Source organism: Tiliqua scincoides, chromosome 3 (assembly GCF_035046505.1).
Source record: "Tiliqua scincoides isolate rTilSci1 chromosome 3, rTilSci1.hap2, whole genome shotgun sequence".
NCBI classification, from domain to species: Eukaryota; Metazoa; Chordata; class Lepidosauria; order Squamata; family Scincidae; genus Tiliqua; species Tiliqua scincoides.
The window spans coordinates 154,462,246-154,579,287 of NC_089823.1; the positions used below are offsets into that span (position 1 = coordinate 154,462,246).

Sequence of the window (117,042 nt, forward strand, 5' to 3'; positions counted from 1 at the left end):
CCTTAGTCAACTGAAGCTTTAAGAGCAGCTGGGTGACTAGTGTTAAAGTGTGAGCAGGCAGACTTTCAAGCCCATTGTTATATAGTGCACAACCTTCTCTAGAATAACACGATTGCCCTCTCTCTGTGTGAGAGAGATATACTAAAGCTAGAGAAAGAGTAGAGTCAATTTTTGCTACTCCACTATATTGCTGAAGACTCAGCCTTCCTGTAAAATTGCAGAAGGAGCCAGAGGGGGACTGACTGCATCATGGAAGGGGAAGAAGGTAAGGACTTCTGTTTCTTCTTTCTCTGTAGAAAAAAAAATGTGGGTTGCTTTAAAATTTGGATTCAAAGTCCATTAAAAATCAAGTGGTATATTGAATTCCACAGACTTTAGGTGAGTTGCCTGATTCAAATTTGGAAACATTTTTGCCGCAAGTTTTCCATGTGCAAAACCAGCTTTGTTTTGAACAGGTGGAGAGGAGTATGAATGATGTATCTGTATTGATTCTACATACAGACTCCTGAAAAGCAAAGTACCCCCATTCCTTGTCATGTTGTCATTACATCAAATCAATGACACAGTGTCCATTACAGAGAGCTAAACTCTGTTGTATTTGCTATTTATCACTTCTAATTTCCAATGAGTTGTGTGTCTCAAGAACAGAATTTTGTCTTCAGGGATTGTCCAACAGGCTGTTTTCTTTTCAGGAGCAGTGAATGAGGAAACCTGTTGTCTAGCTGAACCCTCAGTGTGAGAAATAGACATGTTTGGTGTGTCACCAAAGCATTAGAGTTCTCCCTAAAAAGTGTTATTGACTAGAGTTTCAGTACAAATATTATAGGGATTCCAAAAGGAAAACCTTGGCAATCTGTTTTTGTCACTGCTTCAAGTTTGGAAAATCCATGGTATAGCCCTCTCAGTATAGGAGGCTGCCACGTCAGCACACAAGCAAGGAATCTCAGGTTTAATCGACAGGTAGGTGTAAGATCCAAACCAGCCTCTACTCCTCAGATGCCTGTCAAAGGGATTGGTAACTCTGCTTTTATTGCAGCAGAGATTGCACAGGGGAGACGAAGAGGGCAAACACCCCGCCAGACAAGTACTCCTTCACACATTTCTGGACCTGCTATTGAATAAAAAATTGGAAATTAAAATCAGGCTGTCAATCCTCAGCATATATTAACTTTCTTGAAAGTTAACTCAGTCAAAACACATCAGAAATATGTTTCCGGTGGGTTGGTTAAGGTGAAACATATATGAACTTTCTATCAGAAAAATAACATGTAGGTCAAAGGTTGCCATTCATCTCTATGGTGAGAAAGAGACATCATGGGATGAGTGCAGTATCTGCTTCGGGATCCTGAATGGCTTCTCAACAGGACTGAGTGAGTGAGAGAGAGAGATCAGCCTATATTCTCTCACACATACACACAGATATGGATGTGTGTCTTTGTGTTATGTATGCATGCGCTCATCTTCACTCTGTAGAGAAAAATGCCATCTTCACTTTAATTAACACTTTCCTCAATACCTTGTTGCATTCATCCACTGATGCCAAAATGGCTCCCCATTTCCAGAAAATACTGTACCCCTGCAATGTATTGTAAACAGCCAATCCAACATACAAGGAAATGAGACAAGGAGCAAATAGTGTTTCTTTCTGATTTAGACATTTCCTCCCCACCCCATCCCCAGGTGACTTCACTCTACTTATTTTGCTTTTCTCAAGCCTGATTATTTTTCTTAGCCCTGCTTTGTGCTAACAGAGCTGGATTCAGTTTTGTCTCAAGCATCAGCACAACATGTTAACTAAATTCTGCTGGTGGTGTTTTCAAGCTGGTGAAACAAAAGCCTGAGGAGATCAGGCTTCCTTTTCAGGAATTTGTAAAGCTAACAGTTGAGGAGAAAATGGTTTTCAATTTCTAATGCTAGAGATACGGTGAAGGCAGGAGCTGACAAGAACTAACAAACATAGAAATCCCTCCGTCATGGTATTTTGAAAATCTTTCCTAGAAGCAAACAGCTTAAGACTGGGTGGTGGTGGTCTTTTCCCCCCCCTTTTTTTCAAAACTACAGGCTTCTTCTTGACTTCTCAGTTCCCAGAGGGTCTTGCCGGACAATTAAAATATGCCATTAATGCAAAAACTTAGATTTTTACATCTAATGGTTTGCTATCATGTCACCACTGGCATCGCTAAGGGGGTGCGGGGGATGCGGGCCGCACGGGGGGTGTGTGATGCGCCCTGGAGGGGAAGATGTGCTAACATCACGGGGTTAGGAGCTACTGTGTCATGCCTAAACCGTTTGATACGGAATGTCCAGCGGAACGCAATGCAAAAAACAGAATGGAAATAGCTCCTTTCGTTCAAAAGTTGTGGCCAAAAAACCAGAAGGAAAAAAAATGCATGGATCCCTAGAAAAAGTGAAAGTGAGCTGTATTGTGCATTTACAAGTCCGCGTACTTGCCATAGTCCATCAGAAAGGGCAGGCTGAGAGGAATCCAACAACACCTGAATGGTCCTGATCCAATGAGTGCAGTCCCCAAAAACACAAAAGGGAGAAGGAGGGCCCTGCCTCCTTCCCAGCTGCATCTATTGAGCCAGAAAGCCACATGGCCATGTTTACTTGCGAGTAGTCGAACTTGCTTTAGTCCGTCGGAAAGGGCAGGCTGAGAGGACTCAAAGGAGGTCAGAATGGTCCTGATCCAAAGAATGCAGCCCCCAAAACACCAGAGAAGGAAGTCCTTCCCTCCCTCCTGCAGTCTCTTGAGCTCTATGGAAAGCAAACTCAGCCATGTGGTTGTGTTTACTTGTGAGTAGGCAGATGTGCCTTGGCTGATGGTCAGGCCAGGCAAAGGGGAATGTGAGGCCACCAGAAGGGTCCCAATCCAATGGAACTGGAGCACAACAAATGCTCCAGAAGGCAGCCTCTTCCCCCCACTAAAAAGGACAAAAAAGGGGCTTGAACTGGTGAGGGGAAAGTTTTCTATTTTGCACTTGCAAAACCAGGAGGGTCTTTAACTTTATGTGCCTGAAACAGAAGAACTTAAACTGGGCACTGGGGAGGGCTGGAAATTTCATTGATTCTTTTTGCGGGGTTGTTATTGCAGGCAGACTACAAAGTAAGCCCCATTGACCACAATAAGACTTACTTCAGAGTAGATTCACTTGGTGGAACAGGACTGGCTCCCCCTTATTTAATTATTTTTTATTTTAATTTATTTATAATTATTTATTTTAATTTGCTTGATGATGTCTCTTTTGGCCATGACATCATATCCAATGGGTCCTGGACAGATTGTCATTCTAAAAAGTGGGTCCCAGTTCTAAAAGTTTGAGAACTGCTGCAATAAGGTGTTAGTAAGTTGATGGGTGTGTGTGTGTGTGTGTGTGTGTGTGTGTGTGTGTGTGTGTGTGTGTGTGTGACTCTCCAAGTTTTCAAAATCACTAAAATCAGAGTTTGGAGGAATAATCCCATCATGTTCTATATCAATCAATGCATAATTTCATGCAGAACGCAATGAAACAAACCACATTGAAATATCTGTGTTCTGTTGAAAGGTACAGCCAAAAACCAGTGGGGGCGGGGCAATGGTGCATCACCACGCCCACCACCTGGGGCATTGCCCCACCCACTGCATGGGGTGACAGGAATCCTAGTGACGCCACTGCATGTCACTGGCAAATGAGTTGTGTGCTTTTTTTTTTTGGGAGCAATTTGAACCTGGATTTTCCAGGTCTAAATCCAACTTCAGAATCATTACACCACCCTGGCTTTACCACTTCATTCTCCTGCTTTTATAAACTGGCCTTTACTGGGACCCAATGAACCCATTTACACTTCAAACATCCATTATATGTTTAAGGAGGCTCCTGTGGTACTCCAGTTTGAGTACTCCCTTGGTGCTTTGGCCCACCTCCTTCTGGAAAGGTATGAGGCTGTTGGGCAGGGTTTGTGTAATTATTGACTCCCATGAACAGAAGCAAGCAACAATCTTTTAAATAAATAAGTTTACAGTGCAATCCAGGCATGTCTACTGAGAAGTTCCACTGAGTTTAATGGGACTTACTCCCACATAAGTATGCATTCGACTGCAGCCTTAGTTGAGTTACAGCCGAATCCACTATAGGGCTGTGCTGCCCTTTACAACAGTGGAACACAGTTTTGCTGTCATGAATTGTTATATGGCGTGGCAGAGTAGCCAGCAGCCATTTTGGGTCTCCCATTGCAAATGGTGTTGATGCTGGAGGCCTGCTGCTGCTGCTGCTGGCTACCTTCAGAAGTGAAGGTAATCCAGTGGCAGGGCATGAGGTGGGAAGAAGGGAGGAGGAGAGGATCTGAGGAGTGCAAAGAGGGGCAGGCGAGAGGCAGAAGGGGGATGGATCCTGGTGGCATCAGCATATGTTGCGTCCTAACTGCCTTCTCTCTCTCCTATTTTCCTTGGACTTGCACTGGCAAAATAGCTGGTGCAGATCCAAGGAGATCCACTGACACAGCTGCATCAGCGGTGGAGAGATTTAGTTAGGATTGGGCTGTTAGATTAGGGAGCACTTGCTGAAGAGTGTTACTGCTCAGTAAAAATTGTGGCTCTTTGACCCAAACATGTCTTTATTGGGCCTGGTGGCAATTACAAGCTTTATTTACTTCTCATTTTTTCCACCTCAGGTGGCACCTTCAGCCCTTCCAACAGCAGCCCTGCATTCCTTAGGAATCAAAGTGCCAACCGTCGCCACAAGGAGAACTATACCTTCTCATCCTACTATCAGCATTCGTCTCTAGTGGCTGCCATGTTCATCATTGCCTATCTCTTTATCTTCTTCATGTGTATGGTCGGGAACATGCTGGTGTGCTTCATTGTGCTGAAGAATCGGCAGATGCGAACTGTCACCAACATTTTCATTCTCAACCTGGCTATCAGCGATGTGTTGGTGGGGATCTTCTGTATGCCGACCACCCTGGTGGACAACCTGATTACAGGTGAGTGATGAACACAGTAACTTGTACCAGGCCATACAAATCTGAAGAAAGAAAAATGAAACGATAAGGAGTACTGGACCCAGTGTGGCTAAGATTGTGGCTGCAATCCTATACACACATTCCTGGGAGTAAGCCCCATTGAGCATAATGGAACTGACTTCTGAGTAGACATGCATAGGATTGCACTGTGTGAGACCTTTTTGGTTTTGAAGCTGTTTTGGTGGCTCAAATGCAGATTTCGTGAGAATGTGGAATACTGATGCAAATGTTTTTCAAAACCTGATTATTTTCTTCAGACCGTCTTTCTCCCTTCTGAAGAGTATACTTTTTTTTATGAATGGGCAGCCCAATCCTGAGCTGCCTGGTTCCCAGGATTGCAGCGGCACCAAAATGCTGCCAATGCCTCCTATGAACATCAGGAAGGGGACATTTGTTCCCTTCCCCTGAGTAAAGGAAGCAGTCCCGCAATGGGGCTGCTCTACTCTGAGTTGGCTATTTAGCCAGTGCAGAGTAAAGCAGCCCCATGTCGGGCCGGAAGACCCAACACAGGGCTATGGATCTGGCAGAGCTGAGCTCCGTAGGTCCTGCCCCCTCCCACATCCTCACTCACCTCTCCACCACCTGGCTGGAGCTCAGAGCAGCGGTCGCCCATCCTCTGCCCAGTACTGGCTGAGCACGGGCTCATGCTCAGCCAGCACGCGCACTGGCCTGGCAGTAAGTGTCGCAAGTGTGCCTTACGAAACATTTGCAATACTGCATGCCAACACTGAGCCAGTGCAAACTGGTATGGATTGGGCCCTAAGCTAGTTGGTGCTTCTGTGAGAAAAACTGATTTCAGACTGGCAAATATTTAATATATAGATGAACTTAGTTGGGAGACAAAACTAGAATTTCTTGTTCTTTCATCTCATACATGGAACTGCTTGCTTTTGTTTTTGAAAAATAAACTTTGAGATAATTTCCTACCAAGGTTCTCTCCAAGGGTGGGGTGGAAGTATCCTCTTCAATCTTTAGAAGCGTAGTCTTGCTGCAACATATTTGTGCAACCAGATCAAAGATAGTGACCCTTGTGCCCTGCAAAATGGTTCTGAAACATCTAATTTTGACTCCAATCTGGGATTCTGCTGCATGTTTTAGTATCCCCTTATATGTCTGGCCTCCCTCCAGGGATGGCAAAGAAAGACTAATAGAAATGTAGGACAAACAGCTGGGAAATAACTGTACTTCCATAGTAAAGGGGAGGGGCTCACATACAGTTTGACTGAAAACAAAATATAATTATTAGGTTTTGTAAAATACAAGGAAGACGTGAGATGCTGAGATGACTTATCCAACTTATACAACTCGACACAACACAATCCTTTTTTGGTTGTGGTTTACCCAATGTGTCTGCAATATCATTCTCAGTTTCACTAATCATATCTGACCGACTGTTTCCCTATTAATTTGCTGGAGGACTACCAAGTCCTCAAATTCTGCACACTTTCTCCACCTTATTACATCTGTAATTTCCTAAAGGTCATCAAATGGGAATGACAAAAAGCAATCTAGGCCAACATGCTACTAGACAAGAGACCACCATCTATAAATCCCTTTACAATAAGTAGGTCACAGTGTAATTTGTTCATACTTTCAATAAAGACCAAGGATGGGGGATACCTGGCTTGGCAACAACATGTGTTAAAAAGAACTAGGTGTCTCGCAGCCCAATCCTAACTAAGAATTTCATCATTTGTGGAACTCCTTGCCACAGGATGTGGTGATAGCATCTGGCCTAGATGCCTTTAAAAGGGGATTGGACAAGTTTCTGGAGGAAAAATCCATTATGGGTGCAACCCTTGATGTGTATGTGCAACCTCCTGATTTTAGAAGTGGGCTATGTCAGATGCAAGGGAGGGCACCAGGATGCAGGTCTCTTGTTATCTGGTGTGCTCCCTGGAGCATTTGGTGGGCCGCTGTGAGATACAGGAAGCTGGACTAGATGGGCCTATGGCCTGATCCAGTGGGGCTGTTATGTTCTTAATTATGACAGTAGAACAGTCATTCCGTTCCACCACTTGGACCAAGACAAAGCCATATACTTTCTTTCTCCCTTGTAATGGAGGAGTTTCATACAATGAACAATGGCTCCTTGTGAAGTATGGCACAGAAACTTCTGAGGAATGCAAAGTGTTCAAAATATATAGGAAAATAGGCAGAAATGGGGGGGGACCAAGAAACTCACCACAGTAATGTCTTAGCCTTTTTTGCAGACAGATCACACTGCTGTGATGTTCTGATGTTCACACCTGCTCATTCATGTTCAGCTTGCGGTCCACTAGAAGTCCTAACTAAATTCCCATAACCAAATGGTGGGAGGCAACCATGAAGGTCTCTTCATGGTAAGGGAAATTTCATTCCCTTATTCTGGGGCAAGCCACCACTGCCTGAATGGGTCTCCTCAGATCTGAGCCAACAATTTTACTGGTGCAGAACTAAGGAAAGATGAAGAACGGGAGGAGGAGGAGAAGGAATGGGGATGGGATCCTGGTGCACACCATCATCCTTCCCTTCCCCATTTCATCTCCCACCAGTCCTCTCCCCCTGCTCATCCCCTCCCTGTCCTGTTCTTCCCACTGTGCCCTGAACCAGCTCATCTGCACTCCTGTGGAGAGGCAGCAGCAGACCGCCAAAACTGCTGCCATTTGCAGCTATGGTTCCAAAATGGCCATCAAGTGGCTTGTTACAACAGCATTTTTCATTATCCTGCTGTGCTTTTGTTACCTGCTTTTTTCCATTTTGTTTAATCCTTTTTGTTAAGACTTTTAATAAACTAGTTATATTTTACACTTTGTCTGCTTCAGAATTTCTCACCTAGAAGTGCTCCGAGGAGCCCTGAGCCTCCCTGAGACTGCTTCAGGGGCTCCACCATAAATGGCTGCCATCTGCTCCGCTCTGTGCGACTTCGTGCATGCACCAAGTCTGACTCTCTGGGGCTCACTGAGACTCCATTTAGGAGCTCCAGAGACAAAAAGTTTGAGAACCGCTGGTCTTCGTGTTCCATGTTCATGGGTAATTCAGTGGATTGTCACACCTCTTTGCTCTGCAGATGCTATTGTGGGATTGATTTTTAATAGAAAACCTTGGGGTTCAGTGTTCTACTGGTGGGGGGAGACTCCAGATGGCCCTCCTCTGCCTATAACCTGGGGATGGTGGCAGTGGATACCAAAATTTTTACCCATTCAGCTACTAGCCCAATAAAGGGAAAGAAGGAATCAGGATTGGGTGTGGGTGCACTAACTACTAAATACTACTCTCCTTGGCCAACCTTTTTTGGGTGCCATCATGTTTTAAGAAGGACACTGATAAGCTGAAGTGGGTTCAGAGGAGGGTAGCTAAGATGGTGAGGGGCCTGACAACCAACTCCTATGAGGAACAGTTAAAAGACTGTGGTATGTTGAGCCTGGAGAAGGCTTAGGGGAGATATGAGAGACATCTTCAAGTATCTGAAGAGCTGTCACACAGAAGAAGGGAAGTCGTACTTTCTGTGGTACCTGAGGGCAGAACTAAAAGCAATAGGTTAAAATTACAAGGAAGTAAATTTAGACTAGACCAGGGGTGTCAAACATAAGGCCCATGGGCCAAATGTCTCTTCCCCCCCCCCCCCCCCGGAAAACAATTTATCCAGCTCCCATTATCATTGGGCTCTCTCATATCTTGAAAAATATGAACGAGATTTGTGCATTTTCTGTCATTTGCAGCCATTGAGTTTCTATATGAGAAAAAAGTGCTTATTTCTGGCCATCATCTGCTTAATGTTGTCACTTCTGGCCCTCAGCAGGCAGCATGAATGCTAACTTTGGCCCTCTGTATGAAACGGGTTTGACACCCCTGGGCTAGACATTAGGAAGAATCTCCTAACTGTAATTGCTGCCTGTGTCTGGCATTGGAACTATCTGCCTCGCATAGTTGTGGAGCTTTCTTCCTTGGAGGTTTTCAAGCAGAGGTGAATAGCTTCCTCTCAGGGATGGTGTGATTGCCTGCACTGACTAGGCAGGCTGGTGGGTGGACTAGGTGACCTCCAAGATCCCTTCCAGCCTTAACATTCTCTGATTCCATTGAATCTGTTTGTTCTGACCTTCACACAACAGTTGTGTGTAGAATCTCTGCACTTGGCAGTATCTGAGCTGTAAATCTTGCTTTTGTTATGTTAGAACCCAAGATAAAAGGGAATGTTCAGCATTTGATGGACAGCCAAAAAAGGAAGCTGGAAATTAACATCCAGCAAACATTAACATCCTTGAAAAAGGCTCAGAAAAAACAAAAGCTGAGATAGCATGAATAATGGCAGCTTCTTTTATCTCTAGCAATGATCCTCTAGTTCTAGGATTCAGACATACTACTGGCACACCAGGGAATTTCTGTTGTATGTGTTGAACTTCTGCAGATAGAATATCAGACATTTTGCAGTTGTTTCAGAAGCAAGTGGATTTGTTTTAATGGAGAATGTTAGGCTGTAAACCATGAGTGCATGAAGACAGTTGAGCTTCCAGGTAGCACTGAAAGTACAAGCTCCAAACTGTGTGATGGAAGAGAAAACATTTACCTGTGTAAAAGCCTAACAATTGTTTTCTGAAAGCTGAATTGTCTCCCTTCCTTTTATGTTTGTAATTCATAGTTAGCTTTGGAGACTGAGCTCTTTTCACTCCTCTGCAGTAGGTGAATGGACAGATAGATAGAAAATTGTGGCAGAACCCATAATTTCCTCCAAAAAAAGCATTTATATAGTACTTTGGGATATTCAAAGTGTTACTTACCTCAGCTTGGTAGTCTGCAGAGCGATCTTTCAAGGATCGCATTATTATCCCCAGTTACTGTTCTGCCAGATTCCCAGGCCAAGCTCTGCCTGGAGAATTATGCCCACTTTTAGCTAATTAGCACCCCTTTTTTACCCAAGAATGGCCCTAGTTCTGCCTTGCAGTCCTGCTGGACCCCACCTCCAGGGTAGCTCACCTGTGCAACCTGCAGAGGTCCACTCTCCTACCAGCAGCCTCCCACCACTACAGCAGCCCCTTGGTCCTCAGCAGGTCTTGGGCACAACAGCCACACACCAAACTCCAGTGTCTCCAAAGTCTATTCACCCATCAATTCTTCAGTCCATTAATCCAGGCTCCCTCAAGCTTTCCTCCTTCTGCTGCCCACAAACCCTTCCTGCCTCAGGTGTTCCTTATAAGCCTGAGGGCCCGATTGCCTTCAAGTGGCTGCAGCTGTGCAGCACACTCTGCTAGATGCCCAGGCTTTACCCTTAAAGGGGCCACTGCTGACAGCACACCCTACGTCCTTGCCAGATCTACTGAGATTCCAATACAGTTACAGATATGGGGCTGAGACTGAGAGGTAGTAATTTGCCGATGGAGTTTATGCCCAGCTACTGTGTTCACAGCCAGTGTAAGATTTGAATTAAGGACTTCCTGATAGACCAGTGTTTCTATGGTGGTACTTGAGGTGATGTCTTGTGGTAGACCCCCAGACACCCATCACCTGGCAATGAGACCAACAATGTGATGAGACAAACACTGGTAGAAGGCTCAGCTTGGTGGGCAGAGCTCCATTGCACCCTTCTTGCTTGCTTGAAAAAGGTTTCTTGTCTGCTCCTAGCCTCTTACTGGTGTTTGGAGTGTCACATCTGGCTTCCCAACCTGGAAGTAACTGGTGATGACATAATCGCCAGTTACTTGCAATGGTACTTCAAACAGGTGAACCATCTGAAGTGGTATAGTGGGGGGCAAATGCTGAGAAACACTGTGATAGACGGTTCAGCCTCCTAGAGCCCAGTCTTATGCAGAAGCTGGTAAGCCTAATTAAATTAATTGGCTTGAGAGCCCCGGGGCCCAATCCTATCCAACGTTGTAGTGCCAATGCAGCAGCAGTGCAGCCCTGTGGTAAGGGAACAAATGTTCCCTTACCTTGAAGAGATCTCCATGAGTGACCCCCCCCAGGATGCAGCACATGCCCCATTGGCATGGCTGCTTTGATGCTGGAAAGTTGGATAGGATTTGGCCCTCAGGCTGCAATCCTAGGCATGTGTAATCAGAAGTAAGTTCCATTGTGTTCAGTGGGGCTTACTTCTAGGAAAGTGTGTGTGGGATTGCTGTTTAACACCATACTGGGCTGTTAATTCGCTACTGTATAGAAGCTCTCCCTACAACATATCCCTAAAAAATAGCAGGGAAAAAAACCCAAGAAGAAACAAAATCAAGTTCAGTACAGAAAATTATGCACCTAAAATTTAAAAGATACATTGCATCACTCTGGCAACAATCTACACTGTAAAAGCTGCCCTGATTTTTGCAACAGCAGTTGCAAACAACATGATCTCTGAACAACTAATGAATTCTTATTATTTAAAAGCAAATCAATTTATTTAATTTGATTTTCTTGGTACTGAAGCCAAGTGCGAATTTGGGAAGAAATTGGTGCCGATTTTTTGTGTGGAGCATTTAAGTAAAGCAAGCAGGGGGGAATAAGTAAGCAATAGGAATAGTGGAATAGGAGGGAGTAGGTAAAGTAAAGCAAACAGGGGGGTCAGTGGCAGTACAGAAAGCCAATTCTATGCTTGGGATCATTAGAAAAGGAATTGAGAAGAAAACAGCTAATATTATAATGCCGTTGTACACATCTATGGTAAGGCCACGCCTGGAGTATTGTGTCCAGTTCTGGTCCCTGCATCTCAAAAAGGATATAGTGGAAATGGAAAAGGTGCAAAAGAAAGCGACTAAAACGATTACTGGGCTGGGGCACTTTCCTTATGAGGAAAGGCTACGGCATTTGGGCCTCTTCAGCCTAGAAAAGAGACGCCTGAGGGGGGGACATGATTGAGACATACAAAATTATGCATGGGAAGGATAAAGTGGATAGAGAGATGCTCTTTACACTCTCACATAACACCAGAACCAGGGGACATCCACTAAAATTGAGTGTTGGGAGGGTTAGGACAGACAAAAGAAAATATTTCTTTACTCAGTGTGTGGTTGGTCTGTGGAACTCCTTGCCACAGCATGTGGTGATGGCATCGGGCCTGGACGCCTTTAAAAGGTGATTGGACAAGTTTCTGGAGGAAAAATCCATCATTGGTTACAAGCCATGATGTGTATGTGCAACCTCCTGATTTTAGAAATGGGCCATGTCAGAATGCCAGATGCGAGGGAGGGCAATAGGATGAGGTCTCTTGTTATATGGTGTGCTCCCTGGGGCATTTGGTGGGCCACTGTGAGATATAGGAAGCTGGACTAGATGGGCCTATGGCCTGATCCAGTGGGGCTCTTATGTTCTTATGAAGTAATGAGGAAGATTGTCCATAGCTCCAGATCCACAGATGTAAACTCTTGAGTAAAAAGGATGTCTTAGCACAATGGGCTTTAAACATCAGAGAGGACAATACCTGGAACCACGGGGAGGGGGGGGGGAAATATTTTCTGGAAGGATGTTCTGTAAGTTTGCTGGTTTCTTCCAGGCAATGGGAGTTTGTATGCTGCTGTACTACTTTACTAGGGAAAATTGTCCCTTTGTACTCAATGGGATTAACATCTGAGTAAATAGGATTGTAAGTGCTGCAAATCATGAACCGAAAACTGGGCCAATTTTCATAGGTATATATTTCTCCACAGGGACACAGATACGCCCAATATCCTTTTGAGTAACTTCTCTATTCTAGTCAGCAGAGAAGATGTGGCTAGCAGTGAAGAGTGACTGAACTTTGAATGTGGAGGAATATCCCCAGTGCTCATTCATCTTGTCTTAAAAGAGCAGTTTTGATCAAGCATTGTGAATTTTGGAAAGACAGCAGCTTTTTCATTCACTGTAACTCCATTTTTCCCCCTTTTGATCTCCCTTTCATGTATCAGTGAATAAAAAATAAGAAAACAGAGAGACAATGACAATAAGGAGTGAGGGGGTTGTGTAGTAGTTTGGGAGATGGACTACACCTGGTAGATCCAGGTTGAAATCCCTGCTCAACCATGAACCTCCCTGGGTGACCTCGGGCCAGTCACTCTCTCAGCCTCAGCTACCTCACAGGGTTGTTGTGTGGGAAGGAACTATGTACCAACACCCTGAGCTTATTGGAGGAAGGTTGGTATAAAAATGTGACCAATAAATAAAAAGATATTAAGCAGCACTCTATGCACAGATCTCTTAAAAAGGGCGTCCAAGTATCCAAAAATGTGTCCACACATAGTTGTCTTCTGTAAGTCATGCATTCAGAAGTTAATAAAGTTAAAAGGTCTTCAAGTTCATTGAAGAGTAGTGGAGGGGGGGCGCATCTTTCCAATGCTTCAATATGTGTTGTTTGGCTACAGTAAGGGCACAAAGACACCATTTAGCTTCCCATGAAACAGGTAGATAATTCAAAGAACATAGGCATCTACAAACATTGTTTGCTGGAGTACAGAATTAATACAGCAGATAATGTCTTCCCAAAAGGATTATATCACTATAAAAAAACTGCAGCATGTGTCTAAATGATGCTTCCGGTACACTGTAACTCTTTCAAACATATTCATTGCCACTGCAGGCATATCTGTGCTACAAAGACATATCCATTTATATTACTTCATCTGTCAGGCCTTCTCTCAGAAGATCTTAGGTGCTGCAGTTTGGTTCAAGGGCAAAAAGAATAATAATACTTGGCCTGAATAGAGAACTTGAGTCTATTTCGAATGCTTCATATAAATGTTCTTATTGTAAATCTGAAAACAAAACTAAATTTCCCATATTAAGGCATCCGGATGGGCTGAGGCTGAGTGAGAGTGCCCAATTTGCTGTTTGCTGGACAGGGAATGGCAGAGTGGCTTCACCTCCCAAGCTGAGATCTGTGTGGGCCAGATAACTTTGGGTAATAGGCTGAATGTGACCTGCTAGCCATAGGTTGCTGAATCCTGCTATATGCACTTAATTGGAGGGGGCAGCCCAATCCTAACTTGTGCTGGAACAGGCAGGCTGGTGGGTCTGCACTGTATCCAGTGCAGGTTTTGGGCTGCTCATGGATCAGCCAGAGGCGAAGGGAGGCTTTTCCCCTTACCCTGGGGAGAGCCACAGCAGCCCCAATGGGGGTACTCGAATCTGTGCTACCTAAAGAAGTGGCAAAAATCCAAGCAGCCTGGGACTGCTGTAGGTTGTCCAGGAACAGGGCTAGGATGCAGCATAAGTGCAGGATCCTGGCCCCGCCTCCTGCTCCCCACCCACAGAAATAACCGCTGCCCACCCTTCCTTGCCCTCCTCTCTGCCCTCCCCACACACACCCCAGATCCCTGCACTGGCTAAGCTTGCTGGACACAAACTCACTGCACCCGGGGCCTGCTTCAGCCTATCTCCCTTTATGTCAGCATGAAAGTGCTTTACGGCGCTGTTGCAAAGATGTTGGGCTGGCGCAAGGAACTTGCATCGGTCCAGTGGTGTTGCTAGGGGGGTGCTAGGGGTGCGGGCTGCACCAGGGGATGTGCACTGGGGGGGTGACATGCTAAAATCGCGGTGATTAGGAGTAACCCCATCATGTTATATACTGTTGTATGTAGAATTTCCAGCAGAATGCAAAGCAAAACACCAGAGTGAAATATCTCCTTTCTATCAAAAGTTATGGCCAAAAAACTGGAGAACAAAAAATGCATGGAGCCCTATGGAAAGGGTATTTACTTGCAAGTAAGCAAACTTGTCTTAGTCTGTCAGAAAGGGCAGGCTGAGAGGAATCCAACAACACCATAATGGTCCTGATCCAATGAATGTAGCCCCCAAAAACACCTGAGAAGGAAGTCCCTCCCTCCAAGCAGACAAATGTATTGAACCCGATGGAAAGCTAAACTAAACCTCAAGGTTGTGCGTTTACTCGTGAGTAAGCAAATGTGCCTTGCTGGTGGTCAGACCAGGTAAAGGGGAATGTGAAGCCACCAGAATGGTCCTGATCTGATGGGACAGGAGCTCAACAAATGCTCCAGAAGGCAGCCTCCCCCCACCTAAAAAGGATTAAAACAGAGGCTTCAGCTGATAAGATGAACTTCTTTTGAGACTTGCAAAGCCAGGTGGATCCTGACAGTGATCTAGTTTAAACAGAAGTTCTTAAATTGAACTGGGCACTGGGTAGGGCTGAAAACCTTACTGATTTTGGAGGGGGGTGTGTGTTATTGCAGGCAGACTACAAAGGAAATTCACGTTGGACCAGGGCTGGCTTCTGCTTATTTATTTGTTTTACTTTAATTATTTATACGTATTTATTGTAATTTGCTTTATGATGTCACTTCCACCATGACATCACTTCTGGTGAGTCTCGGACAGATTGTCATTCGAAAAAGTGGGTCCCAGTGCTAAAAGTTTGAAAACTGCTACAATAAGGTGTTAGTAAGTTGACACCCGGGGGTGTGTGTGAGTGACAACACTAATGACTAAAATCACAGTTTGGAGGAATAATACCATCATGTTATAATATCAATCAATGCGCAATTTCATGCAGAATGTGTTCTATCTTTGTTCAATCAAAAGGTACAGCCAAAAAACCAGTGGGGGCGGAGTGATGGTACATCACCATGCGCACCACCTGGGGTGTTGCCCCACCCACTGCATGGGGGTGTGTGATGCGCTGGCATTCCGCACTGGGTGACGTGAACCCTAGTGATGCCACTGCATCGGTCCAAGGCCACCTCTTGATTGTGCCCTCATTGGAGGTAATCCCCCCTCCCTCCCCCTTGAGAGGAGAGCTCAAGCAGCATACAAGGCCTGTCCCAGTGAGCGCAACCTGCAGGTCCTCCGAGCTGCTCACAGCAAAGTCCAACAGACTGCCAGGAGATGTGCTAACGACTACTGGCTCCAGCTCTGTTTCGAGATACAGATAGCAGCTGACACGGGCAACATCAAGGGGATGCATGATGGTATCAAGCAGGTCCTAGGTCCAACCCAGAAGAAAATTGCCCCTCTGAAGTCTGCAACAGGCGAGGTCATCCAGGATTGGGCGCAGCAGATGGAACGCTGGGTGCAGCACTACTCTGAGCTATATTCCAGAGAAAATGTAGTCACCGAAGAAGCACTGAACAACATTGAGTGCCTGCCTGTGCTGGAGGAGCTTGACAGTGAACCAACCCTAGAAGAACTTCACGTGGCCCTGGATTCCCTTGCCTTTGGCAAGGCACCTGGAAAAGACAGCATCCCTGCTGAAGTCCTAAAGTGCTGCAAAGAGATCATCGCCACTGAGCTGCATGAAATCCTCTGTCTTTGCTGGAGAGAAGGTGGAGTACCTCAAGACATGAGGGATGCAAACATCATCACGCTGTACAAGAACAAAGGTGACAGGGGTGACTGCAACAACTACCGCAGCATCTCTCTCCTTAGTGTTGTAGGAAAGCTGTTTGCCCGAGTTGCACTAAAGAGGCTCCAGGTACTTGCAGAGAGCATCTATCCAGAATCGCAGTGTGGATTCCGAGCCAACAGGTCCACCACTGATATGGTATTCTCCCTTAGACAACTGCAGGAGAAATGCAGGGAACAACGACAGCCACTCTTTATAGCCTTCATAGATCTCACAAAGGCTTTCGACCTGGTCAGCAGAGACGGCCTCTTCAAGATTCTCCCCAAGATCGGATGTCCACCCAGGCTCCTCAGCATCATCAGATCTTTCCACAAGGACATGAAGGGCACTGTTGTCTTCGATGGCTCCACATCAGACCCCTTTGACATCTGAAGCGGAGTGAAGCAGGGCTGTGTTCTTGCGCCAACCTTGTTTGGGATTTTCTTCGCTGTCCTGCTGAAGCAGGCCTTTGGAACTGCAACAGAAGGCATCTATCTCCGGACCAGATCAGACGGAAAGCTCTTCAACCTCTCCAGACTGAGAGCACAGTCCAAAGTCCAGCTGAAATGTCTGCGTGACTTCCTCTTTGCCGACGATGCAGCTGTCACTACCCACTCTGCCAAAGATCTCCAGCAGCTCATGGATCGTTTTAGCAAGGCCTGCCAAGATTTTGGACTGACGATCAGCCTAAAGAAAACACAGGTCATGGTTCAGGATGTGGACTCACCTCCCTGCATTACAATCTCTGCACACGAACTGGAGGTTGTCCATTACTTTGTGTACCTTGGCTCAACGATCTCTGACACTCTTTCTCTCAATACCGAGCTAAACAAGTGCATCGGTAAAGCAGCTACCACCTTTTCCAGACTCACAAAGAGAGTCTGGTCCAATAAGAAGCTGACGGAACATACCAAGATCCAGGTCTACAGAGCTTGCGTCCTGAGTACACTACTGTACTGCAGCGAGTCATGGACTCTCCGCTCACAACAGGAGAGGAAACTGAACGCTTTCCACATGCGCTGCCTCCGACGCATTCTCGGCAACAACACAGTCCTGGAACGAGCTGGAATCCCTAGCATGTATGCACTGCTGAAACAGAGACGCCTGCGTTGGCTCGGTCATGTTGTGAGAATGGATGATGGCCGGATCCCAAAGGATCTCCTCTATGGAGAACTTGTGCAAGGAAAGCGCCCTACAGGTAGACCACAGCTGCGATACAAGGACATCTGCAAGAGGGATCTGAAGGCCTTAGGAGTGGACTTCAACAGATGGGAAACCCTGGCCTCTGAGCGGCCTGCTTGAATGCAGGCTGTGCAGCATGGCCTGTCCCAGTTTGAAGAGACACTTGGCCAACAGTCTGAGGCAAAGAGGCAAAGAAGGAAGGCCCATAGCCAGGGAGACAGACCAGGGACAGACTGCACTTGCTCCCGGTGTGGAAGGGATTGTCACTCCCGAATCGGCCTTTTCAGCCACACTAGACGCTGTTCCAGAACCACCATTCAGAGTGCGATACCATAGTCTTTCGAGACTGAAGGTTGCCAACACATTGAAGGTAATTGATCTTACTTATGAGCACATATGTAGCAATTTGCGCTGTAAGAAAATTCATAGCTGAAACAAAATTCAAACCAGAGATGTCCTGATTTGTAGTTCAGTTTCTGAGTTACTGTGCTACACAAGTTGTCCTCTAGGGAGCCCTGGCCCACACACCACTACAGTTCCCAGAATTCCGGGGGGGGGGGGAGAAATTACTGTGAAAGTCTATTTAAAGTATCTGGTACAGATAATGCCTTGCATGCTTTCTTCACTCTGAAGGCAAACCTTTCTTGCTCCATAAGAATTGCTGAGCCAGTACACAACCTACATAATTACACACTAATCATATGTAATTCAGAAGGAACAAAACCACCCAAAAAGTCCCATAAAGGCTTGGTCACAGGCATGCCGCATAATTATGTACATGTGGCTGGCTAGGCAATGTGCACAATGTTAGAAATGGTCTGTGTTTATAGGACTGTGGCAGTTCTGTGTATGCACACTTGATTTGTGATATGACGTGAGGATCAGTCTTTCAAAGGGATAAAATACCAACCTTTCCTTCAGACTAACTCATGCCCCTTAAGAGAGCCTGAATGGCAACTTGAATCCCAGCCAATGTTTCACAGATTTTTATAAGGTATAATATTCCTCCTACTCTGGTTTGGTGAAATGACAGTGAGAGATAGCTGCTGACAAGTGATTTGTTTTTATCCCTCTAACTCAGCAAGGAAATGGAGATGTGATAAGGAAAGGATAAAATGCAAACAACTACTCATGGAGAACTGTGGATAAGATATCCATGTCTCCAGGTCATTTATGCAGAGGTTGAAAAGCACCAGTCCCAGGACAGATCCTTGGGGCACACTGCTTTTCACCTCTCTCCATTGTGAAAATTGCCCATTGACACCCACTCTCTGTTTCCTGGTCTTCAACCAGGTCTCAATCCAGGAGAGGACCTGCCCTCTAATTCCCTGACTGTGGAGTTTTTTCAGTAGCCTTTGGTAAGGGACCGTGTCGAACACCTTCTGAAAGTCCAGATATATAATGTCCACGGGTTCCCCCGCATCCACATGCCTGTTGACCTTTTCATTGAATTCTATAAGGTTCGTGAGGCAAGACTTACCCTTACAGAAGCCATGCTGATTCTCCCTCAGCAAGGCTTGTTCGTCTATGTGAATGAATGAATGAATGAACCTTTATTAGGCATAGATTCGTCTATGTGTTTTGAGATTCTATCTTTGATGAGGCATTCCACCATCTTATAGATGGTATAGATGTTAGGCTGACCGGCCTATAGTTTCCCGGGTCCCCCCTCTTTCCCTTTTTAAAGATCGGCATGACATTTGCTATCCTCCAATCCTCTGGCACTGTGGCCATTTTGAGGGACAAGTTGCATATTTTAGTCTAGAGATCAGCAACTTCATTCTTCAATTCCTTAATAACTCTAGGGTGAATGCCATCAGGGCCCGGTGACTTATTGATCTTTAATTTATCAATGAGGTCTGAAACATCTTCTCTTTCAACCTCTATCTGACTTAATTCCTTGGTCAGGAGGGGCTGTTCGGGCAGTGGTATCTGCCCGAGGTCTTCTGCTGTGAAGACAGATGCAAAGAACATATTCAGTTTCTCTGCCATCTCTAAGTCTCCTTTTATTTCCCCTTTCCCACCCTCACCATCCAGAGGGCCAACCGCTTCTCTGGTGGGTTTCCTGCTTCTAACATTTGAAGAAGCTTTTATTATTCCCCTTAATGCTGCTGGCCATGTGTTCCTCATAGTCTCTCTTGGCCTCCTGTATCACCTTCTTACATTTCTTTTGCCACAGTTTATGTTCCTTTTTATTCTCCTCATTAGGGCAAGACTTCCATTTACGGAAGGAAGCTTCCTTGCCCTTTATGGCCTCTCTAACTTGGCTGGTTAGCCATGCGGGCACCCTCCTGGACTTAGTCAAGCCCTTCTTCCTTTGCGGTATACACTTCTGCTGGGCCTCTATTACTGTTGATTTGAGCAACCTCCATGCTCTCTGTAGAGACTGGACTCTTTTTACCTTCCCTTTCAACCTCCTTCTAACCAGCCTCTTCATTTGAGGGAAGTCCACTCGTCAGAAGCAAAAGGTTTTTGTGAGAGATTTGCCCGGTGTTCTTCCCCTGACGTGCATGTCGAAACGTGCATGTCGGATCGCAGCATGATCACTGTTCCCCAATGGCTTAGTAACATTGACATCTCTAACCAGGTCCTGAGTACTGCACAATATTAAATCCAGAGTCACCTGCCCTCTGGTGGGCTCCATGACTAGCTGCTCTAAGGCACAGTCATTTAGCATGAAGGAATCCAGTCTCCTTTTCTTGACCAGAACACAAATTGACCCAGTCAATATGAGAATAATTGAAGTCCCCCATGATTACAACCCTGTCTCTCCGTGTCACCTCCCTGATCTGTTTCCTCATTTCAAGGTCCCCTTCCGGTTTCTGGTCTGGAGGATGATAGTACGCCCCCAGTATTACATCACTCCTCAGGCCTGGTAATTTAACCCATAGAGATTCTATGGAGTCAGACCCACCTTCAATCTCTACTTTGCTGGATTCTATCCCTTCCTTAACATAAATGGCCACCCCATATCCAACATGCCCCTCCCTGTCCCTCCTGTAGAGTTTATAGCCGGGATTGCGGTATCCCACTGATTCTCCGCATTCCACCAGGTTTCCGTTATGCCCACTATGTCAATGTTTTCCCTTGTCACCAGACATTCCAGTTCTCCCATCTTTGCTCAGAGGCTTCGGGCATTTGCATAAAAGCATTTGTACATGGAATGCCCCAGGATGGGCTGCTTATTAGCTCCTTTATCCATGAATCCTCTCATTGTGCCAAACCACACACATCCCATCTATTACATCCCATCTATCACATCCCATCACGCTACCATTCCCAATTTCTTCTCCTACTCTGCCTTTTACCTTGTTGTTCTCTAACCTCCCCATCCTCGTCCCATAGGGATGAGGAGTCCCGAACTGGATGCCCCGGATGCCCAGATGCTCCTGTCGGCTTTCCCCTGCGGATCAGTTTAAAAGCTGCTCTGCCACCTTTTTAATGTTATGCGCCAGCAGTCTGGTTCCATTCTGGTTCAAGTGAAGCCCGTCCCTCTTGTACAGGCCCCACTTGTCCCAAAACGTTCCCCAGTGCCTAACAAATCTAAACCCCTCCTCCCTACACCACCGTCTCATCCATGCATTTGGACCCCTGATCTCCACCTGCCTAACTCGCCCTGTGCGTGGATATCTTGGATATTGCGTGGAGTCAGGGTTGAGCAGTGAGGTGGCTAAGTTTGCAGATAACACCAAACTTTTCTGAGTGGTGAAGACCAGAAGTGATTGTGAAGAGCTCCAGATGGATATCTCCAAACTGGCAGAATGGGCAGCAAAATGGCGTTTCAATGTCAGTAAGTGCAAAGTCATGCACATTGGGGCAAAAATCATAACTTCACATATAGGCTAATGGGTTCTGAGCTGTCTGTAACAGATCAGGAAAGAGATCTTGGGGTGGTGGTGGACAAGTCGATGAAAGTGTCAACCCAATGTGCGGCGGCAGTAAAGAAGGCCAATTCTGTGCTTGGGATCATTAGAAAAGGTATTGAGAACAAACCGGCTAATATTTTAATGCCGTTGTACAAATCTATGGTAAGGCCGCACCTGGAGTATTGTGTCCAGTTCTGGTCGCCACATCTCAAAAAGGATATAGTGGAAATGGAAAAAGTGCAAAAGAGGGCAAATAAGATGATTGCTGGACTGGGGCAACTTCCTTATGAGGAAAGGCTATGGCATTTGGGCATTTGGGCCTCTTCAGCTCTTGAGACATACAAAATTATGCATGGGAAGGATAAAGTGGATAGAGAGATGCTCTTTACACTCTCACATAACACCAGAACCAGGGGACATCCACTAAAATTGAGTGTTGGGAGAGTTAGGACAGACAAAAGAGAATATTTCTGTACTCAGCATGTGGTTGGTCTGTGGAACTCCTTGCCACAGGATGTGGTGACGGCATCTGGCCTGGATGCCTTTAAAAGGGGATTGGACAAGTTTCTGGAGGAAAAATCCATTATGGGTCACAAGCCATGATGTGTATGTGCAACCTCCTAATTTTAGAAATGGGCTATGTCAGATGCAAGGGAGGGCACCAGGATGCAGGTCCCTTGTTATCTGGTGTGCTCCCTGGGGCATTTGGTGGGCCATTGTGAGATACAGGATGCTGGACTAGATGGGCCTACGGCCTGATCCAGTGGGGCTGTTCTTATGTTCTTATATGGAAATGCATGATACATTTTGCCCAAACATCAAGTACTTTCTCATTCATTAGCATAATTTCTCTTCCAGCAGCCCACTTCATTATGGAGGCATGTCAAAAATTCTTGCAGTGGCGTTCATTAGTTAGTCTGGTGTAATCAGACTGGCCGCAACGGGACTATGGCAGTGTAAATTCCTCTTGAATCTTTCCGGTAGCAAGCCATCATTTACCAGTTCTAAGGCTGCTTAGGTAGGGCTTTGATTTGTAACATCCAATGAATGCCTGATGCTGTGTTCATCCTCAGAGTAGGAAAAGCAAAGCCAGTATATAAGATATTTGCATTTGTTTGTGGAATTTGTTCCCAGCTTTTCTATCAAAAAAGGTGCTCAAGATAGTTCACAATGAAAGAATCTGGATAAAATACAATTAAGAGAAGAGCAGCATAAGCCCACAATAAACCAGCTGGCCACTACAGGTTAAAAGCATGCCAGAATTTAAAAAAAATTTGCCACGTAGCTGAAGGCTAATAGGGATCGGCCCAGATGTATCACTCTTGGGTGGTATGTCTGAAGCCAATACTGAAACCACACCACAAGAAGTTAGTTCAATATTATGTTAAGTTGCAATCCATTTCTGCCATAGTAATGAGAGGGAAGAAAGACAGGCTCATTTTCATCACAAAATGTAGCAAGCAGCTTTGAGTTTGGTGGATCAATGCACAAAAGGTTTTGATGATGAATACTGCCAGCCCTTCTTGCTCTGTTTTTTCTTCTTCCTTTTTTGCAGTAGTAGTTAACCTTGGCCTTGCACTCCTGTAGCTAATTTGTACTTAAAACCAGCTCAGATGTGGACTAATTACTGTACAGAGCAGTCATTAACATTCTGATTCAGCCAAGGTCCACGGTGTATGTACTACGAGGTGAAATCCCTTATTTTGATTTTAAACATCGTATTTATGTTGCTGAACTTCCATTATTATGAACAAAGGCGGAAGGGTCCTATTCCATTTTGTGTCTTTTTCATCATCACTCAGTAATTAAGTACAAGATTGCTACCACTTGGCATGCATAGATTGCCTCTTAAGAGGTTAGGTGGAAGAAAATGGGGGAGGAGGAAGCAAAAGGGGAGAATGGGCAGAGTGTGAGAGTCAGTGAAACAGTGGGAGCAGCAGAATGAGAAGGAACTTGGAGGGAAAAGGACCCAAGAGAGGTATGAGAGTGGAGTACGGAGATGCTGTATTGGAGTTGCGGAAGATCTGGCGAGGAGGTAGATGTGGTATCAGCAGTGGCCCCTTTAAGGGTAAGGCCTGGGCATCCAGCAGACTGTGCTGCACAACTGCAGCCACTTGAAGGCAAGAGGGCCCTTAGGCATAAAAGCACCTGATGAAGAGAGAGTTTGGAGTGGGTAGCAGAAGGAGAAAAGCCTGAGGAAGGACAGACTGAACTAATGAATTGATGGCGAATGGACTGATGTGTGAATGGACTTTGAAAGCTGCTGGAGCAGAAACTACTGGAGACACTAAGACTGGTGTTTGGCTGCTGTGCCCAAGACCTGCTGAGGACCAAGGGGCTGCTGTAGTGGCGGGAGGTTGCTGGTAGGAAGGAGGACCTCTGTAGGTTAAACAGGCGAGCTACCCTGGTGGTGGGGTCCAGCAGTACTGCAGGGCAGAACCAGGGTCATTTTTTGAGGAAAGAAGGGGAGCTAATTAGCTAAAAGTGGGCATAATTCTCCAGGTGGAGCTTGGACTGGGAATCTGGCAGAACAGATGCCCAGAAGAATGGGGAAGCAAAGCAAGGGAGAGGAGGAGGACACCAGGTGTGAAGAACAGGTGGAGGAAAGGTTGGGGGCAGAAGACAGGAAGAAGTAAAGGATAGAAGAAGAGCAGTGAAACTCAGTTAGTTCCCTGAGCTATGAGAGAGGCAACCACTGTGGCAAGCACATAACTAATTGTTCTGCGGCAAGTGTAGAACTGCCCCCATCCATACCCACTACCGCCTACAGGCCTTTCCTGAGCCAGGGATTCAGGACTGGCCAAGACAATTGTGAGTCAGCCCCTAGGATCCTTCAGATGGAGTCAGAGAGTCTAATATCAAGTCCCTCAACCAGAAACTGGAGGAAGTTGACCACAATGATGGAACTATAGACTGTATATGGCAGTCACCTGAAGAATGGGGGGGGGGGTGGTGGAAGACCTATTCTGGCACCCAGTGTACCTCTAAAACCCAATAAGGGAGGCTTTCCTGCTCTCCTCCCATTAAACTGGTGCAATGTCTTAGTCCTCTCCCTGCAATGTGGACCTCCCCACTTGAAACAAAGCAAAAGGGTGGGGCATGCTACACTTTGGCATGCATACCAAGTATATAAGCACACTGTTATGGACCCAATCTTGAGCAGGTTTTGGACATGAGGGTGGATGAGCCAGTCAAATCTGTGTCACCCATATCACTGGCAGAGAAGAAAGACCAAGGGAGCAATCCTAGAATGGACTTTGGCTGCGCAAGTCCCTTGCATAACCCCTGCTAATTGGGTAAGAGGCACTTTTCCAAGTGGGTGCTCCTTTTTTTAGAAGGGGGAGAGTAACTGGCCCACCTCACTCCAGCACTGTCTGTTCTAGTGGCTGTCTGTTGGTATTCATTTGCATCTTTTTAGATTGTGAGCCCTTTTGGGACAGGGAGCCATTTAGTTATTTGATTTTTCTCTGTAAACCGCTTTGTGAACTTTTAGTTGAAAAGCGGTATATAAATACTGTTAATAATAATAATTAATAATCAGCCTGGGAGGGTAGCAAACATGCTGTAAAGCATGCTTGTGCCTCCTCAAGAGGAAGCTGGGCTGGCTCTCCGAGAAGCACCAGCCTGCGAAGGCTGACATAAGCTTCCGTGCCAGCTTCCCCTCGGATGCTTGTATCGGCCCAGCTGGGGAGCGACTCCCAGCACAGGGGCCAGCAGGCGGGGAGAGGGAGACAGGGCCAGATCCCAAACCCTGCTCCCTGGGAGAATGGAGTGGCTTCAAGCCACTCCGCTCTTCTCAGACTTGTGCTACCTCCAGTGGTGGTGCAAGTCCGAGGAGATCCATAGGGGCCAGTGGCGGTCACCCTGGGGTAAGGGGAAGTGTTTCCCCTTGCCTCTGGCTAAGCTGCTTCTGGCCACTATCCTGCATTGGATACAGCGCAAGCCTCTTGGCTTGCCTGTTCCAGTGCAGGATAGGATTGGGCCCCAAGTTGCTGATATCCAGCTCTCCACTGCAGTGGTTCTGAAAGCAAACCAAGCAGGACAGAATGAAAGACAACTAAATGCTCAGCTCTAGGTCAAAGACCTGACCCTTTCAGGGTCTTTACTCTTTAACCAAGGGGGTGAAGCCCAGGAGGAGAATTAGGGTGGGAAGAGATATAAAGCCTCACTTTGAACTGAGGCACTGTGGCTGCTCAGTCATCTGCTCAGGATCCTCCCTCCAAAGAACGCTTTTCACATCAGTTGACCTGCCAAAGAACTTTGACAAATCAAACATTGAACCCCAGCAGACTGCAGAGGATTCTGGGGCAAGTTTAGTTCATGAATGGCGCTGTCCAGACCCAACAGACCTGACAATCAACCCATAAACTATGAATGCATTACAGAAAGATTCCTACGTTCTCCTGAGGATGTGCACTGCATGTGGAAAAAATGACTCTTGGAGAAGCCTGTTTGTTGAAATACTTGTTCTTATTGAGGAATCTCAGATAAGATCCTAAGAATCTCAGGGTTCACCAAAACACAGTTCGAAACCACTGGCCTGGCTTGTCGAAAAGGGTGGGGGGAGGGTAACACCTAGAAGATTTACTAAAAGCAGGCAGTTACATCTGTGTTCTGCAAAGTTCTGTTGTGTAGCAATTTGTACTGGAATTTAGAAAGTCGGGCACCATCTCAGTTATTGGAAACAATTTTTTTTTCTCAGCATCTGAATTTTTTAAGTGTGAAATCTGTTAACTGTGTGTTTGAAGGTTATATGATTTCAGGCGCAATCCTAACTTGCGCTGGAACAGGCAAGCCAGGAGGCTTGCGCTGTATTGTGGCCAGCAGCGGCTTAGTCAGAGGTAAGGGCTGCTGGCCCCAATGGGTCTCTTCGGACTTGCGCCACCTCCTGAGCCTCCTTCAAGCCTCCTTCAAGCCGCTCCATTCTCCCTGGGAACGGGGGTTGGGATCCGGCATAACTGCTGGATCCCAGCCCCACCTCCCTCTCCTCACCCACCCACCCCCAGGGCCACCCATCACCCTCCCTCCCCCGCCCAGGAACGCCTCCCTCCCTCCTCCTCCCCAGCCCCCTATGCCTACCTTTTTTGCTTGCGTCAGCCCTACAGGGCCGACGCAAGCACTGGAGAGGAAGCCGGCACAGAGGCATCTGTCAGCCTCCGCAGGCTGGCGCTTCTCAGAATGCCAGCCTGGCTTCCCCTCGAGGAAGTGCAAACATACTTTACTGCACATTTGCGACCCTCCCAGGCCAGCCCAAGGGACTTGGGCCAGCCTATCTACCGGTTAGGATTGCACCCTTCTTCTATTACAAAAAATACATTTTTAAAAATGAGGGCTACCGGCCCTAAAAATAAACAATTTGTCCTTATTGAGTGACAGCTCTCATTTATCAGTGCTCCCTCTGACATCTCTAGCACTACAGCTGTGAAGCAAGCAGGGAATGCACCAATAACTTGGAAGGTTACATCTGCTTTGACCCAGTAAATTCAGTGGAGAGCCATTACTAGTTCTTCTAATTGCAGCATTGAGGCCAAAAGAGAGCACTGTAGACTGCTTCCCAAAAAACCTTTGCTAATGCAGATGGTGTTTTGCATCTATTTTTTAGCGTGTGGCTTGTGTAACATCACCTTCATATGTCAGTTTGCTATTAAAACTCTACACTGTTTTGCAGAAAAGTTTGACATCCCAGCAACACAAATTCTGCATGCACAAATTATCAAAATTAAGCAAGGTCATATGGGGTGATATGGGGTCAAATTAAGCACGGTCATATGAGATCCAAATTAAGTACAGTCATGGTTTTTTTTCAGATTTATTTTGCATATATTATTCTGCTTTTGCTAGCTATGAGAAGAAGCAAAGGAATCATGAAATTTCTGAAATCCAGCCCCCTGGCCACTGGAAATCTTATCCAGTAATCTGACTTGCATGTTCCCACTCGCTTCTGAGATTTTAGTAGACTTCATCCATACATTATCCATCTGCAGCCATAAGGACTAGAAACTTGATTTTTTTAAAATAAAAACTGACATTTTTGGCAGGCACCCACAGCTCTGAATATCCTTCAGAATGTCTTTCTTGTGCAATGCTATCCTAGGCTGGCTTGCATGGTGTAAGAAAAATTGTATGGGCCTACTCAGATCTCAGGCCTGATGTGGGTTCCATAACTGCTGGACATTGCTGCCATCATGGTCTGCCCCACTTTGCCTCCAATCTGCCCCGTGTTCTGGCCTGATCCCAACTCTGATCTGCCCCCACCACCATCATGATTGTGCTGATGGCCAGTCTTCATGAAGCCAACGCTGGGGCTCAGCCTCCCAGTCTTTGAACTGGTGGCAGTACTCCGCAGAGCAATGGAGAGGCTGTGGTGATGGTGGACAGTACAGGATGTTGGTGGACTTTGGGATCTGCCAGCAAACTGTGTGAACAGGATTGGACTGTTATTAAATTAAAATGCCACATTGTACTAGACACTCATGACAAAAGGATGCAGATAATGTTTAGGAAAACAGTGATCTGCCCCCTTTTGAGGAAGGTTTTTATTCTAAAAACCTAAATGTCACAGCAGCATGTTCTAAAGGGATTTCTGTGCTATGACATGTTATTAGCCCAGAGCAAAGAGCAAATCTCACTTCTGTTGATTTAGAAAGGTGTTTGTGATTATATGATGAACAGGGACATCTAGAGGAAGCACCATAGACTATGATGCATATTCCTTGAAAAGGAATGAGCAACGCATATGGAATTTCCTATTCAGCTGAATGACAGACTAAGGCTGAGGTTTTCAAACTGGGGTGTACTGACGCCCCTGCCTGAGAGCCTCAGTCCCTGGCCCCTTAAGGGATGGCAGAAAAAAAAAAGCAGCGATTGCAAACCACTTCTGGTTTTGTCATCGCAAACCGGAAGTGGTTTGTGTCGGGGTTTCCCTCCTCCCACAAGTCCCCAACTTACCAGGGAGAAGGGCTTCTGGGTCAGAGGATCAGGGAGGAAGCCGGTGGAACATGGGGCCACCTCCCCATTGGCTGCCTGGGCACTACTGTGGGTGGCAAGACACAGCAGAGGAACACTGCGTGCCGAGCCCCCCCCCCCGCTTCGCTCCCCGCCTTGGAGGAGGGAGGGGGGAGACAGGACACAGGCCATTCGGTTGCTGGGCAACCGTCCCTCCCCTGCCTTGGGGGGGAAGGGGAGCACTCCCTGCCGGGCAGGGCACCTGGCTGTGACATCAGGAGCCCACAGCTGGACCTCCCGGAGTTGTCTGCAGAGCTACAGGACCCAGGTGGGCAGGGCCAGCCCATCCCTGAAAGGCAGAGACCAGAGCAGAGGCAGCAGCCTTCCCAGCCCTCTCAGGAACAACCCTGGTAGCTCTAGGTGACAGGAGGTGGGAGGGAAACAGAGAGAGGAAGGGGAGGAGTTGTGGTAATCCCAGGGGAGGGCAGTCCCAGAGACAGGCCCTTTTTATACCCTCCCTGTGAGGGAAGGGGAGGGGCCAAAGGGAAGGGGTCTGCCCTACATAAACCTGGAGGCCAGGGATGACAGGGCAGTTGGGAGTCAGAAGAGCAGGCAGGAGGATCTGCTGACAGCAGCCCCTGCTCCTGACTGGCAAATGCTGCCAACCCAAAGAGGGGGAACCGGGTGACACAACCCCCCCTTCTTCTGGTGAACTGTTCTGAGGCCTCCATAAGGGGGTCCCCCTTGGAAAGGCCAGGCGGGCCCTCCCCTCCCCCACAGGGAGGCCTCACAGTTTGCAATAACTATTTTCAGTATTCTAAAACCTGGGGAACACTGCAGAGGGCTGCGTGGGGCTCCCTGCAACTCCTGAAACTTGTGCCATCCTTCAGTAAGTAAAAACACCTCCCTTTGCCCCCGTTAGTGACATGATCCTGAGATCGCATCACTGCCTTTGCCCCCTCCCCTGCAAAGAGTGACCTTGGGAGTTTTAGTTCCAAGAAGTTTGAGAACCCCTGGACTAAGGAGTTGCAGGAAAGTAGATGCAGGCTGACCCAAAATGTTTTGGTACTTAAGATGGCAAACAGAAACAAACAGTCACTGACCTTGTGACTAGCCAGTTAAGTTTAAATACATTTGCATATTATCAAAACATCGATATACCTTGTTGGAAGATGCTTTAAATCTTACTGTATTACTAACTGAGCTGAGATAGGCCTGACTTCTTTATTTTAAATAACTCCCCAAATAAGGTTGCCCTCACTTGCGGACACCATCTATCTCTCTATTACAAGAGATGAGCCTTTTCTACTCTACACCTTTGTCTTAGGAAAGGGTTTGGGCAAATAACCATCAATACTGTAGGTTGAAATCATAACTGATTTACTTTGCTGTCGTCCCCCCCTTTGAAGAAAAAAAAAAAACCTTGCAAAACGAGTATCTCTGAAATACACCCTGATCTTGTGTGATAAAAAGAACTGGTACAAAGATGCTCCTACCACCAGGTTTCAAATGAGGAAACCTGGTGGTATCCCCTCAATATATGAATGAGGGGTTTCTACAATAGCCTGGGCAGTTCTTTTCACTCCAGTATCTGTTATGAGGAATAAATGGGAATGTTTCTGCTTGTCTGTCTTGAATTGATGTTGAATCTCTGCTAGTTTATCTTTCTGATGGAATTATTGTATGTCCACCAGTTTTTGAATCAAATCAACCGCAGTGGCTGGTAAGGCTGTGTGAAGCCCTTAACTCACTTGCAACTGGACTCTGCTCACATGCCAAAAGAATTGAATGGCATATTTGGAAGTCTGGCTATATGTCTTCAGGGTTGTTGTTTTTTCTCAGCAGATTTTTCGCTGCCCAAATTGTCAGTTCTGCTTTCCTATTCCCTCAAAGAAAGCTCAACCTCCTGGTGATAGACTGGGGAAAAAATCAGATGTAAAACAGTTGGAAGCAGTCTCAGTAAATCATGGCCCGTGAACAGTTCTCAAAGCAGAAGGCGTTGCATGGTGAGCAAATATGCTCTTTGACACAGTAATCAGTCTTTCTGCAGCAATGCTGTGTAACTTTGCCCTCCCCAAGTATCCAGAATAGTAGTCAGTGACAGGGTAAACTGATAGCCCAATCCTACGGCTGTGTTGCACTGCTGATTCTCGCCTTCTGTCGGCACACCATGCTTCACGACACAGAGAAATGTGATGTGCTGCAGCACACAGCCAGGCCACTGCCATAAATAGCAAGCGGCAAGGTGTGCACAGCAGCCACTGCTGAAGCTCCTCTGGCCCAGTAAGATGTAGGGGAAGGTGTGCTGTGGGTGGGGAGTGGGAGGACAGGGCTTTTCCAGACGGATTGGGGTGAGCAGGGGATGGACCAAGGGAGGAAGGGGATAGATCCCGGTAGCATAGCATGAGCCAAGATTGTATCCCTGTCCCTGTTCCCTCTTCCTTTTTCTCCTCAGGCTTATGCCAGCTATAGAGCTGGTGTATGTCTGAGGAGATCCATAGGACATCAGGGGGCTTACCTAGAGGTAAGGGAACCAGTCTGTAAACTTGATTAAATTATATTGATCCTCCAAAGCTGCTATTTCCCATTGGAGGGAAGTTTCCTTTCCCAGACAAAGAGCCAGTTTGGGGTAACTTTCATCAAGACTTCATGTGGGAAAAATCCTACCTAATTCTCTGCAGGGTGTTGCAGCTGCACTGGCATGGCCTCCACTGCATCCTGTGAGGGAGTATTGGCTCCTTGGAGTAAGAGAACACTCAGTAGCATAGTACAGGGGGTGCAAAGCACTAAGTTTCGCATGCCACCTCATTTCAGCAAGCAAGAGGCCCCTCCCCTCCCCCATCCCTTCAGAGCCATTCCGGCTGCCAGTGCAAAATGGAGGCATCTCCGTGTCCGACTGTAGGGGACGGTACTCCGTTTCCAAGCCAAGGGAGCCAGCATTGTCCAAAGACATCTTCTGCAGTAATGTGGCCAGCGTGACTAAACACCGAAGTGCACGGAACGCTGTTACCTTCCCACCAAAGGTATTTATTTGCATTTACATGCTTTACTATTTATCTACTTGCATTTACATGCTTTCGAACTGCTAGGTTGGCAGGAGCTGAGGCAAGTAGCAAGGAGCGCACCCTGTTCCGCAGCACCAGGGTCTCGAACTCTTGGGCTGCTGACTTTCCAGCCAACAGTCTAGTGTCTTTAAACACTCAGTCACTGCACCTCCTGTTTTGCTCTAGCAGCCTAGAATGGCTTCAAAGGGGAGGGCTGCTTGCACACCGCAGTGAGGTGCCACCCAAAACTTAGTGCTTTGCACCCCCTCAAGCTACGCTACTGAGAACACTTGTCCCCTTGGTCCAGGGTAAGCCCCAGCAGCTGCCATGAGTCAAGTTGGACCCATGACAGCAATATTGAATTGACCTGTGCAGGTAATTCAGGCCTAGGAAAGGAACTTGGATTGGGCTTCTGCTGAACCCCCCTTTCCTGGGCCCAACTGGCCATCCCCAGACCCATCTCCTCCCCATTCTGCACACCCACTCCATTCCTCCCCACCCTCACCTAGCCCTGGTCCACCCACTGAGTTGAGCTTACCTGTGACAGTGGGCCTCCAGATGTCCATTGGTGCGTGCGGGAAGGCTCTGGCCCTCCCGCTGTGCACCAGCTGCTTGCTTGCTGTGAAGCGCTGCTTAAAAGTGCTTTACGGCAGCTTTGAGGCAGCCTGTGCCAGCAGAACACACATTCCATCAGCACTGCAGTTAAACAGGATTGGGCTGTTAGTCCTCCCCCCCCCCTTCCATGACATGGTCCTGATCCACAGTTTAAAAAAAGGAGATGGAAAAAGCAAATATTTGTTTAACATGTTTAACATCTCAGAAATCCTGAGATTTCGTTATGGCTGCCCTTCTAAGCAGATTTTTTTTTTGCACAAACGATCAGCCCCCTGTGGCTTAAAACCCTTGTCAGATAAGCACCTGACATGGTATCCTCTCTCTAATGAAATCCTCACAGATAGCATCATTTTTTTCTTGACATAATTCATTTGGAGAAAGTGGTAGTGGTGCTCCTAAAAGAATTTCTGCTGCCATGAATCATTTTTCCATTGACGTGTACAATCTTGCAAGTGATTTTGTCATCCAGAGAGGAAACCTTTGAACTCTTGGCTGAAGTTAATTAATCAAGAGGTTTGTCTCCTTGAAGGGCAGGCGAGGCTTTGTGATACATTTTGACTGTGAATGTCAAACGAACAAGACAAGCTCTTAGTGCTCACTCATCTTTAGCCCTTAAGTGCTTCATCTTCTATCTACAGTTATTTTTTTTCCAGCAGGGTGAGTGGTCTTAAGACAAGAATAACATCTCAACATTCTCTGCTTTGACATTATTTTCACAGCACTCTCACCCTAAAGGATGACACCTCTGCAGCAATTTATGTCTCTTGAATGGGAGGATAAGGGGCAAGAACTAAGGATGACCAGCATATCATTTTGATCTCACGGAAAGCCGATAGTTCTAATGAGCTACATGTCCATGTGTTCTTCTCACTGAATAAATCTGTTAGTACTTTTGTGATTATTACCAAATTTTTTGAAAATGATGCAGCAAGGTCGCCATTTGACAAAATTTGTATAGCAGAGTTTCAGGGCAACCGAATCCTTGGTAAGCCCTTGACTGCAGCTATTTTGGAAGGGCTCCAGTTTAATGTCTGTGATGATATCTGATATCCTACAAGTTGAGATTTGGCAAAGATGCAGTTTTTATTAAATGTAAGGACTAAACTACACATTAGGCAGGAGGTCTGGTCTAGAGGGTAGAGTTTCCGTCTGCCTGACAACATCCACAAGGTCGCCAGTTCGAGGCCACCGGCACTGTGCGACCTTGAAGCAGCTGACAAGCTGAAGCCGAGCTATTCCATCTGCTCTGAGTGTGGGAGGATGGAGGCCAGAATGTGAAGCCAGATCGGAATGAAACACCTGAATGTAGTGGTTCTTGAAAGAAAGAACCTTCTTTCAATTGTAAAAATCCCTATGTAAACTGCCTTGAATAAAGTCTTGAATAAAGACCAAGAAAGGTGGTATATAAATACCTGTTGTTGTTGTTATTAAAGTCAACATGTGTTTCTTTTTCTAAATAGGTTCCATTGGGGGGGCAATCTGGATGAGGACCATGCTTGGAGGGTGGGGGGTGGGGCTTTAGACTTTTGCTCCTCCAGACTAGGGGCCCTTCCTACAATTGCTATTTGCCCAGACTCCTCTGAGTGCCAGTGAAGGCTTACTTCTGGGAGAATAGCAGCTTCATAGCGTGGCAAGGAACAGTTAAATATCCCATTCCCGTGAGCAATGGTACCAGTTCTGATACTCCTCTAAGTTGACAAGCAAGATAAAACTACCTGTTGTAATTAATGTTTAGCTAATTGACTCCCCCCCTCCTCAGGGATCTTCACAGCAGCTGTGTAAATGAACAGTCCAATCCAACCTAAATCCCTGTGTAGTGATACAGTGGTGTCAGCTACACTGCATCCTGTGAGAGATTTTTGGCTCCTGGAGGTCTCCTAGGGCAGGGGTCGGCAATCTTAAACATTCAAAGAGCCATTTGGACCCATTTTCTGGAGAAAAGAAAACCTTGGGAGCCACAAAACCCTTTTGACATCTAAAATGAAGATAACACTGCATATATAGTTGTTTTTTTTACCTTTATGCTCTTATAGGTCCCATTTTTATAATGTAGCCCCCCTCTTGTAGCTTTTAGTTAGTTTTGTCATACATTCTTGTCCTGTGTTTTCAGATGCCTGGTCAAGGGGGGGATTTCTCTCTTCTTCCTGGCCACAACCATTTCAAAACAGTCTCTCTCTCTCTCTCTCTCTCTCTCTCTCTCTCATATCCCTACTTTAATAGAATGGGGGAAAGAGAGAGACTGCTAGGATGGATGCAGAAGTTTTTATAGCCTCTTCCTCCTTCCTTCCATCCCCCCTTCCTCTTCCCCAGACCCCCCTTGACCAGATTCTGCGGGATCCTCTTTCTTCCTTCCCAGGCATCATCAGCACTTCATCCCAATCATGTACATGCGTGTCCACATTAGCAGTGTGTACACCCACCCCATCCTCCCCCACACACACACTCCCCAAGTTTGATCCTTACGCATACGGTCTCCGGTGGGAGGCTCTGTGTGCCCAGAAAATGCCCCGCCTTTGCATCAACCTCCCTCCCTCCCTCGCTCCTCCTCGTCTTTTCACACACGATCCTAACAGAGTCCTCTTCAGTCTTCTACCACCACCCCACTTCCCGGCTCTGCACATCTCTACCGAGAGAGCAATGCTGAATAGCACATTTCCGAGCCAGCCACCGGCATCCCTCCTCCCTTCACCGATTCACAGCATCTGATTTCTGGCTGTGGCTACTACTATTGGCTGTGGTAGTGATTCTGCTGCTGCTGCCATCAGACATGTCAATGGGGGGGGGGAACGCACAAGCTCTGGTTCAGTTGGAAAGGGGAGCATTGCAAAAGCCTCCCCAGCCATGAAGCAGTTAAAGATTGGCTGCATTGCATGATGGGACTTGTAGTCTTCAGGCAGATATGACTGTTCTTTCCATCCTGGACTCTGGAGCCACCCTAAGGTCCCAAGGGGGGAGGAGGAGGGGGAGAAAAGGGGCTTTGTGGCTCCCCACGTGCTCCCCTCACGCCCAGGGAGGCCCAAGACACCAGGCAGCCAGCCAGCCAGCCAGCAGGGACCGTCCCTCGCACTTCGCCTGAGGGGAGGGAGAAGGGGCTCCCACCTGCCCCTCAAACCTGGGCTGCGACTGCACGGGCTCTCACCGAGGAGGGGCGACGATGCTTGGCAGCACCCTCCCTCAGCCCGGCCACGGGGGCCCCTGCAAAGCGCCCCCCGCGCCCGCCACCAGTGGCCCTGTCCCGCGGTTCAGCCCCCTGCCCGCTGCAGGGTGAAGGAAGGAAGAGCGCAGGGAAGAGGTGCCCGGCTGCCCCCCTGCACCTGCTCGCAGTGGGGCGCCTGCGGGCGCCTGCTCACAGTCGGGCACGGAGAGCAGGTCCGGGAGAGCGCCGCTGCCTCCGCCTGCTTAGAAAGGAGCTGCTGTGGGTGAGGGCGGTGCCCCGGCCCCGCACTCACCAGCAGCCAGTGCCCGCAGTCCATTGCGCCGGAGGGCTGGCTGGGCGGCGGCTGTGGGGAAGGCGCCCCGCTTCCAGCCCCCACTTGGGAGCCGCATCAGACAGCTGAAAGAGCCGCATGCGGCTCTAAAAACACAGGTTGCCGACCCCAGTCCTAGGGGTAAGGGGGCATCTGTGCAGGCAGATCAAGCCTGGGAAGAGTCTTGGGATTTGGCGTGTGCCAGTGCCACCAATCCTGCTGTCTCCCAGCCCAATCTACCCACCCCCTGCTCCTCCCCTTTCCACCCTCCCCTGCCCTGTTTATCCCCTTCCCTGTTTTCCCTCTGCCTCTGCACTGGACATACCTGCTCCAGTGGGCCTCTGTTGCTCCGCCGGCACCAGCAAGGAGATTCTGGGCCTGGGACTTGCTACCACGAAGCATTTTACGGTGCTTTTGTGGCAACGCATTCCAGCAGAACATGTGATCAGCCAGCTTAATCCTTCAATAGGATTGGATCATAAGAATCTTTTTGAATAAATATCTGCTTGTGCTATTTTTATAACAATTTTCCAATCAGAGAAATATGCAGTTAAGCTTAGGGGATCCACCTGCAAAATACCAATCAAATGTAATGTTTATCAAATGATGTTTTGCCTTTTATGTTCAAATGGATTAGTAGCTCTTGAACAAAATCTGTACATTCATGAAATTATGCCTTGCTGGGGTTCTGTACCCTTGTTGGGATAAATACATTGCTGTGACAATCTCCATATTATTCCAGGTTGGCCATTTGACATTTTCATGTGTAAAATGAGTGGTCTGGTCCAGGGGATGTCTGTCTCGGCTTCAGTTTTCACTCTGGTGGCTATTGCGGTTGAAAGGTATGTTTCCATGACTTCCTTTGTTTTTTAGCCCTTTGCCTGCAGTGGACAAGTTCAGTGATAGTCATACAAGTCATAAGAACATAAGAACAGCCCCACTGGATCAGGCCAGAGGCCCATCTAGTTAAGAATGTAGAACACACAGCATTGCCACCCAGTGATCTACCCCAGACTTGACTTCTGTAATGGACAGACCTCAAGCAGAGACCTTTCCCAGCCTTGCTGTCTGAGTTCTTTTAATAGTGGAGAACCCAGACATTGACCCAGGTTCCTTAATGGAGACAAAAGGTATATTCTGCCACTAACAGCCCAATCCTATTGGGCCTTTATGATAGTGGATCTCACCATCCACTGTCATGAAGGCCTCAGTGGTGGTGGAAATGGCGCACTGCTGCTGGACGCATCAAAGCTTCTGAAACAAATAGTCAGCAGCTCTACACACCTGCCACTGATGGACCTGGCCCATGCCGGACCAGGTAAGGTGACAGAGGAGGCGGTTCAGGGGATATTCAGGACAGGGAGGGGGAAGGACAGGGATGGTTTGGGGGCTAGAGTGAGTGGATCTTAGCAGCAGCATGTGTCAGAGATGGTATCCTCTCTTTTGCTGCCCAACAAATCTCCCTCCTCTCCTCAGACTTACGCCAGCTGGTGTTGATTCGAGAAACCCATTGCTGACCAGGTGGCCTCTCATTGGCTTTCTGGTCACTTCCCACTTCCACCATAGCATGCAACATGCCCTTTGTTGGCACAGCTGCATACTGTGGACTGGCAGCTGGTATGTTTGGACTGTAAGGTCTAGGTCTAGGTCTAAGTTCAACACCAGAACCACTACGTCATCATCCTGGCTCTTTGTAATCTCTTTTTAAAGACAATAAATGTTGGGGATTCAAATGTGAATTTCTTGCCCCCTCCCCCAAAAAACTGTCAAAGGGCACAGTCCTAAGCCGTGCTGGAACAGGCAAGCCAGGAGGCTTGCGCTGTATCCAGCGCAGGATTGTGGCCATAAGCGGCTCAACCAGAGGTAAGGGGAAATGTTTTCCCTTACCCCTGGGTAAGCGCTGCTGGCCACAATGGGAATCCTCGGACTTGTGCCCCCTCTGAAGGTGGTGCAAGTCTGAGGAGAGCAGAGCAACTTGAAACCGCTCCCTTCTCCCCGGGAACGGGGGTTGGGATACGGCATAACTGCTGGATCCCAGCCCCGCCTCCCGCTCCCCACCAACCTGCCCCCAGGGTCACCCATCGCCTGTCCTCCCCCCTGCCGAAGAACACCTCCCTCCCTCCTCCTCCCTGCCCCCCCCACGCCTACCTTTTCTGCTTTTGTTGGCGCAGGTGGGCCAATGGCTGAGGGGAAGCCGGCGCAGAGGCTTATGTCAGCACTTCTTGGAGTGCTGGCCTGGCTTCCCCTTGAGGAGGTGCAAACGTGCTTTATGGCATGTTTGCGACCCTCCTAGGCCAGCCCAAGGGACTTGGGCCAGCATAGGGCACAGTTTGGATTGCACCCAAAGCTACAAAAAACCCTTCAAGTATATGTTCTTCTAGTACATACCACATAAAATTCAACAGGCTGTTGGCACTCATCTGTTGTATCTGTTTCAATATCTGAACTAATTCCTTTTCCCTTTTCTACTAGGTTCCGTTGTATAGTGTACCCATTCAGGCAGAAACTCAGCCTAAGAAAAGCCCTGATCACCATTTTTATCATTTGGGTCTTGGCCTTCATCATTATGTGCCCCTCTGCCGTCACCTTGACTGTCACCAGGGATGAGTACCATTTCATGTTGGATACCTACAACAATTCCTATCCCTTCTACTCCTGCTGGGAGGCATGGCCAGACAAGGAAATGCGGAAGGTCTATACAACAGTTCTCTTTTCTCATATCTACCTTACTCCACTCACCTTGATTGTGATCATGTACGCTCGGATTGCTTTCAAATTGTTCAAATCATCTGCACCGATAGGGGGCTCCCATTCAGAGGAGAATGAAGGAAGAAGAGTCTCCAAGAGGAAAGTGAGAGTTATCAACATGTTGATCATTGTGGCATTGTTCTTCACGCTTTCATGGTTACCCCTGTGGACTTTAATGTTGCTGACAGACTATGGGAACCTAACTGAGTATCAACTCAACCTCATTACAGTCTATTTTTTCCCATTTGCCCATTGGCTGGCTTTCTTTAACAGTAGCATCAACCCAATCATCTATGGGTACTTCAATGAGAACTTCCGGAGAGGATTCCAAGAGGCCTTCAAAGTCCAGCTCTGCACCATGGAAAAGGAACAAAAAGGCAGGAACAATAGTGGCTTTCTCTTTGGGGTACGCAATCGGATTTTTGTTGAAGCTCAAGGCAGTGACTCAGTGCAGCCCTCTGAATCTGGACAAAGTAGCATCCTGAGAACTGGGCTGTTTCCAACAAGGAATGGCCGAGTAGCTCATCGTGGGCTGACAATAGAGGATTTTGACAGTAAAGGTTGCTCTTCCAATAATGCCAGCATCCCAGCTTGGGAAATCTAAGGATATTTGAGATTCCTCCAGTTGATGGATTGACTTAACTCAATATTTTTGTTTTCAAAGCATGTGACTGAACCCTTTAAACACTCTGCATATCAAAGTTAAGGATATGGCATTTGGAGTTTTCCTTCTTGTTGCAGATTTTGATACTTCAGTATGGCATGGACGAATTTTTACAAAATTTTTCAATTTATAAATGCATAATTTCCCCTTAAAATGTCATATATGGTCGGAAAGAAGTTCAAAGGAGATTTGCTTACACGGTTGTTAGAATAATTGTTTGGTAGGCTGATAAACAGAAGTATGGTTGACTTTTAGAGATCATTTATTTCATCTGTTAGACTCTAGGGGCATCTACCTTTAAAATCGGTAGACTAAGGTAAGAAAAAGGACCAGAAAACCCCTCAGTTTAAGGCATAGGATGATAAACAGGAGGGTGATAGTGTGCACACACACACAGGAAGGTCAAGTTATTTTCTTAAAGTCAACCCCATTAACTTTTGTGGAACTAAACCAGAATGATGTATATGTCACTTAAGAGCGTGGTTGCTACTTCCATATAGTCTCACAACCTAATTGTTTCTCTGGGGCACCCTACATTTCTCATGCAATCTCCCATCTATGTACTAGCCATGCCCATGTCTGCATGGTTCCTGAGATTGGCTAGGATTGGGGTGTTCAGACCCCCACCACACCCCAATGATAACCTTGATATAGGAACTGCATTGTGTGGATTGATGTGATAATGATTTCTTACAAAAGCACCTCCCCTGGATTAAAATTCACAGATGCTACAAATGGAATGAAGTTTGCGGAACACAATCATGCAGCCTGATCTACAAACCATTGACATGGGCACACTATGACTACGTTTAATCTCATTCATGTCAATGCTGATGAAACCAGTGTTTGTGTGTTGCAGTCACAATTTCTATCTCCCCACAGACATATCTAATCTCAAATGGGTATTTCAGTAAAAAATTATGGCACGCATTAAAACGCACCAAGTAAGATTAATTTCTTTTAGAAAGCTCAAAATCACTAAGAGCAACTTTATCATTGCTTTTATCCATTAACCTGGGCATTTCAGAGTTATTCATATTCCATTCTTTCCTCAAAATAAGACACTTTTATTCCCATTTTACATCAAGTAGCAACCTGCCAAAGACCACTATGGCAGGTATTTCTGAGACATGAACTCACATCCAATTGAAAAGCTGGCAGGATTCCTTCAGATCTCAAGAAAGAGGGGCAGGCTTGGTTTCTAATGTTGCAATCCTTTACCCCCTTACTTGGACATAAGCTCGATTTAACACAGTGAGACATACTTTTAAGTAAATGTGTCTAGGAGTGCTGTAAATTAAGGAGGTCTTACAGCCCAATCCTATGCATGTCTACTCAGAAGTAAGTCCCATTAGAGTCAATGGGGCTTACTCCCAGGAAAGTGTGAATAGGATTAGGCTGTCTGTGTTTTACTTTCTCAGTGACCTTGCCACAGGTATGCAGACACAACAGAACTGGACTAAAAGTTATGTGATCATAGGAGATGCCTCAGTGTGAGTTTTGGCTCCAATTCTCTTTGGTCAGGGCAGATATAACTTCCCGGGCTCCTCCTCAGGATCCCTTCCTCTCTACTCTTCTATCTCACACCTGTGCAAATTATCTTCTCTTTTCCATGTTTTGCTTTAACACAGAAAACACAGTAGTTCTCTTTGCGTGTAAGAGAAGGGGACGGGGAAGACAGAGGGAATGTATGAGTCAGTAGGAACTTAGGTGGTACAAGAGCCCCTCCCAACAAGTGGCTTTGCTGGACCCATTACTAAACCCAATGCTAAACCATAGGCTGTTAAGTACACTTACTTGAACATTAGCACCTTAAAAATCAATGGGACTTGCTTCAGAGAAAAAAACGTTTAGGATGGAAGCATTACAGTGAAATATCTCATTATTTCTCACCCAGAAATCTAGTATGTGGGATAAGTTGCCCCTCCCCCAACTCAGAAATTCATTTTGCTCCTTCTGATCATCTACCCCCAATTTCTTTTTTCTGGTTCTGTCACTGAGATGTTCCCAATCTTCTAACTGCAGACAGAATCAGAAATGTTTTGCCTTCATTGTCGAGAAACCGTCAAACAAAGTCAGTGATTAAAGGAGGACTCAGACATTTTGTCTAAAAATTACTGTTGTTTTTTTTAATGCCTACCAAGAAAGAGTTGTTTTGTTTTCAAGAAAAGAAACATTCCAATCAGTGGTGTAGCTAGAGGGGGTGCAAAGCACTAAATTTTGCAGGGAGCCTCACCACGTATGCCTCTGTTTTGCTCCCCCAACCTGGAATGGCTCCAAATGGGAGGGGGAAGGGTCCCTACATTGCTGATTTCAGTACGTATGCCCTGGTTACTTTGGCTATCTGAAAATTTGACCTGATACTCTTGCATCTTGTTCTTTCCACAGTTAGGGATCCATTAGAGAACCTGTCCTTTTATCTCATGACTACTAAGTTCACCAAGGGCCCAATTCTTCAAAATTTCCAGTGCTGATGCAGCTGTCCCAGTAAGGCATGTGCTGCATCCTGTGGTGGGAGGGCAGTCATGGAGGTCTTCTCAAGATAGGGGAATGTTTGTTCCCTTACCTCCAGGCTGCATCAGCCCTGGAAAATTGGATAGGATTGGGCCCTTTGAAGCCTTTGGTGAAGCAAGCTTTTGTCAAAAGCTTTTAACAGGCTTTATAATGTCTGGCAGATTAACCAGTCTACACGTGTTTGTTGATGCTCTCAAATGCTCGTGGGGAAGACTGCAAAAGCCATGGTGATTCTTGAAAGAAAAGTGCTCCAGTTTTCCAGAACTGTTGAGAGTGCCAGCTCAGCTGAACACTGTTCTTTAATTGTTGCACCTGAAGGGAGCATAACAAAAAACAGTTCATTTTGGCCAGGGATACAGTTCTGCAACATCTGCAACATCCAACTGACCAGAAAAAGCAGTCTGACTTGCTCCCTTACTTTTCACAGCAGCTTGATCTACACTACAGAAATCAGCCAATGAAGCTTTTCAAGGCACAAAGACAAGCAATTTTACCTCCTTGATGTCTGCAAATCAAGTTGATGTTTTTAAAAAGGATAAAAAAGTTGACAACCGTGTCTAATTCAAATCTCACAGTCAGTTATCCACCACAAAACTTTGATGAATGTACAAAACCAAGAAAGGGTGTGTTCAAATAAGAAAGTAAGCTTGGAGCTCAAAGAGACAAAGGGCGCAATCCTATCCTGCGCTGGAACAGGCAAGCCAAGAGGCTTGCACTGTATACAGTGCAGAATAGGGGCCATAAGTGACTCAACCAAAGGCAAGGGGAAACATTTGACCCTGTGGGTCTCCTTGGACTTGCGCCACCTCTTGAGGTGGCGCAAGTCCAAGGAGAGTGGAGCGGCTTGGAGCCACTCCATTCTCCCCGGGAACGGGGGTTGGGATTTGGTATAACTGGTACCCCCGCCTCCCACTCCCCACCTGCCTGTCCCCAGGGCCACCCACCGCCTGCCCTCCCCCTGCCCAGGAATGCCTCCCTCCACCGCCTCACGCCCATGCAAGGCACTCGGAGGAAGCCGGCGCGGAGACTTCCAACCTCGGCAGGCCAGTGCTTCTCTGAGTTTCTCCAGCCCAGCTTACTCCCGAGGAGGCGCAAATGTGCTTTACGGCATGTTTGCCACTCTCCTGGGCTGGCGCAAGTCCCAAGTCAAGGGCAGGATTGCACCCAAATTCATACAGAGAATGAATTCGCTGAATCAAAGTGTTTTCTGCCTGCATTGTTCCTTTGATTCCTTTGCCCTCTAAGTAAAGAATACAAGTCAAAACTCTTACGTGACATTTAAATATGTGTTGTATTGTGTTGTAAAAGCGATGCTGCTATTACACAGTTCTTGGTCATGTAACAGAAATAAAAGATGCTCTGTGGTTCTGTGTCTTTTTTTTTTGTTTGTATATAATGAGGGTGCTGCATCTCCCAGTGCTGCAAGCCTGTTTCAATCATGTTCTAAGCATCTTTATATAAAAAAGGACTTAAAACTATTAAGTTTGCACTTCCCAGGCAGGGTAACTACAACATGAATGTACTGAAAGAAAAATCTACAGTGAAAGCCAAGTTTCATGTCAGCTAAATAGTGTCTGCTTTGTGTCTCAGAAACATGGGAACAAAATATAGTAGGGTAGGTTATGATGCATAAACCACCTGGAAGACTTTTGAAAGCCTTGTGTAAGGAAAGGCTTTTGGTGGGCCGCTGTGAGATGCAGGAAGCTGGACTAGATGGGCCTATGGCCTGATCCAGTGGGGCTGTTCTTATGTTCTTATAAAGGTTCACAGTGTGACATTGTTTAGACACCTCTCCGCACACCTTTGGCCTCCTATGGCCAAACTGAACCGACATTGCTGCTATGTCAAAATGACGTTAGCACAACCTCCATCAAATCCAATACCTGTCCAGTGTAAAGATGGAAGTGGAAACAAGAGCCCATGCCGGTGCAACCCTCTCAGTAATTCTGTGAGCACCCATGGAACTCTCCACCTAGCAGTCATGGGGTGGTGAAACGACATGCAAGGAGCCAAAGACCTCAACCTACCCGACCCCAATGCTGGGTGTTGTTCCCATTGTTCCCTATGGGCAGAGGTGTTAATAACGAAACAAAAACGCAAAATACCACATTTTGCATTATAATCAAAGCACAAAACACCACATTTTTTTCAAAACACCTCCATCTATAGGTAATGACCAAGGAAAACACTGGGATTGTGTATTCAGTTGTGAATAAGAACACAAAACACCACATTTTGCATTTCAATTCAACAAATTTAATTCTTTTGGCAGCTCCAACAGTGTTGTGTTTTGCCAACATTTGGGGCATGTCCATTGTCTGGAAGGGACTTAGGATAGGGCATACCTTGACACTGCCCTATCTCTCCCACATTCCACCCACATCACCAACCTGCTTTAGTTTTGGGGGCTGTGGTTGCACTGATGGTTGAGTTCTGTCTATGGCACATCTGTTGATGGAACTGGGACTACACACAGAGACTTTTCTTGCAGTTGGGAAGCTGTTTTTACATTGATGTCTGCGGACATCACTTTGGAGCTGATGTAGGAATTTAAAAAAAGCATAGAAAAACACAAGGGGAGAGAACAGCAGAAAATCTGAATTCCTGCTGCCTCTTCTGCCCTACCCACTCTCCACAGCAGTCTTAGCCCCTTGTTTGAAACTCCAGCCTCATGTGGATTTGCCCTGTCTGCAGAAGCTATTTTGCCTAGCAATAAGAGCTACCTTGCCATTAGCCTGCCAAATCTAAGTGAAGGGGGTGAGATGGAGTCATCAGGTGGGTTCTGCTCCTCCAGTCAGGCAACCTGATGATATTATCAAACCACAGTTGTTTAGGTCCCAGCATCTGTGTTTTTCTGTTGGTTTGCCATGGGGAAGCCTAATGTTGTCACCTAGAAGGCAGCTTCTTACTGGCAGTAACCCAGGATTCTTGGGACAAATGTAAGTCACAAGTGCTAGGGACCATTTATAGCTAGAGGCAGTCAAGGAATTAATTTATATTGCTTTGCTTTTTTAATGAGAGGATGGACCATGGGGAGGGAAGGGGACGATCCGATTCCCACTCAGGATTAATGAGCGGATAGTGGATCAATGTACGCGTAGCTTGCATCAACAGTGGGCTGGAAGGAGGTAGTGGGAAACTTGGGGTAAAAGGCACCCCAAATCCACCTCTCCTTCCACCAGCTGCCCTGATGCAAGCCACGTCACATAGCTTCATGGTTAGACCAACCATGCAGTAGGAGATGCTACTGTGGGTTTGATTTTTAATAAGAATTCACGGGATTCAATGTCCTCCTGGGAAGGTTTTCTTGACCCAGAGAGGTGTCCCCCTCCACCGGCCTGGTTTCTGTAGCCTGGGATAGTGGCAGTGGATACAATCTACCAAAGTACTCCCCTCCATTCAGCAGCTGATCCGGTAAAGCAGTGGTTTTCAAACTTTCATGGAAAGTTTGAGCCACTGTAAGTGCTTGTGGGGGCGGGGGGGGAGGCAGCAGGGGCAGGGGGAGGCAGCAGGGGTGGGGGGAGGCAACGGCACGATCCCTAGGATCGTGCCACTCAGGGGGCCGCAGGGGCTTTGGTGCACTTACCCAAGCCTCCTGCAACCTCCTGGGGGTGCGGGGAGCCCGGTGCAATCTTCAGCAGGGCTCCCCGCAGCAGTAAAAATGAAAGTGGAGTGATCACGCTCCACTTCTACTTTAGCAGAGGCGGGGCTACTGGATCAGCAGCTGAATGAACCCAAGCTCCTGCAGCCCCCTGAGCGGCGCGATCCTGGAGATCGCGGCGCTGCCTCTTCCCTGCTTCCAGGCTGCCCCCACCCCTTAAGGGGGCAGAGGCCAGGGCCCACAGGCTGGGGCGTCACGACGCCCCAGTTTGAAAAGCTCTGCAGTAAAGGGACAGCAGAGGGCAGAAAGGGGTTTGCGCATGCTAACCACTATGCACTACTCTTCTTGGTCAGCCCATCTTCTCCTAGGCCTCCTTTCCCTGACAGCATCTGAGTAGCACCACTGTGCTGTTCACAAACACTGTGTATGTCTTTGTTCTTCACAGGCAGATCACAGTTCAGTGAGAGAAGACAAAACAGCACCCTCGACATGGCCAGTTGTGCAGACCTTAAGGGAAGCTTGCAGCATGTGACTAATGTGATCCCAGCTGGTCCTCTGTGGGGTTGCTGATCAGATAGGCCCCTGCTACTTTGGAAACTCCACAATTGTAAGTGAACAAGCCGCACTGATATCTGCTGCTTCGCTGTCTGCCAGATCACTTGCAAATGCACAAGAGCACTGCTGGAATGAGATGGTTGGCAACCCCACACTTGTCTGTTTCTCTTTCAGATGCTGCTACATTTTTCAGATTGTGCAATAAACATTTTGGCATGATCTACTTGTTGTCACTTGTGAGCAGATAGGGATCCCCATTGCCTACCAGAGGTGTAACTAGGGTGGAGACTGAGGGGATCTGCCCTGGGTGCTATGCCAAGGGGGATGTGAAGGTGTCAGCGCCTCCTCCTCTGGGGAGAACCTGGAAGTGACTGCCTTGCACCATTTACAGTTTTCCAGAGGAGGGGCACTCACGCTCCCATTCCTTCTCCTGTGGAGGTTCCCCTTTGAAGGGTCAGGGGGTGTGAAACCGCTAGCACTTCCTCCTCCAAGGAGAACCTGGAAGTGACATCACAATGTCACATGATGTTGTGATGAAACTGCCCTGGGCGCTGCTTCTACTTATGCCTCTACTGCCCGCCCTAGTTGTTGCTTTCCTCCGTTCAGGGTGTGATTTCAGGGAATGAAGGAGAGCTCTCTCTGCTACCACAGTTCCGAGTCTGTTGCAACCTCACTCTCTGACTCCTAGGGCTCTAGTGGGGGGACGACCCTCACTGGCCACAAGCCACCAGTTCTCTGCTGCCATGAGGTATATAGCAGATGGTAGTGGGGGGGGGGGGAGATGGAGGGCAGCATAATGACAGATACACCAGGGCTACTGTACAGCAGGTGCCAGCAATGATGCAGAGGGAACAGGATACATATGTGTATGTGTGTGTGTGATTTAAATGGGTTGGCTACCACAATAGAAGCCCTGTGTCACATGTAAGCCCAATGTATCACACATGTGATACTTCCTCTGAATTATCCATGTGCTATACTATCTCTGGCAGGTACACCTGTTTGTGGTGCTGTGAGATGCCAAATGCCCCATGAAGTGGTTTGCATGCCTCATCGTATGCCTGTTTGTGGTGCTATGAGATGCCAAATGCCCCATGAAGTGGTTTGCATGCCTCATCGTGAGGTTGAGTGGTTAGTGAGCAGCTGTGTAGATTTGCCAGTGTGGGTTCAAGATCTACTTTGATTTCTTTTTTTGTTCCTGCCACGGGTGTTTCTGGCCAGGCATGCAAATAGTGAGCATGCTGTTGGTTATGGCAAGCCCTGTTACCAAAAGAGCTGGTGAGGGGAATTATTTATGTCTCTCTCCTCAAGGCATGCAAGCCTTTTCTGTAAAGTTGGAGAGAGAATACAGTCAGTATACAGCACAGCTCAATTTCATAGAGGGATCTTAGACTAGATCAGGGGTGCCCAAACCCCAGCCCTGGGGCCACTTGTGGCCCTCGAGGCCTCTCAATGCGGCCCTGAGGGAGCCCCCAGTCTCCAATGAGCCTCTGGCCCTCCAGAGATTTGTTGGAGCCCACACTGGCCAAATGCAACTGCTGTCAGCGTGAAGGCGACTGTTAAACCTCTCGCATGAGCTGTGGATGAGGGCTCCCTCCATTGCTTGTTGTTTCACATCTGTGATGCAGTAGTGGCAGAAAAGGAAAGGCCAGCCTTGCTTTGTGCAAGGCCTTTTATAGACCTTGAGCTATTGAAAGACCTTCATTCATTTATATGAATCTTTAATATATTCATTTATGCAAACTTATGTAAATTTATTCAAATTTTAAATGTAAATTAATTCTTTTTTTCCCTGGCCCCCGACACAGTGTCAGAGAGATGATGTGGCCCTCCTGCCAAAAACTTTGGACACCCCTGGACTAGATAACAGATCAGCATAACGCAGAAACCCCCTTCCCACAAAGAGAGTAGCAGCCCAATGCTAACCAAAGTTCTGTGCTGCAATGCAGCATAGTAATAGAGGCTGCTGAAAGTCTTCCCAAGGGATGGGAATGAATGTCCCCTTCCCTGGGGTAAGTCCCAGCAGCTACTATGGGGCTACTTGGGCTTGTGCCAGCAAAATTGCTAGCACAAGTCGGAGCAGCCCTGTGTTGGGAAATCAGGCCCAAGAAGGGGACTACAATATCATGGTAGCCACTGCTGCTGTGTCTGCTGGGCCAGATTCGCCCCTCCCTGCCCTGTTATGCCCATTTCCCACCTTCATTCCACCCTTCCGTCACCCCTCCACCAGCCAGCAGACCGCCTATCTGCTCCAGCAGGTGCTGGTTTGACTGACACAGGCAGGGTGACTCAGGCCTGTCTGTTGACACCAGGATCCTCCATACTGCCACAACGTGACTTGAAGCAAATTTGTGACAGTATGCGCACCCTGCTGGTGATAGCCAGCTTGCGATTGGGCTGTAAGGCTGCAATCCTATCTGCACTGACCTGGGAGTTCATTGACTATAATGGGACATACTTCTGAGCAGCCACGCATAGGATTGGTTCTGAGATAAATAATTTCCAGTAAAATATGATAGCTTTATTAAGAAAGAATACAAAATAAGGAAATATCTGTTTCACCCAAAGAGAGTTGATAGAGAATGATTGCTATGTCCTAACCAGAGCGTCTATAGTGGAGTGTGTGGGCAGTGTAATGCAAGTGTATCTGGTGCATCCAAGGAAAAGAAGGGGTGCAATGTTTAGGGAAAGGATTCCCAGAGTCCCTGCTCTTCCAGGGAAAGGGAAGGTGAGAGAGTTTACATGGGAGTGTTGTACCAGGGTAAGAGTCACATTGGTCAAAATCCCTTACTATTTAAGGATTTTGGGGGGGTTGCTGCTATGTGCAGAACTGGGGGTTGGCTAATTTGTGGGGATATCAGGGTGCCAAGGAGGGCTTGGGGTGTCCTGTTTTATTGTGGAAATGTGTAATTTTGTGTGTGAATGGGAAGGGAACTCTTCAAAGGCTCAGCCAAAATGCAAATGAACAATGGTCACCCAAGCACCTGTGCCGGGGGATGTCTGGCATCTTGAAACGAGGTTTGCACAGGCTATGTGTAGAATTCAGGCACAATTACCAAGTTGCATTCAGGAGAGACCCAAAGTGAGATTATCTTCTTCCTCCCAGGATGTGTGACGGTGGTGGTAGTGGGTGAAAATCACATATAGTGCACAAGAGTTTGAGACTTGACCAGAGTGCTTTAGAAACATGGCCTTTATGTCAAAGAAGTAGTTTCTATACTGTCCATTTTGCACACAGAAGTTCTGGGAAAACAATACTTGCACATTGGCATCCACTGAAGTTGGCATATGAAGCTGGTAGTACTGGTACTCGGTATCAGAACCTGATCAACCGGGGAAAAGAAGGGGGGGGGAGAACCATCTGTAGCTGGTCTTGAACCCATCTTGAAGGGCTTCCACTGTGTCTCTGTGCTATGGCATTCTAGCACTTTGGCTTACCTGAGGGCTGTTGGAGTTCACCTAGCTGCTTGTCCCAGTCCCTCACTGGTAAAAAGCCTCTTTCTATCAATTTAAACTTTCCAAAGTTTTGGAGGGCCATCTCACATGCTCCCGTCAGGTTCCCAGACCTTGGGCTGGGGGGGGGGGCTTGAATTTTGTAAAGCCACCTCTGCCACCACCGTCCCACTCCCTTCCATTTAAAATTGAGTGCGGTTTGTTGGCCTGGAAAACCAGATGGTGGAATGATGTGGCAGTTTTGCAGCCCTGTAATTGGCTCTACCAATATTATTTTTAAAGTACTGCTTTAAAAGTATTTCACCCATCAGTCTAAAAAAAGAAAAAATTCTATAAATAAGTAAAAGAAAAAAGTTCTAAAAATAAGTTGTTTCTCCCCCTAACTTTTTGCCCATCTCTCCCCACATCCCTTTGATTTCAAGCTCTCCACGTTGGTACCAAATTCTTTTGGGCATTCAATGGTATGCAACAATGTGGCATGGCCAGGCACCGCTTGCTGACTCTGAAGTTTTCAGACGTGGCAACCCTAATTCCCATATTACTGGGAGGGGGGAAGCTGACGCAGGCTGTCAGGCTGGGGCTGAGGGAGACTGGCTTTAAACAACCCGATCCACAAGCCAGGTAAAGATCCTGTACTGACATGGCCATCTCTCCATTGCCACACGCATACGTCTTACTATAATGCATAATTGTATATACAATATAGTTACACTATATAATTATATAATGCATAATTATATACTTTGTGTAAGGCGGTTTTCGTATATGCACTCTTAACACTGAAACAGTGAGACTGAACTGAAGCGTGATCTTAACTTCCAAGTCATAAGAACATAAGACCTGCTGGATCAGGCCATAGGCCCATCTAGTTCATCTTCCTGTACCTCAAAGTGGGCCACCAGATGCCTCAGGAGCACACAAGTCAACAAGAGACCTGCATCCTGGTGCCCCCCCTCGCATCTAGCCTTCTGAGGTAGCCTGCTTCTAAAACCAGGAGGTTGCACATACCCATCACAGCTTGTAACCTGTGATGAACTTTTCCTCCAGGAATCCATCCAATTCCCTTTGAAAAGCATCCAGGCCGATGTCATCACCACAACCTGTGGCAAGAAGATCCACAGACTAATTACACCCTGGGCAAATAATATTTTCTAGAGAAGAACCCCGATGGATGAGGCCAAAAGCTCATCTAATCCAGCTTCCTATATCTCATGGTGTAGTGGTTTGGGAGGTGAATTTAGACCTGCAAGATCCAGGTTTGAATCCCTCCTCAGCCACGAAGCTTCCTGGGTGACCTTGGGCCAGTCACTTTCTTTCAGCCTCACCTACCTCACAGGGTTGTTGTGAGGACAAAAGGAGGGGAGTGCTGTGTACACCGCAACGGCATAAAAATGCAAATAAATAAATAAAAATCTCACAGTGGCCCACCAGATGCCTCAGGGAGCACACAAGACCGCAAGAGACCTGCATCCCGGTGCGCCTGGCATTCTGAGGTAGCTTATGCCTAAAACCAGGAGGTTGCACATGCCCATCACGGCTCGTAACCCGTGATGGACTTTTCCTCCAGAAATTTGTCCACTCCCCTTTGAAAGGCATCCTGGCCAGATGCCATCACCACATCCAGTGGTAAGGAGTTCCACACACTAATTACAAGCTGGGTGAAGAAATGTTTTCCTTTGTCTGTCCTAAATTCTCCCGACACTCAGGTTCAGTGGATGTGCCCTGCAAGTCAACGTGCAGAGCTGGGCTGAGCTGTGACTTCTCTTTCAGAAGTAAACTCCCAAAAGAACCGGAAACGAGGGGCCATGCGTGAGCCTGAGCTTTCCTTCTACCTCTATAGCAGGGACACTTCGCCTAAGAGTCTGCGCAGTGCCTGCACCCGGCGTGGCAGCTTTGCAAGATGAAACCGCGGGAGGGAGGGAGGGAGCGTGTTGACTGTGCGCATGCACGGCGAGTGGATGGGCGGAGGGAAGGGAGAGCTCCTGACTAATAAGAGGTCGCGTTGGAGAGGAGGAGGCGAGTGCGCGTTCCATTCTCTCCTGCAGCCGGCAGTGCGGGCACCATGGCCAGCTACATCGTGGAGGAGCGGGGCTGTCCCAACACCTTGGAGTACAAGCTGTACTACAGTGAGTCCCCCGGGGGAAGGGCTGAGCTTGGTGGGGAAAGGGGCTGGGGAGAAGCCGCTTTCCTCCCATGGTGGCTCTCTGGATGAATGAATGAATGAATGCATGTATGCATGCTGTGGGTATGAGTGAAAGAGCATCAAAGCCACAGCAGCCCCTAAGAGCCAGAAGTTATCAGCAAACTATCCTTACCCACAAGCATTAATTCAAAAGGATCCTCATTTAAAGCACATATTGGGCTGCTCTGGTCCCCCACCTTACCTTGAGGGCTGGCGCATGGCGCATGATGGCTTTGAATGGCACTGCAATCCTGGTGCACGTTTTCTGAGCACTCCATTGAATGGAGTGGGGTATATTCCGCCTGGTAAGTGTGTGCCCAAGACTGGAACTGTGAATCTGGGGCTGGAAATCCCCTGGTGGCTTCTTAATCTCTGCCATGAAGTTGTTTTTTTTTGGGGGGGGGGGGGTGTAGGCTAGCCTTGGTTTGGACTTTCCCACATCTGCATTGCCCTCTCTACAACATAGGGGGTGAGTAATACTGCCTTACCTCATATAGTTTTTGTAAGGAGCACAATGCCTGTGAGATGCTCTAGAACAGATGAGTGTTTCTCAACCACTGGTATGGGTGCTTGTGCTGGACCCCTGCTGCCCAATAGCAAGCCCAGGAATGTGACACAACAAGCAGTGATAGGAGGCTTGGCTTTGGGGAAGGGGGGGCAGAGCTCCAAAGAACGCTTTTCTGTGCTTGAAAAAGTTCACCCTGAGCCTTTTACTGGTGTTTGTTGTGTCATATCTGGACTCCCAACCCACAAGTAACAGGCAATGATGTCATATCCAGTTACTTCTGGTGGTACTTCAAATAGGTGGACCATTTGAAGTGGTACACTTGAGGACAAACCTTGAGAAACATTGGATTAGACACATCTCTCTAATAAGGTAAGAAGGTAGTCCTGTACTAGTCAGTGAGATGGGAAGAAAAGCCATCCTTTCTCTTTGGGTGGCTTTTGCATGCCTAGGAAACACCCTGTATATGCAGAAAGCTACTACTGTACTTTTTTTTTCCTTTAAATGGGGAGTGATTTAAAGCAGTGGTTACCAAACTGGTTTGGGATCCACTACTGCATTGTGGCCTGATTTTTAGTGAGTTGCAAAATGATGTTGATAGCTAATAAGGAATATGTATTGAGCCTTATGGAAAGCAAGGCGTGCCTCAGCTCTTATTGAAGGGTAGGCAAAGGGGAACGCAAGGGTTCTGGAATGGCCTGATCCAGTGAACGTGGAGCAAAACGAATAATCCAGAAGGTGGCCCCTCTGCCATAATAAAAACAGAGGCTTGAGCAACTGGTATGATAAAACCTTTTTTAAAAAGTCTCATAAAGCTAGGTGGGTCCTGATAGACTATTTTAAAAAGTGGGTCCCAGTGCTAAAAGGCTTGGGAACCACTGATTTAAAGGTTATCTTGGCTTGCTTACATTCTAGTACAATGCAGAAAGGGAGTTAAACCCCTGCTGCTTCTAGCTGCCTTAGCTTTGAAATTGAGTACAGTACTATAATCTTATTGCACAATAGCGCAGGAAGAGAGGGAATTTCTCTTTTTCTCTCTCTTCCCCACCCTGCTAGATATTCTCTGCAGGCTTGCAACTCGTAGCCCTAACTTAATATTGACTTTGGGGAGGGGGCGGGAGAACACTTAAGGTAGCTGTCATAAAAACCTAAAATGTTGAAAGGTTCTTTGCAACATTGAATAATGGGTGACTCCAAGCCTTTGCAGAAAGTGTATTCTTTGTACACTCTGACAGAGTTTTTTAAATTTAATGTCTATATATAGTACTTCTCTTCCTCCAAGCAGTTGGGGCAGTGTACATAGCTCCTTCACCGCTTTGTATATTTACAACTGCTTTATGGGATAGGTTAGACTTATTCAAGGCTACCCAGTGAACCATATCTGAGCAAGGGTTTGCACCCAGCTCCTTCTCGTCAGAGTCCAACCTTCTAACCACTTCACCACACTGGCTTGTATCTGGGATTAAAGTGCAGAGATTCCACAGTATATAGCGTGCACATCAAAGTATGTACCATCCAGAAAAAGATGGAACTGTGGTAACTCTTACAAAATATGCCCGGAGTATCTCTTTCATGGGGGTGGGGTGGGGGTGGTTAAGTGTCTGCCTGATCTGAAAGAAGTATGAAGATAGTGGTGGGAGATGGAGGATGGATGGTGGCTGCCTATGGAAACTCTCCCTGTAAAGATGGGATAATGCCTCCTGTGGTCCAAGTGGGATAATGAGGGTGATGGGTATCTGTCCTTTTAGTGCCTTTTTGGATGGTTTGGGTTGCAAGATCATGTACTCAGGATAATTGCAGATCTTTGTCTTTTACTCTAATGTAATGTAGGTGAGTGTTTGTTCCTTACTCCACTTGATTAAAGGCTGCTGAGGATTTGCTGAATATTTGTTATACAATCCTGAGTATGTGCATCTTGAGCCCTTGTGACTGTAGGGTAGTGTGATGGTAATGTCTGTTTCCGTGGGAAGGTTTGGGATGGATAGAGGGTGCATATCTATTTCCAGTGTGTTTTCTAACAAGGAGGGGATTGCTGCTCTTGGAATATGGGGGGGGGGAATATAGTGTCTAGATGGTAGTAACCCAAAAGGAATGGAGTAGATGCTGATCCTGGGTACATGTGGGCTTTATGACAGCAGGTGGGGGAATATACAATTCTTGTATGTCTTCACTACCTAATTCCATTCAGTGCCCAGCAATTGACTATGCCCTGAGCACCTGGTGAGCTATTCTTGTTCATCCACTCCTCATGAACAAACAATAGTTGAGTTTAAAGTCTGAACAGCCTGACAGATAAGTACAGTGAAGGTGGCTGTAAACTCAAACCTTCTACAGTTTAATCCTTTAAGCAGATTTTCTCTTCTTCCTGGCAGTGCCCCACCTCCAAAGCATTTCTGTTTTCTACTGTGCATATAGAAGTGTAGTAAAGAGATGAAATTGCCCATCATGGGACACCAGCAAGTTCACGATGGACAGAGAAGGGCCGTGGGGTGAGACCGTTACCTTCTTAAACTTAAGTTTCCTGAATTCCTTAAGCAAGGCTCCCATCCAGAGTTGTGAACAGAAAATTGTCCCAGTGCTTGCACAAGAGAATTCATGCTGGAGATCCCTTGTGTTGTAGCTTCTGTGGCACGCACCACACAATGTGTTTTTGACATTCAAGACAGATGTATTCAGTTCTGAGATCTATCTAGAATAGACTCAAAATGATGTACTTCTATAATGTTTGCATGGAAATTGCTGCCGTGGGGCTTGTAAATTTCAAAAGTAGGACGTCTGTCTTTTAAGTACACATTGCATTTTGTGTGTCTGAACAGAAATGACCCTAGCTGCCACGGGGTGGGGGACAAACATACACTTCATCTAAAGATGATTGCAATGTATGAAAGTTTTTTCCTGTGACACGGCTTGCTATTGAAAGTGAGTTGGCTGGCTTGCTGTTAACTTCCTACAAATCCAGGAAAATTACTAGCCACAAATTCTAACTAGGATACCACTCTGTACACACCAAAGTTAATAATTAATTTATGGTGCATTAATAGTTGGGGGGCATGGCTTTTTTCAGCATACGCGAGGTTTCTTGTTGAATAACTTCAGTGTCCATTCTTGCCACAGGTTCCTGGGCAAACTCCTTGGTAACTAGGATGCATTGGATTGCATATGCATTCAGATTCAAGCTTTTGTATTTCTCTCCCCCTTACAACTCCTGTCAAGCAAATGATTAGTATCTTTATAAAGCGTCTTTTAAAGCAGTGAGTTCCCAAATGTTTTAGCAACAGAACCCCCTTTTTAAAATAACACTGTAGTGGACCCACCTAGCCTTATGAGACTAAAAAAGGTTTTCCTTTACCAGCTGCTCAAGCCTCTGTTCTTATCTTTATGGGGTGGGACCACCTTCTGGAGTGTTTGAGCTCTAACATTCCTCTTCAACCTGGCCTTGCTGTTAAGAGCTGAGGCATGGTCACTTGCAAATAAACACAAGTGTGGCTCAATTTCATTTTCCATAGGGCTTAATACACTTTTGTTGTCAGTTTTATGACCTACCAAAAATCAAGTCATGACCCAAACTGACCCACAGTTTGTGAAATTTAAAGACAGTTATTGAGCTCATCTGACAATTTCATAGTTTTTGAAGCGGAAGAAGTACCTTGTGCTAAAGATGTCTTGCTAAACAAAGAAAGGAATTCCTGAATGACTTTCAGTTTCATTATGAAAGTAAACTGCAACAAAGTCTTACTATTCCCATACACTATACTATCTTGAAGCTATTAGGAGTGAAAAATATAGCAAGTCATGCCTGGCAAAATGTGTAAGCACTTGCTTCTCGAAGACCCGACCACATTGATCTTGGTTTGGTCTCTGGCACATTTTGCTAGAGTGTTGGAGATCAACTTAAACTGGAGTAAACCAACTTAGGATCATGCTGCACAATGTGTAGGAGACTTGTTCCTGCATCTCAGAGTAGCACACAACATTGTTGGGTCTTTCCAGAAATTATGGCCTGTGCAACCATCATTGAACCAAGATGGTGTTACCTTGTAAGTGTTTACATTGCTGGATAACTGTTGCTTACCAATTCTCCAATACTAACACTGGTTGCTGGTAAATTGTGTTGCTTACCTCAGGGGATGACAGTACAGTGAGGATTTGGCTGATGTGGTATTCATGACATCGTTGTGAGGCATGTCTTGAGTTCCTCTGCTACTTAACATGTGTCATTTTAAATGACCTAACATTAAATTTTGTCCAGTTAGTCATTGTTTTGTTTCCTTCCCACCCTTCTAACAACTATGTACTCCTTTAGCACTCCAACACACACTTCCTATTTCTAAAAGAGAAAATAAACTAGTTATGCTGCATGCAGCAAAGCAAGGCCAGTGAAGCATCTTCAGTGAAGATGGAGCTATTGCTGAATATAGCTAATGCTTTCCAGAAGGAATGTTGTCCCCATGAGAAAGGGCCTTGCATCTTGCATCAAGTCCTTGACTAGTTACCTTCCTAGCAAAGGTGTCTCCTGCAGATGAGGGTGAGGTGACCTAAAGGGGTACAGGGTGGTAAATAAAAGTCCTAGCAATTTATTACCAATTCTTTTGGCTAGAGAATTGCATAGGATGCCATTTGATGAGGAAAGATCAAGAGGGAGCCCACATGCATTTTATTTGGAATGTCTGTTCATCATAGACCTACAAGATGGGTTTAAGACCTAATATTTTTCAGTATTGGTAAGCACTAGTTCTTACACTGTCCTCTCAATAGCTGGTGTTCCACATTCTTCTTACCAAGAAATTACCAACACATTCTGACCTGAAAAAGATTGTATTTGAAAAAGAACTTCAGAGCATTTCAGGGCTGTATGGCAAGTCTGCCCCTGAATACCATTGAAGTCTGGCTATAACCCTACTTCGGGCCCTAGGGAATTATCACCGGTAACCCTGCTTTTGTCCAGTCCTGCATATGGAATTGGTTAGACTAGAGTAGTATTTCTCAACCAATGGTTTGTGCTAAACCCCCAAACCTCCACCACCTGCAAGATTAGTAACACAGCGAGCAGTGGTAGGAGGCTTGGCTCAGTGGGGGAGAGCTCCAGTGGGTGCTTTTCACACACTTGGCAAAGCCTTTTCATCTGCCCTAAGCCTCTTAATGGTATGTATTGTATTGCGGCTGGCCTCCTAGTCCAGAACTGGTGATGACATCATCACTAGTTACTTCCAGTGGTATTTCCAATAGGTAGACCATGTGAAGTGGTATGGTGGGGGCAAACATTGAGGAACACTGGACTAGAGCATTGTCCTGTCCAGCACTTCCTGCTCTACCTGATAGCAGCTGCTCAACAGCTTGGCCCAAAGATTTTCCCCAGCCCTGTTGCCCAGTGCCCTTTTACCTGCAGATGCCAGGAACTGAACTTGGGATATGTAGTTTGCACAGCATGTGCTGTATCGCTGAGTAGGTCTCTAAAGCTAGATGTAACCATAGCCCCTTTCAGGTGTATGTCAAGTGACATGAGAGCAGCCACTTTATTGTGGTGGTCTTGTGCTCCTTGTATGGGGGCATAATCAATAACAGGGGTCTCTTCCAGTACTGATCTTACCCAAATGATTGAGATGTTTCTAAAAGCAGGCCCTTGTCTACAGAAGGGAAAACTGATACTTTTCTTTATGCTTTTTATGTAATTCATAAACTCTTATTAACCTCTGTTTTGTCTTCCAGAAAATGGGAAAGGACAGTATATTTCTCCATTTCATGACATCCCAATATATGCTGATCCGAACAAGGTACTGTATTTTTCCTGCTTGGGTAACTTCCATAGCATCGCCCAGTAGATCTCCCTAAGTAAAACTTGACATAGGAAATAATAGTCTGAACTTAGTAAAAAGACTTGCCTGTCTAACACTACTACAGATCTAGTGATTGAAACACATGAACAGCCTGTACTATCTGGTCATAAATGGCTTCTTAAACCACAGTCATCTACTTCTCTTTGCTGTAAAAACAGCTTGTTGCTGTCTCTCCTTTGGGAGGCACTTGCACTTTTTCCTGCTGTTTTGGGGCCCTTGAAGAACAATCGGATGATTATTTGCATTTCATGCCCAACACAGACAGTCTCCAAATGGAAAAACACTGTGTAATGATCTTTAAGCTACATTTGGCTTACCTTGTGGTGCTGTGTATTTCTTGGCTTTATTTCAAGATTTGGGCAATCTTATTCATATAAGAAATGTGTCTCTACCAACTTGTTTAGTTTTCAGATCTCTTCTTAGCTTCCTGTCTAAGCTCGTGTTTGTACATAATGTTTGCTTGGCGCTCTAGGTAGCTCCTCTTCTAACTTTGGTGAGAGTCCAGCAAATAGGACAGAGACCTTGTATCAGAATGGTGAAATATTAAAATTTTATATTTTGCAAATAGTGTTGAGCTGTTCTTGGGCATTGTTATTGCTGTTCGACTAGACTAAGCTGCTTACATTTGAGTCATGGCACATAGAGTATATTTAAAAAAGAGTACTATTTTCAACTTACATCTGGGTTATAGATCTGGAAAGTGTCACATATATCAAATACGTAAATGCAAACTGGCTTTCCCATTGAAAATGATGGGCTAGGTTAGGGCAGGCATACAGCACTTTAGTACTGTATAAAGCACTTGCTTCATATAGCAGGTGCCTGCTAGGGGCCAGAAGTGATGTCATTAAGCAAGTGATGACCAGAAACAAACATTTTTTTTCACTTGGGAGCTTGCTAGCTGTAAATTACAATGGAAAATTCACAGATCTTGATCGTATTTTCAAGATATGGGAGAGCCCAATTCTGTGGGCTGACCTGTTAGCAGTAGTGTGCTGACCTGACTGCTTTTGCCAAGGCATAACTTCACAGCTCAGTAGCGGAGAGGTGCTCTGCATTGTGCCTCAACAGAAACAGTACTGTTGAAAGGGCGGCCTGCATTATACCTGGGCTCTCATCTTGGCAGATTCTGTGTCTTATGCCTCTTGGTCTGCCTCTTTCTCAGTACTGGTCCTTGCCTTCTGAGGCCTCCTTCATATCTCCCTCCCGGTGCCTCAGTGAAAGTGGTGCTGCTGGCATGGTAATGCTGGGAGAGCCCAATTATCATGTGAGCCATCTTTTCAGCAAAAACAGCATTACTGAAAGGATGGCCTGCATGATAGTTGGGGTTGCCCAGTGATGCTTCTACCAGTGCATCACTTTGCAGCCAAGAGCAGCTGATGGTGGTACCGGGAGAACCCAGCTATCAAGTGGGCTGGATAAAGAGCTTCTGTGGGCCTTGCGTTAGATGCCCCTGGGTTAGGAGGAAAGTCATTTAACTGACTGGTAATATCTACTTACCCAAGATGTCTCAGGGGGAGAGTTGAGGAGGGAGGCTACTAGGAGTGCGTACTGATGTTGACAGCTGAGAACAATGAGGGAAAACGGATAATCTGGAAGAAAACTGAGAAAGCAATAAGCAGCATAACTTAGTCTCCAAACCACTTAAGAACATAAGAACCTGTTTATCCTGAGGAAAGGCCACCACTTGTTGCTACTACATCATCCTACTTATATAATTAGAGGTAATCACAGGGGATGCTCCTTCTCTTGGAGCGAGTAGCGGACATGCTCAGAAGTCTCCCTTTGCTGCCTTCCCAGCACTTATCTCCATGCCCTGGTGCACTCCAGCCCTTGCCACCAAGCAGAATGAATTTCACAGGGTGTGCAGCCTCTGAATGCATTTTCTTTGTCACTTTTCTATCTTCTGGGTTTAGAGGAGACTCCCCTACTCCCTGGAAGCTGCCAGCATCTAACAGGGTTGCTTGTTAGTAATTCGTTAGCAGCTGATTGATCCTGTTTAAAAGAACCTACACAAATCACACTTCTGATATCAATTTGTAACATGTGGTGTTTAAAAAAATGTGCATATTTCAGAGCACATTGAGCACAGCCTGTACTTATAAACTGCTTTTGACTAGATCTATGAAGCGCCCAATAGAATATTACTGGATTCAAATGTGCCTTATTTAAAAACTTATTAGGGAATATTTAGCAAAAAAAATTATCTGCAATTATCATTTACATACACATCTGCACATACAGTTGAGCTCTGAAATGGTTTTGCAAGAATGACCTTAGTGCCACATAGTTGCGCAGACGAAACAGATTGCAGAACGGTAGACAGAAGAACAGAGCATGTACTGTAACTTTGAAGATTGGACTCTAGATGTATGGATAATGGCCTAAAGCAGTGTTTCTCAAATCCTTTAGAGGCCCTAGAGGCTGTTGCCTGATTTATAAATGCCAAGGGGTCTGGCTATAATGGTGTTTGGGCAGTAGTGTCCTCCCCAAGTACAGCTTAAGCAAATTTAAACAACCCTTGATACACATAGCCTAATCTGCCATGCCAGTTTCACAAACCACTGACAATTGGGTCATGACCCACTGGTGAGTCCCAGAACTGCTGGCCTAAAGCAAGGAAGAGTTTTGAGGAAAAAGGTAATAGCTGGGCTCAATTATCTTAGTAAGGACAGCATGACAGTAGAAATTGTTTGGATCACAGAATTGGATGAGAGAGAATTCTTAATGAATGCTGGACATGTGCAAATTAGAAATATAGTGGCCGCTGCATAGAGTGAGCCATTCATCAAAAGTGGCATCTAAGACTTGGAAAAGGAATAGTATTGCACTTTTCTGTCCCACAGATTAGTATGTTAAAATGTCCTGCTACAACTTGATGGTAGTTTTGCTAAACCACCTCAGTAATCCAGGGTGTGGTGATGATCCTCTCTAGAAACCTTCAAGTTTGTCTAACTTTGGCAGAAACAAGACCTGGCTTCGTCACACTTGTCTCAAAGCATTGTCTCCCCCTCCCCCTGCTATTGTTAATAAACCTGGGTTGAATATACTTCTCAGCATAAGTGCTGGTTTCATTTTAGAGATCTATCCAGAAGTAAGAATGAATACAGGTTGAAGCAGCCAGCTCTTGCTAGCCTAGCACTAGTGTACGTGTGCAAAAGCACCAGCTCAGATACCTGTAGTGTGAGGAGCCAGCATGTATGGGGACACTGCTTAAATCCACAACTTTAAAAAAAACCTCTAAACATGACCCAGAAGCACTTGGTACATGCATATAGGAAATAAGCAGAGGCCTGATAAGGAAATGAAGGTTAGAATAGGGCTTTATAGCTGCTGATTCTTCCTGTGAACAGCAGAAAGACATCTAGGGTTAAGGCCAGAACAAAAGCTTCAAATGCTACATGGGATCCATGTAAGGCAGGGGTGTCCAAACTTTTTGGCAGGAGGGCCACATCATCTCTCTGACACTGTGCTGGGGCTGGGAAAAAATGAATTTACATTTAAAATTTGAATAAATTTACATAAGTGAATATATTAGAGATGAAACTGATATGAATGTGTGATGGTCTTGCAATAACTTAAGGCCTTGCACAAAGCAAGGCCGGCCTTTCCTTTCCGCTGCTGCATCAGAGACGTGAAACAGCAAGCAGTGGAGGGAGCCCTCGACCCGCAGCTCATATGAGAATTTGAACAGTTGCCCTCATGCTGAGAGCAGTTGTATTGGGCCAGTGCAGGCTCCAGCAAGTGTCCAGAGGCTCATTGGAGGCTGGGGGCTCCCCGCAGGCCAGATTGGGAGTCCCTGAGGGCCGTGAATGGCCCCCAGGCTGGGCACGCCTGATATAAAGGAATAGTTGCAAGTCCTTTTCTGGAAGCAGAAGTCCTTTGGGTGAGTCTTCCTGTGCAAAAGCATCATGCTGCTTTCTCATCTAAGTTGCCAGTCCAAAAGCAGGTATGGTGTTTATGCTAGGAATGAAATGATACAGTGCAGTGCTGATTGTCAAGACTTCTCCCTCTTTCTATTGCAGGGCTCGTTCACCTGGTTATTCGGTTCTCCGCAGGTTCAGTAGCAGCTCAGTTAGGCAGTCCAGTTTGGGGCAAAAGGTTACATTACTCAGTCTTGTCTCTGGCTCCTAATCCTGATATTTTTAAAGTCTTGAGAGGATTGTAGAGTGTCTCTCAGTCTGGGATTGGAGACATGTCAAATTAGTTCCCTGGCTGCTGCCCTCCTACTTGACACGTGTGGCTTTGAATAGTTACCTGGAACACGATGAATGAATCTACTCCTCTTGGCATACAGAAACGAACTGATCAACATTCAAAAGTCCAGATGGTTTCCATCCTTCAAAATAGAAAATAGCCACAAGCAAGACTGTAGTGATGTGCACCCCTTTCCCTTTACTTCAAAAATTAATACTTATTCTGCACTGACTTAATTTAAAAGCTGTGTTCTCTCAAACAGGTTAAGCATAGTAGCATAATAGATAAAGCATAAGAGTTTGGGCTTTCGTCATATTAACTAAGTTTAAATGCAGGTCCAGTGCTAGACTCTATGTCCTGGGGCACCAGCAAGTATCAGGATCCTGTATACACCATTGACTCTTCCCTCTTTCTCCTGCCTCTTACCAGCTGGGGCTGACAGCAGTAGGTGGTCAGGTAGTCCTCCCTTCCTGCTCTGACATGCTCCCAGCAGTGGGGTGTGTGTGTGTGTATCCACACCAGGAGCATCTTGTGCACAGCAGTAAGGAGGGAGGGAGGGAAGAGGGAGAGCCTGGACCCTCTTCCACCCCTCTTCTAGACACCAATGTAGACTTTACCAGTGGTAAAGATCCCCTGCTATGGGAGTGACTCCATTGGCCTTGGAAGGAGGAAGAACAGCCCAACTAGGCACTTTATTTTCTCTTCCCCCACTTTTGTCTGTCTTTGTAGTCCAATAGGGATTCCACCAAGGGCCCTAGAGGGCTCCTGGGTGAGTCTCATTGGCTACTGAAGGAGTCACAGCTCCTGAATGGGGAAGTATATAATCTGCATTTAACTACCAAGGGTGTCCGGTGCTGCTCAAAAGTGTACTGAAAATCCTAGTTCATAAATTTGTCTTTTGTTTTAAATACTCCTACCACTGTTTTCCAGGATCATCTCTGGGCTTCTGTTAAGCAAGTTGTCTGTTCTTCACTAGAGAACACAGGCCTACAAAATTGAGGATCAGAAAAGTTTTTCCTAAACTTTATGGCGGTTTGATATGAATTAGGGGTGCTGATTCCAAAAATGGCAGCCATTGTACACTATCACATGTAGTTTTGGAGATATAGTATAGCCTCATTAGTGAATGGTTCAAGCAGCTTCCTCATGAGGAAGCCATGGTGTAGACTTCCTCATGAGGAAGCTGCTTGAACCATTCACTAAAGAGGCTATGCCGTGTCTCCAAAACGAGACATGATGGGGCAAAATGGATGCCATTTTTGGAATCGGCACCCCAAATATACCCAGGAATTGGTGTTTAAGGAAGCAAAATGTATGTTGGCCTGTGTAATCTGCTAAAGTGCATTATCCTTTACTCTGCCCACACTGTATCTATATATTTTTTTTAAAATGGGAGTTCTTGGACTGTTTTGGTTGGCCATAACTAGGGCTATTGGCATAGAAGTAACCATCAGTTTGGGGAGGGGCTGCAGCAGAAACTTGCTTTTTCTCTTCTGTGGATCACAGGCTGGGCTGGGAGATGTCAGACAAAACAGAAGATGGGCCACTAGGGTGTGCACCATGGGACTAAAGGAGTTTTCTGGGGAGCCAGAAACCATTGTTTGTCTGGCCATTCCTGCACTGTTTTGTTAGGCTACTGCTTCATTTCCAAGTGTAGGGAAGGGTATATTCCTTTACTTTTATAAATGCTGATCAAAGTTCCACTGTGACCTTAAAGATTCTGCCTGCAAAAGACAGTAGTAAACTCTGTCCCGATATCTATTATGTTCATGCAAGTGGTTAATAGCCTCTTGTATTTTATCAAGTTACCCTCTAACACTCACCACTTAAATGCTGACAATTGAGTTGGGAACTTGTGTGTATGTTTAAACCAGATCTGTCAAGAGTGTAAATTTCAGCTGAAATTCTCAAAGGCTACCTGTTCTAGGCTTCCTCTGAAAAGCAGGATCATGTAACTATCATGATCACAAACTCATGAAAACATCTGTTCGAAAATGACCTGATGTAAATACAGAATGCCCTACTTAAAGAATGTTGTTCGCTTGTTCAAGTACTATTTATCAGCTGTGCTAAGAAAATAATTGCATGTTAATTGCATACAGTGATATAATTGCATACAGTGATATGGCATACATACCTTTCTTGTTTCATGTCTTTTTTCCAGAATGTGTTCAACATGGTTGTGGAAGTACCTCGATGGACCAATGCTAAAATGGAGGTAGTTTCTTGTTGGAATTTAAAGCTATAGCCTGAGTTTGGCTGTTCCTTTTAATTGTCAATCGGTTTGTCATTAAGCAATAGCCTGCACATCAGATTTGAAATTGATGGACTTCAGTAGAATTGCAGGTGACAACAATAGACTGCAATCCTGAGCATACTGACTTAGGAGCAAGTACAGGTTGAGCCTCATTATTCATGTGGGTTCCATTCCCAGAACTTATGTGGATGGCAAAAAAACACACTAAAGCAAATCCATTTTTAAAAAACAAAGTTCCCTTGCTTCTGTGATTTAAAAACAGCCTTGCTGACCTTTGTGATGTAAGAGTCATTAAGAAGACAATCCATCAATCATTTGTCCTCCAAGGGCTTAGAAAGGCATTTCACTCAGCCCCTCCCTTCACCAATGCAAAGTGATCACCTTTCTTTCATGTGCTCAGGGGAAAGGGAGGGGTTGCCTGGTGAGAGACAGATTGATGAATTATCAGCCAGCTGCCCTCTCTCTCATTAACAAGGCTATTAAAGGACTGTTCAGTTTTTAAAACTGATTTTAAAGGGATGCATTTTTCCCCATCTCCAGGGATCAGCACATTCCTTCTCATTTGCAGTGGCCATTTGTGTTGAATCAAATCCGTGTATTAAAAAATCCGTGTATAACAACCCTGGACCTGTATTAAGCATAAAATGGGGCACTTCCTGAGTATGGCTGCTATGAGGGCCTTTAGATACCAAGTCCCAATTGAGAAGTCTTACAGAGCCACTGAGTCTTAACCTTTTTGTTAGAAGGCTGGTCCAGTCAGTGATAAAAAGCCATTTGGATTTACAGCAAGAGGAGCCTGGTTTCTCTCATTCTTGCACCCAATTGCACAGCCTTTCTTAGCACACTGGCCAGACAGTTACATTTTTTATGTTGTAATACTGATGATACAGCCTAGGCTAGGAGAATATGATGGAGGCATTCTCTTTCAGCTGGCCAGAAATACACTGATAATTGTTACCCAGTCCCAGCAGGGGAGAAGTACATTGGCAGACACTTGGGCTCCCTTGGAATAGCTCTTCCTGGAAGAGCTTGACTTCTGGGATGGCCCCTCTGTCCTTAGTCTCTTGAGCTGGAAAGTTCCATCTCATCTGCCTTGCTTGGCAAGAATTCTGTCCATGTTACATCAGTTTTTGAGGGGGCCCACTGTACGTTCTGCTTCCTTTTCACATAACCTTAAATTTTGAAGTCTTCCTTTGATCAGAAGGCCTCTGTTCTCAAGGAGGGTAAAAAATATATATAGCCTGTAAATGTAAACTGACCCAATTTCCCATCATCTCCTCATTCAATCCTTGTCAGAATATGGCACTTAGTCTAGCTTATATCATTCACATTCTTTTGCAACTTTTTTTTTTATCTAATTCAATGTTTCCCGAACTGTAGGTTGCAAACCAATGTGTTGGGCCCACAACCCACTCCATTGGCCCCAAAGGTCCCAAAATGCCTCATGGAAGCAACCAGAAGTCACTGAAGCAATGTGGAAATAAACTGGAAGTTGCTTCTGTGAACCAGAAGTAGCTTCCAGTTGCTTCTGTGAGGCATTCTGGGTGCCGTGGAGGCCAATAGAGTGGGTCTCGGACCTGGCATGATCTGAAAGCAGCCTCTAGGAGCTCCCAGAAAAGCTTTGGGGCAGAGCATTGAAGGTGAGGGTCACAACCTACTACAGAGGATGAGGTGGGTCACAGCGGATAAAAGTTTAGGAACCACTGCTCTGACTTCTAGCAGCCTTCTATGGGAAGAAGGTAAAGGAACAAGGGGGAGAATAGCAATCAATAACCAACATGTGTTAATTACTGCATGATCTCAAAGTAAAACATTATAACCCCAAATTCCCTCCTGACACTGTAGTAGGTTGGCAAAAGTCTTGACTGTAGCAGTTCTTAAATTGTCTGGATGCTGCCCTCAAAATGGTGATGGCCTGGTTCCAACACAAGTCTCATTGAAGGGTGGGATTTACTTCTGACCCAGTGTGTTTATGATCAGGTTATAAATATACAATCTTATCTACTTTATAGATGTTTATTAGCAGAAACACTGCTAATAAGGCAGTGGTAAAATCTTGGAGGAGTTGGGGACTCTTGCTTCATTTAGTGGTCGGAGACTGCAGCAGAGTCTCATGGTTTACATGTCTTGATTTTCAAACTCCCAATGGGAATTGAAGCACCACTGGAGAAAATGGAATGGGTTAATGTGTTCCTTCAAGCACATGTTTTGTTCTACAAGTACTAAACTAAGTAAATTATTCTGTTTCAGATTGCAACCAAAGAACCCCTAAACCCAATTAAACAGGATGTGAAGAAAGGAAAGCTACGTTATGTTGCTAATGTATTTCCCCACAAGGGATATATCTGGAATTATGGTGCTATTCCACAGGTATTTAATGTACTTACCTAAAATGTCTTTGGAGGGGGTTTCATCTGAGAACAAATGTTATACTGACTGCCCTAAAAGTATCATGTTTCAGTGCAACCAATGCAGCAAAACAAAATTAAACTATGAGTTTTGCTAATGAGGGAATACTGGTTGCCACTACATGGGCAACTGCAAAATCTCAGGAGAAAAGGGAGCGCCATGTATGGTGGAAACAAATAAGCTGTTGGCATGCCAACTGAAACACTAGCTTTGCAGAACACAGCTTGAATATTATTGGGAGTTTCTTGACTCTGAGCCCATGCAGGCTAAAGTGAATGCTGAATAAGTATTGATTGAAACTTTGAAGGTCTAGTGTTCCTTCTGCTCTCCAGAATATGAACTGTGGCACATCAAAAAGTTTTTCTGAAACTGTGGCCCAGTATAAACTTATAGCTGTAGCTCAGGGGTGTCCAAACTTTTTGGCAGGAGGGCCACATCATCTCTCTGACACTGTGTCAGGGGCTGGGAAAGAGAGAATTAATTTACAATTTAAAATGTGAATGAATTTACATCAATGAATATATTAGAGATGGAACTTCTATAAATGAAGGTCTTGCAATAGCTCAAGGCCTATAAAAGGCCTTGCACAAAGCAAGGCCAGCCTTCCTTTGCTGCTGCTGCATCACAGATGTGAAACAGCAAGCAGTGGAAAGAGCCCTCATCCCACAGCTCACATGAGAGGGCAAACAGTCGCCCTCACGCTGAGAGCAGTTGCATTGGGCCAGTGTGGGCTCCAGCAAGTTTCCAGAGGGTCAGAGGCTCATTGGAGATTGGAGGCTCCCCCATGGGCTGGATTGGGAGTCCTTGAGGGCCGCAAGTGGCCCAGGGGTTTGGGCACCCCTACCGTAGCTCATTTACAGTATTATGCCCTTCATGATAGCAATTAGTGTACATATATGTGGAATACAAATTGTTTCATATCAGTATTTTCTCTAGTTTCCAGTTTCACTGTTTCCTGTAGGGAAGGTGAATGATGGAAGTGGCTGTCACTTTCTCATTACTTGGTTTTGTGGTGATTGCTCCTGTGCCTTGTTTATTAGACTTTTACACCTGCCTTACATCCAGTTCACTTTGACCATATCATGATATCATACTTGCTTGACAAGATGGGTAAATCTTGATATTTGATGATTCCTTTGCCTGAAGCTTCCAGGCTTGTGATGCTTGCTGAACTGGGATCACACCTTTGCCAGTGTAAAATGTTCCAGAGCTGGCATCTGCCAATTTTTAATCTAACCTGGGAGTAACCAGTCACCAGCCAGGTTAGTTTGTGTTAAAGCAGACCTCAACAATGGCTTCCCCTTGGCAAGTGATGGCAGCATCTCCATATAGTTTCACTTATATAACTCTCATCTATGCGTATGTGTTAAATTCTTTCATTTGCATTCATGTAAGCTTGTGTTGATTTATGCAACAAACCTAATTATATCTTGAAATTAGTTCTAGTGTTTCTCTGCTGGATTTATGTACAGAAAAATCCAATTTCTCATATATTCAGGAAGAACATAAAAACTTGGCTGAAATAAATGCTGTGTATTCAGTTGGGGGGGGAGTATTCATGCTTGTATTCCCCCATCATGGTGTGTGTGCCTTCTAGCAAGATGAACATTGCAGCTTCTAGCTAGATTACCAGTGTACAAAGGACAATTTTGAGGCCACTTGTAGAATATTACAAGACAACAAACTTTTTCCAATTGTTATATAAGCAAGTCAACACTGTGGTGATGAAGCAAGATATATAAATGTTTAAAGAGGTGTTTTGTTTTGTTAGACATGGGAAGAGCCAGCGCATAAAGATGAACACACTGGCTGTGGTGGAGACAATGATCCAATTGACATTTGTGACATTGGAAGCAAGGTAACGCATTATACAGTGGAGTGGTGTCTATATGCACTCTGGCTTTTAATATTACTGGTATGCATGCACCTCTGCCTATTATATGGATTTGGGTTTCTGAACTAGCTGCCATTGTAGACCACTTATAGCAAAACATCCTAATATGGTGATGGTAAGTTTAAACTTTTGTTCTGTACAGATGACTACAGTAGAAGTGCATTAAGAACTGGATACTTGATCATCATTTGCATCTTTGTTTAATGTGATCAGTATAATGTGTGTAAACAGCTTGGGGAATTATAAGACCATAAAGACAAATGCAGCCATTTTCAACCACTGTGCTGTGGCACACTGGTGTGGCACGAGTGGTCTCCAGTTGTGCCATGGGAGGTTGGGGGAAGGTCATTTATTAGCAGGGCCAATAGGGGATGCGGAAACCCCCCCCCCCACAGCATGGTGTCCCTTGTCAGTTGTCAAAAAACCGATGGTGTGCCTTGACCATTTTAGTACCTTGTCAGTGTGCCGTGAGACACAAAAAGGTTGAAAATCAATGGACTAATGCATATTGTGACATAAGCTGTAATGGACTAGAAGCTGCTGCATTCCAGCTGTCTGTATGGAAATAGTCCATAAACAGAAAGAGGCAAAAAACCATGGAAATGTTAAGGGGAGCAGTAGACTTGTTCAGTTTCTGAATTGAGCCTGAATATTGTATAGAGCATAATTAATTCTTAATTGTATTTCTTCTATAGTAGTGTCTTGAAGTTCTTCCTGTTGTGTGACACTTGAGTAGATTCTTAAATTTGATATAGGTGTATAAATACAAAAACCGAGAACAAGTCCTTACTCTTCAACCTTTTGCTGTAGCACTTCTAAACTGGCATCCATAACAAGTTGTATGCTACAAAAAAAGTAAGATGAAGTTTTGGAGAATTCAACACTGATCACAGAAGCAAGAGTCTTTGTTGCAATGTCTTGCCTGCCTCGGGTTAGGCCAGACTAAATGTGGTTCAGTCATGTTGCTAAGCAAACATACAGTGAACTACATTGCTTCCAATTAGAACTAGTCTTGCAGGCTTGGGCACCTTGATGACGTACATCTCTTCAACTAGGTATGCAGTAGAGGAGAAGTAATTCAAGTGAAAGTTCTGGGTACACTAGCACTGATTGACGAGGGTGAGACAGACTGGAAAGTCATTGCAATCAACATTGAAGACCCTGAAGCTGCTAATTATAACAGTAAGTAGTATAGAATAAAGGTGTTGTGGTGGTGGTTTGCCTTTTCCAGAGTTGAGAGAGAATTGTACTAAATCTCCAATGTGAAGGGACTGAGCTTAGCACACTGTTGCTGTGGTGACTTTGTTGTTACAGTATTCCCAGATGTGTAGAACAGCATGTGGCAGGTTGCTAATGCACCTTGAGCAGGATGCTACTGTTGCCATTCCATGAATCTTATGGGAGGTACATAATGGGAATATTTCTGGCTTATAATTCAATAGTGACTGCAAGCACAGGCTGAAGAAGCCTTGAGCAAGCCAAGGTTTGTAGGATCCCCACTGAGACAGTACAATTTGGAATATTGGTGGTGGTGCAGGAAAGTTTGGACCAAGCACTTGTTTCCTTTAAACGGAGCAGTCCTGAAGCAAGAACAGTCTCAGGCTGCAGTCCTAACCACACTTTCCTGAGAGTAAGCCCCATTGAACAAAATAGGACTTAATTCTGAGTAGACCTGGTTCAGATTGTGCCCTAAGTCTCAGTCCTGTCACAATAAACAAAGACTTTGACCCTTTGAAGTGATCTCAACTTAGAATCCAGATCCTGAAGTCTTGCCCAAGCTTAGGCCATTTCTGCCCATCATTGCATATATGCAACAGGGATGAAATGTGTATACATGTTGGCTGGGCAGAAATGGGTTAAGAAGCCTCCATGCTCCCAGATTGTGCAAATAATTGGGGAAAATTGAGTTCAGGTGGCTCTCTTCTCATAGGTCAATGTCTCTGAAGATCAACTTTTGTTGTAACTGCCTCTTGGTTGTGTCTTAGTTTTTGAAGTGTGTTTATATGTTGCATGGAGTCCTTAAACTGGAAGCCTGTATATGAATTGAGCTTTAGTGGAATTGTCATGCTTGTTTTGCTAGAGTCCTCTGGGGAAGCTAAGTGAGGCCTGCAAGCCCATGAGAAAGAGAAGCATGTTGTATTCCAAAACTGTTTCTCTTGACAGGGTGGCAATTTCCTCAGTGGCTTTAGGTGTGATCTTCAGTGAGAAATTGATGCAATAGGACAAGGAGGAGGGTCTTTCTGTGTCTCATGGTCCTGACTGGTTCATCTTCCTGTGGCTGTTCTTGAACAAAAGGGGTGTTTGTTGTGTGGAGGATATCTCTATAGCAATGGTTCCCAAACTTTTTAGCATCTGGATCCACTTAAAAAAAAATTTCACTTTACCAGCTGCTCAAGCCTCTCTGACTGTAATGGTGTTTGGGCAGCAGTGTCCCCCAATTAGCAGCGTGTTTAACCCTTGATGAACATAGCCTGTCAGTTTCACAGACCCCCCAAATTAGGACATGACCCACTGGTGTTGCTTTGAGAACTGCTGCTCTGTAGTATTCATTTGCATATTTAGTTTGACCCCTGCAATTACTGGAAAAATGACTTGACTTGTCATCATTAAACAGTCAGAATGTATGAAAGGGGCACATGCAAGTGAAACTTGTATCCCTGTGTAGGTGTTTGTCTGCTTCAGTGGAGCCCTCACAGTCAAATCTTTTGCCATGCTGTATAGGGAGCTACCAAACAAGAAGCCAATGCAACAAGGATGGGAGAGGAAAACCTTGTGTTTGGATCTTGGGCACATGCAGGTCTCCCTTGCTGTTTGGATTGTTTGTATTCCACGCTGAGACTATGTTTTGAATGTATGTATATTTATTGTAAGATATTGAAGATGTCAGGAAGTTTAAACCTGGATACCTGGAATCTACAGTAGACTGGTTTAGAAGATACAAGGTACCTGATGGGAAACCAGAAAACCAATTTGCATTTAATGGAGAATTTAAAGACCGGGTACGTGACTACCATTTTTTTGGGGTGGGGGGTGGGGGAGAATAGTAATGCTGCTCACCACTCTCATGCCAATAAAAATGTCAACCTAAGTCATCAAAAGCATAAAAGATTGCACTAATTCCACTTCATGCAATCACTAAAAACAGCATGAAGATCCAGTGCAGCCTGCATGTCGTACTGCGATGCAGCTACCTCTGATCAAGGCTTTCGTTCTGCATGAAGATTGATAACATTAAATGGATTCAAGTTTTCCTTCTTAGTTGCAGGACAAATCCAGAATTTTTTACTGTTACAGACTTGCAAGTGAATCTCAAGACTCTGGAGTGGAGTGTTCTACACTATGCAGCACTTGGATGCTTTGTGATCCTATCTTGAGATCTCTGTGTTCAATGCTGTCTCTTGTTGTGGTATACATGGTGATTGGCTTTCATGTGAATAAATTGAGTATAAAGTAGAAACACAGATGGAGGGCAAAATTCAGGGCTCAGGGGCTTGTCAACTGGCCTCAGGTGTAGGTTCTGATCTCCAGGGCATGCACACACCACACCTGCCATATTGTATCTTGGCCATTGTCTTCCTAGACCAAAAGAGTCAGTGGCTCTTTAAATGCTTTCATCCAATGTGAATAGCAGGAGAGGCCATATAAAGTTCTTAGTTTGTGCATAGTAGTGAGCATGAATAAATAAAAGTTAGCACTTGAGATGCCTTGAAGATAAATGCAGTCAAAGCTTTTTTCCTACTCATACTGGGCAAGAATGGAGTCTTTGCTTATGCAGGAATAAATTGGTGGCTAGAGCCAATACTGATGGTCTTTGGTTACTTTTAAACATACCCCTTGGTTTTTGTTTTGTTGAAACCTAATTGCCAGCCAGGGTGCCATTTCAGCATTGTTTTGGGGAGGAAAATGTGACGTTGTAGTACACACAAGCCAAAGAAGATGAAGCATGAAAATACAGGAAATGGGCAACAATTGGTACTGAAATCCTAGGGGACAAACTGGAATGGGGCATAATGTATGTCAGTACATTGTATATCCTAACTTTTCTTTAGCTTAGAAAATGGTCTGCCCTCAACACACAGCAACATTGCATCACTGCTGTTTTAAGGGGCACTAAATTTGTTTTCCTCTTTAAATCATAGGTCTTTGCCATCAATGTCATCAAAAGCACTCATGACTACTGGAGGAATCTAGTAACTAAAAAAACAGATGGAGGAGGTATTGACTGGTAAGTTACTAACAAGGTTCTGGTAATCTAAATTGGTAGTTGATTGCTTTGAAGAATAAGACCTGATTAAGCAGCTATTCTTTCATTGGAGGTATAGTGCAGTGTGGGTCAGAACCCACTAGGTGGGTCATGTGCCAATTTCAGGTGGGTCCCCATTCATTTCAATATTTATTTTTAATAGACTTGATGCTACCATGGTATGTGACTGCATTTGGAGAAATGTTACAGACCTGTACTTTTAACAAGCTACTATGTATATTCTTTTAACAATGATAGACAATGGGACTTGTTCCTGGGTAAGTATGGGTAGGATTGCAGCCGAGGATTGTTAAAAATGTTCTTTTTGTCACTTCTAGTGGGTCCTGACAGATTCTCATTCTAAAAAGTGGGTCCCAGTGCTAAATGTGTGAGAACCACTGGTACAGTGGAAACGTATTTTGCCTTGCTGATGAAATTTGGTTTTCCTAAACATTTTTTGAAATGGATTAAAATTTTATATTCTAGACCAAGATCTAGGGTATGATTGTCTATGCCATTTCCTTTGGAGAGGAAAGGACAGGGATGTCCCTTTGCCTCTTATTTTTGATTTGCATGTGGAACCCTTGGCCTGTGCTATGAGACAAAATAATGTACAGTACATGACTTCATATAGAACTCCAGTGAATTTAAATTGTATAACACTGAATCAGTTTTCTGTTCCAAAATTAATGAAGGTAATAAGTGTCCCAGGACATTCATCTAGATAGCTGTTTGGACAGAATCCAAACTGATGCCACTTGGGGATAAAGCACATTTCCAATGGTGCCCTAATGTCATTAAGCCATTTCTGCCCAATGTGGCATATATGTAACGGGGATCAAATGTGTATACCTGTGGTCTGGGCAGAAATGGGTTGAGTATTTAGGAATGCTGAGTCCTAGCAAAATCATGCAAATTGTGTTAAGTTTATTGAACATAACATTGCTGGATCTGGACAGATATGCCCCTTTAAACCTGGCTGCTTAGGGCAAGGTCAGTATATGTAAAATGAATATACTATATTTTATGCATTAGATGCAGGACATAAATCTGTGACATATTAATACATTTTGGAAATTTTGTGGAGTTCTTCTCCACCTAGAATTTCTTTAGAGGATACAATTCATTTAATGACAAACTTGAATTTCCTGATTGCAGTGCATATCACAAGCTTATTTTTTAACCTCAGTAACTACTGGGTTTCCTCCTCAAATTCACTTTGGAGGCTTCTTGTGTGTGGCTTTGTTTTCTATACAGATGGCATTACAGTCTATCTGATAAAACTAAGGACATCCCACCTGCAGTTTCATTTATATACTCGTGGATCACAACATCATGAAAATATAAACTGGATTCAGTCTAACATACTGAGTTACATATTAATTAAGGTTAACCTTAATTAAAAATTGGGAAAGAATCTTTTGCGGAAGACTTGAATTGAGAGGACAATTTTTCATTTTGGATCAATTAATTGACCAGGACAAAGATTCTCTAGATTGCAAGTCTAGAGATGACTTGACACTATTGACTGATGGCAGTATTTGCAATTGGAAACTTGTTCATGCTGCTGGACCAAACGTAGACACTAACTTCTGAATTTCCTGCACTTTTAAAAATAGTTATTGAATAAATGGAGAACAAGCCTGCAGTATTGGTTTACAGATACCTGATTTTGCTTAATGATACCCAAAGCCTTAGAAGGTGATCAAACTCTGTATTCCATATCAATGGAAAATGGCTGCTATAGCTGTAATATCTATGGATCTCAAATTCCAAGCCAACAAACCTTCAAAGTTTATTGGGCACCAAAATGCCATTATATTAAGAGGTTGATCAAAGAATCTGACTATTGGCATTGTAACTTACCAGGAGCATTATTTAAACATATTATGTGATCTTGTACAATCATTTTGGGAAGAAGTAATTACAGCAAACGCTTATACTTTTCTTTACCTTTTAATTTTAAGATTTGAATATATGACAGGTGGCAACTACAGATGCGCGCATGGAAACCTTAGAGTGCTGAATTCTCAAGTTTTAATTTTAGTTTTTCCTTTTGTCTTTTTTGTAGATCTTCTAGATTTGACTAAAAGGCAAAGGGAAAAAGTTTCTGTACATCTACTTTCAATATTTATCTGAGTTGAAAGCATATGAGAGGAATATTGGACTTGTTTACATACATGTAACAGTTTGCATTACTTCTAGGTAACCAAATGTTCTTGCCTTCTAAATATGCTGAGGTTTTTGTAAGATGAGAGAACTTGGAAACTTAACTGAAATCTTCTCTTCTAGCACAAATACAACTCTGAAAGATAGTCCTTTCACCTGTAGTCAAGCAGCTGCTGAAGCTATTGTGAAAGCGGTAAGCAGATCTGGTTAATGGCAAAACACATTTCAATTAGCAAAACTATATGGGAAGCACACACTCATGTAACCTCCCTTTCTGCTCTGCCTATGAATATATCACAATCTAGGGTTTTGTAGCTCTCTTCCCTGGCTCACCTGTCTATCCTTAATCTCAACTTGAGCTGTCAATTCTGTTTTTGTGTTTAACTTTTGTGTTTGCTAATACAGTGATCAACATCTCATTCTTGTGAACTTAGTGCAGAGTATTGGACTGTGGTTCTACTTGAGTGGCTTGCTTCAGCGTTGTCATATGACTTGATCATTAGCTTTGATATGCAGACAAAAGAATCATCTTTAAATGCCTGTGAACCTCACCACCCCAATGTGATAACAATTCTAATTGCATAGCATTTAAGAACCTAGTAGTGTCTATTTTTAAATTGTGAAACCTTTTGATTTTGTTTAAGTTATACAGTGGGAGAGTTCAGAACTTAGCAGTAATTCTGTATTTGATACTATTTCAGGCACCTGCCTGCGGAGCTGCCAATCAAATACCAACTGAAGGTAACCTTCCTTTAATTTGGAATGAAGTTAAGCATGTATCTGTATCTATAGGTAGGCAAGTAGAGTGGAAGAGAATAGTAAACTGATAGGATGTCAAATAGAAGCTAGTGTGTTTGGTGCTGATTTAAACCAGGGAGGGACACCCATTCAAGACTGGAATCCTTTACAGTCAGTTGAATAACAATAGTATAGTTCTAGCAAGTATAGCTTGTCACTTTACAGTACTATAGGATTTAGGGCAGTTAATGGCATCTTGGATTCCCTTACCTACAGAACTGTTAAAAGATAACGGGAGCCTGCATGTTAATACATCCCTATTGACCATCTGTGTTCTTAAAATGCATGGAGGGAGTTGGCTGGAAAACTTCAAAGGTGTTTAACAATTGGATTCAAGTGTTGGACACATGAAGGCAGAACCTCCTGAAGTAGCTCAAGGAAATAAATAACTTCTCACTTCTGTTGGTGAGAAGCAATACAAAGGTCTCAAGCCTTTGATTGGTTTCTTGCTGCTCTTGTATTTTAGGAATAAGTGGGGGGGGGGGGAATGACCATACCCTAAACCTGACCTTGAGTAGCCATCTTCTAGGAAGTTTCTTCAAATGGTTATAGTTGTTACTTGCTCCTTACAAATGATGATGTATGATGCTAATGTGTCCTCTTTATCTCTTTTTCTCCATCCTTTGCCTCTGATGTAGTGGACAAATGGTTCTATGGCCAGAAACAATGACTAGAAGATAGATGTTGCAGTAGCTGCTGTCTATTATGAGGAAACCAGTTTTGCAGAGCTAGATGAGAACGGATAAATTTGATTTCAAGAACAATTCTGTTTTAAATAAGGAAATGTACTATAACGGATTTCTGCATACCTACTACTGTGTGCTTAAAATATATATTGGTCATACAAAGTCTCACCAGTTCTTGTACTATCATCTTGACAGTCTTCAAATACACATCCTGGTTGTATTGCATCTTCTAAACTGTTGCATATGCAAATGATATAGCTGTATTCTGATTTGGTGCTTACAGAACTACATGTAATAACATGACTTTCAGCGAATTCTTGCTTCCTTTGTTCCCAATGGTAACTTTGATAGTCTGGATAACTGAAGATAAATGCAGGATCTGAATGCGGGCCAGATACCTTCTGTACAGTATGGATGGGGAGGGGGTTCATTAAAGCTTGTGAAGCCTGCAACAACTTCAGTGTGGCAAAGATAAAAGGGCTTGAGTGCAATTTTCAGATTTCCCTAAGCAGCTAGATATAGCTGTGAAACATGGCATTAAAAAGAATCCTTAAATGAATTGCATCACTAACACAGAATAAATGGTGAGGAAAGGAAGAGTGGCCATACTTTCTCCCTCCCAACCTTGGCCTTCAACACTGTCTAGAAAAAGCTATGCCAGAGTCCTGTGTCTTGACTACAGCGACCTTTCTTGACTATTGTGGTGTTTGGCTTGTCAAGTTGTCATTGAATAGGGGGTTGGGTGGCCTTCAGTTAATCTAAAATACAGCTTAGAGCAGGGGTCTCGAAACCCCGCCACAGGGGCCAGATGTGGCCCACAGCAAGCCTCTTTCTGACCCACAGCCAACCTCTTGTCCTCTGAAAGCCTCTGGCCCACTCACCTGAACATGACCAGAACTGTGCTCTAAGTGTGGCTGGAGTGTGTTCTGAGGGCCAGAGAGGTTGAATGAATGAGCCCATTCATTCATTTATTCACTCATCTAAGTTCCATCTCTTATTTCAATTTTATATTTAAATTTTTTTTCTGGCCTTCCACACTATGCCAGATACTTGATGCAGTCTTCTAGTCTCTCAAGTTTGGAGACCCTTGGCTTAGAGCATCACATGATGCATCTTGGTAACAAATAAAGCTGAATTCAAGTGGCAGGACCATGGAGTGAGAGTTGCTGTAGACTTGCTTCCTTGTGGTGGTGGAAGCCCTGTTTGCTTGGCATTTGCTATTTTGAACAACAATCCTATTAGGTTGATACCAGAAGCATCAGACTGCGCTGAGACTAGACCTTCTTGCATAGAATGTGGCAGCTGCTTTGGACAGGAATGAGTCCCTGGGAACATATGGCAGTGTGTTGCTCTTCCACCTGCACTAGTTTACCAGGCACATTTCAAATAGCTGCATATAACATGCTCTATCTCATGTAGCTTGTGTACCTAGCATGTAGACCATATGTAACATAGCTTTGTAGTCTGTCTGAATGACTCATGCCATTTAATGTGAAATCTGCATAAGTGACTAAGGCTGTAGTCCTATATAAACTTTGCTGTGAGTAGACCTCTTTAATCTGAGGGGACTGTTGAGTCAATAGGCATAAGATTACACTAAGCCTGTGGTTTTCAAACTCTCCCAGAATTTGGAGAGTTGCAACACCCCAGTCTGAAAACCTCTGCACTTAGGTACAAGAATCAAGTATTCCTGCTTTGAACCAAAGGTGAAAAGAATTCCTTTCCAGAACACCTTTCCCCCCCACTACCACAGAACCTATTCTACTGTCATGAATGCCACTACTAAGGGCATATTCCACCTTATTTATTGTCAGGAAATGTCTCTTGGGCACATGCAGCAGGTGGACCAGGTATAGCCTCTACCAGCTCACACAACACCATTCCTCCTTGTTCTTGCTTCACTTTCCTTACGGGTTAAATTTGAAATAATGAAAAAAGTAGATGTCTGCTATCATTCCAAGCTATGAAGTATAGACAGAAGAATGCTGCTTTGTGAAAGTCCCAGACTAACTGCAAACCCTCAAAATTGGGGGATTTCTTAATACCAAGCAGTAGCAGAAAATGCTTCTCAAGAGATATACGGTAACTCATCTCTCAAGCACGAACAGACACCAGGCCAATAAAGTGGTAAGACTATAAGAAATTTAAGGACTGGGGAATCAAACTAATGAATCAGAGAAGGCAAGGAAGGAAAACACTCTGTTGATCAGCTACCCAAAGAGAAAAAAAAGGGGTGAGTTGTCAGCTAAGGCTGGCAAAGAGAGCAAAAAGCAAACTGAAAACAATTTGAAGCATCTGAATAAGATCCCTCCCCTTATTAGGTGGCTTCAGTCTTCTGCCACTTGGCCATTGAGTGGGAGAGCCTTTTATGAAACAGCAACTGCTTCCAATGATGCAAAAGGTGAAGTTGGGCTTGTCTCATGCTTTATATAGTCTGTGGGTTTTAACCATATTTTACCTGTGTGATTTGATGTTTTGGGATCATCTGAGCTCTTGAATTTACTGCTCCTGGCAATCAGGTGCATTTTACAATCCTGTGAACTGGCAAAAAGTCAACTGTGTTTACCAAGTCAAGGGGGAAGATGAAAGTGCAACACCAAAAAGCTAGAGGGTAATGGCTACTGCCTCAGGATGATCTAGCAGTGTTTTTAAAATACAGAGGCATATCAGAAGCCTGGGCAGGGGCCTGGGTTAGAAGAGCCCAACACAGGGAAAAATTAAGGACTATGTGCCAAACCACATGAAATGTAGGCCACTCTTTTCAATGTGTTATACCATACCCATTCTCTAATTTAAAGGGCTGTTGAGTTGGCTTGAACTCAGGTGTGAATGGGTATATTATAGTACCTATTGGGTCAATGAGGAAATACATTAGGTCTAAAAAATTATAATACAATTGAAAGCCTATTTAGACAATTCCTTGAACAATTAACTGCATCAAGCAACTGAGTCTGCTAATTACTCCATGTAATAGTCTCCATATAAAAAAAAATCTATACAAATACTGCTCATCCTCAGTAGCAGTACAATTAACAATTCAGCATATGTGGTATAGCTATACTCAACTTCAGAATATACGTCTACATTCTAAGGTGCAATACTTTTTTCTTTAGTTTCTCAACCTACTGGATTCTGAGGGTGTACCTGTACTCTTGATGGAAGAAACATGCTTCAGAAATAATTGTATAGTCTATCCTAGCAGGAATAGGATCTATGAAGGAAAAACAGGTGTAATAGGAAATTATCAGGGCTATCTACTTCTATTAACATGAACGCCTGAGAGCAGAGTGGGTTTACAACACTACCATCCCACCCAAGCCTTTCTCCAATTTTTACTATGTCATATGAAAAGCCTACATTGAGCAAAGTGACCATCTGATTTAAACATTACTTTCTCTTTCCACACAGCAGGGGCAACATTTACAAGTGATGAATCTCATCACAAGTGGTGAAAATGGTGTTAAGTGAATAGAGATGGTTTGGCACAGCCTGCTGTCATCAAGGGCCAAATCAAATGAACATTTAGTGGTCAGCAGGGAGTTGAATGGAACCCAAAACCCAGTTCAGAGAGTTTTTGTCAGTGAACCAGCTCAGACATTAGATCTCTTGGTTGACCGAACTGCACCTCTTAATGCAACAAGTGGTGGCCAATGTAAAAAAACAATTGGGCATGCAGAAGTTGCTTTGGAGGGATAGTGAGAGCTCCTCTTTGCTCCGGCTGTATTTTGGAGAAAGTAGATTTTTTAAATGAGCCACTTGCAAAGAAGGTGACTGGGAGAAAGTGAAACAGGTAGGCAGGGTCTTGGGCAGAATGTCTACCTGGTGCTCAAGTACAGGTTTGCCCATTCACAGGCTATTTTCAGTAATAAGGTTTCAACATAGTGGATTCCCCCATGGAGGCAGGAAGTTCCTTGTGTTTCTGTTAGATCTCAGTTCCACCTTACTGTCACTACTATGCATCCTAACAGGGTAAATTCTTTTTATTGTTAAAGTTCTTTAATTGTTTAGTAAAATCAAGTTAAGTAAAAAAGTAAAATTCTTTAATTATTAAGTTAGTGGAGCTAACTGGAGCCCCAATCCTATCCAACTTTCCAGCACTGATGCAGTTGTGCCAACAGGGTGTGCGCTGCATCCTGTGGTAGTGGAGCCAGTCACAGAGGCCTCCTCAAGGTACAGGAACATCTTGGGGTGGCATTGGCACTGGAAAGTTGGACAGGATGGGGACCAGATAATGACAGGAACTGGAGAGATATTTATAAGCTAGGCAGGAGGTCCTGTTTTAATACCACCATAACATCCCAGTACCCAAAGCATCATTGCTCCAGAGCAACTCAATGTGAGAGGACAGAGATTTGGAGATTTGTTTGGAGATGAAAAGCCATTTCTGCCCAACACAGAACTGCAACATACGCAACTCCAATTGCATATACGCAACAGGGATCAAATGTGTTTACCTGTGGGTTGGGCAGAAATGGGTTAGAAATGGCATTGAGAGAAGCACTGCTGACTGCATTTACTGCCCAATAAGTCTACAAAGGACCCACCTTGCAGTTTACGGTGTTGTTGTTATTAATTACACAGGTCTGCAACCAAAAAGCTGTTTTCATAATTTTATCTGATTCTTATGTTTTTGGTGCACTGAATTCGAAAATGACCACCGTTTTTTCCTGGGACGTCAGGTTTTTTCACAATCGAAATGTGCCTTGGTCAAACAGGTAGCTGGAAATCGCTAAATTTCAAATTCATCATACTTGGGGGGGAAAAAACTGAACATGGAAAAACAAATTTTTCACTGCCAGTGCTCCCAAAAGCATGAAAATACATGTAAAAGCAAAAATTTGTTGATGGAAGGTACATCTTTTGCATGGTACAGACATCGGGAAAAAGACTTTCTGTCTTACTTTTTTCATGAGGGCAATTTGGTGTTTTGCTCTGATTTAGAGGGGTTGATGGCTCAGTTCCACATTCAGTATGATTCTTCTGAATGGAGGCTTTTCATTGACTCTTCCAAAAGAAGCTTAAAAGCAGTTTTACTTCACAATGGTGGCTGTTATGCGTCCATTCCTGTTGCTCATTCGGTGTACTTGAAGCAGACTTATGAGAACTTGGAGTTGGTACTCAAGAAAGTGGGTTATCAAAACCAAAACTGGTTGGTATGTGGGAATTTAAAAGTATTGTGTATGCTGCTGGGACAACAGGCTGGGTACACCAAATACCCTTGTTTTCTATGTTTATGGGACAGTAGAGACTGGCAAAATCACTGGAAGCAAAAAAATTGGCCACCAAGAAGTCTAGTTGTTGGTGAAAAGAATGTTCTCAGAGATACATTGGTACCCCCTGAGAAGGTTTTATTACCACCACTCCATATAAAATTAGGATTAATGAAGCAATTTGTTAAGGCACTTCCCAAAGATAGCGAATGCTTCAAGTACTTGGGATCCAAGTTTCCAGGTTTAACGGAGGCAAAACTGAAAGGGGTTTTTTGTTGGCCCGGATATTAGAAAACTCATATTCGACAAAGACTTCATCAGTTCAATGACTCCAACTCAAAAAGAAGCGTGGGTTGCCTTTACTGTGGTCATAAATAACTTTTTGGGAAACCAAAAGGACCCAAATTACAAGGAAATGGTGGAAACAATGTTGAAAGCGTTCCACAAGCTTGGTTGCTCCATGAGCTTAAAAGTCCATTTTCTCAACTCACACCTACACTATTTTCCTGAAAATTTGGGAGCAGTGAGTGAAGAGCAGGGAGAACGTTTCCATCAAGATATAAAAGAAATAGAAAGAAGGTATCAAGGGAAATAGAGTGTAACGATGATGGCTGACTACTGCTGGATGTTGTATAGGGATCTTCTGGAAGCCACCTACAAGAGGAAAAGCTCAAAAAGAAGTTTAGAGTTTAAAAAAGACGATTTCACAAGCAATCTACTTGAGTGTGGTGTTAATTTTGTTGTCACCTGTGCAAATGAGTTAATATTTTTCATGTAAATAAAATATTTGCGTTAAGAGATTTTTTAAAACGATGACCACCCGTTTGTTCGAAAACCTGACGTCCCAGGACAAAACTGCTATCGTTTTTGGATTCAGCGCACCAAAAATCATAAGAATCAGTCAACAAAACCAAAACAGCTGTCCAAAAAATTTCTGTGTTGTTGTTGTTGTTATTTATATAACACTTTTCAACAAAAAGTTCACGGAGCCTTTTACAGAGAAAAATCAAATACCTAATGGCTCCCTGTCCCAAAAGGGCTCACAATCTATAAAGATGCAAAATAACACCAGCAGGAGCCACTAGAAAAGACACTGCTGGGGTGAGGTGGGCCAGTTAGTCTCCCCCTGCTAAATAAATGAGGAGCACCCACTTGAAAAAGTGCCTCTTACTCAGTTAGCAGGGGTTTATTCTGTGCATGTCTACTCTGACATAATCCCCATTAATTTAAACCTCAAGTACAAATATGTACCTCAAATACATAAGGGAGTTACTCCTAAGAAAGTGTGTCTAGGATTGTTGCCCTGGTTACCTAGCATAGGTTAACTAGTCACCTGAGCAGTGGTGGCATTCCTCAGTGCCACTGTAGGTGGAGGTGCCATTTTAATTATCATGCAATGCTCTCCTGATGCTGCACTGCTGTGAGTGACCCAATGGCAGTGAAGGCACCAGAAGTAATAGTCCTTTCTGACATAATGGGTCTCAGAGCAATGCAATGCTGATGCTGGTCCTCTGACCTGCTTATTGAACCACTGTTCAAAACTCACGTTTTAACTGGAGGGTTAAAGGTTACTGATAAACCAAAATTCAAACCAAATGATGAATGGTTCAAATCTATGATGGTTGGCTCATGATTTTCTGTGCTTTGACTGTACTAACTTTGTACGTGTTTTGAAACATATCTTAGAACACTCAAAAGTTGGGTAAACCAATACTGTTTCCAAAGATCCCTGTCCAGAGATGATTTACCACATGGTAATGCACACCATCCATTTTTAAATATGGTACCTCAAATACATAAGGTAGTGTTTCTGGTTAATTAAAATAACTGATTAAAGGGATTATGTATAAAGAAGCAAATGTGGTAGCAATGCATGCTACCAAAGCAAAAAAAGTATTAAACTGTTTAAAGCAGTGTTTCTCAATATTTGTCCTCCACCATTCCACTTCACGTGGTCCACCTATTGGAAGTACCACCAGAAGTACCATCACCAGTTATTTACAGGTTGGGAGGCCAAAAGTAAGAGGCTCAGAGTGGATGGGAGTGCTTTTTCAAGCATGGAAAATTACCCTTTCAAGCTCTACCCACTGAGCCGAGCCTTCTCCCGCTGCCTGTTGTGTTGTGTTCTTGGTCTCACTGTTGAGCGGCAGGTGCCTAGCGAGTACCACCAGGCACCACCTCAAGTACCACTGGTGGTACTTGTGAAACACGGGTTTAAATCAATTGTTTATTTAAAGGATTTATATCCCACCTTTGCTAATCCTCAAGGTGGTGTTCAGATATACAATATATAAAAACAATAAATAAAATTATAAGGGAACACAACCAATTGTGGTTGTGTAAATGTGACAATTGTATAGATATGGTGGTAACATGTTGATAGGGCCCCATCATATCCCATTTTCCAGTGCTGGTGAAGTTGTGCCAGTGGGGTGTGCGCGGCATCCTGTGGTGGAGAGGCAGTCACTGGGGCCTTCTCAAGGGATGGGAACATGCCTTCCCTCACCACCGGGGCTGCATTGTGGCTACACCAGAGCTGGAAAGTTGGACAGGGTTGGGCCCTGAGGCTGCAACCCTCTCCACACTTTCCTGGGAGTAAGCTCCATTGACTTTAATGGCGCTTACTTCTGAGTAGACGCGCAGAGGCTTGGGCTCTAAGGCTGCACTCCGACCTATGCTTTCCTGGGAGTAAGCCTCACTGAACACAATGGGATTCACTTCTAAGTAGACAGGCCTAGGCTTGGGCTGCTGTTAGCCTGTCTGGGTTATTGGCCAGTCAGAGACTGGGAGCCCAAGCCTAGGCCTGTCTACTTACTCCCAGGAAAGCCTAGGCCTGTCTACTAACTCCCAGGAAAGTGCGGCTAGGACTGCAGCCTCTGGGGGCGGGGAGCAGCAACGGCCAGGACACCCTAGCCAGTTTCGACGAGAGGCATCCAGGCGCCTCATACCGGGTCGGTCCACTGGGAACTCAGGCGGGGGGGGCCTGCTTTGACTAGAGGGCGTGGTGGGTCTTCTCCTAGCTCCCAGCGAGCACTGGGGAAGACCTTTGAGACTCCAGGCCCTCTACGGGGGAGCTTTCGAGTCAAAGCTCCCGCCCAACCGCTTAACGGTAACAACCGTTTCTCCCCCCCCCGCGCGCTTCCACTTGGACTCGTCCCTAACGTCTCCGAGCGCGAGGGCGCGGCCACACCCAGAGAGCGTGCTCGAGCAGGCCGTCGTCATTACGTCCGCAGGACACGTAGCGCGCGGCCCGGCGGCCAACGAGGCGGTAACAGCAGCCTTGCAGCCTCCTTACCGGAAGCAGCTGTGGGAGGAGGTGCTACGTAGTTCCGGTGTGTAGCTGGCGTCTGAGAGCGGGTGAGGTAAGGGGTGCGGGGGAGAAGCCGAGCCGCCGCCTGGTTCAGAGCCGCTGTCGCCTTCGGAGCCACCACTGGGGAAGGTGAGGAGGAGGAACGGGCTGGGAGCCGTGGCGGGCGGAGGGGTGGCGGCGCTGGCGGCCTGGGTCTCAGCCTCAGCCGGCGGGAGGGAGGGGGAGCACAAGTGACACGCAGGCGAAGTGGAGGAGGGGTCTGGGAAGGCCTCGCCGGCTGTGCCGCCTCCTCGCCTCTCCCCGGTATGAAGGGTGTAGGGCGGGGGAGGCTCTTCTGTTGGCTCGGGCTTCAGGGGCCGTGAGTACCGTCGCACTCTGAGGCTGCCGTCCTACCCGCACTTTCCTGGGACTAAGCCCCATTGACTACAAGGGGGCTTACTTCTGGGTAGACATGCCTGGGATTGGGCTCTCAGGCTTCAATCCTATCCACACTTTCCTAGGAGTAAGCCCATTGGTTATAATGGGGCTTTGAGTAGACACGACTAGGATTGGGCTCTGAGGCGTCAATCCTATCCACACTTTCCTAGGAGTAAGCCCATTGGTTATAATGGGGCTTTCCTCTGAGTAGACAGGACTAGGATTGGGCTCTCAGGCTCCAATCCTATCCACACTTTCCTAGGAGTAAGTCCATTGGTTATAATGGGTTTTATTTCTGAGTAGACAGGCAATGGATTGGACTCTGTCCCATTTTGAGTGTCTTCTGCTCCCCTACTGTGGCTGGCTTGGTTTCTTGCTCTTGCTCTCTTATCTCTGCCAGCTGACCCCCCCTTCTTTCTTCGGTTCTGATGTTGCCTCAACAGTGGCCTCTGCTACTTCTGCGCCCCCTTTGTAATAGGGGGCTATGAATATGTCTAGGCCATTGTAAAACAAGGGGCAAAAACTGGGACCCTTGGACCAAGCCCATGTGCTTGAGTGACACTACCTGATACATGTACACACTGCCAGCCCTGTCCACTTAGTACATTGGGAGAAATGAGCCTGCATGATTGGACTTTGGGTGTACAAGACTCTTTCCTGCCACCCACATTCTTGTTGGGTGGTTCCCAGCAGGTCTACTTACTGATGGAACTGTATGAGTGTAAGTGAAGCACTTTGAACAATTGAACTTTATTTTATCACTGCTGTGTATTGTTAGCACTCCCTCTTGCTCTCTTTCTAAGCTTTTGTTCTGGCTCTGCTGGAGCCACCTTTCCTTCTTCTCCCCACTGTTATGTACCTGTGTAAAAGGTGTGAAAGACTCTCAATATGTCAATACACTGCAGTGTTTCTTAAACTGTGGGTCAAGGCCCACTAGGTGGGTTGCAAGCCAATTTCAGGTGCACCCTCATTCATTTCAATATTTTTAATATATTAGACTTGATGCTACCATGGTATGTAACTGCATTTGGGGAAGTGTTATGCACCTGTACTTTTAACAGGCTATTATGTATATGCTTTTAACAGTGATGGTAAATGAAACTTACTCATGTGTAAGTGTGGGCAGGATTGCAGCCTATGATAGTTAACAATTTTCCTGGTTGATTTTGTCATTTCTGGTCATGACATCACGTCCAATGGCTCCTGACAGATTCTCATTCTAAAAAGTGGGTCCCAGTGCTAAAAGTTTGAGAATCACTGCATACTGTGGTGCACCTGTTGAGCTTCTGTTCACATTATTTCTGTTTGTGTGACAGGAGAAAAAAATTGGCGATGTTCACATCATGTTGGGTTTAAAAAAATAGAGTGGAACAAAGGGAGAGTTCTTTTCAAGTGAGCCTCAGGGAATGAATATCTGATGTGGGTGTGCTGTAACACAGTTAGAAACTACCTTTCCCAAAGCGCTTAACTATTAAGTGGCAAATTGTTGAAATAAACTAAAAGTCCTAAGCCCCCAATGCCTTTTGGGAATCCATGCCATCTTGACTTGGAAGTTTATTTAGTAGTAAGAGGAAGTACACTGCATGTATGCTTAGAATCACTCTTGTTAATGTCAGATGTTCCAAAGCTGTTTCTTGACACTGAAGACAGTTTTGGATACTAGATTCTGGCTTGGAGTTCATTGCAACCTGTCTGAGCATTTGTATTGGCATAAGGGAGGTTGATATCTACCAGAAAATGCTGGCCTACCCAATTTAGTTACCAGTTAGCTGACCTTATTGATGCTAAGATTCGCTAAAACTGTTTTATATATTGACACACTCACTCACTCACTCACACTTTCTGTGTCTTTTCCAGTGAGAGCATTCAAGGTGGCTTATGATATTAAATGCAATAATAAACAATTAAAACAAAGAATACAAAGCAAATTTTATTGGATCACATAAAAGAGTAAAATTACATTTGATTAAAAGCGCCTTTACCTACCTGGACATTCTTGAGAATGGTTAACATAAGAGCATAAGAACAGCCCCACTGGATCAGGCCATAGGCCCATCTAGTCCAGCTTCCTGTATCTCACAGCTGCCCACCAAATCCCCAAGGAAGCACACTAGATAACAAGAGACCTCATTCTGGTGCCCTCCCTTGCATCTGCCATTCTGACATAGCCCATTTCTAAAATCAGGAGGTTGGACATGCACGCCATGGTTTGTAACCCGTAATGGATTTTTCCTCCAGAAACTTGTCCAATCCCTTTTTAAAGGCATCCAGGCCAGACGCCATCACCACATCCTGTGGCAAGGAGTTCCACAGATCAACCACACGCTGAGTAAAGAAATATTTTCTTTTGTCTGTTCTAACTCTCCCAACACTGAATTTTAGCGGATGTCCCCTGGTTCTGGTGTTATGTGAGAGTGTAAAGAGCATCTCTCTATCCACTCTGTCTATCCCCTGCATAATTTTGTATGTCTCAATCATGTCCCCCCTCAGGCATCTCTTTTCTAGGCTGAAGAGGCCCAAACGCCATAGCCTTTCCTCATGAGGAAGGTGCCCCAGCCCCGTAATCATCTTAGTTGCTCTCTTTTGCACCTTTTCCATTTCCACTATGTCTTTTTTGAGATGTGGCGACCAGAACTGGACACAATACTCCAGGTGTGGCCTTACCATCGATTTGTACAATGGCATTATAATATTAGCCGTTAAGTATAAATTATGGTATGTTACTGAATTTTTCCATCTAGTGTGGTCGATGTTGAAATGAAGAGCCTCTTTCTCCACTGTCAGAATAAGATTGTATACCTTTTACTCAAAGGCTTCCTTAGTGCACTGGTTGCATGAGGAGAACCTCAGTGCTATGTTCTACTCCTGCGAACTACTCACCACCACACGGCAGGAGATCCACAGATTTTGTGGCCCCTGGAGCACTTGTTGATAGAACTGCAGCCTTCACATTCTCTTTCAGTGCATAAACCCTAAATCAAAAGCTTATCATGAAGATACACTGTAGTTTTTTTTTGCTTATTTTCTTTGTGATGTGTATAGTAGTTCAAACTACTATGTAATTGCAAAGATTAGGAATATTTGGGAAATGTCTGTCTTCAGTGGTATTATGTATGGAGCCAACTTAACCTATTCTGTATATCAGTTACGCTGGTACAGAGGCATCCAGAGAGAACATAGAAGCTATTGTGTGTAAGCTGTTAACTCTTATACCCGTTTGAGAGAGGAAGTGTTGATTTGTTTCTGCCATCTACAAACATGTGATGGAGCTGCCACTCAAGCCTTTTTTTCTGCTAGTCCATGGATATCGAACTTCTGTTTGCCAGCTTTCTTGTTCATAGGCAAGTGTGATAGTTAAAATGTTCTGGTATGCAACCAAGACTTGACTGAATGTTTTTTTTTCCTAGGCTTGATCTCCCACAATGTCTTTCATATTTGACTGGATCTACAATGGCTTCAGCAGTGTGCTGCAATTTCTAGGTAAGAGTTCAAATCTAGCTCTTCTATATTTTAATATTAATCCAGATATGTAGCTCTTTTTAGTCAGAATGTATCTATAGTGATGGTTTTCATATAATCTGCTGCTTATAGTTGCATGAGATGATCGCAGGGGTTTGTTGCCCATTTACGTCTTTGCCTCTTTTGTGACTGTTAAAGATACAAACGTCTCATAGCAGGTTAAGGTAAGCATCTTGCAGCATTAATCTGCCCTCCCTTCATCTTCTTATAATTTTGAATAGGTGGTGTTTTACTCATGTACCCTGGACACCTAACTAACTTCTAATTTTTAAAGATGGCTTTGCAGTCCTATCTGGAGGTTCTCTCTGCTAGGTCTTTGCCATCTTGTCACTCTTATAGCCCAATCCTGTCCTACAGGCCGACTGGTTTGTGCTGTATCCAGTGCAGGGTAGGAGGTGGTTGCTGTGCAGTTCAGATTAAGGGGATTTATGTCCTCTACTGCATGTAGCACAGCAGCCACCACAATGGTGCTACTCGATTTGCGCCAGCACAACTGCTGGCGCAGATCCAGGCTGCTTAGGAGGAGGTTAGAATATGACCTAGGTTGCCCATGCTGGACCCCCCCTCGGACCTGGTCTACCCTTGTGCCAATCTCCGTAGACTGGCGTGATCTCGCCTTTTGCAGTCCAGAATCCAGTATGGGGAGGCCGGTGCATGTCCTTGCACCTGGCTCACAAGCCTTATGACACATTTGCAATACTCCTGGTTTTGTCCACGGAACTTGTGCCAGCTTGTGATCGGATGCTTTGGGTTGTGTTCTTAATCTAATTGGAGTGTTTATTGGAGTAATTGCACAGCTACAGCATTAGGCCAGGCCTTGCTGAGGGAGAGTCAGCATGGCTTCTGTAAGGGTAAGTCTTGCCTCACGAACCTTATAGAATTCTTTGAAAAGGTCAACAGGCATGTGGATGCAGGAGAACCTGTGGACATTATATATCTGGACTTTCAGAAGGCGTTCAACACGGTCCCTCACCAAAGGCTACTGAAAAAACTCCACAGTCAGGGAATTAGAGGACAGGTCCTCTCATGGATTGAGAACTGGTTGGAGGCCAGGAAGCAGAGAGTGGGTGTCAATGGGCAATTTTCACAATGGAGAGAGGTGAAAAGCGGTGTGCCCCAAGGATCTGTCTTGGGACCGGTGCTTTTCAACCTCTTCATAAATGACCTGGAGACAGGGTTGAGCAGTGAAGTGGCTAAGTTTGCAGACGACACCAAACTTTTCCGAGTGGTGAAGACCAGAAGTGATTGTGAGGAGCTCCAGAAGGATCTCTCCAGACTGGCAGAATGGGCAGCAAAATGGCAGATGCGCTTCAATGTCAGTAAGTGTAAAGTCATGCACATTGGGGCAAAAAATCAAAACTTTAGATATAGGCTGATGGGTTCTGAGCTGTCTGTGACAGATCAGGAGAGAGATCTTGGGGTGGTGGTGGACAGGTCGATGAAAGTGTCGACCCAATGTGCGGTGGCAGTGAAGAAGGCCAGTTCTATGCTTGGGATCATTAGGAAGGGTATTGAGAACAAAACGGCTAGTAATATAATGCCGTTGTACAAATCTATGGTAAGGCCACACCTGGAGTATTGTGTCCAGTTCTGGTCGCCGCATCTCAAAAAAGACATAGTGGAAATGGAAAAGGTGCAAAAGAGAGCGACTAAGATGATTTCGGGGCTGGGGCACCTTCCTTATGAGGAAAGGCTACGGCATTTGGGCCTCTTCAGCCTAGAAAAGAGACGTCTGAGGGGGGACATGATTGAGACATACAAAATTATGCAGGGGATGGACAGAGTGGATAGGGAGATGCTCTTTACACTCTCACATAATACCAGAACCAGGGGACATCCACTAAAATTGAGTGTTGGGCGGGTTAGGACAGACAAAAGAAAATATTTCTTTACTCAGCGTGTGGTCGGTCTGTGGAACTCCTTGCCACAGGATGTGGTGATGGCGTCTAGCCTAGATGCCTTTAAAAGGGAATTGGACAAGTTTCTGGAGGAAAAATCCATTATGGGTTACAAGCCATGATGTGTATGCGCAACCTCCTGATTTTAGAAATGGGTTATGTCAGAATGCCAGATGCAAGGGAGGGCACCAGGATGAGGTCTCTTGTTATCTGGTGTGCTCCCTGGGGCATTTGGTGGGCCGCTGTGAGATACAGGAAGCTGGACTAGATGGGCCTATGGCCTGATCCAGTGGGGCTGTTCTTATGTAGGTGTGGGGCAGAAAAAACAGAGCTCACAATTTCAGGGGGCAGAAGTGCACAGAAACCTAGTACTAGGGAGGAAGGGGCAAAACAGAATGGAAAAATCAGTGCTATTTTGAATGTACCCTAAGAAATAGTAGTGACTCAGTTGCAACACATTACCAGTTAGAAAGCCAACTCTGTTACATGTAATCTTTTCCCACTGGTGGTAGAATTGTAACAGCGTGAAAATTTGTTAAAGAAAATTATTGGCCATAACTTCTGAAGGTGCTACCATGTGCCCCTGCCCCCAAATGACATGGTTTTGGATATCCTTATTGTACAACTTCTACTGAGTTGGTGTGTTCAGTCTGTTATACATGATGTTTGTTTCTGCAGGTTTATACAAGAAGTCTGGGAAATTAGTTTTCTTAGGTTTGGATAATGCAGGCAAAACGACTCTTCTGCACATGCTTAAAGATGACCGAATGGGTCAACATGTTCCTACACTGTATGCAAGTAAGTGTTGGCTTGTTGTGGTGGTATCTATTATGATCCATTGTAATTGTTGTTGGCTATTGATAGGTTCTACAGCTTTCCATCCTATAGGCCTTTATTAAAGTTGCACAATGATAGCTATCGTTGAAACTGAAGTCTTCAAAGTAAGGCTTCTAAAGTTATTCCAAATGGCTTTTGTAAGACTCTTGAACTTTAAAAAAAACAAACTAGTAAGGTTGTATGGAATTGTTCAACATATGGAAAAATGACTTTTTACCTCATGTTTCATATATCAGGGTTAAGAATATTCCTAGTCATTTTATAAGATTTTAAATACTTTTGGATGCACAGGTGATTCTTTAAGATGACTTTTGAATGGCTTATCTATTGGGGTAAGCATTTACATGGGAAGCAATGGTGCAAACATTTTGCTTATTTTTTTCTTCTCTAGCATCAGAAGAACTCACAATTGCAGGAATGACGTTCACAACATATGATCTTGGTGGCCATGAGCAAGGTAAAAGTATCTATTTGTAATTAGCAATTACCACATTTTGTCTTGATAATTATTCTGATGTAATGGATTTCATTAGCTGGTCATGGTATCCTATCTAAGGCATAAGAAGAGCTTTGCTGGATCAGGCCAAGGACTCATCTAGTCCAGTCTCCTGCATCTCACAGTGACTAATCAAATGCCTCTGGGACCACACAGGCAACAAGATATTTATATTGTGTTGCCATTCCCTTGCATCTGGCATTCAGAGATAGGCTTCCTCTAAAATTCAGAAGTTGCATACAATAATTATGATTTGCAACCTGTGATTGACTTTCCTCCATAAATTTGTCCAGGTCCTTTTCAAAGTCAGGTGCCATCACAACATCTTGTGGCAAGGAGTTCCACAGATCAGTTACATGCTAGTTAAGGAAATATTTCCCTCTTTTGCCTGTCATTCTTAGTGAATGACCACAGTTCTGGAACTGTGTAAGAAGGAAAAGAAATTCCCTTTTTCCACCCCATGCATAATTTTATGTCTCAGTCAGGCCCCTCTGTTTAGACTGAAGAGCGTCAAGCATCTTTCCTTGTCAGGTAGGTGACCCAGCCCACTAACACAGGCCAACACACATTTTACTTCCTTAAATGTTACACCAATTCCTGGGTATATTTGGGGTGCTGATTCCAAAAATGGCATCCGTTTTGCCCTATCATGTCTAGTTTTGGAGACACAGCATAGCCTCTTTAGTGAATGGTTCAAGCAGCTTCCTCATAAGGAAGCCTACACCATGGCTCCAAAACTAGACATGATAGGGGACAAAGGGTGCCATTTTTGGAATCAGCACCCCAAATTCATATCAAACCACCATAAAGTTTAGGAAAAACTTTTCTGACCCTCAATTTTGTAGGCCTGTGTAATCATTTTGGTAGCTCTTCTGCTCCTTTTCCTGTTCCACTATGTCCTTTTTGAGATATGGCAACCAAAACTGGACAAAATACTCCAGATGTGACCTTATCAACTAGTACAGTGCTGTAATACTGTTTTATTCTGAATACCTTTATTAGTTATGCTGAGCATAGGATTGACCTTCTTTACAGCTTCCGCATTCTGGGTTGACATTTTGATCAAGATGTCCATCACCATCACCCAATCTCTCTCCTGATCTGTCACAAAAGCTCAGAACCATCATTGTACTATGTATGATAAATTTTGGTCTCTTGTCCTAATGTGCTTCACACTTAAATGCATTGAAGCATATCTGCCTTTTTGCTGCTCATTACCCAAGTTTGAAGAGATCCTTCTGGACCCCTTCATAATCCATTCTAGATGTTATGACCCACAAATGTTGAGTATCATCCACAAACCTGGCCAACTCTATAATACTTACCCCCGACTCCTCATTAACAGTTCCCAATCAATACTTACTATTCTTACTCCTTGACTGAGTCTTCTCAAGAAGCTTTAGTGAGGGACTATATAAAATGCCTTCTGAAAATCTAGATATATATTATCAGAGGGTTCATCCACATGTCTGTTGAAAGCCCCATGTGAACTATGCTGTTCATGACAACGACCCTTGATGATTTCCATGATCATAGAGGCTACAGGAAAGAGCCACTGATCAATAAAATTTTAATACATGTTTTAAATTAGTGAGCTTACTCTTTTAACAATATTGGTATGCTCATGAAGTAGCTAGCAGTAGCTGTTTCTGGCTTTGATTCTGTTGGCAAACTGCAATTTGAAAATGATTCTTTTCTCAGTATTGCAACTAGTGACTGTGTTGCTGTCGGTATTCTTATAGCTATATTTCTTTTCCTTGTAGCTCGGCGTGTCTGGAAGAATTACTTCCCGGCAATTAATGGGATTGTCTTTTTAGTGGACTGTACAGATCCCTTGCGTTTTATGGAGTCTAAAACGGAGCTTAATGTATGTACAGGTGCACCTTTGTCTTGGTTTGTGCAGAATCTTTCTATTCCCTGTAAGAAATTAATATCCTGTAGATCAGTGGTTCTCCCATGTTTAGCTTCAGGACCCACTTTTTAGAATGGGAATCTGTCAGGACCCACTGGAAGTGATGTCATGACCAAAAGTCACATCATCAAGCAGGGTCATTTTTGCACTTCTAGGCTGCAGTCCTACCCACACTTACCCTGGAATAAGTCCCATTTACTATCATTGTTAAAAGTATATACACAATAAAAGTATAGATCTGTAACATTTCCTCAAATACTGTCACATACTATAGAAGCATCAGGTCTACTGAATTAAAATATTGAAATGAATGGGGACCCACCTGAAGTTGGCTTGCCACCCACGTAGTGGGTCCCAACCCACAGTTTGAGAAACACTGTTGGTAGATGTATGTTTAACTGGAAAAATCTAGTGATGGCATCCAAGGTGTAGAGTGGAAACATATCACAATTAGTTGAAGCAGCCAAGTTCTGCAAGACCAGTCTTCCATTTTGTTGGTTGCACCCATAATGGCAAGGCTATATTTTTCACTCTGGTTTGTTTTGTTGTTTTTTTTTTTTTTTTTTTGCACCATCTTGTTTTCTTTAGGGATCTAATGTGTGGAGGATTTTGCTATAGGGCAGATAGACTATCACTTTCTGATTCCCTCCAGCCCACTGAAAACATTTGTTGCCTCAAGTTGATTATAACTGGACTGTTTCAGATAACTGTTGTGGACTTTTAAAGTACCACTACAGTGATATTTACTTGGTAGGCTTGTGTCAAGATTTCAAATACCCTAATAAAAAATTCAAGTATGAGCAAAAGAACAATTGTGCTGGATCAGTTCAAAGGTTCATGTTGCCTAGGACAGTGGTTCCCAGACTTTTTAGCACCAGGACCCTCTTCATAAAATGACACTTTATTGGGACCCACCTAAGTTTACAAGACTTTTTTTAAAAATTTAGAAAGAAATAAAATTTTTATTTATTTAAGATGCTGCAATGTTAATTTCCCTATATTTACACATGCTTGCAAATTACATGAACTCTTTGCAGGGCAATTAGCAGCTTTCTGATTTTTGAAAAGCTTCAGGGCTTGGGGCAATTAGTTATCTGATCCTTCCATCACCTGTGTGTTCATTGGAGGCTATGCTTAGCTGCTATAGGATCCACCAAAAATCAGATTGTGACCCACCAGTGGGTACCAACTCATAGTTTAGGAACCACTGATCTAGCATGATTTTCAAAGTGGCCAGATAGATGCCTCTGGAAAGACTATAAGTAAGAGATGAAATAACTGAAATGTGAAGGCTTGTTTCAGAACCTGGAGGTTCTGTGTGGCCATAATGACTAATATCCACTGACAGATCTAGGCTTCATGAATGTATCTAACCTTTTTCGGATCGATCTTCAACTATTGGCCATCACCATATCTTGTTGTGAATTTTGTAAATGATGTGTGGTGTGCCTTCTTTGTCTGTCTTCATTTACCTGTCAGCAATGACTGACACTGATTGACCAAGTTCTAGTACTAAAGAGGAATAAAAACACTTTTCCCTGCTTTTCTCCCTACTCCCTAGAAGGCTCAAATGTTTCAACTGAACTGAAAAGCCTCAAATGTTACAACTTTTCCTTGTAAGAAAGGGACTTCAGCACCACCAATTTAATTGCCTTTCAGTAGCATGTGCTGAAGGTAGTGTTGAGTTTTTACCTGAATGTGAATTGCTTGCAAATATGTTGATGCACAAGTAATTATCTTCCCCTATTAGGCACTAATGACTGATGAAACAATATCCAATGTGCCAATTCTTATCTTGGGTAACAAAATTGACAAACCAGAAGCTATCAGTGAGGAGAAACTACGAGAAACCTTTGGGCTTTATGGACAGACCACAGGAAAGGTAAGGACAGCTCTGTACACAAATTAAGGAAATTTATTCTGTATTACAAAATCTAGATCCTTTTACAGCTGCATTGTAGAAAAAGCTTTATTTGAAGATCCATAAGTTCTAATGGCAGTTGAAATTTTGAAAACCTGGATCTTGTACTGATACTTACAGCCCAATCCTATCCTTCCCCCTCATAATACAGCCATGACAAAAAGGCACACTGTATCCAGTTGGGGCCTGCTTCTGATCCCCTTTCCCCTCAGTAAGCCTCCCATCCCACAGTGGTTCTCCTTAGACCTGTGCCAACAATTTTGCTGGTGCCAATCTGAGGAGAGAAAGGGGGTGGGGAGGCTGCTGCAGAAGGGGATTGGATCTGGCATGCACCATTGCCCCAGATCTTCCCCCTCCTTCCACCCTCCTGTCTCTCCCGTTGGTTTTCTGCTCCAGCAGGCGGTCATTGATCCTGCAGTGCACGCAAGAAGACTCTGGCATTCTCACCAGTGCTCCGGCAGGGTGGTATTTGGCATGCTGCTGGAGCACGCTTTACAGGTGCTTTTCAGCAGCTGATGCTGGCAGAACACTGGTTCTACCAGTTAGAGGCCATAAGATTGGGCTGTAATTAGTTCAGTCAAAATCTTGCTTCATCTTTGTCATGTGTCAGAGGATTGCAAGAGCTTACTTATGTAGAAAAGGCTTTTTATATGTTTCTCTTTGGGGGAAAAAGGCAACATGAAGAATATGCAAGACAAAACTTGTTGCATATGTCTTTACTGTAAGTTTTAATCAGTGTACTTGTTTGTGTCACGATTTACATGGCCTTTATAGGCATAAAGTTAATGTCACTTTTTGTAGCGTTCAGTGAGCCACTATCAGAATCAACATTTGCAGTAATGCTATATGGAACAAGCTGTAGTGGTCCCTTAGAATGCTATGTCAGACTGTTATGGCTTAATATGAATGTGATTGTGCTTCCTTCTGTGAGAGTTTGGGGTAATTGTCCATGCAGTTCAAGCATTCAGCAACTGAGTCACCATGAATGCATTCTTGTTTGCTCTTTAGGGGAATGTACCGCAGAAGGATTTGAACACACGTCCCATGGAAGTGTTTATGTGCAGTATACTGAAGAGGCAAGGCTATGGAGAAGGTTTCCGTTGGCTATCACAGTATATTGACTGATATTTGGAGAAACAGATCTACTCCTGGACTGATCCTGTTCACAGCTTCCTTATGGACTTTTCTATTAGAACATGGAAGGCTCTCCAACCGCAAACTGGCAATGACCAAGAGACTCCTGTCTTCAGTGACCCTATATCACAGTGGTGACACAATTCCTTTGTCTGGGAGATAACATTCTGTATATTGGTGCAGGCTGTCACTTCCAGTTGCCATTGTTCCCCGTGGAAACCATGGCTTTCAGTTGCAGTGGGGCTGGTGAGCTGGGATGCAAAACTCTGCGCACAGCACTCTGGTGGCTGGAAAAGAGAACATGTCTCACCACTGTGGCCAATTGACTTAAAAGATAAGCAATTATATTTTTTAAAGAGTGTTTAATGTAAATGGTGTCCCTTTAGTTTTTTTTTTAAAGTTAACATTCATCATCTCGTTTGGGCCAGAACCTGTTAGGATTTTTAAACATCTATTTAATGGTATTTAGATAGTTCCCAAATTAGTGAACCAGCTATCATGATATCCTTAATGAACAGAATAATAAATCCTTAATGAACAGAAAGATGGATTTAATTGCCCTGTAAGATGGTTGTACTGTCACACTGCTTGATCATGAAGACGGTGCTATTGGGACTGACTTGTGCAATGATTTTTCTTTAATTTACAGGGGTTTTAGTTGGGGGGAGGGAGAATGGAATGTGCAAGCACATGGCACACTTATTCAAGCTTTCCATGCCACTATGCGTAGGAGTCTTCTTGCGGTTAATCACTTTGGCCCACTTCTAAAAGTTATGATTACTTTTTGCAGCAGCAGAATTGTTGTCCCCAAATCTATGGGTTAGTTCTTTAACATACAGAATGTTCTATGTTGCAGGCAACTGCTCAGAAAATGCAGTAGAAATCATGAATTTGTTGTTGGGTTACGGTAGCATTAAATTGTGACAACATGCATATCATAATGCTATTAATGTAAACTAACCCCATTTCTTTTATATTCAACAGAGCTTGTGTTTGAAGTTTCATTACTGCCTAGACATCTTCATTTTTAGTGTAAAAAAGGACAACTTACTCCTTATTGGGGTGTAATGGTGCTCTAGTTGAAACTGTTGCAGCTTACTGACAGATGTCCTTCACTTTGAATGCAAGGGGCTGGCTTAGAGGGCCTAAAAACACTTGTGAAGATTTGTTTGACTGTTTCAAGCTATGAAATGGTAATGCACCAAAAGAGCTCTTGCATTTGTGCCATAGGCACTTTTTCTACTGATGCTGTGTCTAGCATATGTTAACTTGATTGTTGGCTAGCATAATCCAGCACCCTTTGTTTCAAATGTCAAACTTCTTGAAAGGGAAAGAAATCTTTAACATAACTGTTGACAGTTGGAAGACTCACAGTTCTTTATGCTGGTGGTATTGAGAATCCAGTTTGATATGCCTGAGCGCTGGGTGAATCTGACAGATTCAGAAATTAAAGCATTTTGCTGCTTATCTGAAGATGTTAACACTTGCATGTTAAGTGTTTCGTGGCTGCTGCTTTGCAGTATCCAATGCCATTATAGGACAAGATGAAGATTCTACTTTGCTGCCAGCAAAAAAAGCTGGATGTACTGCAGAAATGAAAAATGTAAATTGTACAGGTTGATATGGTCTGACTTGCGAAGTATAACAATTGGTATATACCCAAGGTAGTTTAAGATGAGCCTTCATTGGAGGAGCTATGAATTAGGAGACCACTTATGAAAGGGTTATCAAGGATCAACAGGGCTTCCCACTACTAGAATGTTGGTCCTTGTGGATCTGTTTTGTAGTATTGTCACCCAAAAAGACTGTATATAATGAGTTCTTATTCTTGTCTCTGGTAAAGCCAATGGATTTTACACAATGCTTTTCAATCATCTGAACATCTCCTGGTCAAATTGCTATGAGTATGGTGCCACGGAGATGTAGAGAACCACACAAAACTCTTGCTGGTCCAACAAAAGCATTCTTGACTTTATTGCTCAGGCGCAAATAATGTAGCGTCACCAGTATTCAGCACCTAGAATTCTCTTCCTTAGCTGTTACATTCAAGGAATGCGAATGGATGGTTCCTCTTAAATCAACATAAGACCTGGTAACCTTATCTGAAATTGCATATTCTGGTTCTGTGCTTAAAAAGCAGGGCTATAGGATTGATGTCCGTAAAAGCACAGCTTTCCATGAAGGTGGAGTCTTGCCCACTGGAGAAAGTGATTGTGAGTAGCTGACTTGCTCCCCCTCCCACCTGCCCTGTACTATCATTAGACAAATAACTCCTTGCAACATATGGATATAAAGTTTAATATATACGTTAGTTATTGGATTACAGATTGGAAAGTAGAGAGCACATGTCATTCTGTTAGCATTCCAGAAACATGAAACGTGTTTGCAGAGGAGGTTTGTCTGTATCCAAAACTTTTTAATAAAGTTTTTAAAAAAAATCTTCACATTCAGTGGACTGAATCTGGCCATAATCATATTGGCTAGTACATATAATCAAAGCATTAGTTACTACATAAATGGAGTGTGGAGCAAGCACTGCCTATAGTCAATATAGGTCTTTGGGTTTTTATTTGGTTAAGACAAGAAATTATTCAGAAGGATCACATTCTGTCTCTTTAGCCAAGACTCCCATTTATTAAGAGTCTTTAGGATAGGCATTCTTTTTTGCATATGAATCATCTAAGTAGCATGCTAAAAAGATTGTCTTATTAGTTCAGAAAAGGACATGTAAAGTAGAAAAACCTGTTTCTGCCTGAAAAAGATGTGAGTTTAGAAACCTCTTCCATGATTCATTTTTTCCAACCTAAGTAGGCTTCAGACACTTGCACCCAAGTTCTGTTATCATATGTAGACCTTTTATTTTCAATATTTTGCATCCTTCCCTCCCCCAAAGCAGTTCAAGGTTTTAAGTAGCCCTTTACCTAAAATGAAGACAAGGTGGTTCAGGTTTGAATGAACTGAGACAACAATTAGGGGAGAAATGTTTGTTGCATAACAGAACACATTTTATGAAACTTCTTGCTCTTGACTGTGGCCTGTTAAGCTCTTCTAAAATGCTAGCAAATGATTGGGGGTAGGAGGGGGTTGGGACACATGAATGCTGGGCAGGTGTGCTATGTGTCTGCATAGAGATGTATGTCCCATATTAGGTTGGAGAAGGCCCTGTAATTGTTGCATTGAATTTTTTGATAGAAAGTAAATGGAACACTAGTATGGACACTGGTCCAAACACCAGTAGGAGCGGTTTCACAGATACCATGGGGGGGGGGGAGTATGGAATTTTGCTTGGTCCCTCAGTGCTCATGAAAGCAACAATTTATGGGTGAACTTGCCCACTTCTATGGCTGAAAACTTCTAGATGGGTTCAGTCAATCCCACAAGCAAGTTTTAGTTAGGATCTCTGGGGACAGCAAACATAGGTCGTTTCAAATAATGCTACATTAGCTTGACCTACTTGCTATACAGTCACCTTATCTTCAGGCATTCTAATCACACTGCTTTGCTCATAGTTGCAAAAGTGTGTGTACCTTTCCTTCAAATTGCAGCATAACTGCTTCTATGGACAAACTGGTCTGACCCACTTGTATTCCCCACACTCCAAACTGCATGGGCAGAAGCAGGCATTTACAGCACACTGTGTGAAACAGATGGACTGTCCTACTTGTACTTTAGCAAAAGAATTCTGCGGCTCACTTTACATGACTGACATGCTGGAGCTACCAGCATGCACTTTGCTGTTGTCCTGGAGTAGCACTGCCAATTCATATGATCTAGTGTGGGCTCAACCTTGTACACACCTGTGCCTTAAACCTGCTGTAATCCTGTTTCCAGATGAAAGGTTTTGTAAGATTGAGATGTCTATGGCCTGCTGGTTAAGCATCAAAGCTAGCAATGCATGGAGTTGTACCTTGCATGCCTTGTAGCCACAGCTAGAAATGCATTAGGCCTAAGTGGGATCTAAAAGTGTGGCTTTTTCCTGTGCTGTCCCCTCCCACAAGAAACCATATGGAAATTACATGAACCATTAAAATAGGGTAAGGTGTGAACATTTTCTCCACAGAAAAAGACACAGACAAGGCCATTTAGGCCAGCAAAGGAACAATGGGCTGGAACCTCTTCAATCTTTCAGCAGACCTTATACTCAGTTTCCTTGCTACTTCAAATCCTGAAAAGGGTGGAGCAAGCAAGTCCCTTAATTTCATTATCTTGAGGTGTGACACTGTTTCTGGCTCAAAACAGTTCATGGAACAAGCTTCACCTAATCTGATTACTGCAAGGAAGCTGAGGTGCCCCACTCCTGAGGAAATGGTTGTAAACAAGCAAACATGTGGTGGAACAAAAAGAAATGATAAAGACCCCTTCATCTTCTCGAACACGCTCATTTCCCTAGGATGCTAAGGACTCTCACATCTCCATCCGCTCTCAGAGAATGGAGTAATTTTTCTTCTTTAATGTTCTCTCACTTCCCCCAGAATTGGTGCTTGACTGCATATAAAATGGTGTTAGACTATATGTCATGTAAACATAACTAACCAAAGCATTGATTATCTCATCAATTGCATTCTCATTCTTTGTGTCACTGTCTAAGTTTTAAGCCCAATACATACTATTCTAGTTGTACATATACCCACCTCATCCTTTGGGTATGCCAGTTTCCTTGGGTCACTATATGGCTGCAATCCTAACCAAAATTTCCTGAGAGTAAGCCCCACTGAACAAAATAGGACTTAATTCTGAGTAAACCTGGTTAGGCTTGTGCCCTGTGTTGTACAAATGGCCAAATGTCCCTAGAACTTGCATGTTTCTGTGTGTGAATATGTGTGCCTGTTACTAAGGAAGGTGGTAATAGTACTGTATATTGTATTGAATCATCATGCTCAACACCCACAAGCATTGTGCTCATCAATAGTAGCTGTAATTATCTGATCTGTGTAGGAGGCAATAGCAACCATATCCCTCTCTGCTTTCAGTCCCTGCTTTAATCTCACATTTCCAGTTTGGTGCTACAATTGCATCTGTGGCTGTTGGAGGCGCTATACTTAGTTATTACTTAAAGGTTTAGGTATAATTTCTAAAATGTAAAGACACAAGACACCCACCAATGGAGACCACCTACCAGCATTCAGCTTCCACCAGCAGCCAGCCACATTCCTAGAAACTCACAAAGCAAGGTATGAAGGTGATGGCTATGAGACCTGGTCTGCCTGATCCTGGCATCTGGTATTAGCAGCATACTGAGCATTGAGCTTATATTTGGATATCATGATGACCAGCAACCATTGATAAACTGATTCTTCATTCATTTGTCTAAGCATCTTAGGAAAAAATGATTACTGGCAGAGGGTTGAACACTTTTGTTCAGAGGCAGTTGACTTCACTGCCCTTGGCCCTTTTGGAGGTTGTGTTTCTTAGTTACTTGGGGGGGGGGGGAGTATTTATGAGTCACATGTTTCCTCTTTAACTGTGATGTTTTATCTTGCTTTTGGAAAAAGAAATGCGTTAAGTAAGGTTCATATTTAAGAAACAAACAACCCCACTCATATCAGAAACTCCCAAATGTAAAATGAGTTTGGGGGTTCTGAACTGTTTTGGTGGCTTTGGGGAAGTGTTTTTAAGCATCCGCCAAGATTTCAGAAATTATCCTGACATGTTTCTATAGAAAGTCCTACTGATTTCAATGTACTTTATAAAGCTCCTGACCCAAATTTTCTGTGGGCCCTTAGTGCCTTTAAAAACAAGCCTCCCCCAGTGGTGTTAGGATTCATAGGTATGGTGGCAGGCTTAAAGATACCATAAGTCTGTATGGCACAGCCATGAGTTACAGGGCTCACTTGGAACATAGTATAAAATGTACTGTCCTCTCTGTAGTGGTACATGGAGGAATACATAGGTACTCATTTCATCACTGCACATGGAACTTTGATCAGTAAGAAAGGAAAAGCTCCAAACAAACTTGTTTGGACGAGGAGGAGCCTTTCTGAGCAGTTCCTACCTGTTACAAAGTGCCACATATACAAAGAACAAGGAACAGCCTTGGCAAACCTTCTATCTTAGCAGAAAGGCAGGAAGTTGCTAGCATAGATTAAGTGGAGCATATTAATTTCCCACTTCCCAAGGCTCTGGGGCTGAAGACTCACAGTGGAACCCATTTTCCTCAACAGTGACAACTTGTGCTGCTGTTCCAAATGTGCGAGGTGTGGCTGATACATTGTGCTGAGGAAAGGCACTCTGTGCATCCTCTGGAGCAGCTTTCCTTGCATATTTTGGTCCATTACTGCAAAATGCTGATTGGTTTCAAGAGAGGGATGATAATTTTGTAAAGGTGGTGAGAATTTTTTGTGTCTCTTTGTACAACTCTAACTCTCAAGGTCCTTGAGTTGGGGGAGAGGGATCATGGCTGCTACATTTGTTTCAATGCCTCCCAACCCAATCTTCCAGAACCAGTGTGAGAGCCCAATCCTAGGCATGTCTACTCAGAAGTCCTGTTATAGTCAATAGGGCTTACTCCCAGGTAAGTGTGGATAGGGCTGCAGCCTGAGCCCAATCCGATGCCTGTGTACTCAGAAGTAAGCCCCATTATAGCCAATTGGGCTTACTCCCAGGTAAGTGTGGAGAGGACTGCAGCCTGAGTCATTTCCAAACTGAACTGTGGTTGAGATGAAGGGTTCTATCCACACACTTACCTGGGAGTAAACCCCATTGGCTATAATGGGATTTACTTCCGAGTAGACTTGTCTCTAAACCCCGCCCTTTTGAGAGCTTTCATCCTGGACGCCGTCTAATTCGGATCGGCTCCTGATCCCGTCCCGGAGTCTTCGTGCGTGTAAACCCAAAGCGGCCAATTGCAGGAGGCCGATCCCAGGCTTGAGACACGTGCACCAATCGCAGCTCCTCGGCGGATGGGGCGACCAATGAGCGCTGAAGCTTCGGAGCGTCGCCTGCTCTGTTCCTATTCCGGGATCCGGAGTGGCTGCGGTGCTGCTGCTCTCACTGCCTGCGCCTGGACTTAGTTCCTGAGCCACGGGGGGCGGGTACTTTTCCCAAGGGGGAAAAGGGAGTCGCACCGCACTGCTGGAGGTTCACACGAGGGATCCAGAGCATCGCCTCCCTGCTCAGCTGCATCTGCGCCTCCCAAGCCTCTTCCCCCTCTCCTGCCCTTTGTCCTTTTCCAAGCGCCTGCTGGTGCTGCATGTTGAACTGAGGGCTGCGAAGCTCCCCCAGTCCTTGCCTGCATGGCTGAAGCTCTGAGGTCAGCAGCGCTGCAGGCTGGCTGTGTGGTCAGTGTTTCCCAGTCACCCGTCGCCGGTGAGGCAAGCAACCACCCCCCCAAAGGGCCTTGGAGTGGCAGCGGAGTCCTCCTGACCCAGAACCCAGGCATTGCCCTCTGCCACGGGATCATCTTCTCTCCTTTCCTCCGGGCCGCGGAGCGCCCAGGCTTGTCCCAGCGCAGAGTCCTGCTACCCAGCAGCTTGTCCCCTGGCATTCAGATCCGAGTGCTGGTGCCCCATGAACACAGCAGCAAAACCATGTGCCCCATGAACACAGATGGTAGGAACTGGCTAGGTGGGGACTTGGGGGGCAACATTCCCGCAATGGTGTTCAGCCCGCTTTCAAATCTCGACAAGGCACCCAGCGGCCTGAAGCCCCATAAAGCTGAGCTCCTGATGATGGTCCCCTGTCCACAGTTCCAGGAGGCTTTCTCCAAGGTTTTCAGTTCTGATGAATGGCACTTTGGTGGGAATGAGGTTGGACAGGAGTCTGGCTCGCTTGCAGATAATTTGCATTTTCTGCATTGGTTTGCCCTGTTGAGAATCCTGGATGGTGACTCGACAGGTCCAGGCCCGATGAGCTGTGTGCCAGCCAAACTGCTGAGGAAGGGGGACCCTCTTTTTGCTTGTGGTTCTCCATTTGGATCGTTTTGCCCCGACCTCTTCATGAACACCCTCAGCAAAGGGATTGTGAGCAATGTGGCTGGAGAAGGCAACGCCGTCATCTTGACAGATGCTCGCTGCTTGCCTGGAACCGAAGGTGGGGGCATCTTTGCAATCTCAGAAACAAGTCTCCACTTAGTTGGGATCATTGTCGCTCCGCTTTGCTGGAAATCCAATGAGTGGGTTGGCCTAACCCTGGTTTGTGCCATCGACCATATCTTTGCAAGTATCAGGAGCGTCATCTCTGAAAACCTGCTTGAATCCCAATCTCTAAAAACCTGGTTGAATCCCAGGCAACTTGTGGCAAAGACTCCTGGGAAAATGATAGCCACAGATGAACTAGATCAGCAGATGCTGGCTACGGTGGTTTTGGTAGAATGTGGATCAGTTTGGGGGTCTGGTGTGATCGTGAATTCAAGGCTTGTGTTGACCTGTCGACATGTTATCAACGGAGTATTAAGCGTCTCTGTCAGATTACATCATAGCCCTGAAAAGTAAGTCTGAATTCTTGCACCTAATTCAAGTTATGTTTACTTTGCTACTAGGTCCAGTCCATCCATAAGGCAAACTCAGCTGATTGGTGGGGGGTTCTCATCTCTGTTTCCCTACTTGCCGCCTCCTCCTCTCACTCCCTGAAAACAGAAGAGAGGGACAGAGAGGAAAATGTGGATTGGAGGAGAGTGCTCAGAGGGTCTCCAAACCTTTTGGGCAGAGGGCTGTATCAAATATCTGGCGTGGTGTGGAGGGCAGGAAAAAAATTTAAATATAAAATTTAAATAAATAAATTAGAGATGGAACTTAGATGAGTGAGTAAATGAATGAATGGGCTCATTCATTCAACCTCTCTGGCCCTCAGAACTCCCTCCAGACACAATCAGAGCACAGTTCTGGTCATGTTCAGTTGAGTGGGCCAGAGGCTTTCAGGGGACAAGATGTTGGCCACGAGCCGGAAAGAGGCTTGCTGCGGGCTGCATCTGGCCCCAGGCCGAGGTTTGGAAACTCCTGATCTAGAACATTGGAGAATGGGTGGATCAGAGGCTGGCACATTATTGGGAGAATCAGAATGGGTGGATCAGAGGCTGGCACGTTATTGGGAGAATCAGAATGGGAGGATCAGAGGCTGGCACATCATTCAAGATTTGGCATGCCGCCTCAGGGATCAAAAGGTTTTGGGCTGGGCCTGATTGCTACATTTGTTAGTTTCTACTAGGCTGAAACATGAGCTTGGCCAATCTTTTTTGCAAAGCTGTGGTCCTTGGTACAACTCTGGTCTAGTTTGGATGTTTGTCTGATGTGGGACCTGCACAAGAAGAAATGACCTGGATGAGAACTTGGAGTCCCAGTTCATGTCTTACATCAAGAAATAGGAAAACAGCTCTCTATAAATGATATGGCCATCACAAATATGAGTGTAGATAATTATGGGAGGTACTAGCGGAAATGAGATATCTGCACTCTGAGTGAGATGTTCATGTCAGGTAATGCACATGTCACATTAATCTGCTTGACATTCCTGTTGATAAACTTGATTTTTTATTTAAGAAAGAAAAAAATGGGGAATAGGATCCACTTCATGCATCATACCTTCATAGGTGTGTACCGGACACTTCTCATATACCCATAATGTTACATATAATGTGTTTGTATGGCGAACTAATGTGTTCGGTGTGTTTCTTCCAGGTGCATGCACTAGGGAGGTAGGACTGGCCATGGCATGTTTATGCATATAGAAATGCATGTTTGCCACCACGTAAAGGGAACCTGAGGTGCGTTTGTCACTCTGCTTGTGCAAGTGCCCCTTCTGAATGTGCTGCTCAGCCTGAATTTGCAAATATCCAGGAAGCACATCTGTTTTCAGACTGAGCTGTAGTTGGATATGTTTCCTAAGAAGGAAGTCTCACCAGCAGCCTGCCTATCTGTGTGGTCTGCCCAGGCACCCTGCCCTGTGGTGCTCTTTCACACTTCCTATCATAAGGCTTTCCCCTGGCGGCTGGGGATAAGAATAGGCCCTCAGTTTGGCTGTACTTGTTGTAAGAGGCGATTAAACAACCACCGGGTAGATGGGATTCCTCAGCCTGGGAAGGCAGCTCATCTGAGAGAAGGAAAACTCTGATCCCAAACTTCCACTGCCTTGTGGCTACATCCAGTTATGGAAAAGGCTTCAGGAGTCAACCATGAGGCAAAATCAAGAGCCGGAGTCCCTGAGGCAATTCATGGCTGAACACAGTCACGTTCTGGCAACTCCTGCGACGCTGCTAGAACCAACCATATTGGCTTCTGCCTTTCCATTGGACCATTTCAGTGACGTGGAGAGGGGGGATTTGCTGCATGGGTAACAGTCTATCCTCCATATCTACCTTACCCAGTCTTCGCATGCTGGAGAGGACACTGTTCCGGAACCACTATTCAGAGCGCGATACCATAGTCTTCCAAGACTGAAGGATGCCAACCTACATTATAAGACTTATGCATGAGACCTGCTCACTGGATTGTATCCTTCTTGATGATGTTGGTTGGCATTGTTCAACTGATGGCAACGCATAATAGTCCCGTTAAGTTTTCACATCCAATTATCTTTCATCACTTGCTTCTCTTTGCACCTAGGGCTTCTAAGGGGAAGGTGGTGTTTGCTACGAAAGATACTTCTCCCTATGATGTAGCACTGGTAGAACTGGAGGAAAGTGTATCCAGTTTTGTAGAACCTGTTCTGGCCTCCAGCTTTTGTACAGGTAAGGACTGAACTTTCCACTCACCTTTTCTTGGTTACCACTCAGTAATTCTTCTGTTGGTTAGCCTGCATAGTAACCTGGGAAACAAATCACAAACACTTTAACATCCCTACTGTTAAAGGAATACTGATATTGGTATGTAATGTAACCTCATAAATACACAATAAGGATTCCTTCCAGAGCAGGAGTGGCCAAACCGTGGCTTACAAGCCACATACAGGTCATACCTTGTTATCCACTGGGGTTTCATTCTGGAACCCCCAGTGGATTAAAAAAAAAATCAGTGAATACGAAATCAGTGAAAAAATAGCTTTAAGCCATTTCTGCCCAATGATGCATATATGTAACTGGGACCAAATATGTACACCTGTGGAATGGGCAGAAATAAGTTAAAGACCCACTTCCAGGTTTCTTGCTCCTCCATTGTCGCCCTGAATGCATTGGTATAGATGCTATACTGCATTCAGTCACTAGAGGGGGTGAATAATAGAATCTAGTGCAGGGGTGGACAAAGTTTTTGGCAGGAGGGCCCCATCGTCTCTCTGACACTGTTTCGGGGGCTGGGGAAAAAAGAATTAATTTACATTTAAAATTTGAATAAATTTACATACGTTTACATAAATGAATATATTAGATGAACTTATATGAATGAATGAAGGTCTTGCAATAGCTCAAGGCCTATAAAAGGCCTTGCACAAAGCAAGGCTGGCCTTTCCTTTGCTGCCGCTACTGCATCACAGACATGAAACAACAAGCATTGGAGGGAGCCTTCATCCCACAGCTCACGCAAGAGGTCAAACAGTCACCCTCACACTGAGAGCAGTTGCGTTGGGGCAGTGGGCTCCAACAAATCTCCAGAGGGCCAGAGGCTCATTGTAGACTCGGGGCTCCCTGAGGGCCGCATTGAGAGGCCTCGAGGGCCGCAAGTGGCCCCAGGGCTGGGGTTTGGGCACCCCTGATCTAGTGGAATGAAATTATAATTATTTAACAGCACGATGGTGAGAAATGGAATTTTGGTGCTTTTTTCTTCATTACAAGGCATTTAAAGGTGGACTCCAGTATCAGTGGTGAATCAGATTAGTGGATGCCTAAGTCCCATTTGTATGTGTATCACAGTTAATATAAAAGGTAAATAAAAAACATTGAAGCTTTATAATTATTTAAACTGCAAGTCCACTGAATTAAAACATAAGTTTAATGTTCATGGTGAGTAAATATATTTAAGAATTTAAATGCTTCTTAAATATTGTGGCTCTCAAAGTTCTGAAGTTTATCGTATGTGGCTCTTTCGTGAAGCAAGTTTGGCCACCCTCTGAGGGATTTTAGTGGGCAAATGCAAAGTACAAATTATGAAACATTATTGTATAGAGACAGAGTTGGCTTCTGAGCAGTGCTGGGTTTACTCTGGTGGATGCTACAGAATCTCTCTCTTTTGTTCTTCCTCCCGACTTTGAATTGAGCTTCTTTGATCTGCTTCTTGTATTGCGAATGAACACTGAAAGAAGCACAAATGTCTTCCTGTGTAAGGTGACAAACGGGAATCTTGGATCTTGTCCAAGATTCACCACTGGAAAACCAGGTGCTCCAGGATACCTTTCTTTCCCACATCCCTGCAATGTGTAACTGGTTCTGGGTGTGATTTTTTTTTCACCTCTGTGTTATGTTTTCCTTTTCGCCCAGGAGAAGATGTAAGCATTGTGAGCTTTGGGGCCTTTGGCCGGAAATGTGGTCCATCAGTAACGTCTGGGATCTTGTCAGCAGTGATCACTGTGGAAGATACACCTGTGATGCTTCAGGCAACCTCTGCCGTTCACAGTGGCTCAAGCGGGGGAGCCCTCTTTGCCACGCACAGCAGGAAACTCCTTGGTAAACAATCTCCTTTTTCTTTCTCATAATCTATTCAGGCATAGAAACTGGTAGTGGTGTGGAATTAGGTATTCTGTACTTACAAAAAATATCCTAACCTTAGTGTGGAAGGAATTGGCTTAAAAGTGCATCAGAGTTCTTGGAGGTGAGTAGGATTTCTAGCACTCAGGGTGGCTCTTCCCCAAATATTAATTCAATTTTAAGTATTTTAGGCCTGAGAAACAGCTGTTGCATTAAAAGGATTAGAATAAAGCATTGCTATAGAGGAAGTAGGTTCTAGGTTTTGATCATGTGCAACCGACCTGCATAGTTTTGGAATAAGGGCCTGTGATGTCCATGTCCCCTCGGGGTATTGGCTCACCTGCCTCTTCTAGCCCAGCCCAGTCTCTCCAGGGTCGACGCGAGGAACGGGGAGCAAACAAAGAGGGCTTGCTTATTTTCTTTAATTTGGTTGTGGCCTTTACATTCATGGGGTGTTCTTGTTCCTTCACAAGAACCCCGTTCCCCCAAGTACAGTCTCAATCACAGAGTCTCCACAATCCAGGACCCAAGTGGCCCATCTCCCCAAGAGCTTTTATCCCCCCCCCTTTTTGTTCTCACCACAAAAGGTGTCTGGTGCGGGTTGTTCTCCGCAGGTCAGGTCTGGAGCTCTGGGGTTCTCTTGGCAAGGGGCTGGGTCCAGTGGTGGCCCTCCTTTCCCCTTGGTTCTCAATTGTTGTTGGACTCAGCCAGGAGTTGTCCCTGATGTTTTCTGGACTGGGATCCCTTCCCCAGCCTATGGGTAGCCCCTTCCTCCAGGGGCTGGAGTATTGGGCTCTTCTCCACTCCGGGATGTCTCTCAGTTGGGAAGGCCTCTCCTCTCTTGGAGATACCTCCTTTCTCCCTTCTCTGCCCCTTCCTAACCCCCGTTCCAGGGAGCTCTGGAAGGTGCGTCCTCTCCCTTCCATTGTCTCTTCCCTTCTTCTTATCCCTCTTGCCAGACCTCTTAGCCCTGCCCCTTCCTTCCCACACCTGGGACCCAGATCTCATGGGATCTCCTCCTCCCTGCTGGCTCCACCCTTTCTTTCCTCAAAGGTAGCTGCACTTGGGCTCTGAGAAGGCCTCTGCCTTGTCCCAGTGTAGAGGGGCCTGTTTGCCGCCAAGACTTAGGAGTCTCACCCTCTGGGTCAGGTTCCTCGCTCTTCCCTGGTCTTCCAGGGGTCTGTATACCCCTTTCCTCTACTTTCCACCCCTTTTCCTGCTGTTCCCCTGATGGGTTTTGCTTCTCCGGGTACCCCCCCCCCCCCGGGATGACAGGGCCTATTAATTTTTCTCTGTCACACAAATCAAAGCTCATAACCTCTGTTGATATCTGCCAAGCAAAAGCAGCATGTTGTTGCCTTGTGGCACCTTGGAGCGGGAAGCATCAGAATCTCCATAGTGGCTTTTTATCTCATTAATGTAGTACATGTTGCTGGAGGCAAACTATCAAGCGGCACTTTTGTCATTTGAGAGCTCACCTGGGCGAACTCATCCAGTTACTGCAGTAGCATGTCAGTGCCTCCAAACCAGGGATGTCCAAACATTTTGGCAGGAGGGCCACATCATCTCTCTGACACTGTTTCGGGGGCCAGGAAAAAAGAATTAATTTACATTTAAAATTTGAATAAATTTACATAAACGAATTTATTAAAAATGGAACTTATATGAATGAATAAAGGTCTTGCAGTAGCTTAAGGCCTATAAAAGGCCTTGCAGCAAGACCAGCCTTTCCTTCGCTGCCACTGCTGCATCACAGATGTGAAACAGCGAGTAGTAGAGGGAGCCCTCGCCCCACTGCTCAGGTGAGGGGTTGGACAGTTGTTCTCATGCTGAGAGCAGTTGCATCGGGCCAGTATGGTCTCCAGCAAGTCTCTGGAGGGCCAGAGGCTCATTGGAGACTGGAGGTTCCCCGAGGGCCTGATTGGGAGCCCCCAAGGGCTGCAAGTGGCCCCCGGGCCAGGGTTTGAGCACCCCTGCTCCAAACCGTGCTATCTTTGTAACAACCTATTTTGATATGTGCAAATCTTCCTGGCACTTCAGTCTAATTCTTTGGCGTGTGTATCTTTTGAATTAGCTGATGTTTTTCTTGTTGTTTCTTTGGTTTTTGGTATTGCCAGATTTTTAAAGACTTTGGAATTTTGTTCTGTTTTTCTCCTTCCCCCGCCCGTCCCCAACTACAGGAATTGTTGCCAGCAACACAAGAGACCACAGCATAGGAGCGACATACCCCCACCTGAATTTCAGCATCCCCATTACTGTCCTGCAGCCAGCCCTCTCAGACTACACTCGCACCAAAAACCTGTGTGGCTTTAGGGAGCTGGACAGGATGGGTGACAGGATTCGGCTTGTATGGAGGCTACAAAGAGAACCCATGGAGGTACCTCTCAGCAAGCTCTGAGGATCCTTTGCAGAGAGAGGAAACATAGAACTTGCCCATGTCTGTGATGAGCTGTGGCTGAGGTGTGCTGGGAAAGGGCTGGTACTCGGTGGTGGTGTGGTGTAGTGCCATGGAGAGTTCTGGACTAGAAATGGGGAGACGCAAGTTCAAATCCTAACCTACCTCACAGGGTGGTTGTGAGGATAAAATTGGAGAGCAGAAGCAAAGAATGCTTTCCTGTGCTTCTTGGAGGACAGGTAGAATAAAAATATAATAAATAGACGTAAATATTTGTCTTGGGTTGTAGTTTGGTGATAGAGCACTCTCCACTGTATGGGCACTTTCCCTTCCTCAGATAGATGGGACAGTTCTTTGGGGTTTGAATGTTGAGCCAGCTAGGCTCTCTCTAACCCTGTGGTTCCCCCTTCCTGGGTAACCTGCACACGGCAACGAATTTATCTTGGAATTCCCTCCTAGGGATTACTCCAGTAGTAAAATAATGGTAGTGGCCACTACTTCTTCAAAATTAGAATTACAGCTGAGGAAGCAAATGGACATCCCCTTTGCTATGCAGCTAGTGACAGGAGAAGAGGGTGGGAGCTACTTTAATCCCTTGTGCACCTCCTCTCTCCCACAGTTGGTAGAGTTGCTCCTTTTGGCCAAGGCCTTAGAACAGGGGTGTCCAAACATTTTGGCTGGAGGGCCACATCATCTCTCTGATACTGTGTCGGGGGGCCAGGGAAAAATTAATTTACGTTTCAAATTTGAATAAATTTACATAAATGAATTTATAAGAGATGTAGCTTATATGAATGAGTGAAGGTCTTGCAATAGCTTACGGCCTATAAAAGGTCTTGCACAAAGCAAGGCCGGTCTTTCCTTCACTGCCGCTGCTGTATCACAGTTGTGAAACAGCAAGCAGTGGAGGGAGCCCTTGTCCTACAGCTCACGTGAGAGGTCGAACAGTCACCCTCACACTGAGAGCAGTTGCATCAGGCCACCACAGGCTCAAGCAAGTCTCTGGAGGGCCAGAGGCTCATTGGAGACTGGGGGCTCCCTGAGGACCGGGTTGGGAGCCCCCAAGGGCCGCAAGTGGCCCCCAGGCCAGGGTTTGGACACCCCTGCCTTAGAATGAATGACTTAGTGCTCCATTCAAATAACCACCATTCAAAATAATAAAGTTAAACAACTTTATTTTGTAAAGAAAAAGTTTTAAGAAGCAACTTAAGGTCCCCAATGCAAAGACTGTGATTTCAGTGGGCAGTTGGGCAGCATCCTCTCAAGAGTCCAGTGATTAAGGCATCAGGATACTGACCAGTAGTATATCCCCCTTAGTGACTGGCGAAAAGGCTAACTGCCAGCCAGCACAGAGTTCTTTTATACCCATGTTGGCCAGTCATAAATGGGATGATGCATTCCACTTTGTTGAATCAGACTAGCTGTTGAGGTCGAGAGGGGAAAGAGCCATGCCTGAAACTCTGGAGAGTCATGGCTTGTATGTGAGGGCAATACTGAGTTGGATGCATCAAGGGTCGGACTTGGAAGAAAGCAGCTCCTGTGTTCATATTGCTGGACAAACACCCAGGTTTAGGAGTATGATTGACACCTGGCATTTGCTGGGCTGGACAGGAGGCTTGATTTCCATAGGACGTGCCCATCTGATCCTTCTACTCTCATTTCCAGCCACTCTTGGGGCAGAAGAGGACATAACTTTAAAAAATGTTCATTGGCCCTGTGTGTGTATGTTGTGTTTTTGTTTTGGATAACTAAAGCAAGAAGCCCTAAGATTACTTAATTGGTACAGCAGTGTGCGTGTGTATTTGCGCACAATATAATTCATTGCCCCTGCTGCAGTCCCAGTTCAGATAATGGGAGCTTGCAGCTGCTATTTACTCTGCCACCATCGCTTCCTCTGACAACACACAAGACTAAATGATGTATTGAAAGTTGCATCTAATTTTGCTCTCAGACACCAGAACGTCTCCTGATCTCCTAACCAACTCCTTCCTTCCCCTACACTATCTCCCAGAACACCCATGTGTTTCTCTTTCTATCTTAGAAATCTTCTTACTCCTCCTTCTTGCACCTGAAATAGTCTAACAGCCCAATCCTATCCTCCCCCCCCTCGTCTCGGTCGATGCAGTAACATGAAAATGGTGACAGCTGCATCCTGGGGGGGGGCATTGTTGCAGAGGTGTCCTCCAGGAAAGGAAATGATTGCAGCACAGAGAGGTCTACTCAGATCTGCAACAGCTATTTGCTGTTGCAAGTCCATATTGATCCATGCCTTGGGATCGGGCCCAGGAAGGGGGTTAGGATATCAGCTGCGCCAATGCCACCATTTCCACTGCTTCCTGGAACCTGAGCCTGATACACCCACCCTCCACCCTCCTCTGGTCCATTTTGCCCCTCCCTGCCATAGTTCCACCCTCCCGCCACCTCCTTTAGCAAGTGAGAGAACCAGTGACAACAAGGGGAGTGGAAAGGCACAGGCCCGTTGGCACTCCTAGCAGTGTGTCAAGTGGTACATTGACAGAGTGCCTTTTGCAACTGGCACTGACTGTTTAATAACAGTCAGTACCAGTGAAAGCCCTGACCCAACAGCAGCTGGTAAGTTGAAGATTGGGCTTTTTGGCTGCAATCTTATGCACACTTTCCTGGCAGTAAGCACCATTGAATTTAATGGGACTTCTGAATATAAATGGCTAGAATTGTGCTGTAAGAGGTTAAGCCAAGATTTAAATGAGGTGGGTTTTGAAGATGGATGTGCTGTGTATATCACAGCATTTGTTATTAATTCCCTGTTAACCTTTCCTCCCTCTGATCAATTGTAAGCTCTCTGGGACAGGGATCTGTTGGTTTTTTGCTTGCGTTCCTCTGCAAAGCATCATTGCTATTGACAAACATGTGCTATATAAACAAAAAATACAGAGGGTAATTTTCACTGCTTGCTGGCTGGTGCTTGCCACGAGATGGAGCCTCTCTTCAACTATTGACATAAAGCAGTCTTCTGGCAGTGACAGCTTTTCTTGCCATTTCAGCCTGTCATGGACTATTTAAAAGGTTTCTAAGTAGCAATTACTGTGTGGTCTTTGACGTTTTCTAAGTGCACCTTGAGACAGAACTTGGTTGAACTTCTAGCCTGTGTCCTTTATTTCTTGTTTTCTTTCCAAGAAAACAATTGTACTCTCCTTGGATCTGCAATGCCTCCCAGCCTGGGCTTTCACTTAAGGTATTTTGGTTTCCTGGCTGAGAGGGTGTTTTCAGGAAAGCTTGAGCTTGATTCTCAGCCAGCAATCTGACCACAAGTGTCTAAAGATCAGGTAGGAGGGGAAAAATTTGTACAGATGGTGCTGATCTTACAGACCTTTACTCCCTCCTCCTCTAATCAGTTATTTAGCACCACTCCTTTTTAAAGGAACAAGTGCTGTATGGGGGAGTATTTTGTACTAAAGCAAAGTACTTCTGAGCCTCTGCAGAGGGCCTGTTAGCCCTGAGCAACTGCAGTCTATCTCTATTTGCTTAGAATTAAGAAGCAAGTCTTCTATCAAGGGCAGGTTCCTACATTGGTCGGTCTAAGACCAAGCTCTGTCGTGCTCTGAAAAATAAGTGTGAGCATGACTCCCACCACCTTAACCAATGCTGAGAATGCAACTGAAATCTTGTTTAAACAACTACCCTTAAAAATGTGTTGTCTAGGATCCTAAAAGGATGTGAGATTTGCTTCAGTGTAAACACAGAGGGCTTTGAGTTCTCCCCTTCTTGCAACAGTCCCCCACAGCCCCTCCAGGTTTGAATGTTGGAGGGACCCTCCAATGCAGACTTTTCCATAGCGCTGGGCTCTGTGTAAGGAAGGAGAAATGGTTCCATGCTCACATGCACAAGCACTTTATGTGCCTGCATGGGACTCTCTGAATCCCAGTCACATTTTAAATCGTCTCTACTGTGGTTAAATTTTTTCCATACCTGACCACACACATTTCCTTGTTCCACAGCCAAAGGTATAGAAAAAGTTTTCTTGAAAGAGAAAAAAAAGTATGATTCTGTTTTTGTGATGCATCAAAGATAAATCTTTGGCCACCTTGTCCTCTGTGCTGAGTACAAGGTTTGAAGAACAAAATAAACATGACAGCATTGTTTCAGAAGAGCATGCTGTTTGTAATCTCAGCTCCTACCAGTTTCTGTAGGTAAACGCCACTGAACTGCATAGGGCATCTTTACACTTTGTTGCCCTGCATAACAATTATACAGCTGTTACTACTCTGAACAGTTATTATCTGCACATTGGGATTCCAGGTTGTTTCAGCCACTACATGTTGTTTCAGCCACATGGCGAATACAGTTTGTTTTATCTTCAGCATGAGGTTGTCATAAGTACCATCACTGCACTAACAGGACAATAGCTACTTCCTATTTGATGGGGGGGGTACACACATGCCCTTTTGAAATTTTTTTTTTTAATGCAAGGCCTCCTTTTTCTTTCTAGCAGTAAAGGATGCCTCAGGGATTCTTTTAAGTTTGCTTTGGGAATGAAATTGACTAGACAGCATTGCAAGAAGTCAGCTCTAATCATCAGTCAATTTCATCAGTCACTGACTTATACAAGGCTAGGGTAAGAAGTTGCAATTAGGAAAGCAGCCTGACCAGGCTTTTCCTTCATGAATTTCCCTCTATGATCCTGTTACATTTGTACAGTGTCAAGCTGTCTGTCCTGAATCTGAGTTACTGTCAAAATGAGTGAGAAGGAGGACTTGTGCTTATTGCTCTACATAACCATTGTCTGTACAGAGCCTGTGGGGTGGTTAGTGGTGGCCAGCTGATGATCTAATGCATTTGTGGTACTCTGTGAACCTTTACAAGATATGACATGTCCTGAGAAAATTGCCCTGGGTGCTTTGTTGGCTGTGCATCATCTCTTTTGTCCACTCGTCAGAAAAGACCGCAACCAACCCAGCATACACACTTTTCATGCTGACAGATGGGACTCCCCTGAATTTCTGGCTTGGGGAGGCACAGACAAATAGGCAGCATATCAGTGTAGACTACACTGCAGCTAAAATGAGCCAAGTTCTAGGGATGGTACCTGTGGCATTCATTCATCTCCCAGCCATCTTGTGTCCTTATGATAAATGTCTACCAGGAGCTCCACAGGAGAAAATGAAGACCTCTTTGGGCTGCCTCCCAAGCAAACCATGCTCCCTACCCCTTGAGCCATAAATATCTCTGGCTATTGTGGATTCTTTCTGTTGTGCTGAAGAGGAATGGTGGTGTGGTTGAAGATGCTGGCAGAGAAATGTTTTTGTTAGTGACAAGAACAGTAACAAAGTTCGTGTGGCTCCTAGAGCATGTGAGAATCATCTGTCTCT

At 44.9% G+C, this 117,042-nt stretch overlaps 4 protein-coding genes across 4 annotated transcripts; all 4 read left to right on the top strand.

Moving 5' to 3' along the window:
• The first annotated feature begins 4,724 nt into the window (after positions 1-4,724).
• Positions 4,725-38,741, top strand: NPFFR1 (neuropeptide FF receptor 1). Its single transcript, XM_066621919.1, has 3 exons — positions 4,725-4,962; positions 36,132-36,231; positions 37,862-38,741. Exons 1-3 carry the CDS (start codon positions 4,773-4,775, stop codon positions 38,739-38,741), a joined length of 1,170 nt encoding a protein of 389 aa, XP_066478016.1. The 5' UTR covers positions 4,725-4,772.
• Positions 38,742-50,919: 12,178 nt separating this feature from the next.
• On the top strand, positions 50,920-77,075 carry PPA1 (inorganic pyrophosphatase 1). Its single transcript, XM_066620572.1, has 11 exons — positions 50,920-51,050; positions 57,318-57,382; positions 63,807-63,860; positions 66,150-66,269; positions 68,080-68,166; positions 69,258-69,384; positions 71,074-71,201; positions 72,342-72,427; positions 74,738-74,807; positions 75,316-75,355; positions 76,051-77,075. The coding sequence occupies exons 1-11, from the start codon at positions 50,987-50,989 to the stop codon at positions 76,080-76,082; spliced, it is 873 nt and encodes a 290-aa protein (XP_066476669.1). The 5' UTR covers positions 50,920-50,986; the 3' UTR covers positions 76,083-77,075.
• Positions 77,076-84,556: 7,481 nt separating this feature from the next.
• SAR1A (secretion associated Ras related GTPase 1A) lies at positions 84,557-97,258 on the top strand. The gene is made up of 7 exons (XM_066621907.1): positions 84,557-84,747; positions 88,443-88,515; positions 91,131-91,250; positions 91,681-91,746; positions 93,549-93,652; positions 95,448-95,579; positions 96,627-97,258. Exons 2-7 carry the CDS (start codon positions 88,458-88,460, stop codon positions 96,741-96,743), a joined length of 597 nt encoding a protein of 198 aa, XP_066478004.1. The 5' UTR covers positions 84,557-84,747; positions 88,443-88,457; the 3' UTR covers positions 96,744-97,258.
• A 6,547-nt stretch (positions 97,259-103,805) lies between these two features.
• TYSND1 (trypsin like peroxisomal matrix peptidase 1) lies at positions 103,806-114,801 on the top strand. The gene is made up of 4 exons (XM_066620419.1): positions 103,806-105,177; positions 107,288-107,412; positions 109,093-109,278; positions 111,480-114,801. The coding sequence occupies exons 1-4, from the start codon at positions 103,985-103,987 to the stop codon at positions 111,695-111,697; spliced, it is 1,722 nt and encodes a 573-aa protein (XP_066476516.1). The 5' UTR covers positions 103,806-103,984; the 3' UTR covers positions 111,698-114,801.
• The last annotated feature ends 2,241 nt before the right edge of the window (positions 114,802-117,042 follow it).

Excerpts from the sequence above, each read along its gene's own strand:
- NPFFR1 (XM_066621919.1), top strand. The coding sequence starts at position 4,773 with ATGTTCATCATTGCCTATCTCTTTATCTTCTTCATGTGTATGGTCGGG. Across the intron at positions 4,963-36,131 it reads GGTGGACAACCTGATTACAG|GTTGGCCATTTGACATTTTC; the intron begins GTGAGTGATGAA and ends ATATTATTCCAG. Across the intron at positions 36,232-37,861 it reads GTGGCTATTGCGGTTGAAAG|GTTCCGTTGTATAGTGTACC; the intron begins GTATGTTTCCAT and ends CTTTTCTACTAG.
- PPA1 (XM_066620572.1), top strand. The coding sequence starts at position 50,987 with ATGGCCAGCTACATCGTGGAGGAGCGGGGCTGTCCCAACACCTTGGAG. Across the intron at positions 57,383-63,806 it reads TATATGCTGATCCGAACAAG|AATGTGTTCAACATGGTTGT; the intron begins GTACTGTATTTT and ends TCTTTTTTCCAG. Across the intron at positions 75,356-76,050 it reads CAATCAAATACCAACTGAAG|TGGACAAATGGTTCTATGGC; the intron begins GTAACCTTCCTT and ends CCTCTGATGTAG.
- SAR1A (XM_066621907.1), top strand. The coding sequence starts at position 88,458 with ATGTCTTTCATATTTGACTGGATCTACAATGGCTTCAGCAGTGTGCTG. Across the intron at positions 91,747-93,548 it reads TCTTGGTGGCCATGAGCAAG|CTCGGCGTGTCTGGAAGAAT; the intron begins GTAAAAGTATCT and ends TTTTCCTTGTAG. Across the intron at positions 93,653-95,447 it reads AGTCTAAAACGGAGCTTAAT|GCACTAATGACTGATGAAAC; the intron begins GTATGTACAGGT and ends TTCCCCTATTAG.
- TYSND1 (XM_066620419.1), top strand. The coding sequence starts at position 103,985 with ATGGCTGAAGCTCTGAGGTCAGCAGCGCTGCAGGCTGGCTGTGTGGTC. Across the intron at positions 105,178-107,287 it reads TTACATCATAGCCCTGAAAA|GGCTTCTAAGGGGAAGGTGG; the intron begins GTAAGTCTGAAT and ends CTTTGCACCTAG. Across the intron at positions 109,279-111,479 it reads GCACAGCAGGAAACTCCTTG|GAATTGTTGCCAGCAACACA; the intron begins GTAAACAATCTC and ends CCCCAACTACAG.